The sequence below is a fragment of the Denticeps clupeoides genome, chromosome 11 (assembly GCF_900700375.1).
Source record: "Denticeps clupeoides chromosome 11, fDenClu1.1, whole genome shotgun sequence".
NCBI classification, from domain to species: domain Eukaryota; kingdom Metazoa; phylum Chordata; class Actinopteri; order Clupeiformes; family Denticipitidae; genus Denticeps; species Denticeps clupeoides.
Window position 1 is genome coordinate 14,381,503 of NC_041717.1, and position 127,171 is coordinate 14,508,673.

General features: G+C 42.7%; 7 protein-coding genes across 60 annotated transcripts; 3 read left to right on the forward strand and 4 right to left on the reverse strand.

Moving 5' to 3' along the window:
* Window positions 1-8,800: 8,800 nt before the first annotated feature.
* On the reverse strand, window positions 8,801-17,345 carry LOC114799667 (sushi domain-containing protein 2). The gene is given in 9 exon segments (XM_074933659.1): window positions 8,801-8,865; window positions 13,687-13,843; window positions 15,744-15,830; window positions 15,924-15,989; window positions 15,991-16,162; window positions 16,164-16,266; window positions 16,389-16,637; window positions 16,640-16,693; window positions 17,330-17,345. Coding segments are annotated over 9 exon segments (969 nt in total).
* A 1,090-nt stretch (window positions 17,346-18,435) lies between these two features.
* Window positions 18,436-20,939, forward strand: LOC114799332 (retinol dehydrogenase 14). Its single transcript, XM_028995883.1, has 4 exons — window positions 18,436-18,781; window positions 18,867-19,109; window positions 19,988-20,290; window positions 20,593-20,939. The coding sequence occupies exons 1-4, from the start codon at window positions 18,661-18,663 to the stop codon at window positions 20,850-20,852; spliced, it is 927 nt and encodes a 308-aa protein (XP_028851716.1). The 5' UTR covers window positions 18,436-18,660; the 3' UTR covers window positions 20,853-20,939.
* Window positions 20,940-21,257: 318 nt separating this feature from the next.
* camk2b1 (calcium/calmodulin-dependent protein kinase (CaM kinase) II beta 1) lies at window positions 21,258-74,932 on the reverse strand. Of its 50 annotated transcripts, none has more exons than XM_028995506.1 (27): window positions 74,765-74,932; window positions 74,576-74,670; window positions 69,502-69,596; window positions 59,763-59,822; window positions 58,373-58,427; window positions 57,570-57,635; window positions 54,046-54,118; window positions 47,823-47,925; window positions 47,612-47,695; window positions 47,192-47,286; window positions 46,834-46,956; window positions 46,325-46,408; window positions 45,928-45,970; window positions 45,146-45,166; window positions 45,074-45,106; window positions 42,577-42,611; window positions 40,056-40,088; window positions 36,470-36,538; window positions 34,168-34,212; window positions 32,007-32,055; window positions 31,104-31,199; window positions 30,817-30,963; window positions 30,451-30,606; window positions 29,207-29,285; window positions 27,744-27,838; window positions 26,905-27,139; window positions 21,258-24,709 (listed from the first exon to the last, which is right to left on the reverse strand). In XM_028995506.1, the coding sequence occupies exons 2-26, from the start codon at window positions 74,635-74,637 to the stop codon at window positions 26,907-26,909; spliced, it is 2,034 nt and encodes a 677-aa protein (XP_028851339.1). In that variant the 5' UTR covers window positions 74,638-74,670; window positions 74,765-74,932; the 3' UTR covers window positions 21,258-24,709; window positions 26,905-26,906. The 50 variants fall into 50 exon arrangements, with proteins under 50 accessions (XP_028851339.1, XP_028851338.1, XP_028851335.1 ...); XM_028995505.1 differs by having other exon boundaries at window positions 42,577-42,614; XM_028995502.1 differs by lacking the exon at window positions 54,046-54,118 and adding an exon at window positions 51,173-51,245 and having other exon boundaries at window positions 45,074-45,166.
* A 1,233-nt stretch (window positions 74,933-76,165) lies between these two features.
* On the reverse strand, window positions 76,166-105,164 carry LOC114799003 (protein transport protein Sec24C). Of its 3 annotated transcripts, none has more exons than XM_028995078.1 (21): window positions 105,075-105,164; window positions 86,646-86,904; window positions 86,516-86,580; window positions 86,365-86,433; window positions 85,663-85,774; window positions 85,438-85,565; window positions 84,799-84,934; window positions 84,609-84,715; window positions 83,138-83,250; window positions 82,862-83,053; window positions 81,568-81,661; window positions 81,384-81,488; window positions 80,301-80,378; window positions 79,624-79,720; window positions 78,674-78,822; window positions 78,439-78,577; window positions 78,219-78,340; window positions 77,887-78,066; window positions 77,551-77,742; window positions 76,491-76,580; window positions 76,166-76,405 (listed from the first exon to the last, which is right to left on the reverse strand). In XM_028995078.1, the coding sequence occupies exons 1-21, from the start codon at window positions 105,075-105,077 to the stop codon at window positions 76,265-76,267; spliced, it is 2,571 nt and encodes an 856-aa protein (XP_028850911.1). In that variant the 5' UTR covers window positions 105,078-105,164; the 3' UTR covers window positions 76,166-76,264. The 3 variants fall into 3 exon arrangements, with proteins under 3 accessions (XP_028850911.1, XP_028850909.1, XP_028850910.1); XM_028995076.1 differs by having other exon boundaries at window positions 80,301-80,468; XM_028995077.1 differs by lacking the exon at window positions 105,075-105,164 and adding an exon at window positions 87,002-87,408 and having other exon boundaries at window positions 80,301-80,468.
* hs3st1l2 (heparan sulfate (glucosamine) 3-O-sulfotransferase 1-like 2) lies at window positions 99,727-113,401 on the forward strand. 3 transcript variants are annotated; one of them, XR_003751167.1, is made up of 3 exons: window positions 99,727-100,254; window positions 106,405-106,512; window positions 107,128-107,770. XR_003751167.1 is itself a non-coding variant. In XM_028995081.1 (3 exons), exon 3 carries the CDS (start codon window positions 111,824-111,826, stop codon window positions 112,730-112,732), a length of 909 nt encoding a protein of 302 aa, XP_028850914.1. In that variant the 5' UTR covers window positions 99,727-100,254; window positions 106,405-106,512; window positions 111,761-111,823; the 3' UTR covers window positions 112,733-113,401. The 3 variants fall into 3 exon arrangements, 2 of the variants coding, with proteins under 2 accessions (XP_028850914.1, XP_028850913.1); XM_028995081.1 differs by lacking the exon at window positions 107,128-107,770 and adding an exon at window positions 111,761-113,401; XM_028995080.1 differs by lacking the exons at window positions 106,405-106,512; window positions 107,128-107,770 and adding an exon at window positions 111,761-113,401.
* A 1,188-nt stretch (window positions 113,402-114,589) lies between these two features.
* Window positions 114,590-116,710, reverse strand: h2az2a (H2A.Z variant histone 2a). Its single transcript, XM_028995082.1, has 5 exons — window positions 116,573-116,710; window positions 115,535-115,612; window positions 115,258-115,371; window positions 115,035-115,164; window positions 114,590-114,937 (listed from the first exon to the last, which is right to left on the reverse strand). The coding sequence occupies exons 1-5, from the start codon at window positions 116,573-116,575 to the stop codon at window positions 114,876-114,878; spliced, it is 387 nt and encodes a 128-aa protein (XP_028850915.1). The 5' UTR covers window positions 116,576-116,710; the 3' UTR covers window positions 114,590-114,875.
* Window positions 116,711-117,798: 1,088 nt separating this feature from the next.
* On the forward strand, window positions 117,799-120,675 carry LOC114799004 (transcriptional activator protein Pur-beta-like). The gene is given in 2 exon segments (XM_028995079.1): window positions 117,799-118,054; window positions 118,057-120,675. Coding segments are annotated over 2 exon segments (918 nt in total). The 5' UTR covers window positions 117,799-117,834; the 3' UTR covers window positions 118,755-120,675.
* Window positions 120,676-127,171: the final 6,496 nt, after the last annotated feature.

Below are 127,171 nucleotides of genomic sequence, written 5' to 3' on the forward strand. Positions count from 1 at the left end.
ACGGTGGCCCACACCCCGGCATAGATGAAACAGCAGGTGAGCCCAGCGCTGCACAAGATAAATCCCACACTATCAACCCAGAAGGCGAGGGAAAACACACCAGCGGAGCAGAAAGAGGCCGCTTTGAAGTTGAAAAGTTTCTTCTATGTTTTAGTCTGATTTTGGCAGATCATTGTTACTCAAGCGGACCATTACGCGTAATTGCAGCTGCTAGTTCAAAGCCATTATCTGTAATGACAGGAACAAAGCTGTCCCAGATTTAGGGGCTCTCTGGTGGATTTGGGCTCCTGCTTTGGTGCGTTGCCTCAGACACATGGGTCAAACCACACGGTGCTTTTCCCTACCACTACCGGCCTTGGTCACCCAGCGTTCCCCATGAGTATGTGAGTATGACATCTGACTACTAATATAACAGTAGAGATCACCATAAGACCATAAGGCAGTGAGTCTGGGTATTATTGAACCAGCCATAAATCTTTTATTCATGTATGTTTTTTTTTGAAGACATAAGAGAAGTCTTGGTTTCCCTAAGTTGTCCAGTCCAGGAAATAACAGAAGATCTCATATCTACTGGGGTTCCGTTGAGCTGGCACCTGAGTGGCAAACTGTTGCAAAAAAAAAAAAAACATCTCTTGGTTACAATCGGTGAGAAAAATATGTGGAACCATCATAATGCAGTTGTCTGTGATGTGCTCACAAGAGCAAGGAAGAAAACATGGCAGCACCGGGTTAACAGAGCCATCAGACATGAGGGCTTGCAGTGATGTGCGAGGAACCTTGGTTGCACAGTCAGTGATGAGAAACATTAAAAAAATATATGCAGGCGGCTGGGTGGACATGTGTGTGTCCTGAAGCAATGAGCCTCTCGGGGAGCCTCAGATGAAAGCTTCTCTTCCATTTGTAGATTTATTTATCTGTTCCGAGGACTAAAAGTGAGTTCATTTGTGACACTTCACATCAAGGCTTCTTTCTTAACTCATAGGTAGACCATTCAGGAGCTTCTCCGGCGATTGCTTGAGATACGTTTGAATCCAAAATATTAACCACAATACAAGTGATAATAAAAGATCGTTCAAAAAATACATATCTATCCACAGCTGAAACATTTCAAGTGTCGAGTTTAGATTTTTGTCATCATATAACCAACATGAGATGTTCAGAAGTCTCAGTTTTCTTTCTCAGTTTTGTCTGGAAAAAGCAATTGAGATCTCAAAAGGATCACATCACTTCTGAACGCCTTGTGTTTCGCAAAACATGCAGATCACTCCCACCCATGTCTGCTTACAGCAGCATGAGTCTCCGTACGCCTGCAACCAATTTGCCAGCTCTATCTCGCTGCTCGCGCTCCACTTTTGGATGTTTTTCTCCGGACCTCTGTGCCTTTTCCACATTGCGGCCTGATTGATTCGCCCTTTAATGGTTTCCACAGCCGGGCAAAACGTACATCCGCCTGGGCGGAACGGGTACGGCGAACTATTTTCTCCTATTATGCTCTTCTGCGGTGACATAAAGTGAGGTGTACGCCATTTCCTGTGGTCCCAGAGAGTAATGTTTAACTTCTTGTTTTTTTAAAGAGGAAAAAAAGGACCGAATCTTGACTGTGTGACGACTAGCGAGATGCAGATGGGAAATTTCTGGTGGAAGAACTGCTTGATCAGATGCAGGGGGTTGGAAGCTATCATTTCAGCCATGTTAGCTGCCGGGGATGATTAGGACACAGACTTCAAACATCAAACAGAGGCTGACAATGCACACCTGCACAACTGCAGAGTGGGGAATAAATCTCAGTCAAACAAACACAGAAAAAAGAAAAAGTTCACATCACTTAAAAGGGATAAAACGGGAAATTTCCCCATGGGACGAACAGGCCGGGGCAGAGCGCAGAGTATTTATTTGCCTTTGATTCTGATTCCACTAATTATGAGGATTCCCAGATAAGCAGCCATAAACATTAGAGGGGAGAAGGAGCACCCCCAGCGAGATGTGAACCTCGCGTTCCTCCACGAGTGATTAATCGGTAAATGGCCCGGACGATTTGCTCTGCCGAAATCCCGCGTAAGCATCAAGTGACAAATGAAAGTGTTGGAATTTGCGAGCCGTAAAACAGATTAAAAGCCGGCTAATCTTATCAGCAGAGACCTCCATGCAAGGGTGCCATGGTGGTGTATTGATATAGATTGATTTATTTTTTGGCTCACATTAGGTGATCTGTTTTGTACAAATTACACAGAAATTATCTTTTTTCTTCTTTCCTTGATTTCTCTATGCGATTTGTTTCTGCTGGGGCTGACAACTGATGCAACATTGCACTACTAGCATCTGCGGACCCCAAGTTCACCGGGGCCACACCACTTCGAAACCATGTTATTTCAATTAAGGCCGAACACCAGCCCCCCGCCCAACCAGTGGCCAGCCATCGCTGTGGGCCACCGTCTCTCATCCACTCTCCCTCTCCAGCACTCCCCATCTCACACTGTAAGAGATACAAAAACGTCACTTGAGTTCTGTGCTGGTTAATGGCACGACCTCCACCCTCCAAGACATTTAAAACGAGTAATTTGCTGGTTTTCCTTTGGAGAAACCATTTTCAGAGGTTACTGAGTAGGATTGTTTAGTCTTCCCAGTACGCAGTGGTTAGAACAGCACTCCAAATAATGGCAAATAGTAAACCTTTGACAGGCTAACACTGTCACGTCTCGGGGATGAAGGGGAGAAGAAGTGCTGAAGCGGGACATTGTTAAGGTTAGGATGTTCATTAAACACAAAATAAAGAGGCACAATGACCAAAAAAGGAAACACAAAAGGAGTCAAAAGTCAAATCCTGAAGTTAGGAAAAGAAACAAAATATAATGGTACGTCTGATCCACATTAATGTCGCAGCACCCACTGGGTGCTGTCGAATTGCTTTTAAGGATGAGCAATGGTGCCTAATTGGCTTCTGCTGAGATTACTCAGGACTCCTTCATTAGTTGCCTCGGCATCGGGCTGTGAGCACCCTGAGGCCACTGGGTGTCACAAATACTAGGCTTATTGGTGGCAACTGGGGGGGAGCAGAAGGCTCTGGTCTGATGCCATAAAAGAACACACATTATGAATCTGTGTTGCCACCCTGTCCACTGCCAAGAGCTCCAAAAATGGCCTTTTTAATTGACCATGGAGTAATGCTTGGGGAAGAGACGCAGCAGGATGCACTCTGGTAGTTGTTCTGGTTGTATATGGGGGGTCATAGACAATATTAGGCAGCCAGGTGTAAGCACATACTATATACTAAGAATGATATGCAGTAAAGATTGCATTTAAAAATACATTTATAGTGCACTTCATTGAAATTAGTTTAATAATATGTATAAAGTTTATATATCAGTGTAAACGGAGCCTAGAATATTCATTCTGTGATGATAATGCCAGCCATTTGTTTGTCTCCACAACAGAACCATGGTTTCAAGTTACACAGATCTAGTCTGAGTCCAACAATGATGGGTTAACATGAATAGAGATTTATGCAGCGCTCTGAATACAACGGTTCACTGAAACCCGACAAAGAAACCTGAGAACACAATGATTCAGCCCAACCAGACCAATCCAAGTCCTGAATAAAATCTTCCAACTTAAAAAAAAACACTTTCTGTTTCGATGGACTTCATTAAATTATTACAGTTTTATGCTGTAATTAGGACACTGCAATGCATTGGTGATTTATTTTTATTACTTCTTATCATCTTAAAAAAGTTAAAATGGGTTGATGTCTGATGAAAACTCTAACAATAGAACAAAAAATGTTGCAGCTCATTAAAGTTGTCCCACTGGGAGCATCTAATTCCAGCGTGCTAGGATTCTTGTTTCTTTTGTTCAAGATTTTTTTATACTAGTGTTCCTGGGAAAACTAGCTGGGATGAGCATACAGTGTCTTATAAAACCAGCCAGAAACAATTAAAACACAGTCATAAAATCTAAATTACAGTATTAATTTACAGGAGTTAAATTATGGTATGATCATCTTACACATCCTCTACATAAAAATGCCATTAAAAACAGCAATAAATTACAAATCTGTGCAACTTCTGCATGTAACCATAGGAACGTGTTGGATTTAAATTACAACATAATGCCAGTTCAGACTTGCACCTATCATGAGTTGAGGTCAACCGAGTGGAAAACACCCCTCCCCAACCCCACTCACTTTTGTTTAGAGATAAGACTGTCCTTCAATCTCTGCAATTCTTTCATGGAAGAGAAACAGAAAAGTAAGATAAAAAAACGTTTTTTAATGTTTTTTCTGCTGAAAAATTGACATAGTGTGCTGAATAAAAATGTATGCATTTTATTTCTGTTATATTTTCTGCATTAGTATTATATTATTATTTCATATTAAATCAGGTATAGTGTGTTTTACAGTATACACATTACTGTGATAAAGTCCTGGCAATTTGAGATGTTTAAGTCTAAAAACTATCAAAAAAAATGATGTTGTCTAGGTCTGGCTTCCAAACCTCTGTTGACACATTTATTTCTATCTTTATTATATCTGTATTAAGAGATCCAGATAAAATAATGACATATATTAAAAAAATGTTTATTATTCCTTTAGCAGAAACATTTATTACTCAGATAACACATTTCAGATTATTTCTTTCATATACTGTCTTCACAATCTAATTTTTACATTTTTTCCACAGTACTGATACTGTTGTTTCTTATATTTTATACACAATGTGAAGAGATACACATGTATTAAGTGCATGTTATGTGCATGTCACTGACTTGCCCAGAAACTATAGAGACGTGCAGTGTGGACTTTCCCCACCTTCATCCTGGACTCTCCCCGCCCCCCTGCCCCACGGTGGCCCTCATCCTGCCTGCTCCTGCAGCCTCACCTGCTGGGCGTCACCTGTCCCCTGTTTGATGTAACACGCTGTGGGGGCTCCTGGCGTGGTGAGGCGTGATGAGGCTGCTCTCATCCTGCCGTAATGACTCTCCTCCCCCCAGTTGCGCTCAGCGCGCTGGGCTCGTCTGCGGGCCTGTGCGGGCCTGCAGGGCAACCCAATCACTGGAAATCACCCTGCTGTCTGGGCCCTGAAGAGGGGCGAGTCTGCTTCCACAGCCCCGCCCTCGGACCAGGACACTAACACTACACCAGCCTCCATGTTAAAATAAACGCAAAATGTGTGGCTGTCTAACAACCTTCACAATTGTTAAATAAATTCATTTCAATAAGTATATGCAACATTTCTGAGGCGAGTCAGAATTATGACACACAATATGGCAGCAAACTATTTTATTTACTTGAATTCATTCAGCCTCACAGAAGTGTGAAGTTAATGTGACATTATTGAACAGATCCCCTCTGCTTAACCAATTACAACTGATTTGTACACAAATTGATGGCTTGGAGAATTACCAGATAACACATCCTGACGTCACACGTTAATTGCAGCTAATTAAGCACAGACACGGCCACGCCGGTGCACACTGTTGCGATTATCATTATGGATGGTTGTGCAATGACTCTCATTTTATTACATGCTTTGGTCAACATGAGCCAAGTCAGACTAACTAAAGTAATTTTTATTATTTAGTTATTGAGGAAGATTGCATCTCAGAGGGGTGAAAATTATTTGGGTGAAATAAAGATATCAAAAAAGGACAAAAATGCATTCTTAAACAGGTTATAATTATTAGTTCAAAGCATCTGTCACATGATTCCATCCATGTGACTGGGAGCAACATGGAAACGAGGTAACGTGACTCCTATGAATTGGCAAGATGGCCACTGCCAACCGTTCCTGTTCTTATCTTATACTCTCTCCTGAACTCCTTCCTCTCGCCCTGTCCCATACTAAATTGTTCTATAAATGCCCAGCCGGTTCTCGTTCACATATTAAGTCGGAGGGAACTTACCTGCCTCCTTGCGTCCCACCGCACCAGGGTTCCTGGTCTCCTCCTACACACTCACATTCTGGTTCCGTGGACCGTGACCGCATCCATTAATGTTTTATTTGTAATAGAAACATAATTGTAGCAATTTTTCTAAATTAAAAAAGTAACTGCGCAAAAGAAATTGTGTATTACGTAAGTATATAGTCATCCTTGTGAGTGTGTGTGTGTGTGTGTGTGTGTGTGTGTGTGTTTTATATATATATACACACACACACACACACACACATGAGCATGTGTGTGTGTGTGTAAATATGTGCCAGCATTGTCCCCACTCTGACACTTTAAACTGGCCACTTTAGAGCAACCTCATAGTCACTGCAGTCATTATAGCCTGTTAAACTCTTCTGTATCAAGTGCAGTTCAGTACATTAAATGTTTAAACATTTGCTGTTTAAAACAACCCTCATAGTGTATTTAGTCCTAAAAACAAGGTGCAGTGGAAATTCTAATGTGCTCAGTCTACTACCAAATAAGTTGGTAGCTGGTACAAACTTATTTTCAGCAATAGCAAGCATGACAAGTCTTGTCAAATGTGTGTATGTCCCTATTGTCCAAAATCTCTAAGGAATCATTCTAAAAAAGTGACTAATATTGTTTTCTTAACCCTTCATAGTCACGCCCTGCCTGACACCCTGGTTGCGTAAGAGGTATTAAACTCGTCTACCAACCTCTCAATGGATTTCTGTTCAGTGTGTGTGTGTTTTATATTCTAGTTTCTTCAAAATAGCTACCCTTTGCACCTGAAATGGTTTTCAAACAGTCTTGAAGGAGTTCCCAGAGGCTTGTTGGCCCCTTTGCCTTCACTCTGCGGTCCAGCTCACCCCAAACCATCTCGATTGGGTTCAGGTCCGGTGACTGTGGAGGCCAGGTATCCACTTTTTGTTAAGTACATAACTCCACATGTGTTCATTCATAGTTTTGATGCCTTCAGTGAGAATCTACCAATGTAAATGGTCATGAAATAAAGAAAACACATTGAATGAGAAGGTGTGTCCAAACTTTTGGCCTGTACTTGCACTGCTCTACTTTGTTTTGTTGACTTGACCTAAAATTGTGCTGACATCCCACCTGCATGTTGTGGCTGTTTCAGCCCTTCTGTGCTCTATATGGATGAGCTTAAGAGTTTAGCACAAAGTGACAGGTACGATGATACATTATGAAACCGCTGCAATTTATTTAAGACATTTTGTATTCAGACCAAATTTTGACAGAAATTTTTCAAAATATTTTCTTTTCCTTTTTCGTAACAGTTCATCTTCCTACCCGCCACCATATGTACAACGAGTAATTGTGCTCCCCGACGTTTCAGTTAATGTCACCACATGAGTGCAGTTCCTCATCCTGCCCCCCCGTGACCCGTCAGATCTCCTGCCTGAGGTGGAATGTGTGTGCCTGGTTGCCAGCCTGTCATGTGTTTTTGTTAGTCAAAAATGAGAGTGTCTGTGTGGTTTCTCGTTACAAGACCCCACGCCTCCTTACACGCCTCTAAACGAGCTTCATCTAATGAACTCTTCACACTCTCTACTTCACACCACAGGCTGCCTGGCGCTTGATCTGCAGGTTCATATTCACTTATCCCAGATCTGGGCGCTGTTAAAATGTCCAGTATATTGCATAATCAACACAGGCTTGACCAGTTTAAGATGGGAGGTTTCACTAACACGCGCGTTACTTGACCAAAAAATACCTGCTGCTTGCAAATTTTCATGTTGTGGTGATGTTGCAATTATGAACAGACAGACTGTGGACATTTGCAATTATAGATTTTATTTAAACATATTTTATATTGATCTTGTGTCGCTGTGTCCTTTTGTGTTGTGGCAGTCATTACATAAGCATCTGGGATCAATAAATTCTTCTGATTCTGACTCTTAAGAGGCCCGAAAATCAGTTTCTGCTCAGTTGTTCAGCACTATCAGAGACAAAAATGCAATTTTGACTGAGCCATGCACATGTTCCAGAAACAGATCAGCTAATTGATGCATCTACATTCATTTACAGCATTTATCAGATGCCCTTATCCAGAGCAACTTACAATCAGTAGTTACAGGGACAGTGTCCCTGGAGCAATTTAGGGTTAAGTGTCTTGCTCAGGGACACAATGGTAGTAAGTGGGATTCGAACCCGGGTTTTCTGGTTCATAGGCGAGTGTGTTACCCACTAGGCTACTACCACCTGTACCATATTCCCCACTTCACCATGGTGTTTGTACTGTAACTGACCCAAAGCTGATTTTAAAAGTTACAACTTTAACCCTTTAACCCCAATCAAGTACTGACTGTAGAAATTAATATTGGGCAGTTCTTTTATTTTCTAAAGTTGCGTACATTTTTGTATTGTGGATATTGATATTTGAAAGACACACTGGATTTTTGTGGTATCACCCATATTCATCGACATACGGAATCCTTTGTATGAAAATAGAATAAATATATCTTATGTGAAGGGTTACCTTTTTAGTTGTCACGTTCCTCAGTCTAGGGCTTTAAGAAAGAGAGGAGGAGGCTGCTGTTTCACACACAACCAAACCAAACATGCAAATAGTGCTTTTATATACAGTGAGCTAATATTAGCTCAGTCAACCAACATCAGAGTAGCCTAAAGGAGGGATGGTCCAGAGGGGATAACTCAAACATGCACAAACGTTAACAAAAAAGGGCACATTAACACACAAGTTACCAGGCTAACAAAAAGGGGTCCAAGACACATGCAACGGCGGAAAAAAATGAGATCGCCAACAGGGCTCCTTTCAGACATCTCCGTGGGCCCTGGGGACCTCCCAAAATATTAAGGTCCTAGCAGACAGTGAGAACCTGCCAAACACTCTCTAAAGTCACTTTATATACATTGTGGTGACCAATCCTCAGAAGGTAGGCGGAGTTGGCTTCTTAAACTCCTCCCACAAATTCAGGCTAAAAGAGCCAGGGACTACAAAAATACAGACAGCCACACAGAACACGTGAGAGCGTGCCTGCAGTGACATAACATTATTAAAAGACCTATTGCTTGGTCATCCAACTTTTGGGACAGGATTAGTGATCTGTGAGGATTTAGTTAAAAAACAAGACATACATGTTGTTGCTATTGTGTTAAATCAAAGTCCGCCTGTGATACTTTTAGGGAAGAATTTGAGAGACGGCTTGTTTTTGTCTCTCAAAGAAAATCCATCAGCATGCTCTGCTGCTACTTTCACTGACATGAATTAAAGGTAACATTTGAATAATTTGCAGCAAATGTAATGTTTTTGGCCACTGGCTTTTAAAAATTGGTTACACGGTGAGGGGGGGGGGGAGGGCAGCTTTAATAACTAATTTAAAATGCCTCTCATGACTGTCGGCCTTCTTACGTTTGTGTTTGGGCTGAGGAATTGTTCCTTTATACAATGTGCGTATGAAACCTGCCACGCCAAATATGAAGCAAAAAAAGAATTGATCAATTCTGTGCAGCCAAGTATGATTCATGTGTGGTGTGGCATTTATAGGAGCCTAAAACACCACAGGTCTTGAACATCTGAATATTTGTATTTCTACATAAAGACATTAGGAGCTTAAACAGCTTCATTTTTTCTAACACAAGTGCATAAAGAGATCCCAGTTAAACAAAATAGGCAAAATGGCACATTTGGCCATCTATTTATAGAAAGGAAAATGAATGTGAACCTCTATTTTCACTATTTATGCTGTGATATTTAGTACAGCCCTTACACATTCCTTCTAACTGTTGACCAGCCTGGCACATTGGCTGGAGGAATTTTTTGCCCATTCCTCCATACAGAAGAGCTTTAACTCCAGGATGGGTTGGAGCCCTGCTTAGGGTGTCCTGGAATGGGTTTGATCATTAAAAGTGAATGAGTGAGTCAGTGAGTGAGTCAGACCTCAATTCAGGTCTTCCCACTACAATTTTATTAGGTGATGGATTAATTCAATTAATGGTTCTTCTTTTACCGTTCTTTGGTAGGACGACTCGTGAGCTCAGGATTGCATGACCCACTTTCTTTTTTTTTTTAAGAGTGATGGCTTGACATTTTCCTGAATTAATTCAGAATCAATTTTACATGAATGTAAAAATGTCCTAGCATGTTTCAAAACGGTTCTACACAGTTCTCCATGAATCAGAAGTTCACCCTGTTTTTTATATATATATATATAAAATTAATTAAAATTTGCAGCCTGCAGGCAGATGACTTATTGATGACCGATCAGTTAGCATTACAGTTACCTCTAATTACCTGCCGCACTGTACGGGATAGTTAAACTTGTGGCCAGAGGCTTGAAAGGACACAAGCATGAAAGGAAAAACGTTAACGGGACATAGTGGGCAGGAGCTGCTTTGAAGGGTCCAGTGTTAAAATAGAGGCCTGTAACCCGAGCTTGCAAAGGCCGTCAGGCACGTACAGACAAAGTCGGTTCTCCTGCTCATCCTGCACCTCCTAAGATCAAAGCCTAGTAAATGTTTTTCTTCTTCAACTTTGGAGGAAATGGGAGAGAGGGGACATGACATTTTAATGTCGTATTAGGTTACAGATCTTCAGTGGCAGCACCGAGTCGTCTTTTGAAAAACAAAACTGAATTTTAGTACGAGTCACAACGTCCCAGCTGTTCATCTTCACTCTTTTTCTACATCGAAGCACAACTCGAGCAGAGCTGCAAACTGCAGAGTTTGTCACTTTGCTCTGTGCCGCCCTGTCACTCAGCCGGGGGGTCGCGCCGAGGGGCCACCCGAGGGCAGCAGGAGAGCTGAAGGTGTCTGCTGCCATTAAATCCGCTCTGCTGCCTCCTCTCCTCTCCTTACCTCCCGCTGGCCGGGCTACGTGGGCTCCCTCTCTGTGGAGATGGTAGCTGTTGTTTACACCACCAGCACCTCGTCTCCTGACCCTACCAATGCACCATGGGATGGGGGGAGTGGGATGCAGGCCCCTTTCTGAATGCATCCGCCCTCCTTTTAATGTGCAATTTTTCCATTAGTGCACTTTAAACTTCAAGGGAAGAGCGGGCCCTCAGATGCAGCCATTTGCATGCTCTGTTACACAGTTTACACTGCAGAGTGGAGGGAAGACGAGGGCTGCGTGGGACTTGGATGTGGGAGGGGTGTTAAAAAAATGAATTCTGCGTTGTTTTTCTTTTTAAAACTTCTTCAAAGTGCTATCTTTCCATCGTCTGTGGAGAGAAGTGAGGCTAGGGCTCTGACTGTTTACACGTTCTGCCCACAGCACGAGTCTCCATCGGAAGATGGACCTGTTGCTGCCATGATCCCCTCATTCCCACATGTCTGTATCAGATTCACCCTGTGCAGAGAAAGTGGGGGAGAAAGTGAAAGACACAGGAAAAAGAACGAGATGGGAGCAGAGTGACGCCAAAAGCCGCCATTACAGCTGGTAGCAGACATGCCTCCTTTTGAGATAAGAACACAGTATGGCTGTGAGCATACTAGTGCTGTTATGGTTGCTTTATTCTCAAGTAAATTAATAATGTGTATTTTACAAGTCATATTAAAAAAAGATTTGGAGCCACCAAAAAGTTCATTAAGGACAATGAGGGATTTGTAGATTTCTTTGTTTCTTATGAATGTGTGAAAATTGTGCTCACTACCATTATATATTATTATATATTCATCCATTTTTTCGTGTGTTGCATTCAGAGGTGTGAAAAAAACAGTCCCTTACTGTCCTTAGAAGCCACATTTTTTGGCAGCATTCTGGTGAAGTACTGCCCCCTATTTCATACAGTGTCATACAGTTCACCAGGTAGCCAGATCTTACACATCACACCTTTAAGTTTAGGCTTTCAGATGACTGGAGCTTTATTTCAGCTTTATCTGATCAGAGGTTTGGAACTGAGCTGTGTACTAAATGAAAAGTGAAAATGAAAGTGAAGTGATTGTCATTGTGATACACTGCATTGTGTATCACATTGTGACACATTGCTCAGTGGCACCTCAGTGGTACCTCAGCGGATCGGGATTCGAACGGGCAACCTTCTGATTACGGGGCCGCTTCCTTAATTACTAGGCCACCACTGCCCCCGTTATGATGCAGTTACTCAATAAAAGTTTTATAGGTATATGTATACCAACCGTTTTAATTTAGAATTAAAACCTACATGTGAATTAAAACCTACATGTCTTTTCTTCAATAAGTATTGGCCTTTGATAATTCGAATTCATTAACAATTAAATTATTGGTATAAGTTCATCCTCTGTTTGCTTCATCCTCTGTTTTGCTTGTGTTCTTTCTCCCAAGTGTTGTTACGTGTGTGTGCGTGTACAGGTATGCTCAGTGCTTGGTGTTTGTGTGTGTTTTATAGTGACATTTACAGAATAATAGGAGAGTTGATAGTGGGTGATTGTGTGTGTGTGTGTGTGTGTGTGTGTGTGTGTACGTCTAGTGAGCATAGTGTTTTCTCCAGGCAAGTTGCCTGAACAGCTGCTCGAGGTTTATTTAAAAAGAAATGAAGCACCATTAGTCATCGCCTTGGCGCACAGCAACCGGTTCTGCCGCCGCTAAAAGCTTTAACCTGCACTGCTTACAGAAACGGTTGTGTTAATAAGCACCTCCAGAATTGTATCAGTAATAAATCTGCTTAATGAGCCCTTTGAAGAACAAGAAGAGCGGCCAAAGAAAACTGCATGCTGTAAACATGAAAGTTAAACAGGCCAACCGGAGTGTCATCACTGCGTAATGCGTCCGTCAGCGGCCCTGACAGTGAGACGAACCGGTAATTCTGCCGCCGTTGAGGAGCGCGGGGGTCAGAGGGGAGTGGCGATGTGCAGCAGAGCTGCTAACTACTGTTTGCCTTCTCTATGAGAAACAGTCCATCACAACAGAGAATCACTTACACACACACACACTCACACACACACAAATGTGAACACTCACCACAGTACTACCCTTACGAATAATCAACAGCACCGCATTTATAAACTCCAGAATAAAACATACGGGTTAATCATGGTAATGTTGGACTATATTGCATTATATTAAACACTTCTTTGATCAGAAATGGTTTTCTCAGTAATTTCACCATCACAGGTTTGGAAGCTAATGGACTGCTAATGTGCTGCTTTACTATGCGATTTCTTCCTCTTCTATTTAAGCATTAAGCATGAAACACGAAAAGAGCTAGAATCAAACAACATGAAAAGCGTGATGAGTCTGGTGTATACGAGCAGTAAGACCAGTTATATAAAACACAAAGACTGCATGCGACGCACATTTCTGGCCAATGATTTTAATGGTGGATTTATAACCAGACATTGTTGATTCAGTTCCAGCAAATCCAATAATAGGAATAACTCGACGTGGAGGCTGGTTGGATGAGTGCAGTCAGACATGGTCAGCGTCACACCGACAGAAGTGCACAGCAGAGCTTCTCTGCCATCTACTGGCGGTAGTTTTAGCAAGAAACATCCCATGACTGGTCTGGTCTCAGTGCTTTAATAATTCCGATTGTGTCGATTTTTAATGGACTCAGCAATTAAATCAAGATCACAACGATCAATACAGAACACAAGAACTAACTTCACAGACCAGAAAATAAATAAATTATGGGACATTCACACTGTGTCCTTGTGATACAGATATACAGGTGGAGGTTTCTCCAGACCATCGTCCATCCTCCTAAGAGGTGAGGTTCTCAGAACTATGGAGCAAATGGCCCTCAGTGCAGGAGAAGGACAGAGTTGGCCTTTGCAGATATACCCTTCCTCTCTTCATGCCTCTCTGAGAGAAATAAAGGCTACAGAAGGACCTACAAGGCTCGAAGTCTTGAACCAGAGAATTATGACTCTTAAATGAGAGCAGGGCAGCATCGGTCATCTCCATTTCTGCAGGGTTGTACCTGCAGAAATCTGAGGAGTTATCAGAGCACAGCTTCAACGCCTCTTTCAGCATGCTGCCACCTTGGTTCTCCTAGGCCAGAAATGGTGGAGAAAACGTTGGGTGGTGCTTTGGTGAGGATGGAAACGATTCCAGAAGGATTTCTGTGTCGTAGGTGAACAGAGAGGTGTGCTCGTCCCTGTATGAAAACTTTAGCCTCAGCTAGACAGCAAAAACAATGGCAACATTTCTACCGTTTGAAGTAAACAAACTGTGCATCTGTGATAAGTTTTGATTATTATAATGCATGCTGAAAACAGGCGTGTTCTTTTTTGAAGTCAGTGGTTGTAAAGTGAAAGTGAAGTGATTGGCATTGTGAAACACTACAGCACAGCACACGGTGACACAACAAAATGTGTCCTCTGCTTTTAGCCCATCACCTGTGATAAAGTGGGCAGCCATGACAGAAAAATTTCATGAGATTCCTTGACTTTAGCTAATTTAGTAGGTAATTCAAATTTTTTGAATGGCCATTAACTCATCCTCATTAGCCAATCATTTTAGTGAATTCTCCAGACCACAGGATACACCTAGCTGTACTGTTGCGAAGTGAAACAGTGTCTCAACACTACTTCCGTTGGAGGAGAAGACCTCATTAATAGCCATGAGGTCATCCACTGGGTCATCATTCATTTTACCCAGAAGTCCTTGCGGATGATCTCTCACTCACACTCACATTCTGAGGTGTGGCGGAGAACATGAACACGCCTGGAACGAACATCGGAAAAGAATATTAGCATGTGCATTAGCATCAGTAAATCTCAACACAGCACTCACCTTCTAAATCCATCCAGCTCTGCTCACCTGCTGGTTCCTCAGAACTTCTAGTTTGTCTGGTTCTGAACTGAGTCGAACCTCTATCACACCAGACAGCCCTTCCCTCACTGAAACTGATGTTAGTCTAGTAGTAACATGTGCAGCCTAGTTTTAATCACATTAAAGCTCACAATCAGAAAAGAACTTGTGCGTTTTGTCTGGCATCTGCAAAAGTGCTCAGGTATTTTCTGACATGTTAAAGGTACGTGAGTGTTTATGTTAACATCCAATATCCACAGAGACATTCAACCAGCTGCAGCAACAATGACAGTCCTGCTGACAATTGGCCACATCCAGTGAATGCTGTCACTCATTTAATTTATTAGCACATTATGCTGGTAATGACAATAACAAGTAAGGCAACAAGTGAAAATAAAAAAAGTTATCTGACCACAGGGTGTTCAGTGGGAAACGTCCCAGCTGTCTCTAGAAGGGTCCAAAATGGACACACAATAGGTATGAAGCCCACCCACCCTTTCCCAGGACAAGCTGCCCTTACAAACACCCCCCTGGGGATTTCACCAACATAAGCGACCCACCATTCACTGGCTCCATCCTGCCCTGCACAGAGAGCCCTTTGTCTGGAGAGAACACCAGGTAGTATTCCCCTCTCCCAGGGAAGCTGTAGGAGCCGCCATCGAACGTGACAAAGTGACAGTCACCAAGCGCAGCAAAATTTGGGATAATCTTTGTATCTTCAGAGGTCCCTGCGTCATCAAAACTGTTATCAAACAATGTTAATAATGACACTTGAGCATTTTGTACAAATCCTGTGATAACTGATGCATTTTTATAGAACCTACTACTTAATTCATAAATATTATATTTTCTTTCCTAAAGGATCTATGTACAGAAAATTCTGGCTACATGACCTGGGTGATTTCGTTATATTGCTTAACACATGATTCATTTTGTAACATATATACATTTATATTCATATACTAGTTACGAAAAAAAGGAAATTACTTTTCATAATTTAATTTACATTTACAGCATTTATCAGACAGCCTTATCCAGAGCGACTTACAATCAGTTGTTACAGGGACAGTCCCCCCTTGAGCAACTCAGGGTTAAGTGTCTTGCTCAGGGACACAATGGTAGTAAGTGGGGTTTGAACCTGGGTCTTCTGGTTGGACCGGACGCAGTGAACACATTCAGGGTGATATGTGCATTTGCTGTCTTTCTCAATGTCACACCCATGTGCCTTATAAAAACGCACATACCAAAATAAATAATTCCATAACTCTACTCCAGATCATTCAGCAGTCCATTTCCTGACTTCTACAGCACCGCACACAGCTGCAGGGATGCTTCCATGTAACCTCCCAGTGTCGGCCCTGGCCTGTGCAGTTGTACATGGGGTAGTCTGGTATCTCAGACAGGAAGTTTGGAAGGCTTTTCTCCAGGGTGTCCCACTACAAAAAATGAAAAAATGCAGTTGAGGACGCGCACACATGTAAATATTTGAAGACCAGAGCGTACCTCTGCCCATCCGCTTTTGAGCTGTGGCTGACCCGAATGTAGGTGACGAGTGGCTGAAGGCTCAGGAGTAAAACCGAAGGTGCCACTGTTGGGAACTGCTTTCCCCAAGGAGTACTGATAGGTCCACTCTGCTGCCCAGGAATTACTGTATGTCTGCCCTGAAATAAGTCAACGTAGAAAAAAATACATTCAGTTGTACAATTTCCATTAGTCTGAATGTCATCGTTCAGATGACTCATTTCATATCTGCAATATTAGAGTAAATTAAAGTGAAAATCACTAGTTTCACCATAACCCCACAGTTCCACATTAACCGTGTCGGCTCTAATGAGGGAAGAGCTCCACGTCATCTGCAGAAGTCCTGCCACGCCTGGGGTTCCGTAGTACTGCCACTGTGTGGCGTTCACTAGTACTACCCTAAATATCGCGTCCAGTGAGAACTGAATGAAGTCAGCATCATCTGATATTGACAAAATATGCACTCTCCTGGTAAGTCCATCTGTTATAACTTCAAAAGGTATCCAGCCATCTCATACAGAAACAGCGAGATGCAGTGGCCACGACCGGCGGCGTCTACATAACCTTCTGTTCCACTTTCAGATTAAAACTTGTGATGGTGTCACATCAAATAGTAAAGGGATGTTTAGAAATGATAATAGAATAAAGAATAAAATAATACATTTGAATTAGACATGACATTTGAAATAAAGTGGGTACGAAAAGTTCTCAGACCCCCTTAAATTTTTCTCTCTTTGTTTGCTAATTTGCTAAAATCGTTTAATTTTTTCTTCATTAATGTACACACAGTAGTAGTAGTAGTAGTAGTACAGTAAGTATTCTGAACTATCAGGGAGAAGAACCTTGGTGAGAGAGGTAAATAAGAAAGTTGTAAAAAGTCAACCATCACTGCAGTCAAGGCTTTATGACAGAGTGGCCTGATGGAAGCCTCTCCTCAGCGCAAGACACATGAAAACCGACATGGAGTAGGAAACATGGAGTTTCCTATTTCTCACACAAGATGGTGAGAAAAAATATTCTCTGGTCTGATGAGACCAAGATAGAACTTTTTGGCAGTGAAGCATGGTGGTGGCAGCATCATGCTGTGGGGGTGTTTTGCAGCTGCAGGGACAGGACAACTAGTTGCAATCAAGGGAAAGTTGCAATACAGGACGAAAACCTTCTCCAGAGTGCTCAGGACCTCAGACTGGGCCGAAAGTTTACCTGCCAACAAGACCATGACCCTAAACACAGCTAAAATAATGAAGGCGTGGCTTCACAACAACTTTGTGACTGTTCTTGAACAGCCCAGCCAGAGCCCTGACTAAAGCACAATTGAGCATCTCTGGAGAGACCTAAATAATGGCTGTCCACCAACGTTTACTATCCAACCTGCCAGAAATGAAGAGGATCTGCAGGGAAGAATGGCATAGGATCCCCAAATACAGGTGTGAAAAAGTTGTTGCATCTTTCTCACAAAGATTCATGGCTGTATTAGATCAAAAGGCTGCTTCTACTAAATACTGAGCAAAGGGTCTGAATACTTATGTGATATTTCAGTTTTTCTGTGTTAATAAATCTGCAAAAATGTCAACAAAAATATCTTCTGCTCCTGTCAAATGGGACATTGACCCAGCATGGATCCAGTGTGTGGAGAGATGTCGAGGCAGAACTGACCACGATCTGCACAGCAGAAACGCTGGTCAATAAACAGAGCTTTGTTCACGCAAGGATTGCATAGTGCACAACAGTTGTGATCCGACTGAGGTGCGTGTGTTCAGGACATGAACAGTATTTAATGTTTTTTCCTTGTACTGCTGCTGAACCAGCTTCATTTTATATTGCGTAACCATAACTACATGTTATTTCCACAACAGTGATCTCCAGGGCATTGTTCTGTCCCAATTAAATTGAAAAAATTATTAAATTGCTATCCAAAATGTCCATAGGTGTGAGTGAGAGAGAATGATGTGGACTGATCCATCATAACTGAAGAAAATAACAGTGCTAAATAAACAGATGGGTGTGATACATTCTTTAATTAATTGCACATTGTATTCAGTGTTGGTTTGCTAAAAAAAGTACAGGAACCAACAGATACAGAAGCTGCATAATACTATCCTAAATTTATTAGTGTTTGGCGTATGAGGCGTATATTCTAAATAGTAAATAATGTAAAAAGTAAATAATGCAGATGACATGAACGACGATATACATTCGGATATTTGTAAGATGGTTAAAATAAGTTTGAAACGCATTTGGACCTATTTGAAGGAGTATAAAACAGGGGTGGTTAACTTTTATTTTGATACAGTTTGCACGCACTGTGACCCGGAAGAGAAAAGTGTAATTTCTGCATTTGTCCAAGAGCTGCGCAATTTTCTTCTTTATCTGGAATTCTGAACCTAGACCTGATTTCTGTCATTGTTGTCGTTGTATTTAGATGCAAAGTGTAGCTGTTTTTCGATTAGCAAGAAAAACTAGCACAGCATAACCTATCATGTTCTAATGGCTAACATTAGCTAGCATTTAAAAGTCCCAATTGGCATCTCGTTATGTACCTGTTATATACAGTCCTGGCCTCTTTGTTTTGCTTTTTGACTTTGAAATGGTTGAAGCGAAGGAGATTCTGTACGGACTCCAAGCGACTCGATGGCAAAACTGTGCTTATTACGGGTAGGTGGATTATTGCGTCGGATTCTGTGCAAGATCTGTAGTTAATACGTTGCATTCGGAATTATTCTTTATGTTGTCACCTCAGGGGGGAATTCGGGCATTGGGAAGGAGACCGCGGTGGCCCTGGCGATGCGTGGAGCCCGGGTCGTCATTGCTTGCCGAGATGAAGGAAGGGCAAAGAAGGCAGTCGGCGAGATTAAGACGAGGAGCCGTAACGTTGACGTTTTCTTCATGGAGCTGGACCTCGCTAACATGAGGTCCATCAGAGAGTTCTGCAAAGCTTTCCTGCAGAAAGAGAAGCGGCTGGACATTCTGATCAATAATGCAGGTGAGCCGAGCCGTTCACCAGGATCAAGATGTTGGACCATAGATGAAAAAAGCCACTTCCACCTCCACCCGTCTCCCAGCTCCACGAGAAACACCTCATCCGTCGAACTCGGAACATAATGAAGGACCCACACCACCCTTCGCATGCCCTGTTCTCCCTCCTCCACAGCATCAGGACTGTAACTGGCAGACACTGCTAGGGGCAGTGGTGGCCTAGTGGTTAAGGAAGCGGCCCCGTAATCAGAAGGTTGCTGGTTCGAATCCCGATCTGCCAAGGCACCACTGAGGTGCCACTGAGCAAAGCACCGTCCCCACACACTGCTCCCCGGGCGCCTGTCATGGCTGCCCACTGCTCACCAAGGGTGATGGGTTAAATGCAGAGGACGAATTTCACTGTGTGCACTGTGCTGTGCTGCTGTGTATCACGTGTGACAATCACTTCACTTTCACTCACTTTCACTTCACTTTCCCACAAGCAGTCAGAGCCCTCAATGCACTGCCATCACCAAATAAAACATTAAACTCAACAAAAATACACTTCCAGCTTTATGCACCTGATGCACTTTTTGCACATCTCAACTCGTTTTGCACATTCCTGCACATCTTTGTCTTGTGTGTCCTGTTATATCCAAATATCCAACTTATCCACTTACAAGCATCCTACATGATGTTGTCCAGTTATGTCCTGTTCGGCCTGTTCATCCTACAGAAAAGTTTTACTTTTCTCTTATAGAGACCTGTACAGTATTTAAGATTTAGTTTTAGTTAGTATAGTTGTGTGTGTGTTATATAATGATTACACTATGAGGGTGTATACTGTTGTACTGACAATAAATCAATCTTGAATCTTGCTTTATGAACGTTGTGTCTGTTGTCCAGGGATGCCCAGTGTGCTGGACTGGACTGATGACAACTTCAGCATGTGCTTCGGCGTAAACCACCTCGGCCACTTCCTACTCACCAACCTGCTGCTTGGCAGGTTGAAGGAATGCGCCCCAAGCAGGGTGGTGACCCTCACCTGCTCCAACTACAAGTATCAGAAACTGGACTTCCAGGACCTCAACTACAACCTCTTCCCCCTTTTCACCTACTGCCGCAGCAAGCTGGCCAACATCTACTTCACCCAGGAGCTGGCCAGAATGATGGAGGGGAAAGGGGTCACTGCCTACGCCGTCCATCCAGGTCAGGGTCAAACTCATAAAAAAAAAAAATAAATCAAAAAAGCAAGCAATTGCTTTATGACGTCTTTAAGAAGGTCATTAATTTATTTCACTGTTTACTCAGGTTTATTTGTGTTTCTTCTGGTTGGATCTGGTTAAACCTGTTTAAAGAGTGAACAACTTTTCGGTGTAGAGACGTACTAGTGCACCTGAAAAAATGTAAAACCTTCAGTATTTACCTATAAAAGTGCAAGAAGGAGCAAATATTTTTGGAATACATGAACACATTCAGCAAAAATGTTTGTTGTTAATCCCCCGCCCCAGGTTACGTGCACAGCGGCTGGACCTGCCACTTCTCCATCCTGTTTCGCATGGTGATGCAGGTGGTCATGTTCATGTTCTTCGTGCCGTGTGAGCTGGGCGCTCAATCGGTCATCCACTGTGCCGTATCAGATGAGGTCACGGGACACAGCGGCGGCTACTTCGCCGACTGCCAACCCGCCTCGCTTCGGCCGTTTGCCACAGACGCCGGGGTGGCAAGGAAACTGTGGGAGGCCAGTGAGAGGCTGGTCAGGCTGGCCTGACATCTATTGGAGCAATAGTACAATGTACGTTTGCTGTTTGTTCTGCTCAGTTTATTAATTTATTCATTAAATTATTCAGTGCTCATGTTTTTTTTTAAATTATTATTAAATATTGTGCTTTTTTTTTTTTTTGTTACTCACCTGTATCAAAATTGACATCAAGCTAGTGGAGACCATCTAAATATAGTCGTGTATCCATCCATATTCAAAACCCTGTAATCCATATTTGGGGTGACAACAAGTCAACCGAGCAGCAAGGTGGATACACACCAGGACAATTTCTCTCATTCTACATGGTACATTTGTGTAGTGGAGGAGATGTGGAAGTCTGCAGAGGCGATACAAGACCATCCCCCACACCAAATGCTTCAAACTGCACCCGACAAGAGGAGAGGGTGAAGGATGTGGATATTTAAATAGTCATTTTATTGATAACACTTTGATAACACATTGCCTTAAGTCTGGGATTACATAAAGCATGTTGGAGAACAGCAATAATCATAGGAATAGAGGGGATTAAAAACCTTTACTACAGAAACCTAAACTGGTGAAGACGCTGCTTCGGAGAAGGGAGGGTGGAACACGGGACCGAGAAGAGATGCTTGCTCAGTGCAGTCAATGCAGGTGCTCAACAGTGCAGTCCAGTTGGCACAATAACAACAGATAATGCAGGATTTCTTCAAATCTTGCCTAATAATTCAGTCATGCGGTAGCAAATACTGGATTCAGATAATGGCAGATAACAAACATTTATTCTTAAGAAGACTATCGGTTAATAAATATTTAGTACAGCATATGCTGTGATATATAATGTCATTGTGTAGATTCTGTGCTTTGGGATGGTCACTGTCCCATACAGTATCATATACATATATTCAGTTAATATATATATATATAGAGAGAGAGAGTGGGGCCTGCTTGTGGACTACAGACCACCTGCAGTGACAACAGTGAGCCTCATACAAAAGCATGCCATAAAATTGTCATTACCTCTTCATCACCATCGTCTTGTTTCATCACTAATATAGTCATCATGTACAGCATAATTGTCATAATCATCATAATCTTGAGACAAAAATATTTTTATGCACTTACAAAGCTCTGAAAATAGATAAAGAGAAAGGTTTCATAAACCAGCATTCAATATAAAATTAAAATGTAAAAGGAGAAAAGTAAAAAAAAAAAAAAAAACACTAAACCTAGTGTTCAGTTGGCTTGTCATGCAAAGAAATACTAGCTATGGGGCTAGTTAACTGTGTGTGTGTGTGTGTGTGTGTGTGTGTATAAACACACACACAAGCATCGTTTTTTCTCTCTTTAGCAATGTGAATTTTTTCTCTTTATAACGATTACTTGTCAAGGCTTAACACACAGAGAAGAACCTTAGAACGATTTTACATGCTGATTTTTTTTTTCTTTTCAGTTTTTTGGACGGGGGTAAGATCTGTGTGTCATGTCTTCAATCACACGTGGACGTTTACTCAAGATGTTTGACTTCTCATCCTTTTTCACAATAGAGCACAAAAAAATGCAAAAGGAGTCAAATGCAAAGCAATCCAGTGAAGAAACCAAAATTAAAAAAGACACCAGTGATCTGTCTGCCTCACGGTGTTGATGATAATGTGATGAGGAGGGGCTCACCCCAGTTAAAAACCGCCCCCCACCATGTTTTTGTCATTATTTCAGTCTTCGTACGGGGCTTTGACACTGAAACTCCCTGTTTAAAAAAATCCACTCGACTGAGATCAGTAGTACATTTTTCAGCCGCAAGTGTGCAGCTTTCATAGAGCACAACACACCACGGTCCAGAGTGTAGAACGTGAATAATAAAGCTGTACAATGAAAGAAGAAGAAAAAAAGAAAGAATGAAAATACACATTGAGATGAAAGAGTACAACAATAAGTTAATAAATAAATAAATATAACCTAAGTGATTGTCCGCTCAGATGGCCTCTGGGTCATCGCCCTCATCTAACACTCAAGGGGGTGGTGACATCACCACCAGACCAATCGCGACAAAACCTGCATGTGCCCAAATCACCCTGGTAACTCCCGCCGTCCTTGTTGGGGAGGTCAGAGTCCCAGTGCGAGGGCGTGGCTTTGATTGATATGACATTACGCTGCACAACAGGCTAATGACAGAGAAAACAGCCGTCCAGAGCGGTCGCTTCATCCCTTCATCCACAAGGTACACTTCAAATGGCTTTTAAAACACACAAGCACACACTTGCCTTCCTTCCTTCCTTCCTTCCCAGGCTGGTGAGAGGCCATCTTCACCCACACCCAAACCAAAACACACACCGAGGTACACACAAACAAGCAAAGCTGTTAATAGTAATTAGACTAGCGATTAAAATAACAAGATGTTCACTGAAAGAACTGAAATCTAATAAGAAACAGAACAGTATAGTCACACCTGCAAAGGAAACCAACGTTTACCAAACCCCTCCCCTCATTACATCACTTCCCCTCTGTACTCCCACCACGTACACGGACCTCACCTATCTGTCAAACCCGCTTACTGAGCCTCTCTCTCTCTCTCTCTCTCTCTCTCTCTCTCTCTCTCGCACGCTCACATAGTACATACAAAACCACCACCAAAAACAAACACACACTCAACAGCCCGGGTCTCCAGTGCTGTGTGGCGTAGCTCCGATGGACGGGGTAGAATAGTAGCACCTTCTCCTGTGGAGTAGTATGGCTTGTTCTTCATAAGGCTGCAAAGCTGGATCCCCCTTCCTACATGCATCTGTCACAGACTCGTATGGGCAGAAACTGAGGGCTTTTTGTTGTAAATACTGAATGAGAGCAGAAGCAACTTCATGCTATAGAAACAGTCCTCGAAATGCTGGACCTCATCAATTTATAGCTCCCCACTCACCATCGGGAGTTTACAAAAGCCCTCAGCGGGTGGGATATGCAGAGTTTAATTAGGTCAGGTCTGCAAAAAGTGGACAACGGAAGACCCCCATAGTGAAGCATACCAATCCTACCAAAGCAAACACGTCCCACATGCAAACACAAAATCATTCAGCACAGACACACACCACTCTGGGCTCGGCGCTGGAGAAATCGTGTAGACTTGCAATACAGGAAAAAAAACAAAACTGCTAATATCTTTTTCACGTTGACACAATATATAAACAAAATTTCATGCTATCTAAAAATGCTGAGAAACAAACCTGTGATTAGTATTTTATAGACCACTAGCATCCAGAATATGAACTGTACAAAGTACATATACACAGTTGCTGTTGAGTAATAAAAGTAACAATAACATTAATATCAACCATAATCATAACAAGATTGTAAAAACTTTACATGATGGACGCCTGTGGCGCCTGGATGCAGGCAGACATGTGGATCAATTCACATGTGTGTGACACGAGTGTAAAACAGCACACAGAGCGGACGTACTCGGGTCAACAACACTGGATCACTGGACCAACACGTGCCTCCACAAGCTGGCGGCCATTCCCAGTCAGTCCTGGCTTGAGGGGGATTGGTGAGAAAGTGAATGGGTGGGTGATGGTGTGGAGAGCCAGGTGGGTCTGGCTTTAGCAAAGTAAATTTTTCCTTTTTTCTTTAAACAAGGCCATTTTTTTTCAATGTGACTGCCAGGTGAAGCCTGACTGGGTGGGTTTAGGGGAAGGGGATGAGCAGAAGTGGGGAAAAGAGAAGTGCATGCTGGGTAAGGGTTGTCCCCAGTGTGGTAGGCTCAGGCACTACTGGCTCTCAACCACCCAACACTGGTCTTGCGCTCCTTCATCCCTTCTCTCTTTCTCTCTCTCTCTCTCTCTCTCTCTCTCTCCATCTTTCTCTCTGGACAGTCAGATGTGGCTACAGCAGGTCTGCCCCTACGAAAAAAAGAAGAAAACGTAATTTCAGTCATCTCTGTTTCAAATATTCAAATATGTAGTGTACCTGCAAAGTTTGGAGGACAGCATTTGAATGATTTTCTGAGCTATTGTGCTTTGAGACTGCAGGCATAAAACACACTGCACACTTTGCAACTCTGCTTTTTAAGTCTTTGTGCACAGGGACAGTTAAACTAATGTTACATCAAATATGTCCTCTGGATACTTATATAGTCTATAGACCAGTTCTCAATTCCAGTCGTGCTTATTGTAAAAATGTGAGCCATAACATATATAGGGAGTGCAGAATTATTAGGCAAGTTGTAATTTTGAGGAATAATTTTATTATTGAACAACAACCATGTTCTCAATGAACCCAAAAAACTCATTAATATCAAAGCTGAATGTTTTTGGAAGTAGTTTTTAGTTTGTTTTTATTTTTAGCTGTTTTAGGGGGTGATATCTGTGTGTGCAGGTGACTATTACTGTGCATAATTATTAGGCAACTTAACAAAAAAAAAATATATACCCATTTCAATTATTTATTTTTACCAGTGAAACCAATATAACATCTCCACATTCACAAATACATTTCTGACATTCAAAAACAAAACAAAAAACAAATCAGCGACCAATATAGCCCCCTTTCTTTGCAAGGATGGCAAAGCCTGCCATCCATGGATTCTGTCAGTGTTTAGATCTGTTCACCATCAACATTGCGTGCAGCAGCAACCACAGCCTCCCAGACACTGTTCAGAGAGGAGTACTGTTTTCCCTCCTTGTAAATCTCACATTTGATGATGGACCACAGGTTCTCAATGGGGTTCAGATCAGGTGAACAAGGAGGCCATGTCATTAGTTTTTCTTCTTTTATACCCTTTCTTGCCAGCCACGTTGTGGAGTACTTGGACGTGTGTGATGGAGCATTGTCCTGCATGAAAATCATGTTTTTCTTGAAGGATGCAGACTTCTTCCTGTACCACTGCTTGAAGAAGGTGTCTTCCAGAAACTGGCAGTAGGACTGGGAGTTGAGCTTGACTCCATCCTCAACCCAAAAGGGCCCAACAAGCTCATCTTTGATGGTCCCAGCCCAAACCAGTACTCCACCTCCACCTTGCTGGCGTCTGAGTCGGACTGGAGCTCTCTGCCCTTTACCAATCCAGCCACGGGCCCATCCATCTGGCCCATCAAGACTCACTCTCATTTCATCAGTCCATAAAACCTTAGAAAAATCAGTCTTGAGATATTTCTTGGCCCAGTCTTGATGTTTCAGCTTGTGTGTCTTGTTCAGTGGTAGTCGTCTTTCAGCCTTTCTTACCTTGGTCATGTCTCTGAGTATTGCACACCTTGTGCTTTTGGGCACTCCAGTGATGTTGCAGCTCTGAAATATGACCAAACTGGTGGCAAGTGGCATCTTGGCAGCTGCACGCTTGACTTTTCTCAGTTCATGGGCAGTTATTTTGCACCTTGGTTTTTCCACACGCTTCTTGCGACCCTGTTGACTATTTTGAATGAAATGCTTGATTGTTCGATGATCACGCTTCAGAAGCTTTGCAATTTTAAGAGTGCTGCATCCCTCTGCAAGATATCTTACTATTTTTTACTTTTCTGAGCCTGTCAAGTCCTTCTTTTGACCCATTTTGCCAAAGGAAAGGAAGTTGCCTAATAATTATGTACACCTGATATGTCATTAGACCACACCTCTTCTCATTACTGAGATGCACATCACCTAATATGCTTAATTGGTAGTAGGCTTTCGAGCCTATACAGCTTGGAGTAAGACAACATGCATGAAGAGGATGATGTGGACAAAATACTCATTTGCCTAATAATTCTGCACTCCCTGTATAGTTATATTCTGTGCAGAAATGGTTCTGAATACCTGTCTTTGGTTAAGGGCTAATACATCTATATTGACAAAGATGAAGAATGACAAAACCACACAGAGCAAACACAGCACACGGTGCACAGTGAAATGTGTCCTATGCATTTAACCCATCACCTTTAGTGAGCGGTGGGCAGAGGTGAAAGACGTCCAGGGAGCAGTGTGTGGGGACAGTACCTTGCTCAATGGGACCTTGGTGACACCTTGGTGGTTTAGGATTTGAGTCTGCTTCCTTACCCGCTAGGCCACCACTACCCCTGAGTGTGTGCGTCTGCTTTTTTATGTGTGCATGCGCGCGTTATTCTCGGACCTTCACTGCAGTGGTGCTGCTGGAGCCCCTGAACAGTGGAAATGGACGTTCTGCCACTTGGAGTCCCGGCGGTGCCACACACGTGTCTCCTCTGATTGGCTGCTGCGTGGCCGCCCTTGCCCATCTACGTACTGGGTGAGGCGGATGTAGGCGATGCAGGCGGCGTCCTCACCAATCAGGTGCACGTGAGGGTTCAGGATGGTGGTGTGGATGGGCTTGCTGTTCTTAGACAACACTGAAAAAAGAAAGGGAGAGGTGAGGACCTTCAAACAGATGCACACACACTCAACCACCAAGATTAGAATCATTGAAGCCTGCCCCTGTAATGGATACTACAATGTAACTATTGGGTAGCATTTAAAAGTTTGGCCACACCTACTCATTGTAATAAACAAAAAAGAAAGCAAACAAGGCAAAAAGTTGAACATTTGAATCTCTCCAAGCTTTTGCTGTGATGGCAGCATTTCACACACTTGACTTCTCTCCACCAGTTAGACAACGGGGATGGTTTCCAACAGTCCTGAAAATTTATGCTGAACACTTTCTTATCATTCACTCATGTTAATTAGCATCTCATGAAGTGGCTTTTGATGATGACAATAGTGAACAAAGCAGCCATAAAGGTAAAACATACTTCACTTCTCCTGCTATGCTCTCCTGCATTGGATTCTTCAAAATAGCTACATCTTAGTGTCTATAACCACCACAGAGTAGGTGCTTCCAGGTGTTTGACTGGCAGTCTATGTTCAGTGAATATATTCATAGAAATTATATCATTCTAACCTGCATTTGCAACAAGGCAATATAATTGTGAGTGATTGTTATTAAAGTGTGCTTACGATTCTCAAAGTAGAACCTGTGGAAGTCCATCCCCTCCACCAGGTTTCCCAGTGCCTCAGGCTCAAAGGATGTCAGCCCTGGGTCACAGATCTTCCTGTGAAAGGTTGAGGACAAATGTTTCTGATATGTACATGCACACACACACAAATTCTTCAGAATTCTACACACAACACCCCTTAATCTCAACATGAAAAAGTTTACTTGAGGTTTTGGCAAATTTATATACATAGGTATTCCAATATTGAGCTCAGGTGCCTCATGTTTCTCCTGATCATCCTTGAGATGTTTCTGCAACTTAATTGGAGTCCATCTATGGAAAAAAGTTGATTGGACATGATTTGGAAAGGCCCACACCAGTCTATATAAAGTCTCACAGCTGACAGTTCATCTCAGAGCACGAACCAAACATGAAGTCAAAGAAATAGTTTGTTGACCTCTGAGACAGGATTGTCTCATTTACAACATCCAGAGCGACTTACAATCAGTCTCGAGGCACAAATCTGGGGAAGGTTACAGAAAAAACTTTTGAATGTCCCAATGAGCACAGTGGCCTTAATCATCTGTAAGTGGAAGAAGTTCAAACCCTCCAGGACTGTGGGGACCAAGAACCCCATGGTCACTCTGTCAGAGCTCTAGTGGTCCTCTAATGTCAGAGAAGGACCTTCTAGAAAGACAACCATCTCTGCAGTAATCCACCAACTGTATGGTAGAGTGGCCAGACGAAAGCCCCTCCTTAGTAAAAGAGCCAAAAGCCAGTCAAAGAACACTCAGACCATAAGAAACAAAATTCTCTTCTCTGATGAGACATAGTTTGAACTCTTTGGTGTGAATGCCAGGCGTCATGTTTGGAGGTAACCAGGCACTATACCAGGCCAGTACCATCCCTACAGTGAAGCATGGTGGTGGTAGCATCATGCTGTGGGGATGTTTTTCAGCTGCAGGAACTGGTAGACTAGTCAGGATAGGGGGGACGATGACTACAGCTACTTACAGAGACATCCTGGATGTCCTTCTCCAGAGTGCTCTTGAACTTGGTTCATCGGAACTCTGTGATGGTTAATTTCTCAGCAGAGAAACAACCCTATGCACACAGCCAAGATATGGATATGGATATTGATATAGATATTCTGTAAATGTCCTTGAGTTGCCCAGCCAGGGCCTTGAATCCGATTGAACATATCTGGAGAGATCTTAAAATGACTGTGGAACAAGATTCCCATCCAACCTGATGGAGCTTGAGAGGTGCTGCAAAGAGGAAACTGGCCAAGGAAAGGTGTGTCAAGCTTGTGGCATCATATTCAAAAATGCAGTAATTGCTGCCAAACGTGCATCGACAAAGATTTATAAATAATGTCTACAAATGGACAAAACATATATATATTACCTGTACACACACATAAAGCAATATTTAAATAAACTTAAAGCCTTTTTTTATCTATCTCACACACAAAGAGTAACTTACGCATAGGCCTCGAAATCTCCATTGTTAATGGCTTCAATTAGCTGCTCAGTTATCTTGATAATCTCCTGTTTGCGTGCTGCTGAAGAGAGGAAGTGTGGTCAAGTGAATCTCTCAAATACAAATACATTCACACAAATCAGCACAACATGCTGAGCTCATGCTTCATCTGTGGATCGGATTCCATACACACACATTCACAAAAGGAGCTCTAGTTATAACCGCATTGGTAACAGGCCATTCAACACGATAGCAACAAAATAATATGTTATATTTTAGAATGTAGGGTACCCTCTGAAAAAAGTGATACATACTTACATCTACAGTACAGTACAAAAGCTTTAGGCATTTTTTCACATTTACAACACTAACTATGTAAATGTGTAAATAATAATTATGAAAAAGTGAAATTAAGTGACATAATTTTATTTGATTTCCTGTTCATTTGATGTTCTGTTTTGAAAAAATATTGTTTAAAAATGTTCATTGCTGCTCAGAGAATAATAGAACAACAGCATCTCTTTCTCTATATGAATAATGTCACTGTTTAATGAAAATAATGACATTCTGCAATAAACAGTTTAGGTAAATTGACAGGGTTTTGTTATGTTAACAAAAATGCTTGCAGATAAAAAGTGGTTTTGTTTTCACTGGTTTGTGTTTGTGCCTTTTGACTTTTGCACAGTAGTGTATATTTTTTATATTAATACCTTTGCAAAAGTGAAAAAAGAAAAGCAACAGAAATGAGTGAAAATGTACACTAATGCGTAAGGGTGTACCTCAGTATAACTCGAATTACAGACACCTCAAATGAACACTGTCCACAAACCTGCATACAAAGGCTGTCATCGCAATCCTTTTTACAGTATTTGGTGCACGTCCCACAATTCAAATAAAAATGTTAAAAAGCAGGCAGTGCAGCAAAACACTACCTGTCGGTCAACCATTGTATTCATGCCATGCACAAGTTGGACTCACTTTTAATCCCTGGGTTTGCTGTTCCCTAAGTTTTGCAGGCGCTCATAGAGTCACACAACAGGCAATCCATCTGACCATCCAGACTTTTTAGGCACTGCTTTATTTCAGCACCAGTCCTTTACACAATGTTGTTCTACAGTAAGCATCACTGAGCACTTCCCAAGTATGCCGCCGAATACAAACTCGAGCCGTTATGATGCACGTTGCACACTATGTGGATGCAGGAGGTCAGCATTAGCAGCCAGCTGGGGGGGACACGTTGTACTCACACTGGACAGGCAGTGAGGGGCTGACAGGAGGCATGGGTGGTGGAGGGGAGGGCTGGGTGACGGGGGGCGTGGCCCGCTGGGGCGCTGGCTCCGCATCTGTGTGAGCGGGCGCGGCCCCCCGCCGGATACTGCTCAACACATCCGTGAGGTGGGACACTTGGGGGAGGACAAAGCAGGGGCAGCATGTGCAGGGTTGAGTGAGAGATGAATGAAGGAAGGGAAAGACAATAAAAGTGAAGCAAACACAGAACAGAATAGGTGCCTCAAGATGGATGTTCTGACTCTTAATAAATCAGCCCATAGACAAGTAAGTGATGGTGATGCCCCTGCTTCAGTGTGAACAAAGTTCTGGTCCTCTGTACTTACTCTGCAGGGGATTGGCAGAGGGTTGGGGTGGTGGTGGGGAGGGTGTGGAGAGGACCGCTGGGGGGGGGGAGGCGGCGGCCCCTTCACCATCCGCCATGGGTCCTGAGCTCCGCCGCACAGAACCCAACAGGTCAGAGAACTTGGTGGCTGGCAGAGGAAGGACGGGAGGGGGAGTTGATATTGATAGGAGGAAGACGAGTTGAGGGTAGGGCGTTAGGTCGCGTGACCATAGAGGGGGGGCACTGTGGGTGCAGGGGTCACATGGCGCAGCCAGCATGCTGACTTACAGAAGACGGCTGGGGAGGGACCCTGGGCCGGGGCGCCGTCGGACTGGGAGCTGGTACTGCACTGGGTCTTTACTGAGGCACTATCTAAACTCTTCCCTGGGCAGCCATTACCGCCACAGGAGAGATGAGAGAGAAAGAGAGGGAGGAGCACCGGAATGGCATGGGGAGAGAAGAGACAACATGAATGAAGAAAACATGACCGTGATCACAATGGAAATGGCAGTTAGCGGCAGAGACTCGAGCTCCTGACAGCAGGTTGGGTTGGAGTACGATCTCGGGGGCAGCGCTTCCTGTCTCAGGCAGTAATGACGTCCGACTTCACACTCCAGTAACTCACTATCGCCACAGTGGTATTACTAGACAGGACAAGCCACTGCTAGCTAAACAGCATGCTAACTTCTCTGAACCACAATACATCTTTCACATAACATCAGAAGAGTTATTATATGCTGGTGATACATTTTGATATTCAGGATGATAGCATCAATGCCATGAATGTTAAAATTGAGCATAAATTCACGAGTAACATATTGTAGCATAAAAAAGAAATATATAAATATGCATCTAGACGGAGGCAGACAGCACAAACGGTAGAATTTGGATTGAGCCACCGTCATGAACTTCACCCGTAGACACAGACAAAATGGAAGAGTCACAAGATCTCTCACCAGGCTCCAGTCCTGCAATCCTGCACGAATCCAACCATCGCTGCTCTGTTTAACTACTGCCCATCACAGTGTCAGGACAAACAAACCCTATAACGTTTCCTTACTAAAAATACAGCAAGGTGCCCTTGTGTTGGTACAATAGAGCCAGCTGAGGGCTGACCGGAGTCTGGGTACCCCTTTAGATGGAAGGTGGAAACAGACAAACATGGATGGGAAAAAAAGACTAGAGCCTCACCTTTCACGTCTTCATCCTCCACGGTGGCGTTGCTGCTGTCGGACGACTCCTGCAGAGAATCAGTACCACCATTATATTATCTCATATACATGGTAGAACACACTAGCTGCTTAGTGCATCAAGGAACGTCTGAAGAAGTTAATAGCACAAAGGATAATGTAATATTAGTAACACATATGACTGGTGTGTTAAAACTATAATGCAAACCAATACAACAATAACAACACATGTTCACATTTGAGACAATAAAGCTGTTTAATTGATCCAACAAAGTTATCAAATCAAAGTAGAATCTTTCAGGAGCAAGGCAGACTTTCCTTCTGCTTCGAAAAGTTTCCATAATGACTGAGCTGGGATGGCAATAAGCGACCTACTGATGGAAGTTTTATAGGCAAATTCTTACCCAAACTCTTCATGACTACATCCTTGGTTCTATTACTGGTTGTACTCTCTATGTCCGAATACTCTGAGATTACTGTTCATGTTCACAGATGCAGTTAAATGCAGTGTAGATATTATTCCCGATATTTTCAATCAACTATAGCTAATATCCTTACCATCCTCACATAATATCCTGGCAGTGAATAAATGGTTTTAATAAATCATTTTCATATTAAAATCCTGTGTAAACTAGTAAGCTGGTTAAAATACTTACTATTTATGTCCTACTACATACTGATACTACTAAAGTACTTAATGATATCATAATGGTGGTAAATATTCTGAGGTGGGACTGAGAACTAGTAAAATACTCTACACTTTAACAAAACCTCATATACATACAACATATCTCATGACGGATGGTAAAGGGTCTATATTATGGTATTACAACAGTGTGTTCTGGAGAAAAACCTCCCTTAAATTTAAATTTCAAATGTGCAGAACTTTATCATTAACCACTGCATTTTTCTTTAAACAAAATACAGTGTATACATGCATTACACCGCATACCCTGTATACCAGGTACTTATCAAGTCTCTTTAATCACATTCTTAAGAATAAAGTGTAAGAGTAATAAAGTTCTTTGAACAGTTTTTGAATAAAATAAAATTAAATTTGTATTTTCCTCAAAATACTATGAAATCAATTAAACACAGGGCTGCTGAGCTTCCACTCATAGCAGTGGACGATGTCACATGCAAGGGGGAGGGGGTGGTCACTTGAGATACCAAGCAGCATGCTGTTGCTACAGCAGTACCCGTCACCAAGGACACAATTTCACATTCAAACTAGGCCAGCCCCTCCCCGTGCCTTAAAGTGGGACAGTGTGCATAAGGCTGTATGCCAGAGCCACAGCTCTGCTGTTTAACACTCAACAGCCTGTCTGCCGACACGCTGACAGAAGACACAGGAAATGGAAACCGACTCATTACTGTATATGACACGGTGGTGTGCAAGCGAAACATTTCCTACTGGCTCTTCCAACACCGAAGTGCAGTTTCAACCTCAACACACAAGGTGTCCCCGTTTCCCAAGAAAGCAGTGCTGGGGGGGGGGAGCCTTCAGCCATTCCTGGCCCGCTGCTGCCCTTTTGTCCCAATTCAGATGGCTGATTGTTGAATTCTGCATATTCCCCTTAAACACATCTGACTTGAGCATGAAAACCTTGTTGTATTCACAGAGTTGGTTATTTTCTGTAGAAAATGTGAGGCATTTAATTCAGCCGTAGTTAATATCTGTAGTTCAAAACTAAGTGATATCAGATGAGCTGCTGCCTCAGTGGGTTAATTAATGTGTCCATGTATGACATCAGACTACTTATTGTGTGTGTGTGTGTGTGTGTGTGTGTGTGTGTGTGTGTGTGTGTGTCTGCATGCAAGCGCTATCCCCTCTGGCAAATTATTGAACCCCCGCATTATTTTAGAACTGTAGACCCAAGTAAAGAATGCATGTTTGAAAGAGAATCTGATTTGTGTGTCTGTGTATGTGTGTATGATACAGCACATGCAGTAAAACTACTGCGCCTATCTACAGCAACAAACTCCCTGACAGGGACAGCCGTGCAGCCCTCCCACTTCAAAAACACACACACATACACAGTAATAAACTCTCACACTCTGTGTGTGTGTGTGTGTTTGTGTGTGTGTGATGTCACAGCCCATGTCACACTCAATGGGATGCTGTGAGGGAACAAAAATCAGACGGGATGAGGGACGGATACCTTAATCCCATCCACTGGATTATGGATAACTGTGGTCTGAGACTCCTACAGAGTGAAAGAGAGACAGAAAGAGGCGGAGATGAAAACTCATACAGAAGAAAGATGGAGAGTTGAGGGATGGTGTGAGAAGAAATGAGATCTCACAGCAGAAAGGAAATAAAATAAAATATTGTGCTTGTCCCTTGGTAATGGGAGAAGTGGGAGTGGATGAAGGCAACACTGCAGATCATTCTCTATCGCTCTCTCACTGACACACACACACACACACACAAAAACAGACACACAAATTAGCCTGAGGGGAGGTACAAGGCTGCAAAAAAAGGCCAGTGGGTTGTGTGCCAAACCTAGGAACAATCCTGCACTGCAGAATTCTTCTAGCGCCTCACACACAGGCAAAGTACTGACAAAACAATCGAAGTCCCTCAGCCAATCAGAGCCAGGCAGACCATACCTGCTCCTTCACGTCCAACGATCGATATGGTGCAGAGGAACACTGCTCATGCTCTATTTGTATGACGTCAGCAAATAATGTCACCGTCATGTGATGTCACCTGTGGTTTCTATACCCTATACAGGTGTGTATAAGGACATTTCCCTTGCTCCTGCAGAACAAAGAGGACACCCCTACATAACACAAACGTCGCTGCAAGATGGCACAGCAAGTGTGGTCATTTTGCAGGTGCAATTTGCTGGAAAAATGCACCAAAGACAACACTTGTTTTTATACTTTCATACCTATATTCTGTACATGATACATTTGTTACATAACTATTACCATAGGTAACATATAAAAACAAGTGTGTGAGTGTAAAACAGAAATGTCACAGGCCACACATCACAGCACATTCACCTCCTACTCGCATCGAGTCCGCTCTACAGGAAGTCACACTCTTGTCGCGACCAATCAGCAGCCAGCCAGCTGTCTTTGGTTCTGCAGTATGATGTTGTCATCGCTATGACAACCGTAACCCTGGGCAACAGGCGGTAGAAGAACCAGGCTGTGAGGAGAACCCAGGGAGGGCGAGGGGGTTAAACCACAGGGGAGCCTGATCTCCACCAGTACAGGTCCTGAAATAGCGCCTGCTGCCACTGCACCTCCACCTCCTGCTGCCACTAACCCTGGCGCTGCCCATCATCTACTGAGACCAGTCACCAGTCATCTCCATCAGGGGCCATGATGGAGCGCTCGTCTGACAAATGAGGGTCAGTTAGGCTCCATTAACGCACTTCAACAGACACAACCACATATTCACGTTACCCAAGCAGTGCTGAACCATCTCAGTTACACCACAAGTATCCTGATTGGCTGAGAGGAATCCTGGGAGTTCATTATTTTTATCAGGTCTTTTTAAATTTCATTGTACATTATTGCACAGTTAAAAGTCTGTATCACAGAGCCATCTTTTTATTAAGATTTAAACCATCTATATACACCATCAGTTTTTAATTTGTTAAAAAAAAGATTTTTATGCATTTCATTTAGTCCCACCCCATATGTGACAGCAGATCATTACTACTACCTTTTTTACTTTAATTGCTACATTATTTCTGTAAGAATCACTGCTATTATTCAGCACACATTTCGTGAAAGCCCTCAATTAAGTAATGACTCATCAATGCCCAATCATAACCTCTTACTAAACGAATAAATGAAAATGATCTGTAAATCTGGCCAGTGTAAGGTCTCCAGACTTTCATTTCACAGTAATGAGCAATAATAAGATACTTATAATTGTGTTATTTTGACATTGACATTTATGGCATTCAGTAGACGCCCTTATCCAGAGTGACTTACAATCAGTAGTTACAGGGACAGTCCCCCCTGGAGACACTCAGGGTTAAGAATCTTGCTCAGGGACACAATGGTAGTAAGTGGGGTTTGAACCTGTGACTTTGTGGTCTTCTGGTTCAAATTTGTGGTCCTCTGTATTCATTCAACATCAATGCTGTTTTCTTAATTCATGTAATGATATCAGATTTATATGCTTTTTAAATTGAAAAATAATTAAACACCAGCAAAAACAAGCAGTATGTTACATCCATTTACCAACAAATAAACTTGTAACAAATAAAGTCCCAAATGCCATCTATAGCACTAGAAAATTCTTCATGAACAGTGGCAATAAGAACATCTTTCAATGGTAGAATCAGTACACGTGTTTCAATGCACTGATAAACTGTTTTCTGGCCACTCGTTTAAAGATGTGGCTCTTGCCAAAGAATAACAGGGTCAGGCCAACACCAGTGGAGTAAGAGAAGAAGAAGAAGGAGAGGAGAGGAAGGGAGGTGAAGAGGTAAATACCAGAGCAGGAGAGGGGAGGTTTCCTTTGGGACTGGTGACTATGCTGTTTTTCGTGCTGTTTGACTGGGGCTGTGCAGGGAAACATGACAAAAAGGGTTAAAAAGTGGGTTAATCGGTGAGGGAGAGGGATAATATTACCATCAACACAGCAAAAACCAACAGCAAGCAGAGACACAGTGTGCAGTGAATTCTACTGTTATACTAGCACTGAGTTCCATAAATGTCTCTTTTGTGCCAATTATTCAAGTTAAATTCACCAGTTGGTTCCTGATGAGTGTTATCAGAACAGGACACAGAAAGGAGAGTGCACGTGACCCACGCTGCCTGCAACCTGAAAGGTCAGGCAGGCACTCAGCAGAGCAGATGATGGCCTTCACCAAAACCCAGACGGCAGGGCAGGACTAGTTGAGCAGAGGTGAATCAGAAGTAGATAGCGAAATGTTGCCGATTGCAGAAAGAGGACAGAAGAGATGAGTGGAGAACTCAGAATGAATTAGAAAGCGGAAGCAGACAAGCATGGACAGATGACACACACACACACACACACTCCTATGTTTCCTACGTCTAACACTTCTACCTCTACATTATTCAATTATTCAAAAGACTCTAGCAATGCACGAACATCAGGCTTTCTGATATTATCATATTGTGACCTACACACACACACACACACACAAACATACAACATCAGAGCTTCTAGTAATGACATCAAAGCTCTACTATATTTTCACAATGACATTGCACATACACACGCACAACAAATTACACAATTCTGACTCCAACAATATACAGGGAGTGCAGAATTATTAGGCAAGAATAAATTTTATTATTGAACAACAACCATGTTCTCAATGAACCCAAAACTCATTAATATCAAAGCTGAATGTTTTTGGAAGTAGTTTTTAGTTTGTTTTTATATTTTTAGCTATTTTAGGGGAATATCTGTGTGTGCAGGTGACTATTACTGTGCATAATTATTAGGCAACTTAACAAAAAACAAATATATACCCATTTCAATTATTTATCTTTACCAGTGAAACCAATTGTCACGGCCAATACACCTCCAGCCCACCAGAGAGTGCCAGACAAGCCGGGGAGACGGCAACCCTGAAACGGAAGTGAGAGCGGGCAGCACCAAGTATAAAAGCTAGATGACACTGAGGAGACACTGCCCGCTCTTTGACGAATTTACTTCCATAGACGCCAGCCTTATTTTCCCACGCCCGACTGATTGATATCCATGACCACGACCTTTGCCTGTCCCCGACCTAGAACTTTGCCTGCCCCTCTTGTGACGCCGATCTCTAATCGGATTCTCCAGTGTGACCACGACCTTCGCCCGCCATTGACCTTGAGTTTGCCTGCCCCCTTTTGCTAATACGATCTTCCCCGTTACCCCCCACGGAGCCAGAGTTCCCTCCCCGCCGCGCTGCGGCGCTTCCACGGCCACACTCCCGCTCCAGCTCACCTCCGGCTGCCTTATCACCGGCCAAGCGCCTCCGGTCCTCCTCTCCCAGTACGACGACTACTCCACCCGCTCCAAGCATGCCTGCGAATGCGTCCCCGAACTCGGCCAGTGACACCAATATAACATCTCCACATTCACAAATATACATTTCTGACATTCAAAAACAAAACAAAAACAAATCAGCGACCAATATAGCCACCTTTCTTTGCATGGATTCTGACAGTGTTTTGATCTGTTCACCATCAACATTGCGTGCAGCAGCAACCACAGCCTCCCAGACACTGTTCAGAGAGGTGTACTGTTTTCCCTCCTTGTAAATCTCACATTTGATGATGGACCACAGGTTCTCAATGGGGTTCAGATCAGGTGAACAAGGAGGCCATGTCTTTAGTTTTTCTTCTTTTATACCCTTTTTTGCCAGCCACGTTGTGGAGTACTTGGACGCGTGTGATGGAGCATTGTCCTGCATGAAAATCATGTTTTTCTTGAAGGATGCAGACTTCTTCCTGTACCACTGCTGGAAGAAGGTGTCTTCCAGAAACTGGCAGTAGGACTGGGAGTTGAGCTTGACTCCATCCTCAACCCAAAAAGGCCCCACAAGCTCATCTTTGATGATACCAGCCCAAACCAGTACTCCACCTCCACCTTGCTGGCGTCTGAGTTGGACTGGAGCTCTCTGCCCTTTAGCAATCCAGCCACAGGCCCATCCATCTGGCCCATCAAGACTCACTCATTTCATCAGTTCATAAAACCTTAGAAAAATCAGTGTTGAGATATTTCTTGGCCCAGTCTTGACGTTTCAGCTTGTGTGTCTTGTTCAGTGGTGGTCGTCTTTCAGCCTTTCTTACCTTGGCTATGTCTCTGAGTATTGCACACCTTGTGCTTTTGGGCACTCCAGTGATGTTGCAGCTCTGAAATATGGCCAAACTGGTGGCAAGTGACATCTTGGCAGCTGCACGCTTGACTTTTCTCAGTTCATGAGCAGTTATTTTGCACCTTGGTTTTTCCACACGCTTCTTGCGACCCTGTTGACTATTTTGAATGAAATGCTTGATTGTTCGGTGATCACGCTTCAGAAGCTTTGCAATTTGCAAGACTTTTCTGAGCCTGTCAAGTCCTTATTTTGACCCATTTTGCCAAAGGAAAGGAAGTTGCCTAATAATTATGCACACCTGATATAGGGTGTTGATGTCATTAGACCACACCCCTTCTCATTACAGAGATGCACATCACCTAATATGCTTAATTGGTAGTAGGCTTTCGAGCCTATACAGCTTGGAATAAGACAACATGCATGAAGATATACTCATTTGCCTAATAATTCTGCACTCTCTGTATACACACGCACACACACACAAACACACACATACATATATATTTTTTTTTACAGCATTTTGAGGTGTGAGGACAGATACTGGTTGGCTGACTTAGGCAAACTACCCTCTCATTAAGCAGTGAGAGCCTGAAGGCCATCCGGAGCCTAAGGGTGCCTAAGGTTATTGTTGTGAGGCATCAGGGAGAGATGAGCAGCAATATCAATGTGACTGAGAACTTTGTCTATTCAACTAATAATCAAGAAAGGACATGGACAGGGTCACTCAAACACCAGTGGGTTCTCAGATCCAAGAAGAACAATATGGCCTTTATAACAGTGCATTTCCCAATCATGGTGCACAATATCGTGAGCACAATAGACATGTTACAGCGAGGATGATTCTGGCGATATTTCTATAAACTGAGTAAAACCTAGTTGTACAGAGTAACTCCTACAGCTGCAATCACTTCATTACTTGTAAAAGGTAAGATCAAGAAAAGCTAGCTGTAACTAGATAATTTAACACAGGTAAAAATAAAAGCTTTAACACCTTGCTTAATCAAATGGTGTTATCTCTTGAACTGTTTATGGGCGCCAGTAATGACCACTATTCTTCCAGGAAGAAAGAAGACAAGAAGACCAAGCGTAAGGATCGGATTAAAAGAAAGCAAGTGGAAGCCATCTAAGGACTGGATGCAGGAGGAAAAGAAGGAAGGAAGCCGTATAGTTGGAGAGGAGCTGGTAAGAGAGAAAGCAGTAGCTGGAGGGGAAGAGTAGGTTGGGGCTGGAAACGCTGGGCTCACCATGTACTGAACAGTGGAGCTGGACTTCCGTTTCTTCTCCAGGCAATGGAGAAAATGAAGAGAGAGAGATGGGGAGAGGGAAGGACAGGTGAGGTAATCGCCATGTTGGAGTACAAACACACTCAACACAGGCTTTAGCAAATCCCGACCCCTCAAAAGGGGAAGAAAGCATCCAGACCCAGAGGGCAAGGCAAGGAGTCCACCAATGGCCTTCAGTGGAGGAGATTAAGGCACAGGATTTACTAAAGGTCTGAACATGTGTTAGGATGTGTTAAACTGTCAGCATCAGCTAAAAATCATGACTTCTACTAAGATCTGGTGCGGAAGCTTCAATGAGCGAGTTGGATAAGGCTGCATATACCACGTTCATGAACATCAGTATGTATAACCGCTGTGCGCATGTAATCTGCACGTTTTGCAAAAAGCTGGTACATCATCATACATTCAGGGAACATTTACTGATGTTCCTGCATCTGTTCACAAAGTAATCAGTCACAATTAATCTTTTTTTTTAATTGATTAATTAGACATAACACTACTCATATTCCACAGATCTATTTATTAAAAGATGATGAATTTCATTCTCATAACATTTGCTATCATAATGCATCCTAAAAACTATTTTTATCCACAGCTCAAAAAAAAAAAAATATTTTCAAAATTCAATGTCTGTTATTTAAAAGCTATTTAAGATATTATTACATCAAATAGGAAACCACTAATTGGAAGCCGTTCCAATTTGTGTGTTAATCAGACTTTTTTAGTTTCCGCCCCTCAGAGGAAACCAACATTAATGGAGGTTTGAGGTCAGAGAGCTATGAAGAGTTTCAATAAATACATGCCACTCTCTCGCTACTCAGCTTATAATAGTAGAACTTTTTCAGTGCGATCCAGGTTCTTAAAACATGTACTGCAGTCTTTGGACTAGATGTTCCCCGTGTTGTCAGACCTGGCTTAATGGTGTGAAGGCAGGACTCAGATAAGCCAGTGAGAAAAAGGCATTCTATGAATGGCATTAATAGAACATTCCCATGTCATGCCTTCCTATTAAAAGCCCCTACTGGACGAGCTCAACGGTCTGGGGCTGATTAGGTCATGGTGTAGTAACCAGTGTGAGGCTGGAGCCTTCAGCAGAGTGTCACACGGGGTGTCAGCTGCGGTGGACTTTCACTCTGACTCAGACTCAAGGCTATTCCTGGAACCAGATTCTCTCTCTCACACACACACATATACACACACACACATTTATACATGGGGGACTAAAGCAAAAATGCACACATATATTGCACACAAACACACTTTTATAGACACACAAGAGTACTGCATTAAGAGGCAAGAGAATTAAATATGAGAAGCACTCTGTAATCTATGAAGGTTTAAACAGTAAGTGAATCTGTATGTGGTGTGTGTGTGTATGAATGTGTGAGTGACAAAGTGCAATAAAAGGAGACAGGTGGCATGAAAGGGGAGGGGGAAAAGGAATTGGAAAAACACACACACACACACACACCATTAGAACCCACACACTCCCTATGCTGAGCGCCAGGAGATTTGTATAGTGAGGGGCACTGTGTAAAAAGAAAAAAAGTCAAATAAAACTGTCATGTATAATTTGACTGCATCTGTCAGGCGGCTGCACGCAATGCAGTCCCTGTCTCTCATGAATGTGGAGAGATGACAATAAAGAAGCAGTACAGATCCCAGGTCAGCACCTTAATCCCCTGCTATAAGCGATCTGCATATGCAAGCTCATATATACATTCATGCAAATCAGTATGCAACTCTGTGGTGCATTATGGAACGACGGTGTGCATGTAATTTGCACCAATTCCGCATGTAATGCCCTCAAACCCACTTAAAAACAGGTACTGATCTCAAGCCAGCAGCTTCCATGCTTGTGTAAGCCATATTCTGTTATATATCTTTTGTTCTCATTCTGTTCACGCTTACACAGACAGACAGAAATAAACGGCAAACTGCAGGGGTGGGGAAGGGGGGCACCCTCCTTCTGGCCGGATGGAGCTCGTTTGGGTAAGATGATCTGTTCTGTCCACCCTTCACCAGAGACAGGGTGCGACGTGAGGAAAGGTGGCTTGTGACTGGGCCACTGTTAAATCTTTTACGTGTTTTAGAGTGCAATGGAGTCTATTTTAGAACCATGTTGTGGAATGCAAAAAAAAAAAAGTAAATTAGGCCAGATTAAAAATTAAGTGAAGCTTCGGCAGTAAGTAAGGGACATAAATGAAGACCGGATTACATCCTCCTGATGGGTTTCAAATTTCCTAAAACAAAGAACTAATATCACTTCCTCCATAATACTTAAACATAAACACAAGGTAGCCAAAGCCATTTGAGCAACAGTGACAAAGTCTCCTAAATGTTCACACACACACAAACACACACACACGCATGTCGGCAGACAAAACAGCAGCAGAAGCACTGGCTGAGAGAGCAGTGATTGGGAAACAGAACAGGGAGAAGGAGGGAGTCCGAAGGAACAAAAGTCAGGAGTAGCCCATACCTTGACGTCGGCCTTCTTATTCAGCAAACTCTTGGCTGCTTTAAGAGAGAAAAGAGAAAGCGGAGTTTCAGTGGGACGCGCAGTCAGAGAGGGATGGGCGAGGCAGAACGGGATTACCTATAAAGCAACCTGTGGATGAAACAAGTGGTAAAAAAAAAGACACAATAAAACGAGCTGGCAAGAAGCTCTCTTTAGACCGGAGCTACTGATGCAGCACTGGACGGTGAACACTGAGAGAACAAGGCGGCTTTCCTCACACAGCAGACATAAATGCAATTACCCATAACACCCTGAGAAACCCAGCATTAAAAGCAGCACTAACTGCCTCACAATTAAACTACACAAGCTTGTCAATGCAGAAAATGGCCTAAAGTGACTCCTATTACAGCCTCAAGCATGTATAACACACATTTTTAAATACTAAACATTATACAAAAGCGACACCACCACCCTATGTAGCTACATAAAAAGCTCACTGAGTAAACTAAGGATTATTAATATTAAACTTAATATTAAACTTTATCATCCAGACAGCTGTTAATATTTCATATTTCAAGTTCTTTGAGTGCACCACATTCCTTAACATCCATTAAGAGGCATACTGAGGGCCGGGAATGCTCAAGGGTCTGCCATTAAAAAAAGTTTAATTTCTATGAAAATTATTTTTACTGTGCATAATAAAATATTTATTTTATTAAATATTCCCCATCAGAAAAATAGTGCATCATATATAAATACTGAAGCAAATTGAAGCTTTAACATAAAATGTTAAGTGTATTAAAAACATGTCAGTATGGTTAAATATTTTCCCCTTCCTTTGCGACCTCAGTGGAAAGAGACAACGCTAAGGTCATTGTGAATTTTCAAAAAGCTCATCCAGGGCCTCTGCTACAAATGTCACATAAGGAATAGTTAGGAACCACAGAGAAGTACTTGAGCACAAACTCAAACCCTTACCTTGCCAAAATTACAGAAGCACAAGGAAAGGAAAGGAAGACATTATGAGGTCAAAGGTCAAAGCTTTTTTTTTTTTCTTAATCCCTGCAAGGAATCATCATTAAAATTGAGCAAGGCTTGGGGGTTTGTGTGGCTGGTCTTCAGAGCAGCAGTAGAAAGAGAGGCAGTGAGATTGGGAGAGAAAGAACACTCTTTAAGATTATGAATATTTGATCAGCATGCTCGGAAAAGGCAGCTGGCTCATATATAAAGCAAAGCCTACTGCTCGGCAGCACAGTGAAAAGGGGGCACAGCCTTCTCCAGCCACTGCCACCCCCAGCCAGCCACCAACTTCAGATATGCATATCTCGTCTGACGATAATGGAGTTATCTGGCCCAATGCTTGCACCAGGCGGTGGCACTGAAAGAATCAAGGGAAAATTAAATGACTGATAAGATTGGATATATAAAACTATTTCTTTCACAAGGAAATGTGCCCTGGCAAGTCTGATATAGTCTGGGTCACATTGTCACGATTGGCTGCAGCTGGAGACGCACCTGGCACCAATCTGCATGACAGCAGGGAGGTTATAAGGAACTTCTGAGCAGCAATTCGGGGCTGCAACATTTTATGTGGACCGTACGACTTGTGTGTACAGCTGTTTTCAGTTCTGGCAATCACCACACCCCTGTGGGTTAGTTTATGTTTTTCCCATTTAGTTTCCCCTGTTTTTGGCCCTCGTGCCGTTTTATTTATGTTTAATAAACCATTGTTTCCCAGTATGTCCCGTCTCTGCGCTTCATTCCCCCGTCACCTCGCGGACGTGACACACATGACCCAAAACATGTCAACAGAGGGGCTCCTCATTGACTCCCCAACAAACCCCCTCGCCTTGCATCATTGGTAATGCATCATGCATCTGTCTCCAGCAGCTCCCCCTGTTAGAGCAGCATGCACTAGTCCACGGTGTCCCATGCAGCATTCAGAGCACAGGGCAGGCTGTTCCATCCTTAAAGTGAAAGGGGGGAACACTGAGTAAGTGCCTTACTCAAGAGAAGCAGACAGAGACAGGAGAGGGACAGAGGGAGGGAGAGAGGGAGGGAAAATGGAGGAAATGGAGGGGAAAAAAGGGTAAAATTGGATGATGTGTAGGGGAAAATGAAAGGAAAAGTACAGGAGTGATGACAAACAGATAAATGCAAGACTGACGCTGATGAGGAACAGGATAGAAGTGAGAGGAAAAAGTGAAGTGAAGTTACAGAGGGAGGGTGCAGTCGTGCATGCTCCATGTAGTCGCTGTGCTAATTAGGGTGAAAAATAAAAATGAGGGAGGCCAATTAGGATGAATTGAGCAATGATGGGAAAGTGCACAATCACATACAGCGATGCAGCTGATGTGGCCATTCGCGTTTCTTGTGGCTGAAATAAAATGATGGGGTACTTGTGGATGAGGGATGGGTCATGCTTTAGAGGCCCATGCTAAAAGCAGGGATGTGTCTAGAAGTAATGGGGTGAAGGGACAGAGAAGATCCGGCAATAAAGCAGTTGCCGGGGGGCTACCTTGTTCCACCAACCCTGCGGTTGTGCCTGCTGCCGCGGCAACGGCAGCAGCGGCAGCAGTGACAGCAGCTGGAGCTGTGGTCTGTCGGCCCACTGTTAGTGTCCACCAACAAAATGATCAACGAGCCAGAGAAAAAGGGGAGGAAGAGAGATACAAAAAAGAGAAGGGGTGGAGAAAGAACCAATCATTAGCGTGCGAAGAAGAGCAATAACGATATTATAAATAACTATAAATTACTATACTATAAACTAAATTACTATAACTATAAAACATGAACAGAAACATAACAACATTAATCTCTCCAGCCTTTTATTATTTAAATCTTTAAATCCCACATTTTTCTAAGCTATAGATTCCAATAGTAAAATAGAAAACCAATCATGATCAGATATTCAGATAAAACGCCCTTCTCATTGGTGTCAAGAAATGACCCAAACAGGCTGGAACTTTTAAGAGATGACCTTCGTTGCAGCAGATGACCTTTTATTTGTTCACTCATTCAGGCACAGTAGTGGAGGTTCCCACCAGTGGCCCCATGAACATATGGGACATAGTGTGCCTGCAAAAGCTCATTCATCATTTATCTTCACTCGGGCAGCATCATCTCCGCCTCCGCGCAGAAAGACAAACACACCGAGAAGCAGAGATAAAGAGCATGCGCTACATACAAATGAAAAAAGGTGCACATCAGATCCCCACATGAGCAAACAATCCAGGGTGGTGACATCTAATCGTTTTTAACAATTATTTATTATTTCAAAAATTAATAACTTTTTGGCCATCTAATACCTAAAAATTTTGATGTGTCAGACAGCAGATGTGAGACATTTCTGAAATGTGATATTTCTCTTACCAGAAAAGTTCCTGGACACCAGCATGGTAGTGAGAATGGCCCCCTGTGGGAGAGGAAGAGTGAGGTTCAGAATTAAAGAATATTTAGAAAATTATCAGTTGCCATTCAGTTTTAAGTTTAAAAAAATTAAAAACCAAAGTGACACATTTCCATTGCCAGAGCAGTGATTTCAGTTTTAACTAATACATCCATTATGCTGCAGTTCAAGTTGACCATATCATTTCATATACAGACAAGAATCAAGGATGGTTAAGACTGAAGTATTTGTGTAAATGCATACTTTGACAATTGAAAGCATATCATCTCCATTTGACCAAAAATGTTACTTCTGGTTCTCAGCCTTTGTGGTATTTGGTGAGTTTTGAACAATATGCAGCACGACCGGTGCTGGACCCACCTTTAGTTTCCTCCTGGCGTTAAACTTCTTCAGGCACTCCACCGTCTCCTGTCTGTGCATCATAGAGGCCACAGTGGACCGTTGCTGTGAGAAGGATGAATTTTCTTTATTTAAAGTGAAGTGATTGTCACATGTGATACACAGCAGCACAGCACACGGTGCACACAGTGAAATTTGCCCTCTGCATTTAACCCATCACCCTGAGTGAGCAGTGGGCAGCCATGACAGGCACCCGGGGAGCAGTGTGTGGGGACGGTGCTTTGCTCAGTGGCACCTCAGTGGCACCTTGGCGGATCGGGATTCGAACCGGCAACCTTCTGATTACAGGGCCGCTTCCTTAACCGCTAGCCCACCACTGCCCCAGCTTTAACAGCCTGATGTGCTAATGCTCTTCTGCATGTTTGTCATGATGTGTATGCATCGACTATATGGTATCATTTATATGAACTGAAACACAAAAAAAGCACAAGAGAACAGGAGGGACCTGCTCTGAGGGTGCAGATACTCACGCAGACCCATGGGTGCTTCAGGGCCTCCTGTGCAGTGATCCTCTTTGCCGGGTTGATGGTTAGCATCTGGTTGATTAGGTTCTTGGCCTCAGGGGTGACCGTGTCCCACTCAGGTGATGGAAACTAAACATACAGAAAAATCACAAACATCCCAAAATTAAGGAAAAACGGACTCAAAGTTTGAATTATTTTAATTCTATGCTCTGATTTTTCACAAAAAAAAAGAGATTTTAGTAGACAGAAGGACATTAACTTTCTTTACCTTTAAAATATAATTAAGTGATTTAGTTGCTTAACCTTAAACTAAAAGTGGCACAAAAGACAGACAGAGTGTAGAGTATAAGGCAGAGGCTCTCACGTCGTACGCCCCAGCTTTAATCTGCTGGTACAGTTTGTGCTGGTCCTCATCCCAGAAAGGAGGGTAGCCCACCAGCAGGATATAGAGAATCACACCTGAGACCCAACATACAAGTCAGAGCAATGAAATACCACATTCACCCTAAACAATTTTCTGAGGTAGAGTAGTAACTTCTCAGTAGGTCCATATGTATGTGTGTGTCTGTGTTTTGTATTGTATATATCCGTGATGTACAGATCTATTTCCACCAGTGAAAATAAAACCCCTATTTTAAAGTTGCAAGCAATTTTATTAACGTTACAAAATCCTGTCAGATATTGATCAAATATTTCTTTATCTAAACGATTTATTGGTGTCTTCCTGAACAATTCCATCACTGCCTGAAACTTTTGCACAGTATGCGTCCTCCCAGATGCTCACCACAAGCCCAGATGTCGACAGGTTTGCCATACGCCTCCTTCCTCAACACCTCAGGAGACAGGTAGCCTGGTGTCCCAGCAAATCCTGTCATCACACACACACACACACACACACATGCATTAGAGCTCCAAGCACTCTCTTCCTTCAGAGAGGGTTCTGTGTGACCGTGCATCCAGGTGAGTGTGTGGGTGTGTTTGCATTAGGAACGTACCAAACCAGGCCTGCTGGTCTCCCTGCACCTCAATAGCCAGCCCAAAATCGGCCAGCTTCACTGCAGCATTCTTACACTTGCTGGCCAGGAGCAGGTTCTCCGGCTGAGAGAACAAAGGAGCTTGGATCACTACAGGTTCATACACGTGTCAACACACACACACACGTCAACACACTAAAGTGATACAGACACTCCATGCGAGCAGACCCACACAAAAAAGCAGTTATGAAATCACACACAGACACTCTAATACACTTTAGGTACTATGTATATTATAAACTGTATATACTCAGAGTGTACACTGTATGAAGTGTATGTGTCTAACTGGCCTAGGCTGCACAGCCTCATTACTCCCTGTCAGTGATCGAAGGTAATGTCCTCCAAAGACCTGAGCATCTTGTCATCTGCATTCACACCAGACCTGGATTCAGAGGCCAAGTTACAGATCTGATTCCTCAACATTAAACACACACACACCCAGGATTTTTTTTTTCTGTTTGCCTTGCTGCAATGCGGGGGCTCTCTGTCACTGCAGCATCACTTCTTTCTTTCCCTCTCCCCTTCCTCTCATTCCATCTGACTCTCCCGCCCGACACAGGAGAGCCCTCGATGGGCTTCAGCACATGGAATCCGCGTGCATGTGTGTGTGTGTGTTTGAGCAAGCATTAGCATGTGCACGGGGGTATCTGACACTGGTAAATACAAATGTTTTGGTAAATAACAGGTTCTGCATTGATCCGTGTGTCTGACTGCAGCCTGCACACACTTTGTGAAGTTTGTATGAAAATAGATATCTCATGTGCATGCGTGTGTGTGTGTGTGTGTGTGTGGCTATCACACCCAGCTGTGAGAGCGAGAAGATAGGTTAGACAGCTCAGCATTGACGATCAGCCTGTGCTAATCCCATCCTACTGCACAGGGGTGGGTGGAATTCTAATGCATCGCGAGCCTCATCCCAAGATTATATTACATTACGCAGTACAGGGCAGCCCCATTATGCGATTATTAAATGATTGGCTGACTGGTATTGATCAGAGTTATTACTGTTCTGTCCACAACGCATTTTTTATCAGTCCCTCCAGGGACATGCAGTGCAAGAATTTCAACCAAATCCTGTAAACACTGGAGGTGTGCTGCTTTAGTTCTGCAATGGGCAAGGAGGAATTCATATTATTTAATAATAATGATGTTATTATTAATGTAGAATTAATGTTATTTTAAATGCATGATTAAGAATTAAATTAAAAAACAGAAAACACAATTAGTACGGCATGTTTTACATGTAGTAACCAAAAATTTTCTGTGCAACTCTTTACGTACATATGCAATGTGGTGTTATTACAACCACAAAAAAAAAAAAAAAACACAAAAAAAGATAGAATCATAGTATACTGCCATAAAGATTTTTGGCACCTAACCTCTTGCCTCTGCACACAGGCAGTGGCATGCAACACCTCATACATGCCCAAATTACACGTACGGCCACACTCCACACACACAGCCAGACACGGGCTGGTGTGTTCCGAAAGGGAGAGGCTGATTTCCCTGCAGTGAGGGAAGTGGGGACACAGAGAGAAGAAGGAACAGTGGTGGGCGGGAGATGGAACAGTTCCTGTTTTTTTTGGCCTCCTTTCAGAATGAGGGAGGAACGGAGGGAGCAGAAAGAGGAGAGAATGATCTAGGGAGGACTGGAGACATTCCTGGCGAGTCTCCACTCACATTCCCGCTGTGAAGGATCAGGATGAGCGCAGCCCCCTGGTCTAAAGGCCAGTCCAATTAAAGCAGACCCGTGCAGCCCCCAGCATGGCCGGAGTCGACCCTCTCAGCAGCACTCATTTACATTTACATTTACAGCATTTATCAGACGCCCTTATCCAGAGGGACTTACAATCAGTAGTTACAGGGACAGTCCCCCCCCTGGAGCAATTTAGGGTTAAGTGTCTTGCTCAGGGACACAATGGTAATAAGTGGGATTTGAACCTGGGTCTTCTGGTTCATAGTCGAGTGTCTAAACCCACTAGGCCACTACCACCCTTATTACCACTCACCCAGCTCACACGTCCACAATCGTTCACTTTCAGCACTACCCACGACCCCTCACAAATCCTGCTGCTTTTCGCTAGATTCAAGTAGTATATAGTTTGGAATTCAGCAACAGCATTTGCAACATAATGCCAAACACATGCAAAGAAATCACCACCATCAAAACAAGACCATGCAAAACAGTGCACAAAGCATGCAACAAAGGCTCGCTGCCACCAGCAGAAAGGGATTTGTCACAAGGACAGCACTTCTACTGACAGCCCATCACTCACTCACTCACTCACTCACTCACACACACACACACACCCAGAGAGACCCCACTAAAAAGAATTCCCCATAGCTACTGAGCCACACGAGAACTAGCAGCATATGTCACAGTGTAAAGTAATGTTACTACTGTTAAAATCCGGAACAGATCTGGGAACTCTCTGTTACTCTGAGCGAGCAAAAGCTAAACTGATCACCAAATGGAATAACGTTATGGATTTCAACATTTTGTGCAAGATTTGGAGCATTCCAAGCCATTGGTCTGGTTTTTTTACCAAGGTTCCAAACAGGAATTAGTTTGAACAATCCTCATTAGGATAGGCCAAGTGATGCAGATTCCTCCTGAAATCAATAACCGTGAGATCTAAACTACTACCTAGCATTCTGAAAAATCTAAATATTGATGTTCGCAAAGCAGGAGAGGGCTACAAGAAGACAGCAGGTAGCCATTTCCTCAGGTCATAATGTTATTAAGAAATAGCCAATGAAGGTCCACTTGAGATGTGGAGGTCTCCAAGAACTGCACGTTGGACTATGGAGTGGTAGAGCACTGTTTTACAATGTTGCATCACCAGAGCAAACATTCCTGGTAGAATCAGCAGAAGAACAGTTCTAAGAACATCCCGCTATCCAAGCTATAAAATTCTGCATTTCAAATTTGCATCTTTTGGTCACTTACCATATTGACAGTAACTTAGATTTAGCTATGTTGCTTAAACTTTTGCATGTCGCTGTATTCTGATCTACCAACACTTTGAGCAAGAACACAAAACAAACAAAAACACCACAAATAAATGAAACACTTAACACGGAGCACTTGGGGTGCTCTAGCACATTAGCTCTTGCAAATATGACCTGATGTATCAGAGATAAACAAGTGGAGCGGCAGTGCAGTCGGGTCTAAAGCCCTCAAACATTCTCTGAGAGAAGAGGTAAGTGAAGTTATTGCCATCATAGATCTGGTAAATTAACACAGACAAATATTAACACACACACATACAAGAAGTTCAAAGGGCAGCAAGCCAGAATATGTCACTCACCTTCAGGTCACGGTGCACCACGCCCATTTGATGGCAGTGAAGCACCGCCTCCAGGATCTGCTGGATGCAATGACTGCATGCAAACACCAGGGGGCGCATGTTAGTCTGAGCAGCGCTTTCAATCCCGTGCACAGGCCAAGGTTTGGAATTGGGGTCTGGAGGATGTTTTGGGGGAAGGAGGGGGTCAAGGGGTTGGAAGCGGGACTGGAAAAGGGGTCAATGGGAAGGGCTGTGGGTGCAACTCTCTCTGGGACGCAGGCGTCTGGGCCGCCCTTGAACTGGTGCAGCTCACAGCAGAGACTATGTGACCATCCACCACAATGTCATATCACCATACACATATCCCATAGTCTCATTTCTGTGATTACATTGATGTCACAAACCAATCAGATCACTGCTGTGAAGTCAGCCATGCTGATTGGTAGGCAGGCCTGTGTCCCAAGAGAGGGCTGCTGGGAACTATAACTCTCTCACTCAGGTCTCTTAATGTTCTAACAAAAGCAAAGCATCAGATTCATATTCCACTTAAGACAAAAAAAAACTAAAAGTGTTGTCAATAATTGAAATGGGGAAGGAGATACTATGAGGTTATCACAAATAATTTAAAATAAATATATCTAATTATTAGGAACCTTCAATATATGTTTGCATCTTTTCTGACAAATTTTGAAATTCAGACTAGAAGCATGAAACAAACATTTCACTCCGCACAGAGAGGTTTGAGATATATATATATATCAAATATATATCAAGTGCTGAATATTTACACTCACACACAGATATTTTTATATATATATATATATATATGTGTGTGTGTGTGTGTGTGTGTGTGTGTGTGTGTGTGTGTATATATATATATATATAAAAATCTGTGTGTGAGTGTAAATATTCAGCACTTGATAGATATATAAGGGTGATGTAAAGACACGGACAGATGTACGGTATAGAAAGACAGAGGTGATGTACATGTGTTGCTGGACACACCATGTACATTGTCACGTGTGCCGTCCCACGGTGACGAGGGACCACATGCACTTGTGGCAGGTGTGTGTCGCGTTCGCTGTGACACTGCACAGTGGCATGCAGGACAGCTACATTGGGCTGGGCTGGGTTGTCTGTGTGCACTCAAGCTCCCATGGGGCTGTGCAGCAGGGGAAGGGGGAGGGGCGCATTTGGGGAAAAGTGAGACGAGTAAAGGGGCAGGGCTCTTCAGCACTAAAGCGATAAAGACTCCAGACGTCAAACTCCAAAGCTCAAGTAGAAAGGAAGAAAAAGATAATGGTTCTCTTCATCACAGTGACATGCAAAAGTTGCTTGATATTTCTGTTAGTGTGAATATTAAGTAAACATAAGATGAAGCATGCCACTGTATGTAAAACACCATACAACAAGTGGTAAGTTTGTAAGTTCCCCGGTTATCTAATGTGGGCTTTTTCTGACCATGGTGGATATATATAAAGTAACGTTTGGACAGGGACAAAGTGTGAACTAATGACACAAAGAGAAAAAGAGAGAGAAAGCAAGTGTCCAGCAGAGAGGACTGATATACAGTTGCTCTGGCTGGCATGGCAGTAAAGTTCAGGGTTATAAATTTGAATCCTGTGTCTGGTTTCTAAAGGTCTCCTGATGAATAAATACTGAGCAGGTCAAATCCAGAGCTCATCTGACTCCCTCAATGAAAATGTGTGTGTGCGTGTGTGTGTGTGTTTTTTTACTGGGGCTAATTATGCAAGGTCCCATTAATCTAAGCACATATGACACATGCAGAAGCGTGTCAGTTGTCTTAAAACTATGTGTGTGTAACTAACATGTGTGTGTGTGTGCAGTCACCACCACTGCTCTGCCAGCTGTCAGGGATTTTTTTTCCCCACCCTGGTCAATATGTACCCTTGACAAAACCTTTTTAGGTAATAAATCCCAGGATTTATTTCAAATGTCATTTAGGATAGATGGATTTGGGCAGATGGCAGCCCACAGAGTCACCTGATTAGTCCACTTAGTGAAGGCATTGATGAAAACAGTTTGTAAAGAATTTATGGCACTTTGCATGAAGGATAGCAGCGTGTAGTTTGTCAGACTAGTCCAGGAGTCGGCCCTTTAATACTCAAAGAGTATAAAACAAATTTCACCAATAAAATACCTCTATTGTAATGGATGTTCAAGGCTTAGGAAAGTTTGTCATTTTGACGCTTCCCTTGCTTTCTTTTGTTCAAAGTGCAATTTAGGACACGAAAAGTCACACTGAAACCAATTCACCACAATAACTTTCATCTGTATACATGCAGGGTTGTGTTCTCGCGGTGAGGAAGAAGCACTAAAACAGTCTTTTTTGTGTGTGTATTGGAATATGCCCAGTCCTAAATTCAGTGAAGTTCTCTATTCAAAAATGTTTTTAATCTAGGACTAAGCTTAATTCATAGTATGTCAGTGATGCATCACTTCATGTCTTATCTGTATCTTGGTTGTGGAACTAACTATCCACCCATCCCCTTTTGTTAGTGTGTCGATTTTAACATATTTAGGAGCATGTAGACATGACTGACAGTTATTGTATCTGATTTATAGTTGTGGTATTACTGCATCCCACAGTGAAAAAGCACCTTCATTGTCTGAAGGAGAGAGGTCACTGGTCTGAGAGGCTGTGCATTAAAAGGGGTGGGGCATGGGGGTGTGGGTAGGGGACATGGGTGAGGGTTACAGTAAGTGCAGCAGAAGCTTGTGGTGCCACAGACAAAACAGGCCAACAGACGGTCAAGGGAGACAAAATCCAACAGACAGGCCAGTCTACAGACAGACAAGTCAGACAGACAGACATACAGGAACGCAAGCAGTGGCCAGTGGCAGGCAGGGGTGCAGCTGCACTACATACTGACCTTCAGGTCCCTGTGCACTATGTCATGTTGGTGAATGTGATTGACACTGTCTAGAATCTGATGGATACAGTGACTGTGGAGACAAAACAGAAAGGGGTGGGGGGTGGGGGGGGTGAAATGAGGTGAGGCAGAGAGAAGTGAAGATGGGGGGTGGTGGGTGAAACCAGAGCAAGTGGACAGAAAAAAAATAAAACCATACAAATACAGCATGATCAAATGGATGAAACGGACAGCAATGCATGAACCAGAGAGACAAGATTAGGGCATGTGTTGGTTTGTATTGGGGAAGAAGATGGAAAAAATTGAGGTGAAGAGTGAGGAGACAAAACCGAATAAACATGATGAGACACAAGACTACCAAGAGCAGCACAGCCAGGCATGCACACTCAGAGAGAGAACAAGAAACAAGAGCAGAGAGGTGGGGAGAGAGGAGATTGAGGAGGACTGAGATGAGTATTAAAAGTGAAGCATGTGAATTGTGAGTCTGTTTGTGTGTGTGTGCTGTAAGGTCAAAATGTGCAGGATATATGACAAACCGCAGAAGCAGCGAGGAGTGCCTGAGGGATTCTCACCCACACACTCTACTGTGTGTGTGTGTGTGTGTGTGTGAGACACTACTGAGTTTCTGAAAACATGTCCGCACACACACAGCTTACTATGTAAATTCACAACTGAGACACACATACACGCACATGAACACTGCAGAGATGTTGACGTTGCTCCGGCATCTGATCCATGCAGGGCTGGATTACGGATGCAGAAAAATCCTCATTAAAACTGACGAGATAGGATTAGACGAGCCAGGCCTCTGGGGCTTAATAACCGCAACGTTGACTCCACCAGATATTACCAGGAGAGTCCCCAGAAAAGTGAGGATCACAATATTGTGCAGTTGCCATTCCTTGTTCAATGATTGTTACAACATTTGTAGTTGTTAAGTTTTTATCGGAAAATACATGGAGCTGTATCTTCCCAGTGGTATACTGGACATAATGCGTGTTAAATGATGTCGCGTCAAGGTATAAATAGTTATATAATAGTTTTTAAAAGGTTGTTTTGTGGGAATCTTGGGTGAGCAGATTTAAACTTGCGAGCAAAAAGGAGAGGGGGTGGTTAGTGACACTGAACTGGGTGTGGGGGGTGTTGGGGACGGGTATTCGCGACTGGGGGGGGAGGGGGGGTTTAGAACGATCAACTAGCGTGACAAATGTTCAGGTAGCTGAAAACCCCAACAATTCGAATAATCTAGCTGGACGCAATTTACAGTTACATTGACAGCATTTATCAGACGCCCTTATCCAGAGCGACTTACAATCAGTAGTTACAGGGGACAGTCCCCCCCCAGGAGCAACTTAGGGTTAAGTGTCTTGCTCAGGGACACAATGGTAGTAAGTGGGATTAAGTCTTCTGGTTCATAGGCGAGTGTGTTACCCACTAGGCTACTACCACCCTACCACCCAATTTCCAGGTCTCAAAAAGAGGACATGTCCGGGGGAAAAGAGAACGTCTGGCCACCCTAATGTAAAGTAATACAATTACCGTTTTTTTTTTTTCAATCTGCTCCAAGTCATTGAAAAAAAAATTGAAACACTTGCCACAGGAAACACAAATGGGGGCCAGTTGGCTGAAATGATCATGCTCTGTTTACTTGACTGACAAAACATGCACTTCGGGTCTATCGTACCTACGCTTTCCGTTTGGATTCCATGCTTGTAAATTTTTTTTGCTGACTGAAAAAAGGGGGTTTAATGCCTAATATAAATTGTACAAAGGGACATCATAAACATGGTCTCTGTAATAGACATCTAAGGACCTTGCCCCCTACCAAGACAAGCATTCTGATTTGTGAACTAGCGAATGTGACATAAAACATGCTGTCTTATACAAAACTGCACAATAAAAAAATCCTCTAGAATCCAAATCCAGGAATGCCTCATTTCCATTTATTGATTTGGACTTTTTTTTTTATGCATAGCCATTCATTGTTGCATCTCAGTCAAAACCAGCCTCCTCACACTTTCTTTGTGGCTCTGTAGTGCAGCTTCTTTGACGGGAGCACAGATGATGATCTGTGACACAGTTAGTGGTGTGAGGGAGCGGGAAGAGCGAGCGAGTGCACGCACGAGAGAATTTGTCTCTGTGCGTATATGCGTTGATGGGGCTAATTAAAGGCCTACTTTCAGACGTCTCTGAAGAGACAGGGAGCAGGGCAGGGCTAGCCTGGATGTCGGCAGAGATCATACAAGACTGACACAATGCCCTATATGTTGTGTCTCTGCACACAAGGCCACCGAAGACGAAACGTTTGCGGGTTGGTAACTTGTGGGCAGACGGCTCGGGCTAAGGGAGGTCGCAGGGATGGAGGAGAGAAGAGGGCAGACGTCTGCAATGACAGCCTGCGAGGACACTGACATACGGGGACAGGCAGCAGGGGGGAGCAGGCAAGATGAGAGAGGACATACAGCAAGGAGAAGGGGGGCGAGCGAGCGAGAAAGAGCCTGGAGACTGGACAGACTGCTGAGAACAGCACAAACACCCCAGGCGGCTGCTGCCACGTTCAACACACTCTCTCTCTTTCTCTCTCTCACACACACACACACACACACACACACACACACACACATGCAAACATACTTGGTGCATACAATGTACGACCAATGTACAGTGCACACCCACAGACATACAAATGGTCACACACAAGGCTGGGTGTGTGTTCCACTATTTTTTCTTATATTTGAACTTCATGCAAGCTAATATGATTTAGTCCTTTTCTTCACACTATGGCTAAATTAACTCACTATATCTGTAGGCCATATATGTTGTCGATAAGTATCTCTTCTGAGTTTACACTGTGCTGTGAAAACATGGCCCTGTGTGTGTGTGGGTGTGTGTGTGTGTGTGTGTGTGTTTGTGTCTGAAATAGATGTTGTGATGGAATGTGTTGACTGCGAGAAAGGGATGATGAACCGTATGTAGACAAAGAATAAAGAAAAGATGTAGAAGGGGAGAGGAGAGTTAAGAAATACAGGATTACTGGGGGAAAAGTTTAGGAAAAGAGGGGGCGAAAGAGGACATGAGAGGCGGTGAGTGTAAAAGAACGACGGAGCCACAGAACGAGAAAACCACTGAGGGCACAGAGAGAAACATATGGGACTGCCGACTCAGCTCTGAGGGGAGTAAAGAAAAAAGAAAGAGTGAGAGCACTGCATACTACTGAGGTCCTACTCAGGGGTCACACGCCTCTCACCATCACAGGAAACCCGCTGAGGATTTTCCTGAAGGTTCCACTCCAAGGTGTTAACCATTAGCACTACTGACTAGTGTTCTCAAAATGCAAGCGAATGATGGCAGTGTATGGATGAAGTGCAGCTGACGATGATGCACAGGTGAGAATTCGGGGACAGAGGGGACACTTGGCTTGGTTTGGATGGGCGAGTTGAAGGGAGAGAGGTCACAGAGAAAAAGAGAAACAGGGACAGAGAGTGACAGAAGCCGTGGGGACAGGCTGGAGGGCGATGATGTACCTGGCATCAGCCTCGCTGTAGTACTCTCTGGCTACGATGTCTTCAAATAGCTCCCCACCGGTCACCCTGCAAACAATACAGTCACTTTAGAGCAAGATATATCTATCTATGGGTGTGTGTGTGTGTGTGTGTGTGTGTGTGTCTGTATGACAATATGAACGCATTCAAGAAAAATGTACTTTCATAAGAAAGAGGTTGACAAATGTGTGTAAAAGTGTAGGTTGCATGTGTGACAGTATGAATGTGTCAGTTTGAGTAAAATATTGAGTTATTATGAAAGGATAATAGAGAAATATGTATTCATGTGAGAGAGAGTGGCAACTGCATTTGTATAGAATTGCTTGCTAGAATTGAATATGTAACTGTGAGAGAGTGAGGGAGTTCAAACCATATGTACGATTGTTGAATGTGTACGCGTGCGTTTGAATACCTAATAATGAAATCTGTTCATGTGTAAGAGAATTAAATAAAGGGTGTGTGTGCACATGCATGCTTGCATCGATGTGCCTATTACAATACGAAGACACAGTGTGTGTTTATGTCTCTGTATGACTATAAGTGCATAATGAAATGAACGCATGATGCATAGTGTGTGTGTGTATGTAGGCACAATCATTCAGGGGGAAGCCCTATTATTGCACAGGACTCCCATCTCACAGAACAGCCATGGAAACAGAGCTGCAGATTGTAGGGAAGAGAGAAATGCGGTATAAAGAGTGTAACGAAAACTTAACACTTGGTTGGAGTAATAATGACCCATCACACAAGGACACACACACACACACACACACACACACACTTACAAATCAAAGAGGAGGTAGTGGAAGCCTTCTTCTGATATACTGTCATGGAGACGAACTGCAAACAAAAAGAGATCGAAGGAGACCAGGTTATGCAACTGAGGATCATCATGGTGTACTGATACCGTCTCAACTCCTCAAACCACAGATGAAAATATATACATTGAACTGGAAACACATACTGTAGATATTTTAACTAGATCATATAAATCTAGTATCCAATGTATTCTAAATTACAGGAGGAGTGGTCAACCAGAGTGACAGAAACGAGCAATATGAGTCTATTATGACGAGTGTAATATGATATATGTTAAGCAAGATTACATTTTAAAAGGGCCTGAAGAAAAAAAACACAGAACATGGTCAGTATTCAGTGACACTAATTTTTTGTAGCCAGAAAAAGAGTCTTTCAGTTCTTGCTTTGTGCATTTATTGGCCATTCAACCTTGTAAAAGGCTTCTGAGTCCTAAGCATGATCAATTTATTTCCAGACTTAACAGCTGGAGAGGGGTACTTTTTTCACCGAATTCAGCAGCCCTTTTCCTTCCGAACATACACTGCAGGCCAGAAGTTTGCCCCAGACCAAGTGCACTTTTTACTACAAGAAAACTTCAGAAACACATAGCACAATACACTACCCATGCAATCATAACATCATCCCATATCTTTATCATATTCACTGCATCCTTTCCAGCAATGTTTGGAAAGAACTCACATGATATGTTCTTTAATACTTTATGCGACTACAGAATCTAGGAAATATTGGGAAGCAGTCAGTTACGTATGTTTTAGGTGTGCGTTAACCTGAGGATGATCACAAAATTCTGGCCTGTAGCCAAAAAGATATATCTTGACTTCATCAGTCCACAGGACTTCCTTCCAAAATACAAATTTCAGATACTTGGTTTTGTGGCTAGAACTCATGAAGAGTTTTGTTCAGTTTACTCTACTAAGAAGGTCATATTAGTTCAAGTGTTGCTGCACAGTACAACAGTTCACAAAAACTCTTACAGCTTTGGAATCTGCATTTTCTCAACCATGTCTGGCTGAATAAGCTAATTAGCTTCTGGAACCTAGAAAAAAAATGTGCCAAAAAAATACAAAATGCTGAATGGGAACTGCTGAATGCACCAGTTTTAGGCCATTGTACTTCTGTGAATGCATATTTCTGCCAGTGTGACATGTTGCAAAATATTGATTATCATTGATTTAACAATACACTTCACAATAATTCCCTATAACCAAGGCATATAACCAGTCTCACTGTAACCCATAAAGCTGTAAAACAAAATCCATAGTGCTGGCACATTTACATGTGAGCTGCTGGGTTGGGTGAGATCTGAATGTCTTTATCATAAGCTCTAGTTTGGAGCAGGCGGCCACAGACACTCACCAATATTGGGGTGCTTGAGCAGACGGCAAATGCGCGCTTCCCGTTCCAGCTTCTGGTGATCTGCCGGGGGAGAGATGGAGACACAGACAGAAGAGCAAATGGGCATGAGTCAAACAGCAACATGTTCTGCTACTGGAAGAGGCTACAGAAGAAAAAAAAACACCCAAATATACTGAGCATCTGGTGTGGCCGTTGCCAAACTGATACACTGCTACTGACGGCACGCATAATAGCAAGGCTCAGAAATCTGAGTTTCTGCACTGCAACACAATGGGATTGTTTCTCACCCTCTACCCCATCCCAGCCAACATCTATGTAATAAATGTATTATTAAATGCATTAGAGACTATATGCTTTTTTTCTATTATTTATATCGGTCTTAGAAGTCCCCTAATACTGTATCCGAAATTTAGCCATGCCACAAAAATACTTTGATCCAGTCCTACAGTGATATTTCGCCAGGACGCGCCATTTCGGTGTCTGTAGCTTTAAATACTAATGAGGAGGAGAGAGGCGGGACGAGGAAGAGAGCGGCCTATAGATGTGATTGGGCATTCGTGGAACACCAGTCATGCAACTTTTTTTTACTCTTCACGTGTATCGTCATTTCTGGCCGCTGCAGGACCATAGACAGGCTAGGGGAACTCGGGATTAATATGAAATAATTTCACGAAGTAAAATTTTCAGAATAAACAAAAAAAAAAATTCCTCAGTATCCAAATTCCTTTTGTCTGTGAGAAGAGTTGGTCCTCAGTAAAATAGGAATATGTACATGCACATTCAGACGCACGCATCCATTGAAGTGGAGGTGACAGCCTTACACTGGAAAATGGACGTTGATGATGATGAAGAGGAGCAGCTAGTGATTAGCAGCAGGGAGGACGTGGGGAAGACTGAGGCAAGAGCTTTTAATTCTCACACACCAGCAGCGAGCTGTCAGCGGGCTCTGAAAGCCAAGACAACCCTGACTGAAATCATTGCCTGTCAGCCTCCACCACGCGCTCTTTCTGTCCATCTCATGCTATCTTGCAGCAATATGCCAGCAAAATGGGACACGAGCTGGATAAAGGTGAGAATGAGGTGGCACTTTAGACTATCACCCAGTGCAAGTAGAATAAAAAAAGGTTGACAGGTTCCTGAAAGACAGGTTCCCCGTGTGCAACTGTTGAAAATTCATTTCGCACTTTCTAATGGAAATGCTGTCATTATACCTCATACTAGCAAAATTTGACAAAATTAGAAATAATAATCTCATCACAAATAACCAAACCTGGTTTGTGAGTAGAGAAGGACATCAATTAATGAAATCATGCTTCAGTTAATATATATTTCATGCATTAGACCATGTCTAAATAATCTAAAGCAGCCTGGCAGATTTCTATGACTATTTTGACTATTTTGTTAACTGAATACATAAAGTTTCCTATTTGCAGTGTAAACTCAATCTTACGCCCTTTAGAAGTAAAATATTTATTGACCGCATTTTACATTATCTTCACGTATGTGCATGAGTACGGCAAAAGCAGAGTGCTGAACCTGCAAAATACCTGCTGCAATAAAGGTTTTTCAGGCAGGATTAATGCAGCCTTGCTGAGGGCAGCTTGGCTCCGGACTTTTTGACGCAGGCGGGATCGCGCAGCTCCGGACACCGGGCTTGCCGTCTGATGTTTGCCATTAGCCACGGAGGCCTGGTGTCTCCATCACCACCTCAGCACGCGCCTTTGTTCTCAGAGCGCAGGGTGTGTACACGCTGCAGCCGAGTCGTGCTGCCGAGGTTTTCCGTGATGCAGTGGTGTAAATAAGAGATGAAGGAGGACTGCGACCACTACAGCACTTAGGTCGACATCGGAGCTGCCATATAGCGAATGACTGTGTTAGGCAAGGGAATCACAGACAATACGATCAAATATTAATACATTCTGCAATAAAAGATATTGCAGTTCTCTATAATTCTCTTTGCAAGTGAAATTTGAAGTACAATTTGAACAGATTTTTGTCATAAATCCTCGCGATGTTTTCATTTAAGTGGTGAAACTCGCCTTCAACAAAACCCCGGTTTCTTACCCACATTTATTACACCAATACTGAAGTCTGATGTATTGAAAAGTAAGCATCCTGATATGGTGCTGTATTGGTTTTGTTGTTCTTCTGTCTTTGTGAGTACCATGTGTCCTCATAAAACATAAAAACACGGAGACTTTCAGTGAACGTGAAGACAATTGAAATAAATTTTTTTCATTTGAAAGGTTACTGAGGGTAAATAAAATTTTATTACGTACATTATATTATGTAACATAGATATTACCATTGCAAATGAATGTGTGCAGCGAGCAGTAAAGAAGCAGAGATTCATATTGCTTTTACTGATATAAGCTCGTATCGGCTCCCTCGTGCTCTTTTGTTGAATGTGGCGGCATTCACGGTCCCTCACATCAACATGGGCACCCATTCAGTTAGGAGATTTATTACAGCTGCAGCTGGCCCAGGGCGCCGACTTGCAGCAGAAACTGCACACATACCAACGCAGATTAGCCGCGGACGTGGAGATTTCAACCCATGTGTTATCGCTGCACAGTAGCTCCACAACCGGGCTGCGTTCTGTCTCATCTGGTTAATCGACTGCTTTTGGCAGAGAATAGCCTTACACATTATTACATACAAGAAATTATATTCACGCTTATGTGAAAATGAAGAATATGCACACACACCACGCCAGATTAGGTTGTTGCGGTAGACTGATATCTTACATACTAATGTGTTTTTATATATTAGAATATATCAGCTCCCAATTATGTAAATGAACAAAAAACATTTTCAGCCATAAATATGAACATAAATCATAGGAAAACAAATGGGCATTTTCAAATGACCTTTTTTCCACCATTTTCAAGTATATTTAATTGATTTAACTCTAATGGCACTTGAAAACACATGGTGTGGCTATAAAAAGCACAAAAACAGTGAGCCCCGCCATGTCTGTCTGCACCTTTTGATTACTTCCAAAGGTTTAAATAAAGCTAAACGTTTCAGAAACGTCACTTCTACAATCTTTTTCGTGTGCCTAGCAGCAGTAACAGCAACTGCGGTTTCAGGTAATTAGCTGTGGAATCAGCAGGTAAAGTTGCATTGCGCCAAAGATCCAGGTCAGGCTACGTGTTACATTTGATGCATTATTGAGCCTACTACATGCCAAAGACGAGAACAATTTAGTGCCCCTGCAAATTATATCCTACATTAAGCAAGTAGGGGTGTGCGTGAAATGGTAAATGTGCATTAAACTGGAAAAGTGACCTTTTAGTCATTAAAATAAAATCAGCCCACACACACACACAGATAAAATGATGTGTCAGCAAAGTGAGATGTGAGGCATTAAGAACCTCTTTGCAAATGGCAAATAAATCAACAACCACATATCTGAACAATCTAGAGACATCAGAAGGGGAGCCAACAACATTTTCAACATTTGGTTCAGTGAGGGACGTTTCAAGGCATAATCTCTTAACATTGGCACGATGGCACAAATAGGTTTCAACCCAGAGAATTACACAATGAAGAGTTCAAGAGGACAACTTTATACCGACGCGGCAGAACAAGAGAATCCAGGTCATTCCCTCTCTGCATTGCAGCTTCGTGTGCACAGGCCGGTTTCGGGGTGACTGTGATTCTGGGACCTGCAAAGAAGTCCTACGGCACACTGATACCTTTGTGCTTTAGGTAATTCATGGCTTTGCAAAAATGACACGAGATGTTTTGTTCAAATGAATCCATATCCAAATCCCCCACAATCATCCAGCAGTTGCAAACAAATTGGGATAATATCTGTCACGACGTCCCTCATTGGCTGGAAGATTCAGTTTGTCCGCTAAACCCACATTTCCATGTTTGGATCACGCAAAATCTCCACAATTTACAACCCAAGATTACATTACATTTCCTTAGAATACATTTACTACCAGTAGTAATAGATTCTAGATTTGATGCATTGGATGATGTTTTTTTTCTCTTTTTATTGTAGGTGCCACCTTGTGCGTAGCACTTGGTGAATCATGGCTTCGGCACACCACGATTATCCCTTACATAAAACACACACACTTGCCGATGATTACTCATAATGATATCAGAGCGAGTAGGTAGGGCAACAAGAAACGCCGTGCCTCCACCTGTCTCACACACAAGCACCTGAGTCTCCACTTCTCCAGCACTGAAGAAGACCTCATAGGTCCAAATGGATCCAACTGCCTTTACATATAAAGATAAATGCAAAGGTCATTCTGCTAACAAATCTCTGACTGCCACAACATTACAATGCGTCAGTAAACCAATTCTCTGTGTCTCAAGGCCACGCCCCTTCACGTGTGCTCCAATGACAAAGCACCGCTTGCCATCTGCATAAAGCAGAAGCATTTAAATTGAGATAATCATAACTGGGGCTGTTACACAATGCACTGCTCCAGGCAATAACCTTCAGCACCTGTACATCTGTTCTCAGCCTGTAGCCCCGCACTTCAGCATCTTCAACCAGCTTCCTGCAGAGATTCCTTCAGCTATACTCTTATGAATGTGTCTCTTGGGGAAAAGTCATTTCTAAAGCATTTAATTCATATTAGAGCAGAATCTAACTACACAAGGTCCATAGCCCAAAACTCAAGCCAGGTCATCCACAATACATGTAAGATGTGGTAGTGTGATAGTGTGATCTTTCCCTAAATCAGATTTCAATTAACTAAATGAATTATCTATAAAATCTTGGCATTCTTACCAGGTGGTTTGGAAACTTAATGATACAGCTAGATACAGTAGATGCAGAGGAGATGCACGGAGATGCAGAGAACATCCCAAATGCTGTTTTAACCCCACCCCCACCCCCCCCCCACCCCCCCCACACACACACCTGTAAGTGGGGCTGCAAACACCACAAAACATGAATGGCAAATGTAAAAGCATGAGGGGCGTCTTTTTTTTGGAACAACGGAGCATCGTAGAGAGGATTCAAGATACATTTATGAGGTTCTGCAGCTGATGCAGTACGACATGTAACCTGTCATTGTTGTATGTATGACACATTTGGAGTTATAGGTCAGGTTGGAGGTTGGGCTAATACGTCAGAGTTTTCATAAAAAAAAAGCCGGAACCCGTTTTAAAAAAATTACCGTTTTGGGTCACCCCATTTAAGAGAAAAAATTGTCATATGGATGGGGCATAAACCAGACATGTTCTAACATCCTCTTTACCTACATATTGTGATGCTCATACTACCACACCCAAAAAAATTGTTAAAGCTTTAAAAAGCTTTTGACAAAAGATTACTTTTGCATTCATTGCAAAATTCATTGAAGCAATTGTAATACAATTGTAATGATGACCCATAGAATCAAACCATGAAACAAGGTGACTTTTTGTGACCGATAATTGCGCCTAACTGTGTGTATACAGTACAGGCCAAACGTTTGGACACACATTCTCATTCAATGTTTTCTTTATTTTCATGACCATTTACGTTGGTAGATTCTCACTGAAGGCATCAAAACTATGAATGAACACATGTGGAGTTATGTACTTAACAAAAAAAGGTGAAATAACTAAAAACATGTTTTATATTCTAGTTTCTTCAAAATAGCCGCCCTTTGCTCTGATTACTGCTTTGCACACTCTTGGCATTCTCTCGATGAGCTTCAAGAGGTCGTCACCTGAAATGCTTTTCCAACAGTCTTGAAGGAGTTCCCAGAGGTGTTTAGCACTTGTTGGGCCCTTTGCCTTCACTCTGCGGTCCAGCTCACCCAAAACCATCTGGACAGGTCCGGTGACTGTGGAGGCCAGGTCTCCACTTTTTGTTAAGTACACAACTCCACATGTGTTCATTCATAGCTTTGATGCCTACTAGGGCTGCAACAACAAATCGATTGAATCGCTAAAAATCGATTACTAAAAGAGTTGGCAACAAATTTCCTAATCGATTCGTTATGTCGCGCGACGCGGAGACGTTTGATTATTAAAAAAAAACTTTATTTGAGCGCGGAGCGGAGTGAACACACTCGGTCTCTCTCGCGCACAGATGCTAGCAGAGTTTGGCGCCTCATAGACAGCGCGGAGCAAAAAAAAAAAAACGAGGTGAGGTAGAGGACAGATACATGGCGGAGGCAGAGAAATCTGCGCGAAAATATGCAAAAGCGACATGGCACGGCACGGGAGCAGCACGGCAATGATCCAGCGCCTGAAACGCGTGTTTGATGAGGAGGAAGAAGGGAGTTCAGCAGCAGGGGAAGTCACTACAGAATCCTACTTTTGTTCCGTTTTGAAGTGAGGAACGTAATGTCCCTGGTGCTGGTGTTTAACTCACCGCGGAGGAGAACTAGACGGGGACTTACAGCGCCACCTACAGGTGTGGAGGGGGGATGAAACAGCGTTCGGACTGTTCTCTGCGTCTCCACGTGGACGACTCGCCTATTGTGTCCCTGAGCAAGACACTTAACCCTAGGTTGCTCCAGGGGGACTGTCCCTGTAACTACTAATTGTAAGTCGCTCTGGATAAGGGCGTAAATGTAAATGTTTACCTGTCATCCAGCTTGACAGGCATGACAAGTTAGCGTTAGCTCGTTAATAACAGTAGTAAAGCAGGGGTGCTATAGTTACTTTGCATTAAAAGACTAAAAGACATGTTTTTATTCACTAGCCTTTTTTGGACCATTCATTTTTCAATCTGTTGTCATTTATAGATACACTGCAAAAAAAGCTGTCCAAATATCTAAAAAATCTGAAATCAAGATTACTAGACAAGAAAAATGGCATGAGAAAATTAAGTGATGCTTAAAACATAGTTTTAAGATGCTTAGATGTTTAGATTAGTTTTCTTACCCCATTGGCAGATAATTTTGCTTGTTTTAAACAATCACTCACTTATTTTTCAGATGTTTTATCAGAAAACATTTCTTATGCTATTTTCTTTCTTATTCTTATGTGTCTAGTAAATGTATCTTGATTTAAGATTTTTTAGAGATTTGAACTGAAATCAGAACAAAACTACTAAGTTAGAAAAGCATTTTTTGCAGTGTGTTTGTGTGTGTGTGTGTGTCAGTGTGAGAATACACTGCATCTGCAGTGTAGTGTAGAGAACAAGTTCTGACATTCAAACAAATCCTGTTAAATATTCTGATTTGTATTGTTCTTTATTTTTTTATAAATTATTTATCGTTCTGGCAGCTCAGGTGGCACTTTATTTAAAAAAAAAGTCTATTTTTAGTCTAATTTGGCAGATGTAAAGCATACATGTGTATGTTTTTGTGTTAGTCCATTTTAATTTTATTTTATTATTATTATAACAGCTCAAGGAGCAACATGTTTGTGCACTTTCTAAAGATTGGTTGGAAGGGTTGGAAATGAATGCTTTTTTTTTTTTTTTTTATCAGATTCTACGATTAATCAAAAATAATCGACATATTAATCGATTATTAAAATAATCATTAGTTGCAGCCCTAATGCCTGCCAATTTAAATGGTCATGAAAATAAAGAAAACATTGAACGAGAAGTTGTGTCCAAACTTTTGGCCTGTACTATACATTAGAAATACAGCTGAAAAAATATTTCCATGTACTGCCCAACATTTTTAAGAAATTTCCACAGGACACAGGAAATGTAATCTTTTGCTACTTATGCAGGACTACATTTCATGCACTACTGGCCTGAGCCTGGTTCCTGTGGAAGCTGGTGTGGTAACTAGTCTGCGAGTGTTTGTGAGTTTATGGCTGAGGCCATGACCGCCTCCTGTCCCCATGGGTCAGATGAGAGTCCCGTGCTTTAGGCATGTAAGCCTGCAAACACATGGCCTGCAGCTGCCAAGTGCCAGGGCTGCCTTCACCACATTGCCCGTGTGTTGTGAAGAGGGGGGGGTCGAGTCGAGACAGTCCATGTGAGTAGAGTTCTGCACCTTCAATGGTCTCGGTATCGATGCATCGCGATCCATCCCATAAATTTTCTACATTGTCACATGATGTTTTCAAATACAAGAGCTAAGGTCTCGTACACCTGTGTGGACGCTTTGATTTGCTACAGTGAGCAGAAAAACTGTCGCGTTCAGTCTGCGCTCACCTTGTAACAGTTGTATATACTGGTTGTTCTCCTCTAAATGCACACGACACTATGATGCAGATGGACTCTCCACCAATCAGTGGTGGGTTGCCGGTTCGAAACCTAATTAGCCAAGGTGCCACTGAGCAAAGCACCGTCCCCACAGAGGACACATTTCCCTGTGTGCACTGTGTGCTGTGCTGCTTCGTATCACAATGACAATCACTTCACTTTAAGCAGTCCAAGCTCCTTTATTATTCATGATTATTTCATTTTATATTGCATAAAAGCAGTAACATTTGGAAAGTGTAACGTCCCCCGTCTCATGTATGAACGGTTGCCGACACATACCCGGGTGTGGCGGAACTGAGGTAGGCATAATAATAGAGAGCGTGACAGAAACCCCAACCGCTGCATGAGATTCCCTTTTTCTCTGAATCCTTCAGATACTCTGGATACTCAGAGACTGTTAAGATCAGCTTTTCCTCCATTCCCGCTTCATGGTTTTGTTTCAAAGTGTCAGAAAGAACACTCGCCCGCTTTGATTCTATTGGTCACGCGAAAATACGTCATGGCAACTTTGAGCGCGGTGCGAGATCAAGGCCACTAAATGCCGCACAACACAGCATGAAACTCCTACACAGAGAGGTGCTGTACTCAGATCAGACAGCCACATTCACTACCGCACTACTTTTTCAAGATCATTTTCATGCGACTGCCAGAAAGTCACCAACAACGTCATTATGATATGTTCTACATTGCATCGAACACCCCTACATGTGAGTGTCCCATCTTTCTCGCTTCATATTGATGCTTTCTCGCAAATTCTCCCTCACAGGTTGTACAGCATAGTTTACATCAGACACTTTTATCCCCCACTGCCCCCAAGAGCACTGGTGGCCTAGAGAGTAAGGAAGCATGGAATAATCAGAAGGTTGTGGGTTCGAATCCCAAACTGCCAATGTGCCACTGTGATGCCACTGTCTGTGGGGTGACATTCAAGTGCCCCCTGACACCTGGCAAAAGCAACTGAAGAGCTCCTGTTACTACCAAGGGGTCTGGGGGGCTTTCTGCTTAAAGGACCATAACACATGAAAATATATATATATACAGTCCAGTCAAAGCCATGGTCACAGCTCATGTATTTCATTATTGTTTATTTTATAATTTTGCTTATTAGCAAAAGTATTTTTTTTAAATCACAGTCGTAATACAATGGTTCACAGTAAGTGGCGGTAGTAGCCTAGTGGGTAACACACTCTCCTTGGAACCAGAAGACCCATGTTCAAACCAAAAGTATTTTTTTAAAATCAGTGGTAGTGGTAGACACTTAACACTTAACCCTGAGTGTCTCCAGGGGGAGGACTGTCCCTGTAACTACTGATTGTAAGTCGCTCTGATAAGGTCATCTGATAAATGCTGTAAATGTAAACGTAAAAAATTATCAGCACTCAACTCAAGTACTTTGCGGGGTGACTAGTGGATGTGACGTTACCCAACACTGCCCACGTAATAATAGTGCCTGGAAAATATCTCACAATAGTTCAGTTCCACATTTTTGGAGACATAGAAAGGCTGAAGTACAGTTCACAGAGCCAGCATGTGTACAGACTGGGTTTCCACTCATTCAGCTCATTTTGTCCATAATGAGCATATCACACAGTGAGTTTCACCTACCTCGTGCGTTGAGTTTTTTGGTGTTGATAATTTTGGCAGCATATTCCTGGCCTGTACACAGCTTGACGCATCGACGCACCACAGAAAAAGCTCCCCTGGAAATAAAAGAGCAATGCAGCGTAAAGTCAATAATTAAGACACATAGCACCTTCATCTGAGTCATTCCTCTAGAAAAGACTCCAAAGCAGGTTATTCACAGCGAAAAACGCAACATCCTGTTATTCATCAGAGATTCTACACTATACTATTCTATCACAATGCTAATACCTCACTGGAATACAGACAGTATTGCAGCGCAACAGGACGATCATGTTTATCGCTCACAAGATGAATATGGTTTTGTTAAACATGCTTTAGGTTACTATATATGTATGCAAATCATATCAGCAAATGGTCAAAATGTACTGTTTCTTGGTACAACCCTCAAATGTTATGGCTAATAATGTGAACCAATTGGGTGTATTAATGCCTGCTTTTATTGGACAACATGACAGCTATGATATTTTAGTACTCTGCAGATCAAGCTATTTACCTCCAGCCCTGAGGGATAAATAAGAGCGTTCAATTTATCAAAAATGTCTTGCAGCAAGTTGTTAATAATATTTGATCTGAAGGGATACTTGAGCTGGTAAACATAGGTTTCCATCGCATGCATGAAGCCTGCTGCAGACCTTTCCAACTGGCCATGCAAGACTGAGAGGATGGCCAAGACATGGTACTTCTTCTGAACTGATTTTGGGTTTCAAGTGGGAGTGGAAAATATTACCAAAAAATTGTCGAAAGTTATTCACTTTAGTAAGGTGGCACAGACCGTGGCATCAATCGCGTGAAGACAAAAAAACATCCAAATGATACAAGAAGCTAAAGCAAAAGTTCCTGAATTAAAGTATTAATAGCAGGCTACACAAGACATTGTATTACTAAAGAGTAGACGTTGAAATAAAAAACAACAGAATTCCAGAATGTGGGGGTATGAAGTGATGTGGGTTTCAGCTCTGTGGGCTTTTCCCCTGATATGTCTGTTGTGACTGTTGTGCTGCAGATTTTTGTGCCTGTGTAATAAATTATTTTATATATCTTAACCATCACACTATTCGCTGGTTGAATAGACTCCCGGAAGCAGATTCTCTCAAAAACAGACATTGTTGGAGTAGTCCGCATGGAATGTTATAAAGCAAACGCACCCAGTTGAGTACCAGGGTATGAAATTCTTCTAATCTATGAATCACAGGCATTGTCTATGCAAGGCACATTAAGAAAACCTCAACAGGCATCTCTCAGAAAGAGCATCTCTCAGAACAATCTCTTCCCTCCGTCCCAAGCAATTCGAGCAATTGACAAAAGCTCAGAAAGAAATCCACGCTCCTGGAAATCCCCTGAGAGAGACTGGTAAGAAGGGCACCGCTAGGATTCAGTCCTGAGATCTGTGACCTGTGGTCAGCTGCTGTTTAAGCTCCTGCAACAATCGGCAGCCACTTCTCCACAAAACTAAACAAATTTCATCCACTAAACCAAAATGGGCTCTTGCCAAAAAAAAATGAGATAGTTGTTGAGTCAGGCTGACAGTTACTAAAATACCAGCATAATGTCTCTTGATCCTCACTGCAACATTTAAAGATGGTTTATGAACAAACCTCATTTGATTCGGGTTAACATGCTTTTCATATGAACACACACTGTGCCCTGTATCGGCTAGATGAACAGTTACAAAATAATTCATATTTAACATTTCACCACCACTACCACAGAGTTCATTACCATTAAGAACATGTCTCATTTTTGGCCTTTATCAGGCTCCCTTATCCAGAGCAACTGTCACAGTTCTACCGCTGGTGAAGATGCTGAGGACGTATTCGCACAAATTTACACAGAGAGAATAGAACTCGCATGATAACATCAGCGCACACAGCGCATAGTTATATACCAGCAGGAAAAGGGGAAGACCGTTCACGACAATCTCCGGTCCAGACGTGGTCCGAAAAGGTCCAACCATGACAGCAACACACAATCAGTAGTTACAGGGACAGTCACCCTGGAGACACTCAGGGTTAAATGTCTTGCTCAGGGACACACTGGTAGTAAGTGGGGTGTAAACCTGTGACTTTGTGGTCTTCTGGTTCTTATTCGTGAGTGTGTTACACATTAGGTTACTATCATCCCATGTCTTCATTCCCAGATCTCACACGACTTTTGGTGTCACTCTGGAGAGCAATAATAATGTAACTGTTTATTTTAGAAATTATAAGAAAAAATTAATTTCAGTATAATATCGGCTAATGTTAATTTTCCCCCCATATTAGCCCGAGCACATGCAGCGATTAAAGTCATCATTTCGGCCAGATGTTAATTTTCTGGTGATGAGTAAACAGAAACAAGGCAGAGAGAAAGCAAGTTTGCTGGGACAATGGGATTTTCATTTATTATGAGGATGCATGAAGCACTACATCCACTAACCAGTACTGAACATCAGCACCTGAACATTAAAAGGTCACAAGTGACTCGCTATTACTTTCAAAATCAGTCCTATTAGAACGTATTAAGTTGTAGTAGCGATGTTAGTGTTACTACACTAATAAGAATTCAATATCGTTCCATTCATTAGTCTTATCATATGTACAAGTGTACAGTGTAGAGAACAGAGGCAAAGGCATAAAATGAGTAGGTTTAAACTGTACATTACAAAGAAGTAGAGCGTTTAGGAGCTGTGTGTGTCATATCAACAGACTCCACCCTATTAAATGTTTGGTTATTAAAATCTCATTAAAGACCATCTTCTGGGTGTCAGAAATAATTACAAACCGACACAGCAGGGCTGGCTGCATAGTTCGGACTAGAGAAATCCTTTCTTGTTTGTAGTTTGTATTTTTCTACATCCTGAAGACACACTTGATGTTACGTTAGTTTTACTAAAATCTTGTGACCAATGTGACAAAGCTGTAAGGTGACTTCTGAATGTCTCGAACTTATTAACAGGTGATTTAAGAAAGAAAGAAACGATGCACTGTTGATATTTTAGTGTGTTTATGTGCCACTGCTATGGATGTGATGTGTTATATTGGGACAAGTACATGAGCTTGAGAAGAGACCTCTTGTCTGCCTGTTGCTGGACAGGATCAGAGCTAACAAAGTGCTATGCATTACTCCAGTGTTGCCACCGTGTTGTCTCAGAAAAGGCATTAAAGTTGATTTATGGCGGGCCCGCCGTGACCCCCACCGCTGACAGCCAGGGAGGGCAGGGGCGGGAACAGAGCCACACTCCACATTGCTGGGATAACTGGGGCTACTGGGAAATAAGATGGGCACAAGAGCACACACACCACATCTCACACACACAAATGCCAGTTGTCTCCTGAGAGCTCACTCATCAAGGACTATATTTTGCTATTAAGCAGCTAAGTATAAAACTGCGGTGGCAGAGCACTCACTAAATCAGTATCATTCAGCAATGTAGGCAACTCACTGCCAGCCCTGTGTACGTCGGGGCTGGACTATAAATCTAATTTCGCTCTTTTGTAAGTATGCAGTGCAATTTTTTGATCAGCCACAGGCCAGAGAGGATGTTAAAACGGGTGAGAAATACTCCATGTAGGACTGTAACACGGATTCCCTTTAACAACTGCAGAGAAGGATTCATACAACATACGTCTCAAGCTTCATCGTAAAATCTAATGATTTACAGACACTCATTCTGCTTGTAGGCCTACAAGCCACAAAAATGCCTTTTTTATCCATCTAATGATCTATATCAGCAATATAGGGCAGGGTTCTTCCATTCATAGCCATCAAGGTCTTGAATACCGCTGCAGGGATTCCTGTATCTGTGAGTTAGGTGTGAAGCAGCTAACTCTGTGGCCAGCCCGAGAGAAGTGACTGTTTAAAGGCCATTACATGGGGCAGTGGGTGGCCTAGCGGGTAAGGAAATGGACCTGTAATTGGAAGGTTGTCACAGGCCAAGGTACCGTCCCCACACACTGTTCCCCGGGTGCCTTTCATGGCCGCCCACTGCTCACCAAGGGTGATGGTTAAAAGCAGAGGACACATTTCGTTGTGTCACAGTGTGCTGTGCTGCAGTGTTTCCCAATGACAATCACTTCACTTTCACTTTCTGTGCAGGTAGTTATGGTGAAAATACGAAACGTGACGAATTGTAGTATTTGGCGAGGAGTGAATACTTATCAGAATACTTATGTATATGTTTTTAACTAAAACTGTAAGGCTGGGTGCAGTTTTTAGGGGGGAAGCAGGGGAGCCTTAAAATGTCATGTCCGCTACCTCAGTCAGCAGCCAGTGACAACCCGCAGAGCTGAGGGGAGGCGACAAAAGCAGGGTAGCCAGGGTGGTGGCTTTCACGCAAAAACGAGACGGGAACAGAAACATTTTGTTCAAAAATAGAACCGCTCCTTTAAGTTACTAAATCTAAACCTAAATAAGTACGGAAGTAAAGAATATCCTTCTTCTCACGGTACTACTGTGTTATTACACCGCTATATCTAAAATGATTTTCTTTGGTCACGAGTGAGCCATTAGCAGTGCCCAGTACACGTCACGTCACAAAATCGTTTTAATGAATTCTGATATATATATATATATAATATACTGTCAGCGAATTCTCGGTGAGCTTGAACCACCCCGACATGTTCCCGTCCTGTGCCGCTGGTGGTGGAAATCTCTCCACGCCTGGCAACACCAGACAAGCGGCTCTGTAATGTTGACCAAGCTAGCGGTACAGAAAGGGGCGTCGCTGAACCAGCGTTAGTAATGTGGCATTCCGGCCCCTCTTCTGTTCCAGCAACACATTAGCACCGCTTGTAAAACAACCACAGCGCGGCAAATCCTCGTTTCCGAACAACGTCTTGTTTGTGCAAGGCGACGTTGGCTCGCATAGACCCTCCCTGAAATTACCAACGAGGTTAGCCTCGCAATCCCAGCTAGCTAGCATGCGCCCAGCCTTAGCCGTTCTCCGCAACGTCAACAGGCAGCGCAACTATTTAACACTGACCACGAACGCAAACTGTGAGTAGCAGCCATCGCCTGAGGACAATGTTCTTCCACGTGAACAGAATACAAAGCTTACTTTCCGAGCTCCTCGTACAGCTGGTACTCGTCCGTAAATCGCGTACAGGTTGTCGTGGCCATGGCTCCTCGTCACCAGACTTCGTCAGCTCCGATCTATTAATTTACAATAAAAGAATATATATATATATGTATATGTAAATATATATATATATATATATATTGCCCTTCTTCGCGAACCCGCTCGCACCCGATATGTGCAACGCGAGCGTATCCGTTCCAAAGTGAGGCAGGAAATAAACGTGTGAAAAGTGTAAAGCGGACGGCGTTATTTCCCCCGTCGGCGGCGGGCTGGTGGACCACTGGCGTCTCTCCCCGCTCGCTGTCAGAAGTGGTGAATCGCTTTTTTCGGGTAGCTCCCCTTGGCGAGCCGACTCAATGAACGAGTCACTTTGCAACTGGCTCCTGCTTATGCATCTGAAACAAACCACATTCAACGCGAATTGCCAACTATTTGGGTGGTTTTCAATTATAGACTGTATACGTAAAGGGCCGCATTAGGGCAGCTGCTATGGACAAAATGATTTCGCTTAAAGAAATGCTGTCGTCTGCAAAGGCAATTGCAATTGGCTGCCGACACCAATAAGTAACATTTACTGAAACAGGAGTTTTGCAAGACTGCAGTAGCGGCGCTACATTTGGCAGTGAATTTTGCGCGATTCAAATGATCCGGATCACCAGAAAGAGCCGAAAGCCGCAGAGCCGCGAGAAGCACAACGACGCCGCCTATTGGCCGCCGCTGACGACTGCACGTGTGGGCCGCTGCAGTGAAATCATATAAGGTCTTAAACCTCAGAAACGAAACGAAGCCTGCACTGCAAGATTTATAAATTGGGCACAAATACAAGCTCAAGGAAATCTAACCTTGTGCTTATCACATCTCATTATTTTGCAGGTATGTACAGAAGAGAAAACAAGCATTTTTATATGATTTAGTACACCAAATTTAGTACACCAAATCCTGAAATCAAGACAAGTCATTGTTCTTATGCATTTCTTATTTCAAAACGCTGAACTGTTAAGTATATAAAAGTGTGGAAGGACGTTAATACTTCTCATTACCCATCCTGTCACCTTCCAAGATGCTCCCAGCTATTATATATTTTTAAGGCGACTGTGGACTCAATGAAGAAGATATATGCAGTATATATATACACATACGGCCAAATATCTACATACAACACGACTAAGCAAAGCATAAGCCTAAACACAAGAGCATTTAAAAAAGAATCCGTTTCAGACACCAAACATACATCAGCATAATGCTGGTGAATTTAGCCAAACCACTACCCAAGTGTGCAATGCTAGTACATTACTACTTTTAGCATGCATACTACAATTTTTGACATTTCGTGTAATTATTTATCTGACTCCCACATAGTGATCAAACATCTAATTCCTCTAATGTCTAAACAAGGCTTGTGGACCTTCATTGTCAAGTACCTTCCAATATCATAAGTGGTCTGGTAACACCTTGATAGTGGGATGCAAAATTATTGCACACAAAGCTCAAAAAAAAAAAAAAAAGCGTCTCAAACACACACAATCAGACATAAACATTTATGATGTGGTCAATAACAGATGCCCCATGTCAATCGCGTCATTAAATAAAATTTTATTGCTCAGTCATCACATGCTTCAGCATTTCCTTCAACAATGTACAAATTGCATTTGTTCTGGAGATACAATGTCAGAGAAAAAGGCGTAGAGAATTGACGTGTAGGTGGTAGAGGAAATCTGCGTATGACGCGCCACCATTTGGACTCTTGTCTTCAACTAGAAGACGTTGCACAGCCTCTTCACAGCCTTCTCCCTGCTTTACCACTCTCAACTTTAATGGAACAATACAAAATATCAATCAGTGTTATCATAAAAACAGTGCTTGATGTGAAATGAGTGACTGAAAATGTACTTGCCATGAGAGTAAAGAGGGATCTTGACTGAAACCTGTTAATAAGATTGCGGACACCAACAGATAACTGGTTGTCCAGCTCTGGCATCTTAATCTGCAGAACGCATAAAGAAATGTAAGTAAATCACACAGTGTAAAAATGACTTCATCAATAGGTCATGTCAACAGACATTTTCCTCACCTTAAAACATTAGTTTATGCCAATTCAAAAGAATTTTGCTCCTCATCTGGGTTCTTGGGTTCATATTAAGATGAAGCTGATTTGGACCACCTGTCTACTACCTGTCTAAAACCCATATGGGAATTTCTCCCCTTATATTGTCATGGTTACATGACGTCCTGTCTGCGCCAAACAGGGTGGTAGTAGCCTAGTGGGTAACACACTCGCCTATGAACCAGAAGACCCGGGTTCGAATCCCGCTTACTACCATTGTGTCCCTGAGCAAGACACATAACCCTAAGTTGCTCCAGGGAGACTACCTGTAACTACTGATTGTAAGTCGCTCTTGATAAGGGCATCTGATAAATGCTGTAAATGTAAATGTAAATGCAAACATTGTGGTTGGTGAATGGTGTTGATGACGTCATTTCCGCTAATGGCCCCTCAACTTCTATAGGCCGCTCCCCTCCTAATTATCATTTTAAGCTACACACACCGCAATGCCAGGCTAAAAGTGACTAATTCTGCACCAAGGCTGAATTTCAGAATAAGACTAGTGGACCAGAAAAATATTAGGGGACCACTAAGATCTAAATTAATTAAAAGCTAAATTTTAACTCTGATTTGGAGTGGACTTATACAAACTTTCAGATGTGTTAATTTAACACTTGCATTTTTACTGTGTACTATAAACTCAAGTCAAATGACAATGGGCAATTCAAATCTACAATAAACTTGAAATAACTAGTATGTCTATTTAAATTTTACTTGAATATTTAAGGCAGTAATTTTAAGTAAAACGTTTAGTTAAACCACGTGGAATTGTTTCGAGTGTACAGGCATTACTACAGATTCAAATGATAAAAAACAACATTCATTAAAAACACATTAATGCTGTAGTGACCTCTCCGGACTGCAGCAAGGAGAAGCTGGCAGAGCCAAAGAGCTCCATCACTGCCTGGCAGGGCACACTGTGCCCCACCCACAGCAACAGCGCTGGAGGAGAGTAGAGTAGAAACATTCCACCGGGCTCTAGGCTAGAGGCACTGCAGCGTATGGCCTCTCCTTCCACCCAGTCGGGCTGGGACAATGGCAGCTACAGCAAAGAGGGACAGAATTACTACAAAATTATTATTTCAGGATTCTTAAAAAAAATGTATTATTATTGCTAAAACATATACATTTGTGTATCAGACTTTTTCGCTGCACATGGATTGTCTGTGTCTGTAATTACACTCACCAATGGGATAACAAGAGGGTAGAAGTGTGCAACTGTGTTCCTCGTATCCATAGAAACCACCTGACTGCACATCTGCAAACGCTGATGGATGGAGCTGCGCAGTCCAGGCAGCAAGACTTCACTCTTGCGAAGACTGTTCACATAGACAGGCAGGGTCTTCAGGAACGAGGGCAGCACCAGCTGTGGAAATTAAGTACAACAGATTCTCAGTGCAACATTTAGTAGATGAAGTACACATTCATTCTATTACAAATAAAACACATATCAGATAATAATAAATTATAACGTCTATTATATTGTATTTTTATTATTCTACAATAAAAAAAATCTACCTGTCCTGGGGACACTGAGGTCGTGCAGCTGTGCTTTCGGTAACAGGCCAGCAACTGCGTCACCTCCGTCTGCAGTTCCTCTCGTAATGTCTGCAGAGGGCGCTCTACAACCGCACAGTACACTGCAACGAGATGGAGAGGTGTAACCAAATTATTCTGTTAAATAAAATCTATTACACATGATTAATTGTGAAACTACTCCAAGAACATCGCAGCTTACTCCTTTTACAGTAGAAAGTGAGGAGGGTCTCAGCCTGGCTTTTACGAAACATGTCCAGCAAGAGGCGAGAGCAGGGCAGACTCACAGTGTGGACCCTTGTCCTCCTCTCTCCTCCAGCACTGGTGTAGGACAAAGCCACCTACAATTGACATAAAAATTGTTGGGCAAATTTGGAAAACACTGCTGGGCCAAACCACTCACTCACTATTTGAAAACAGAATGAAGTTCCCCTCACCTGTATAACCATGCCTCTAGCCTCATCCAAAGGTTTTCTATGGGTCAACTCTATTGCCAGACATGTGTGCCTGTCCAGGGCTGCCATGGCCACACACCCGGGATCAGCAGCAGGGATGATGGAGCCATAGCAGCCTGAGACGCAAAGTTCTGGAAAGCATCAGAATAAAGGCCAAAAAGAACAATGAGATCAAATTACCCTGAACATACACTGTACCTATTATTAAATGTTCCTATTATTAATAATACATTCTCAATCAAATCTCAATCAAAAAGTAATTAACAATCCCATCACAAGGTCATCATTTTGTTCAGGTTGTCTGAGTTGAAAATTATGATAACTGTGATGAATATAAACAATGCAAGGACCAGACTACAAAACATTGTTGTCTTCACAATGGTCCAGATTAGGCCAGCATAGTGCATTAAATTGGTCAAAAAACTGCCATAAATTTCTGCCCTGACAAATAATCATTTATGTTATTACATGTTAGCAGAGAGAAATTGTTAATCATACTTATCAAATTGCACAACCATAGTTTAGCAATTATATCATCAGTTATAGCCAGTTATATCTTGGATCATGACAAAATCGGTCAGAAAAAAAATTTACATCAATTTGTACACAACAGTATCCAGGATAGGTTTTATAATAAAGAAACTGTACATAATGGGGCAGTGGTGGCCTAGCGGTTAAGGAAGCGGCCCCGTAATCAGAAGGTTGCCGGTTCGAATCCCGATCCGCCAAGGTACCACTGAGGTGCCATTGAGCAAAGCACCGTCCCCACACACTGCTCCCCGGGCGCCGGTCATGGCTGCCCACTGCTCACTCAGGGTGATGGGTTAAATGCAGAGGACAAATTTCACTGTGTGCACCGTGTGCTGTGCTGCTGTGTATCACATGTGACAATCACTTCACTTTATTTATTTATTTAATGTAAAGTGGTGCACCTTTGTTGACGAACACTCTGAGACGAACCCTGTAAGCCGTGTCAGCCTCCACAGTCCTCCTCAGATCCCAGCTCAGCCGTGCGCCCTCCACCTCTGACTGCAAACCCAAGAACAAGTGCGCTGAAAAAAAGTGAACGCTGGCTGAACTGACTAAATGGGATGAATCTGTCACCCCTGATATTTCAGAATTGCTGTAACGTGAATTAAAAAAACAAACCTGCTCTCAGTAACATTACAGTAAAGTATTGACTCATAAGCATAAATTTGACAGCTTAGTTTAAAAGAGCAAATCGTTTTCCACTACTGTAATGAGTAAAAACACATTAAATAAACATCGACTATAGTTTTCTGTTTTCAGTGCCTCAGATTTTACATTTATGGCATTTAATAGACGCCCTTATCCAGAGCAACTTACAATCAGTAGTTACAGGGACAGTCCCCTCTGGAGCAATTTAGGGTTAAGTGTCTTGCTCAGGGACACAATGGTAGTAAGTGGGATTTGAACCTGGGTCTTCTGGTTCATAGGTGGGTGTGTTAACCACTAGGCTACTAAACCAATCAATCCTACTTAACCTGATTTATTCACATTACGTCAAGGCTAAAATATTAAGACAGATTACTAAAACGTTTTTAATTAACCCAGCGTTCAGAAAGTGGATCAAAGCACAGCAGCTCACCTGCAAGCTGCTGTAGCTGAGGAGCCCCCCCCCTGTCAAAAATGGCACATGACCTGGCCAAGCCCCGCCCACAGCCTCCTGGCAGAAAAGGAACAGGTGCACGCTGCAGCCTTGACTGGCACAAGCTTTGGCCAATGAAACAGCTGAAACATTCGGCTGAAAGAGGGTCTAAAAAATAAAGATGCATTTAAAAAAGATGAATCGCTCTTTGAAATGTACAATATTTAAAAAAAAATTGTTCTTTCTTCCAGTTTGAACAGAATAACACTGATTATCTTAATACAATGATAAATTAGGCAGCAAGTGAACATTTTGTCCTTGGACTTGTGTTGGAAGCAGAAAAACTGCTAAATTTTTATTTGATCGGTTTTGGAAAGGCCCAACTTGTGATGGGTAGACGTCTGGGTTTAAAACTGCAGCTCTTACGCATGAACCCTGGAGCCATGGAGGAAGGCGGCCTAGTCTGATGAATCAATTTTCTTTTACGTCATGTGAAAAGAATGTATGCTCTGCTTGTTTGGAACAGACAAGGAACCAAAATGCACTATGAAAAGCCAGCAGAAGCAAAGAGATGGTTTTGGACAGTGTTCTGCTGGGAAACCTTGTCTCCCTGAATTCATGTGGACGTTTCTTTGATGCATGTCACCTACATAAGCAGTGACCAAGTGTAACCCTTCACAGAAACAGTATTCTCTGATGGCAGAGAATGTAGCACGGTAATGCGCCCTGACACACTGCAAAAGTGGTTCAACAATGATTTGAGGTGCTGACTTGGCCTCAAAATTCTCCAGATCTCAATCCAATCGAGCATCTCTGGGGTAGGCAGAAGAAAAAAAGTCCACCTCAAAACTTACAGTAGCTCACATCTTGGTGCCTGATCCCACAGCATACCTTCAGAGGTCTCCTGGACTGAAAAGCTCACAGCTTTTTGGTTACAAAGGGGAACCTACTCAATATTAGTTAGGTGGTCATAAAGTTATGACCCTAATATGACCAATAAAGTACCTTATATAATCAGTGACATGGGATAAATCCTAGAACACTTGTCATCCTTTATAATGGGTTGAAAGAGAGTATTGGTACCTTTGTTTTGCTAGAGCTGAAGAAGCCAGAATAGTTCTCCTTCTGCACGTCCTGTCTAAGGGGGGATGAATGGAACATCAGCAGCTTCCCTGGGCAGCCAGTAGCCTGCAGGCCATAAAATAGAGGTGCAAGGAGCTCTACCTGCAGTGTATGTCTTTACACATCCACAGACCGACAGGCTGACCTGAAAAATCTTGAGTCCCGTGGAGACAGGAAGCTCATGTGAAAGGGAGGTGTCCACAGTCTCTGCATCAAACACAGGAATCTGCTGCAGGATACTGGAAATAAATAGATATAGACACTGTGTATAAATCCAGTCAGCTGGCAAAAGAAAAGTTTCCCAACGCTAAACAAAATTACAATATTATTGTTACAGACAGACAAAAAAATGTAAGATTGAGTAAGATTGGCAAGACTGTTCTACATAGCAATGCACTCAAGGTGCTAATCTCACCAGTGCAAATATCGAATAGTTTAGAGCAAGTGAGCCACTTGAAAGTGAAAAGTGAACGCGAAGCGATTGTCATTGTGTAACACAGCACAGCACATGGTGACGCAACGTCTTGTCAAGACCGATTTTTTTGACATATGGCTTGCGTCGGTCTGACGTACAGATCACGGACCATTTTGAAAAGGAAAAAAAATGTCAATGGAAGAAAAAAAGTAAAATTTTTCTTTATTATTTACTATTATAGTACAATTTTCACTTAATGCGGGTCGTACTGCGGTGCGCACACTTGCCGGCGATATATCAAAAATTTGTACTCTGTTGTGTGAGGTGTGCTATTACTATTATAAGCGATCCAAGTAGGCATGGCCAAGCTATTCCAATCATGTCTGTTCTCCGTTGTTGTCCCTGGCTGGTGGAACAACCTGCCCTCCTCCACACGACTAGCCGAGACTATCACCACTTTTAAGAAGAAGGTGAAAACCCTCTTATTCCAAAAATATTACAGACAAATTTAACACATACACATGCATACACATTGAACAAACAAATACAAAATGTATAAATACATTATAATTTTTCTTAGTCTAGCACCCAACACTCTCCGAGCATGTTCTTCAATGACAAGTCTAAGCCTTATCAGGGCTCTTAGTTTGTATACTTGATATTCTATAGAAATCGAACGAGAATTGCTGGTGTCTTCCCATTGTAAGTCGCTTTGGATAAAAGCGTCTGCCAAATAAAATAAAGTAAATAAAGTAAAGCTATTCCACTCAACTGTGTGGTTTAAGTGCTTAACCGTTTTATGTTTTATGTAGTCTGGGAAGATTGAACATCTGCTAATTTTTTACAGAATATTCAATGGATTCACAAATGGAATGGTGACAAAAATACATTAATATATGTTAGTATATTGTCCAGCTCTATTTCAAACAGATGTTTTTCTTTTTAATTGTCTCCTTCTCTCCTCATTGGGAGAATAAAGCTGCCTATAAATTAAAAAATTAAAGCATGCAGATGGCATCTATACCTCTCAATGGTGTGTATGCAATCTTTAAGGGGAACTAAAAGCCCCTCTTGAACAGGAAGCTCAATCTGGTCCATTTCAGTGATGATCATCATGTGCGGGCGGGACAGCGCCGGGCTGAGGTTGTACAGGTGAATCCTGTGATCGTACGTCATCATTCCCACCCGCACACCCGGCTGGTCTGTCCCTTCCTCCCTCAAACAAACGAGACAAACTCTTCACCAGCAGGTTCACCACTGAAACCTCTGCAGTGGTACGAGCCAGCATGTGAGTAGCTACCTGTGCAGCAACTGCAGGAAAGAGGCAAGATGCTGACATATGTGCTTCAGCTGACCCGATCGCAGAGATGCAGCAGAGACATCGATGGCTAAAAGAATCCCAGCTGCCTCACCCTGGACACAAAACAAATACACACACACACACACACATGTGTGTGTATATATATATATATATATATATATACAGTACAGGCCAAAAGTTTGGACACACCTTCTCATTCAATGTGCTTTCTTTATTTTCATGACCATTTACGTTGGTAGATTCTCACTGAAGGCATCAAAACTATAAATGAACACATGTGGAGTTATGTACTTAACAAAAAGTGGAGACCTGGCCTCCACAGCCACCGGACCTGAACCCAATCGAGATGGTTTGGGGTGAGCTGGACCACAGAGTGAAGGCAAAGGGGCCAACAAGTGCTAAACACCTCTGGGAACTCCTTCAAGACTGTTGGAAAAGCATTTCAGGTGACGACCTCTTGAAGCTCATCGAGAGAATGCCAAGAGTGCAAAGCAGTAATCAGAGCAAAGGGTGGCTATTTTGAAGAAACTACAATATAAAACATGTTATTTCACCATTTTTCATAGTTTTTTCATAGTTTTGATGCCTTCAGTGAGAATCTACCACTGTAAATGGTCATGAAAATAAAGAAAACACCTTGAATGAGAAGGTGTGTCCAAACTTTTGGCCCATACTGTATATATATAAAAATATGTCCATAACATATAAAGAATATGTTTCAATAATACACTAAATCCTGTGTGTGTTCCTGACTACACCTGTGTTGCTATGTATACATCTACCCTGGTTGTCTTTTGTCTCTGTCGGGTCATTGTGCCTTTTACTCTGTCCTATATACTCTGTGTCCTGTCTCTGAATAAATCCCATGCCTGCGTAAGGCGTTTCCTGTCGACACGGATTCCTGACACCACAAGATTAATTTTACAACAGTCTTGGATGATCAGTATATTTACCTTGGTTTACAGTGAGCATTTCAGGAATTAGCATCAGAAAAGTTACAATTCAACTGCATGCACTTTGGAATACTACAATTGGTTATAAACTCAGCACTTCTTCAAAATAATTGAGCTTATAGCACTTATAGCAAACATACCTGAACTGAATTTAAAATTTCATCCAAATTGTTTCATTTATTTATTCTTTTTTTTTCTACCAGACTGCCAATTTCATTTTAATACCATAAAACAACACAAGACCATACTTGAATACAAAGGGGGCAGCGAAAAACAAATGTGATCATTCTTATGTTACTAAAATGTAGAAGACACTCTAATTTCTGCTATCTATTTAGGTTATTCTCAACTTGAAAGTGTGGAAGGTTGTGTCCTTAATGACTTATTCTGAAAGCTCTTCGTGGGAAATAAGAGCAACAGATGACAGATGACGTCTAATCTACAAAAATGTTTCCAGAAGACACAGTGAAATGTGTAAAAAAAAAAAAAATCCAAACCTTGCCGGATTCCAGTATTTCATAAGAGCCCAGACTGAGCTCGGCACGTCTGCTGGTGTCCAGTCGGCGGCCCTGGGCATCGGCAGGCTGAAAGAACTGCCATGAGACTGGCCACGGAAAAAAAGACAATAAAATCAGGAGTCATGAAACGAACTCTACTACAGACACTGGGGACAGTTCGGATCACTACCTTCAGTAAGTTTTCCACAGAATGGGCAGTAGAATCTCTGTCCGCAGCATTGCCAGTTCATGGCCGGGCACATGAAGGCTCCACATTCACTACAGCCCTTCACAGACTCCTCCTCACGACAGACTGGCACAGGGGGCTGTCCACCAAACCACAGAACCAGGACAGGAGAGGACATCAGTCAAAATTGCTTTTTTATTTATACTAATGTCCCAGTGCTTTGATGGCTCCCGGTCAAATGACACTGGTGTAGGAAAGACCGTAGATAGAACTTGTGTATTAATTAATATGTGTATTAACATGGCATAAAAGACATTATAAAATCAAAATACAGACGATATAGTTGTGTGAAAGGGATTCATAGGTGAATTTCCATTAGATAAACACTTGCACATCAGTACCAAATACTATTCTTAGCACCTAAAATGTCTTATTAAAAAAATGAATAATTCAAATTGTGTTTTCAAATTCGGACCCTCATCAGTTCACTGAAAATGTTCTATCTCTGTATCAAAATATGTTGTACCCGATAATGGAATGTACATACCTGCCGGGCTGCCCTATGTCTTATTGTGCATGTTAAATAAATTAAACAGTACGTGAGGTCATAACATTCTTATGAAGGCTGCAGTCTAAACTGACCTCTGTTGGGTGCAGCTGGGCTAGAGGGGTCACGATGGCAGCTAGTGGTAGATGGCCCTGCTGAGCCACCTGACCTTCGCACGGGAAACAGTAAGAGGTGCAGCGAATGAAACGAGGGCTGGCGTTTCCTGGAGGGTAGAATGAGGAACAATCCGTAACCAACTTCCGGTGACTTAAATCACTCAGTGGAATGTTGAAGACGAGCGCGTGGCAGGTGAGGGTCACCTCGGTCCTCCACAGCACAGTCTGTACTGGAAAGAGGGGGTAGAAGGGCAGGCGGTTCGGACACAAAGACCTTCCCTTCCCATTCAGTCTGGTCCTCCTTCATCACATGGACCTGCAGAGAGAAGGCAGGAGGCAGAGCCCTGAACACTGGAGCATCGAGCTGAGCAATATCACAAATTCTTCACTCCCCACAAGATCGTTCATATTTCACAGCGCCTCACATTCGGTTTGGATAGAAATGGCATTTAGATAATAATCCTTTAAAATGGCTCAAAAGATGACTTCATGGCATCAATTGTTCTTCTCTGTTGAAGCAATCTGCTATAATCTGAGTGGCATGTGGGTTCATCCTGTGGCTACTCTTCTCTCATAGTTGCATATGAATGCATTTGTGTGTTCATGTGATCATTTTTTCTCCCATTGTTGGAGTTGTTTGTCTCCTATCATTATTTTGTAATAAATCCTTTAAAAATATCTTTAAATATTGTTTATTTATTATTTACAGTAACAATTTCACATGACTAGCTGTTGAGGTATTTCGTCACAGAAGATGCATCTTAAGTTTCCAATAATTCTGTCTCAATATTAATCACAACAATACACTGGCGAAAATATTTGCCATGGTATATTTATATATTACTGAAATTAAATGGAATTTTTCTGAAATCACGCAGTTTATTAACAGGCATTGAAAACACTCACAGCACTGGGAAGAAGCTGCGGGTCCAGACCATATCGCGACTCTGAGACGGGGCTCGGCATCTTACTGGCCTGGGTTCAGACAGGTGAGTGGAGGACAGTGCGTGAGTTGAAGACGGTGACAGTGGCGCGTGCCATTTCATATTTTACTCACTGGGGGTGAGCCGCCCTCCACGGGCGACTGGACCTGTTTGGAGACACTTTCAGCAGACAGCACACCTAGGAGAGGAAGGAAGGCGTCAAAGCGCTGCCACCCTAGGCAGTACATTTCTAAAGTGGCGTACCGTTCCACGGCCGAGAGGACGGGTGCCGCTGCGGCGGTCCCTGGAAGCCCGCAGGACCTGGAGTGGGAAGGCTGTCAGGAGGTCCGGGTCCCGTGTTCGCAGGCCCAGACTGCTCGGTCTGATATGAGCACTGATATGTTGGTGGGACCCCAGTCTGACGGCTGCTGGGACACACCCACGACCATTCCTGCGTCTGTACCGGACTGACCGCGTGTCCCTCCATCTCCATCCACTCAGTGGCTGACTGCACTGAGGTGGGCTGCAACAATGCATGAATCTATGAGCGTCACTGTGACCGCACAATGCAAAAAAAAAAAAAACCGTGGGGCTTCGCAGTAATAGGACGACGTGGTTACCGGGTGCGGTGCTGAGAGTCGAGTCTCTCGAGTCTCTCCCTCCCTCCATCACAGGGCGGCGGCGCCCGTTAAAGCATCCCGTTTTTACCGCGAACGCGCGCGACCGCGGGACGAACCTCCATGCACGCGTGCAAAAAAAAAAAATATATATATATATATATATAAAAATATATAACCAATATAACACAAACGTGCGGTTATTGCAGCAGGGACCGGACACTGCTTTCGATCGCGTCCGCGTAAACCTGCCACATCCAGCGTCGTCTGGACGCACGGACGTCCGCTGTGCGCATGTCACGCCGAGCGTCACGCATGCGACGTCGAGGCGGGGTCGTCCTGGGTCATCTTCTGTATGATAGATGTAAATCAGACCTAATTCCTTACAGGGGAAATAATATCACCAGTCTCATTAATAACATTACTTTAATTGAATTTAAAATTTCAGCAGGAGTCGGCAATTTTTGATAACTCATAAATTCAACATATTAGCAACTAAGATAATTTTTTTAACGTATATATAATAATAAATAGATTATTATATAGGGTTTATTTAAATAGGATGTACATGTAAAAACACGCCCTCTTGTGGATTTTATCTATGTTGTAAGAGACATTGCACAGTGATAGTCCCCAGCTCTGACCTCTGACCTCATGACACACTACGGCCCATTACACCTACATCTCAGTATATCTCTCCTGTTCCAGGTAGACACCCTTTCAGGAAGCAGGAATTGTGATTGAGGAGTGGTTGTCACTGAGATACACGGCACAGCACACGGAAGGGGCGGGGTCATTCATAAAGAGCGGCAGGATGCAGAGGTGTGCCGATTAATATTTGATTTGCTCCTCTCTGTGCCCCCAGTCCACATGTTGTAAAATTGATGGAGTCCAGGGGCCCTCTCAGCTCAGCGCACTAACACTCGAGTGGCCTCTGCGCCTGGAAAACACCCCCACCCACTCACTTCTAGGCGGATGAGGGTCTCGCTGACGCTGGCAGTCTACGTCCCACGTTTAACCTCTGAGTGGAGTCGTTTTCTCCTTCAGCACTTTGCGCCGGGGCCGCCGAGGCTTTAACGAGCGCGGTGAGAGGTCTGCCTGTGCGAGTGAGGGCCATGCGATTTATTACTGTCATAAAGATTTTATGTACAGTATTACCCCACCCACTCATTCTGAGCGCTTCAGCATTAGCAGATTCCAGAAGAACGAATCGTGGTAACTCTCACCGGCACCCACTGGCCAATTTAGTAGAAACGCCTGCCATTTGCCTAACTACTCAGATTAAAGACATGACAATTGTTTTGCTGTAGTTTGTAACTCAGCACACACAAGGTAAGTTAAGCTGTTTCTAAAAAAGCAGGCACATTTTCTATGGAGCAGTAAATGACAGCCGACCATGGCTGACTGGCTCCTGAAGCTTTTCTCCTCACATGTATTTTAGCTAGTAGAACAGATGAAGGTGGTGAGAAGGACAACTTCTCACAGGAAAACAGGCATGAAAAAACTCAGTCCATGTTCACTACAGATCATTGCTCATATTTGTTCAAATGCAGTTTAATAATTCAGCGGCGGTTAATCTGAATCCCTTTTTATGGCAGCTCTGGGAGTCTTAACCAAAGGCCACAGAAATGGAAGCCCTCCAGCTGAGCTGAGGTTGCACCCAAAACACCAACACACATCCAGTACACATGCTTTAGATCTCCGAAAAAAACAAGAACCCTTTATCCTTGGTTTTATGAAGGAAATTGGACCCTATTTTCAATGCCGTTTTCAGTCCAAATGTGTTGGGTCACCTGAACATGATGAACAGGAATTGTTGCACTTATATAATTCAGTGTCATTACTCCGTTAATGTCAGTCTTTGGTTACTCGTAGTGTTAATATGACCTCAAGAGGAAGAGTTAATTGAGGTGTCACACAAAAGTCTAATATTAAATTGTGCAATAAATATTTGCTCTATGGAAAATATTTTGGGATTTGTACTGTGATGATTGCTCTGTCTTTAGATTAAAGCCATTCTGCACATCGACACAAATGTATGCCCTATCAAATAGGAGGCATTATTTGCACAGAATTCCACCTCCCCACCCTCCACATGACTTCTAATGAATGTCTCAATCTCTTCTCAATAGCCACAGCCTCACAATGTCAATTCACATACTTCCAGTCCAATGTGAGACCAAATAAAACATACAATTATTCAATTTGCAACTCCTATCCATTCATTCATTTGCAACATAGCATTTCCAGTCACTTTCCAGTCTCTGCAATCTCTAAATATGTCCAGATGTACAGGCATCTGTGCATTACTACTTATTCATATGTAGCGGGCAGTGTCTTCAATGTCTTTGGGCGATTTTTGCAGCATAAAGAAACTGTCATTTAAAAAAAGTAATGTTTTTCTACGCGATGACACATTATTATTACCTCTTATAATAGACCTGCCTTGTAAAGAAAGAAAAATGCTGGCACCCATTTGACAACTCATTTATTCTGCTGCAGACATGAAGCTGCAATTGTTGTGCTACAAATTGCACGACTGAATTTCAAATGAACCGCTGCACTTCACTGTGCTCTGTACCTACTCAGGTGACAGGGTTGCTCGCCAGAAAAGCACGGGAGACCACATGGGGTTTATCTGCAAAGTGCGCACCCGGATTATTCAGCATTTGTTGCGTGTGTGGGAAGGAGGCATTCATTGGGGAGGGTTCGGGTTTGTGATCTGAGAAAGGATAGGGAGAAATGACAGGTACACGGAAACAAAACAACAGAGGTCTTCACCACCAGGGATCCAGCCGCAGCCTGAAATGTGGCCTACCTGACAGCTCTCTGGACTGGAAAAGGAACGGGTTCATATAAAAAACTCGGAGAGAGCATTTGTTTTTCATGCCTGTAGGAAAGTGCAAAAGGACGCTTGGTCCAAGGAGAACTCTCAGATACAAAAGGGTGAAATATCCTTTCTCTTTACCATCACTCCCATGACAAAAACCAGGACCTTCCATGAACCCAGTCACCCCCCCATTCACCTGTAACACTGCTCATAAGCGGAGGAGAAGGTGTTGCATGTGTGTGTGTGTGTGTGTTTGTGTGTGTGTGAAGAACAACTCCCAGACTCCCCACAGAGCTCCATGCTTGACGACAGCACTGAGCGCACTCCCAGCAGGCCGCAGATAATGATGAGTTCTGTGGTGAACACCAGCACCATTATCATTAGACTCGCTATGGTTGGGGGGATGCGGTTGGGGGTGCTGAACGTTGGTGTCCACACAAATGAAAAGTGCCGCTGTGTCTGTCCATCCGCCTTATAGTCATTTCCTCTCCGTGCCCCTGTCCTGCAATCTGTTGTCAGTCTGCTGAAATGCCGTGGAGATAGTTTAGCTTAAAGATTCACAAATAAACATCACACCGTTCACAAGTATATCTCTTGATTCAGCAACGAATGTAACAAGATTCACAAATATATTTTATGACTTATAAATAAATTTAACACCATTCACAAATGCATTTCTCAACTCAAAAATAAATTTCACAAACATGTTTTCTTCAAAATGTAGCCAATCAAATGTCTCTAAAGTTTACAGCCAGTCACATCAACTGATGTTTGAGAGCATGATTTAATGGTGACAACATTGCGCTGGTTTTGCACGTTGTTGTGGTCTCTTGGAAGGAATTGCGAAGACACAAGTTTCATAAAATGAATCAAGACAAAAGTCATCAATATAACACAAATCCTCCAGTGTTGTGTTGTGGTAGTAACTGTGTTTCTGCTGAATTTAAATGAAAGTTTGCTCCCTCGCTCATGTCAAGTGGTGTCCGTCAGTCAACACAGTAGCCTAGGGTGGTAGTAGCCTAGTGGGTAACACACTCGCCTATGAACCAGAAGACCCGGGTTCAAATCCTACTTACTACCATCGTGTCCCTGAGCAAGACACTTAACCCTAAGTTGCTCCAGGGGGGACTGTCCCTGTAACTACTGATTGTAAGTCGGTCTGGATAAGGGCGTCTGATAAATGCTGTAAATGTAAATGGTGTCTGGACAAACCCTGGATACAAGAATACGATCTGAAATTCTCTGAAGTTCAAGTACAGCTGCCCATCATCAGGTGTTTTATATTTTATATAAAGTGTATTCGCGTCTGTACATGCAGGGTAACGCAGCATGTGGAGAAACTTTCATTTAAATTCAGCATGAACACAGTTACTACCACAACAAAACACTGGAGGATTTGCATTATATCTATGACTTTTGTGTCAAGTCATTTTATGAAATTTGTGTTTTTTGCAATTCCTTCCAAGAGACCACGAAAATGCATGAAAGTAGTGCAATGTTGTCAACATTAAATAATACTCTCGAACATTAGTTGATGTGATTGGCCGTAAACTTTGAGCCTCGCCCTCGGTGAACTGCCTTCTTGATCATGGTATGTCTCCCCTGCCAGGTACGTATTATATATAGATAGAAAACAATATTAGATAAAAGTGTTTTTCTTATATATTACATTTTATAATATTATATATTATATTTTGTTTCATATATCATATTTTGTTTTCTATATATACTGTGCAAAACCAGTGAAAACAAAAACACTGTTTATCTAATATTTTTTTCTATCTACAGATTTTGCTTATAGGAGTTCACTTATTTATCATTTGTCAGAAATTCAGTATTTAATAATCATTATTTTAATGATGCAATCTGTTGTTTCATTTTTAGTTTAACTACTGCCTTAAACATATGCACAGTACTGTAGAGGTCTAGAATGTAAACATATATTTATGATATAACTCTGTAGATATGACGTGTTGCACCTTATCCTACCATGCACCTTAACTTCTGCGCTTTTGTTTAGATGTAAAATATAACTATATTTAGTTGTAATGGTTCCATGTGCAATGACATAACATTTTCCCCTAATCACACAGTACCATATGTAAATATTGCACAATGTATTTATGTATTTCTTGCACTTCTCTGACTATTTTGACTGAGTCCGTATATATATTACAATACTGCAGGCATTTATGGGATTGATAAATATGGGATCAATAATGTAGCGGCCTTTCTGCCTCAGTGAAGAAGTTGTATTGTATGTGAAGTGAAAGAAAGTGAAAGTGAAGTGATTGTCATTGCAGCACAGCACACAGTGACACAACAAAACGTGTCCTCTGCTTTTAACCACTGTTGCACTGTTGCTCAGTGGCACCTCAGCGGAACCTTGTTGGATCGGGATTCGAACCGGCAACCTTCTGATTACGGGGCCGCTTCCTTAACCACTAGGCCACCACTGCCCCATGTATAGACATGCCTGCCTGCCGATAGAAGCAGAAAGAGGGTGGCACAAAAAACTGTGGCTTTTCTAAATTCCATTATGGATTAAATGTTGTTCTGCTGATATCAATGAATCAGCAGTCAAAACAGATTATAATGTTTGTTCTATAAATCATGTTATCACGGATATAAAGCAGCCTCTCTACCACAATGTGACATTTCATTATCTCAAATAAACACACACAAACACACACCTCCAGTACATCCCTTATTAAAAACAAAGGTTTTACACAATGCCTTGTCTTTAATGCGCTGCTGCATTATTGGACATAATTAGCTGTGGTTGACTGATCTCAGCAGGCTTCATGTGTAAATCTAGGCTGGTTTTTGGTCCTTTGGCAGCCTTCTGTTCCAAAAGGTCACACATCTTTTTTCAAGAAGAAGTTGCTCTGAGTCTTGTGTGTTTTGGAAGTTCTGTGTTCGGAGAGAAGGAGGATCTTACTGGAATCAGCGTGACTTAATAGTTACAGTGAAAAGAACATGCAGGTAAGATGAATTAATGTGGTGGCCTAGCGGTTAAGGAAGCGGCCCCGTATACAGAATGTTGCCGTTCGAATCCCCATCTGCCAAGGTGCCACTGAGGTGCCACTGAGCAAAGCACCGTCCCCACACACTGCTCCCCGGGCGCCTGTCATGGCTGCCCACTGCTCACTCAGGGTGATGGGTTAAATGCAGAGGACAAATTTCACTGCGTGCACCGCGTTCACTGTGTGCTGCTGTGTATCACAATGACAATCACTTCACTTTCACTTAAGAGACCTAAATCGCTGGTCACAAGAGGTCCAACGCCATTCCGGCTGTGCAGCTACAAAGGACTCATTAATATGAAAGTGTTCTGTTCTTCTTTTTAAGCACTGTACATTACCACTTAGTAAATTAGCCTAATTCTACTGTGTACATGAAGTACCATTATCATGAATCATTTAAGTCACATTGCATAGCAGTTTGATGCTCCAAAAACATATAATGGATTTATAAACGATATATAAAGGATAACAATAGGATAAGCTTCCTTTTTATGACGTTTAAATAAAACATTTACATATACATTTCTTTGGGGTATAATAGAATTAGTGTATTAACATAGATAGATAACTAGAGACGGAGTTACTTTATTTGTTCCGAAGGAAATTTAGGTGTCCAATGGCTATATAGACAACATACATACACATACAGACACAGTTACGTGGCATCTACACACATACATTCAAAAAAAAAATTTTTTTTAAAGTTTCCAACGTGTGGCCTTACATATATCAAACATTTGAAGACAAAATGGAGGAATTGTTTCACTCTCACTATATACACTCTCTCTTCTCAGCAATATCAGCAGGGACGTCCATCTTCTTTTCCATCGGGAGCTGAGGGGAATCTTCCCATCAGTACCTGTGTCTTTCCTATTTACCTGTTTTTCTCATGGCTTTTCTCTCTCTCTCTCTCTCTCTCTCTCTCTCTTACTCTACCTTTTCTCCTTCCTTTCATTTTGGTACATTTTTTACATACAATATTTTACATACAATACATGTAACAGCAAAAATAATTTACCGGTGTTAATAAATTAGAAACTGTTCATTCTTTTAACTTCTATTGTGCCATGCCTCTTTCTGCCAGGTAACATCAGATTGGAGTGGTTTTTAGTACAGTGCTTTTTGAGTGTAGAGAGAGAGTTTGTATACTATTCTCCACAGTTGTACACTACCTAGACTGGGGGAATTTGTCTGGCATGGAGGGTGGTGAAAGCAGAGACGAGCTAGTCTGAATCAGAGCAGTTGCTTGTCAGACCACACATGCTGTGTTCCTGTGCAGAGGAGAATGAAGCCTCATAACTCGGGGCTCCAGGAATGATGGATTCACCCATGTGTTTGATTACTCGTATGTCCAATGACAGTTTTGCAATTCAGTGTCTCTGTAACCAGGTGAGAAAAATATGCAATTAGAGCCCATGAACATTATTAAATCTTCCTCCAAAATATACTTAAAATAAAGTTTAAAATAAAGGATACCATAATTCATCATTCATCACATTCTGGTGCTTTCCAAGGGCAACTAGCTGTGTGGCTGTGTGAGAACCTTGGGGCAAGTCCTTTTTTTCATACATCAAAAACTGATCTATGAAAAATTACCAGCAGGGACAAGCAGGTAATTGATGTTTTGTGGGTCACGTTTGATTCAATGTAGGTCAAGGCCAGAAAAATTCTTCTAAAGGAGGCTAAAAATAAAATATTACTCAGACTGCAGTGGCTAGTTTTATACTTTGACACAATGGCCACAAGTTGGAACTTGAAAATGAAATGATTTAAATGCTGACAAAAAAAAAACATAGCACACAATCAGTAAAGAGAATCATATTTTGTTCATTGCAGCTGTCATAATTGAATAAGTAGGATATTAGCTTGAATGAACTCGCAGCTGCTGGAGCGAGATGCCAGACACAACGTGTCATTTGTAAATTGTAGTCTTTTGTCCACATCGCCTCCGAGTCTCTTTGAGAACCCATGACATTTCTTCCCCACGTCCTTCTCTAACTGTGTCGCTCCCTCTCCCTCCATTCCTGCAGGCCCCATGTTGTCCCTGCATGGCTTAATTGGAAATGACTGCACTGTTTCCACATGGGGGGGGGGCTTCATGTGCGTATCTTCAAGGGTGGTGTGTGTCAGATGCCCTGGCTTCCTTATCGCAGACAGACCCGCTCGGCACTCACTACCCCTCCTATGGGGAACATCAGACGGGGGGCCTGGGTTCTTTGAAGGTGGCGGAGGATGAGGCTGTTTATCCCTTTTTTTCTGAAGCCATTATTAGCATTTTTGCACAAAATTAATAAGCGAGATGCTGCTGGGAGAATTTGGAATGAACTGTTTCTTGGTGTAGGAACCCAAAACGGCCAAATCTTTGAATGGAAATTGTTCAAACAAAAATATACATCTATTCAGTTTAAAACTTGTGTGACATTTTAATCATTATTCTTTTCACATATGCAACATGATTTTCCTTGTTTCAGGACTCAGATCGGTGTTCCAATATTACAGGGTAAACTCAAACATGCAAATAAAACATGATAATACAGTCTACGAATATACATTTCTTTGATTTCAGTAATTAAGCCCGTGTGCAAGCCTCAAGCGCTTTTTTTTATCTTTTTATCTTATTCTTTCATGCCCACAGACACAAACACAAACACACTGTCCCCCTCACCCAGTAATCCCAGTTGAGGTGTACTAGTGTGCTTTGGGTGTGTTGTGTCTGGGGCCTCGTTGCTTGAGGGAGTTCCTTTATGACGTTCATGAGAGGTCTGGAGCATTAGAATGGGACCATGGGCGAGGGAAATGGCAGCCACCTCCAGCTTGAAAATACCCAACAAGACCTCCAACATATCTATTCAAAAGCAGTTCACCCTGAAACCATCTGCCACCCATACCAGTTTATCTGCATTCACTTGGCAAACTCATTTCCTCTTCCATCAAGGCTCCAGTGGGATTCGTGGCACTGATACAGTACACCGTTCAAAGTGTGGAGAGCAAAACAAGCCAAGCGTCAGAGAGAACCCAGCACCCATGGCTCACACCGTTTGAGGAGGCATTTTGGCCAAAGCAATTCTCCAACAGACCCGCCGTGCCCATGTCTGCACCTCCTGTGACAACGGATGGCCAAACTATGACTTTCTAGCCAAAATTATCTCTCTTTGGCCACCAGAGGGGAGGAAACGGGGCTGCCTTACACAGCAGGTAATTAGTCAAAGTGCAGAAACACACCTGTCCACGTCCCCCACTGTCCTGCATCTCCCCTTTCCTGTCTGCAGTTGCTCAACCCACCAGGCCTGGCTTCCTCAACTCTGCGATCCTCAGCAAAGCAACCAAAAGCTCTGTGTGGCCCTGCCTGCCTTGTTCCACTGATGGGTCAGATTCTACCTACAGCATCTGTTTCTGGGACACAAAGAAGTTTCATTTCATTCACTTCCTCTGTCGTGCATTTTTCTGTTATAGTCCAAAGAAAATGCATATGCGACCACTGACAGGAATAATCAATTCTTTTCAACTTTTCTGCAAAAGTATATTGACTTGAGCATTTAGGACATAATCATTAATATAATGACATACTGGCTCAAATTCTATATGTAAAAATGTGCAGAGTCAAGTTAATGTTGATATAAAGAGCTCATAGGTCAGTGTGTGAACTGTACTGCACATTGTACAGAGCTCCACAAACTGTTTAATCTAAATCATGGGGGCTTGGGGCAGCTTAAGATGAAACAGTGGGGAAAAAAACTGTTGGAATATTAGTAGAATGCTCCCCAGCAATATTCCAAAAAGAGGGTAGTATGAAATTGTGGCACTGATGGAATGGGGTGATTTATTCATTATAAATCCAGACTCAAACCAGGAACTCAAATCAGAGCCTTACAGGAACTGGAACCATTGTAAACTTGATCTACTGGTTCTAGTGGATGCCTGGGGACAACAGTAAAGGCTCCTCTGACAACACCTTATTTTACAAGCATTCACTACTGTGCTCCCCAGAAAACCCGCAGCAGGAACTACCAAGAACCATAACTGTAACCTTTATTAGCGGATTTTAAATAGTATTATATAAAGAATCTTTAACCTCATTCCACACTCAAAAACAGAAATTGTTCAAACATTTCTAGTTCTAGGTCTAGCGGATAGTGGACACGTTATGCTTAAAAACGGCGCCAATTTTAGTGTGTTACTAACTACCACAAACCATAATGGGAACCTGTGGGACTGCTTTGGAAGAAAAATGGGCTGTTCTGTAGGACTAAATGTTATGCTTCTTTCTTCAAATGTAAAGCACACTTAGGTGCGTGTTTTTTCATTTGTGTACCAAAGCCCAAAATGGTTTAAGTAAAGCAAAGGGTTCCACTGTATTTTTTATTATTTTGTGTAGAACAATTAAGTACAGTCAGTTCAAGCCGGGAGTACTGCCACCCTGGTTCCAGCGACGAATCCTTGGCTAAGGCAGGCCTCCGCACCGAAGATCGCTGGCCAAAGATCCGTTCGCTAACCTGACACAATAACAGACTCAGCATGGGGGGAAATCTCTTAGCGACAGATCACTTATTACTGGACAAATTCACAAGCACAAAAGCCTGCGAGGGACCCGCGGCTCCCCGGCCCAGCTGGCAGCGCCACCGTAATTAGTAGCCGGTTCAGGTCTTGGCTCGTTATCGACACTTGATGAATCTGTGATTAATGAACTTCCTTTGGCCGCCTCCAAAAACTCACCGAAGGGCCACCGAGAGCCCGCTCCAGGGCTGCTGTTATTTCTGGGTAGAGCGCAGTGAACAAGAAGCTTGAGAAAAATGAAAAGGACGAGTCTAATGACAGAATTTTGGTGTCTGTCATGGAGAGTTTCCGAATCTTTACACAGGCCCAAATATAAGGAATCAGCTTCTATTCTTTCCAGACAGACTTCCAGGCATCCCATGAAGATGGCACCGTATTAGATAATAGGGCATAAATCTGAAATGTTACCTTTGAGAGTGTTTGAAGCTGAAAAGACATTTTGTTCTCCCTTGATGAAAATAAATGAGATTTCTCACGCAAAGGGATCTGAGAAGTTTGTCAGACCTCTAAAATAAAAGGAGAGATCTCTGTAATGAGAAACGTGGGATTTTGTCTGCACATTTCCTCATCCATATTTTAAACACACCTTAGCACCTGATTAGCATTCCGAGGTTTGCGTCAGCACTGTCATCCCACCCGTGAACGCGATTCAAGAGTAAAAGCAGCAGACCGTACACGCCAAATTCCTAACTCCCGTGAAGGTCTTTGTCTGTCACGGCCTCTGGTGCCCCCGCCCCGCCCTTCCTCCGACGGGTGGCAGGATGTGCAACAGCGGGCATGAGTGTGCGCCCACAATCTTCCCTGTCCTGCATTATTAATTCGCCATGTTCACAGTTGACCTGCGGTTCGCACTCCTCGTCTGAGGAGCGGTGAATGAACGGGAGGAGAGGCTGGCGAGGGCTGGGGAGGACGGAAGAAAGGAAGGAGGGAGGGAAGACGACACGCTGTGACTGTAGTTTTGAAATTCCTTGGTACCGAGGCTCAGACAGATAAATACTGTATTCCCTGCAACTGCAAATTTATTATTTATTCATATGCCGCCCTCAGGGGAGTTCCTGCGCATTTAATGAAAATAAGATGCAGGTTGTTTTGTATTATTTTTATGTTGCATATTACACAACACAGATCTTATGTTCTTCACACAAAGGATTGGCTGAAATGAAATTTTAAAGATGACGCAGGCGACCTCGTTCTCTTTTAGTGCATCTCTATCCGCGCCGGCAGACCCGTGAGAGCCCGACACAAATACAACAGCGGGCCCTACGAAGGCCCCTGGCCGGTGAGCATTCAGCTCCAGAGCTCGTCAGAGTGGACCTCCCTCTGAGGCTCCCAGGGCCCCGTCCACCCACCGCGGCTCCCCAGCAATAAAGCCCGACAACGCTCCCATGAAGGAGAAATAAAGAAACACAATGAGTCACATTGAACGGGCCGAAATTAAAGGACGGGGGTCCGGGGGGGTAAACAGCTGAGACAATGAGTTTTTTTAGAAAGTCTGAGGAGGAAAGCCAGAGAAAGAGTTGGAGTACGGTCGCATGGGATGCTGGCAGGGGTGCCGAGCGCTGACTGGAGGTGTGATACGGGGAGGAGGACGGATGGGACGGTGGATGGTGTAGAGCACGAACGCGCGGCACCCCACCCCACCCTCCACCATCCCCCCGCTGTGCTGCGCGTCGGGGAGCTGGCTTCGCTCTTCACCAAAAAAGCTCTACCCCCACACAACATTCTGCTGAGATGAAGAGAATTCAAACTCCACCGCAGATGATGGCGGGGAGGAGATCGTAAGGGGGGTTGTCTTTTTAGATGCTCTATTTTCACACACACGCACACACACACACACACAGAGAATCTGTATTATGTCTCATCTGTGTGGAGCAGATTACGAGGCTCAACCCCCCTGACTGTAATTGAAGTGATACGTTGAAAGACCCTCCATAATCTCATGATTGTCTCCATATGGAGAGGATCTGGTGGAGCCCCGGGTTGTTTTTCAGAAAGGGTCTTTTTGGAGGAACATGACCAGAGACAAACACTCATTGTCTAATTAAGAAACGTTCAATCCACATGAGAAAATATCCATCCATCTATCTACCTATGTGTGTACTTAACTGTAAATTGCAAAAACATGTAGAAAATGCCCTCAAGTGCTTTAGTTCCATGAAGCCCAAAAGTTCTGAAGAAAGCCGATCATTCAGGAGATGCAGGCAGTAACAACGTGTACATAAAACAACACCCAGACCTGAGCCGCTCTCGTTTGGGTGGCTGCTTTCTATAAGTTGCTTATAGAATTCTAAATATATTCTAACCCCACAACAGGCTGCACATCAATGGGAACGCAAAGGCTGCAGAAAATCCCCCAAAATACAAATCGGAGGTACGGTGCAGAACGTCCAAATGCAAATACCTCGACACGAGGAGAGAACGGGGGATAAAAACAAAGAGGAGAAGAGAAAAAGGAGAAAGAAAAGCGAGTGAGGGGTTGACAGAGAGAGGAGGGGTGTGTGTGTGTGTGTGTGTGTGTGTGTTGGGGGGGTTCCCTGAGGGTTGGTGTATTTGTATGAGCTTTACTCTCTCACTCAGTCACTCACTTAGTGACACACACACACTCACACACACACCCTCCAGTAGACACCCGGCAACACAGACTGGCTCACTCCTTCCTTCTCCCTCCCTCTCTCACGCACTCGCCCTGACAAAACCACCGCTCCTTCCGGAGGAACCAGACCCACAGACAAGAGAACCGAGGAGTCGAGAGCCAAGGCAGGAGCGGCGGACGAAGCAGACCACCCGCGAAGAACAGCATCTGAAAGGGCTGCTCAGGAGCCGGAGATTCAGACCTGAGCACGCAGGTAAGCCCCCGGTACCTCCTCCATCCGTCTCGGTGTCTCCTGTTGTCTCTCCCAAGAGTCCAGCTGAACTCTTGAACTACCCACCCGCTTGTGTAGGGAGAACTCTGGGTGTCAGGCAGAGTGATTGAGTGATGGAGCTTGTGACTAAGTGCAGGGGGTGAAGATTGACCCAGGCACCACCTCCAGGCACCACCGCAGCAATGAAACCTCAAGTAATGAGACTAAGCTATTTTCATTGAGCAACTCTAATTTAGGAGAATAATGGTTCGGAGTAACACAATGATCTACTGCCGTTGAGGGCATTTCAATTCATTATGAATTGACATAAATTTATCATAACAAAGCCTATTAAAATGTAATAAACAAAGTTTATTCTGCAATCAGTGTTCTGTTTATCTAGGTCATATCTTCAGTTACTCTGGAACATCCCTCAAGTGCTTAGTGTTAATCAGGATGAGAGACAGGAAGACAGCGTCGTAAAATGAAGCGTCCGTGCGCTTAAGCCTGCCGTAATTTTTGTGGGGTTGTTTCACCAGCAGTCCTCAATGTGGGGTTCATGGCGTAGGACGATGCATTGGCACACACCAGATGAGGTAGATAATGCGTGAATTAGAGTTGATGTGAACTCATATGTTCCCTCACTTCATGCAGCAGTCGACAGGTCTGCCGCAGCACCTCGGTGCATTACGGGGGCTTAAGTACATTAGGGGCATTAACAGGTGGAGGGGGGGGTGGTTGTATGAATTATGCATGACATTATTTATGGGCAAAGTGCACGTCCTCAAAGTGCTACGAGTCGCATGGACTCAACCAGGTTCCCCGGCCGGCCGCCTCTCACCACTCATAAACGGCTTATTACGACCGCCAATCGACACAGTCGTCAAGACTAAAACAGCTTAAATGTAGAGGAAAGAATGAATTCTGACAATTTAGGATACTAACATGCATTAGTATAATGGAGAAGAACATTTTTTCATATTTAATGATTCACATAACTTAGGATTTGCACTTTAGACCACTTGCTCATTAAGAACAAAACATCTAAATAAAAATGCTTTATTAATTTATCAATTTACATAATCGTGTCAGCAGCAAAAGAAAACTAAAAGCCAGGACAGTGCAATCCGATCAAAAATGCGTGTCAGAAAATGTTCCATCTCAAAGCCCTACATGAAAAATAACAGATAACTCCAGGTAATTGCTAAAAGCATCAGCACTCATTAGTGACAAAAATGTTTGTTTACTCTCTGTAAACTCAACCAAGGGGGTTGCTAACCCACTGGCTGCACCCGCTTTATGGCGCATATAGGCACAAACGTGGGAATAAGGGACGCTTTATTTGACTATTTGGCCTCTGGTTTCTAAAGGGCACTTTTCCGAAGCACATTAACTACAGCAAATAATTGCATAGATGTCTGAAACAACAGGTCATGTTGTATATTTATATCATTTTGGCAGATTTGGCCTGTTTGACCTGTTTTTGAATATCTAGGTTCAGGGACTGTGACCTCCGGTGCATAATTGTTTTACTTATTTAATTACAAAATAAACAGAAAAGTGTTATGCAGCAAGTAAATACCACAATGATCACTAAATAAATAACTACATAAGTACATAGATAAACTAACAGTGAAATGTGGCTGAAAAAAAGTGTTTTTTTTTTTCTCACTTCCCTTACTATATACCCCAGGCTACATAACGTCCATATTCAAGTCAGGTAAAGAAATAAAGAAATGAAAAGCAGGATCATTCCATTGCTGCAGATATGCCCCCACTCCTTGTAAAACGTTTTGCTGGTCAGTGCATCATTTTTATGGGTTGTCTGGTGTCCCCATGTTGCCTTGTGTCATTGCACTCTGTGATAAATACATTACTTTAAAGTGAACGAATCCTTGTCACTTGGACCAAACACTTTTTAACTCCTTTTTGTACCAATGACATTGTAAACTTTCTTTTAATCATTCCCCTGTGGTTTGTACCTGGCACCAAATTCGTTTTAATCCTAAAGGTAATTCAAAGTCACAACTAAATTTCATGAACATTTTATATCTTCTGTGTCAACAGGTTCATTAACTTCTGGCCCCTAAACACAGGTAGCTGGAGGTCCAGCAGTTAGCCTTAGATTCTTTAAGACTGTCCTTACTGTGTCCTTACTATGTAGTTTTTTTTAAATTCTTATAAATTTGTACTCTGTACTGTACTCTGTGTGCATGTTCTTCATTGCGGTACCAATTGAGCATAAAGGAGCTCCACCATGTCACTTACCATGTATGAGGCATTCTTGCTTCTTTTTCCTCCCCCATCGTCACCATTAGCGGACCTTTGATGCCGGGGGGGCTCCACAAAAAAGGCCCTTGATCTGGGTCATGTCTGTCAGCATTTGTGACATTAATTGTCTATTAATCTCCAGGCGGAGGAGTTTGCGCAGGAACCAATTTACACAGTTATAAGTAAGGGCCCAGTCAATCACAGTCCCCCACTAATGTGTCCACCCGCTTCACCCACATTGCTAAAGGAGAGGCGCCTGTCACCATCGGCCACTCTGGCTCAGAGTTCATTACACAAACTGTGTGTGGATGTTGCTGTCAATTCAGACTGCTCGCCACACTCCAAACTGCCATTGCCTGGGAGAAGGGTTTCCTGTTCAGGATCCTATTGATCCTGTCCAGGGCCAGATTGTTGCTCCGGAAAACTTCCCAGAAAAACCGTGCTGCTGGGGAGTACCAGTTGTTTATTTATCTCACCCTGTGCGCGAAAGGACGAACGCTTGCGCCTGAAAAAAAAAAAATAGCTCCTGTTGTGCAGCTCTCGTTCCGGTCTCCTCATGGCTCATTAGGAAGCACATTTTCTCCGTCTTCTTTTTCTGCCTTGGGTGATTTTCCTCCCTGCTTTTCGGTCATCCAGCAGCATGAGGTCGACAATGGCTATTTTTCACACAACGCTTCAATTAGCAGACAACACCTGTTCAGCCATCAGAGTTAGACACCTCCGTTAAGCCCACAATGGGGGCGTCTGGAGACCGATGATCATTTGGTCTGGTTGAACTTTCCTGCATGTCTTTGTGTTATATGTGTCCAAAAAGACAATATGACCAGGTTGGAGTGCAAAGCCAGCTGGTGAACCAGTTGTGCAACTGAGTGAAAACTTCATTATCACAATTCAGTCAAAACTCCAGGTTCTCCATTGCATTATGGGATGCTTAGAAGATTCATTCATTCAAGCTCATGTGTTGGGTAGTGTGTGAAAGAGAACGTTGTGGTGAAAAACGTGTGGGGGGTCAGTCATTATTAATGATTTTTGGCGAGCTTCAATTAGGGCCTGGTGTCATAGTGCAATCAAGTTATCAGTGGGTTTAAAAGTTTTCAACAGAGGCACACCATTCTGCCAAGCATTGGTTGTTTTTTGCTTAGCTGGTAATGCTGCAAAGCTTACTAAAAGAATATCAAAGGTCCTGGGACATAACCTTAAGTCACATTAGGATCTCGTAAACTGAATCTTAAGTGTTTACAAACCAATGGCTAACTGTATAGCTGCCTTTATCTCAGTATCCAAGTGACGTTTTTGTGACATGTTAAAAAACACACACTGCACATGCACATGCACATGCAGTACAACAGATCAGGATCTGTCCCTCTCAGCAAGCCAAACTCAGTGACTCGGGGCATATGTCCCACCATCCTGCTCCATTAGTATGTCACATCATCCAAAACACGCGGTAACTGCTCAGATGCAGCATTTCTCTCATTCTGAGCATCGTCCGACTCGGAATACAAGCTGAGCACCATTGGGAAGCAACAAAGACTGGAACCAAACATCTGCAGTGACGAGGGCAGGCAGTGTGAAAGGGGAGCAGGGACCCAGCACCCACACCTGCTGCTCTGGGCACCGATCCCCACACTGTCGGACCCACCGTCTAGTCTGGAGGTTCAAGAATGGGCGTGAAACCAATTTTGTGGCCTTCTGTGGCTGATAATCTCTTGTTTAGCAGCAATATACCCTCCATGAGACATGACCCCAGAATTTTTGCATAATGTGCCCCTCACTTTCTGGGTTACATTGTTTGATCTGACATGAGTACAAAGCATTCAGAGCCTGCCAACTTGGCCATTGATATGGAATGCTAAATCTTTCACACCTCTCACTCCTTTCCAAGTATTTATTCCGTTTAGCTACTGCATTCATTAAACATAACTAAACATAAATAAAGAGGAGGCTTATTAAGATTTAAAGGGGGTTTAACTCAAGGGGTCAACACTGGAGACATTTTAATGCAATTTTAAATATATTATTAATATTTCACACAATAAATGCATGGACTAAAGGCATGAACTGGTCGTCTGCACAATATTAGCCCTCAAGAGGATAAAAATTCAGCAGACAAAGAGTTCAAATTCAGCCAGTTTGTAAGCATCAAGTCCACAACACAGCAGAAACGCCGTCTGTCTTATTTGTCCAACATTTGGCTGCAGCCGAGCGCCAACTGTGGCATCATCTGCACAGACATGGCTCTAGCAGGAAAGGAAATGTGCGCACCTTCCCCTTCCCAAACTCCCTCACCCCGGTGGGAGGACCCCACCTGAGGTCAACCTAATGAATGGTTGCCATAGCGAGAGCAGGTTCATAAAGCCGCCTGGTACGGTTAGCACCTCAAAGTCATTCACTTGTTCGTCTGCTCTCTCGGCTGCTTGACAAAATGGTCACTAGGTTCCATTCCTGGTCAGGATTTTCCAGACCTCTCCACCCTTTAATTGTAATCGATTAACAGCTGGTCTTCCGGAATCAGCAACTTTAAACCAGTGTTTGTCAGACGAGATCCTTACCATCTCTTCATAAATCAGTTTCCATTGTTCCTCCACATTACGTCCTCGCTAATCTGCCCTCCGCCATTAGCAGCACCTCATCAGTGCTAGCCGAGGTTCAGTGTCCGTCAGCCGAGGCTCACTGTCCGTCAGTGTTATTGACCAGGAAGGACTGACTGGGCATCTGCTGCTTTGCCCCCATTTGCAAAACACCCTGTAGGGCAGCTGATTACTGCTAACATGCCCATCGGCTCCCATCGCCCCCCCCCCCCCCGCCTACACAGACACATGTATTGACTTTCCCTTCGACGCCGACGTGCAACAAAATTGAGTGCGGATTGAGTTCCGTACCCCGGAGTTAGAAAGAGACTTGTAGCAGACACCTCGCAACGTACCCCCCGCCCTCTCTCCCAAATTATGAAGCGATTTGCCTGTCAAACCCTGTTGGCCCAGTACTCTTTGATGGGTGCAGGAGCGGGACGGCTCCCGTCAGCGCTGCTATTAGGAATGAAGAGCTGCTACAACCAATTTCACTGTGCTTTGCATAGAGCGACACCCACCCACACACACTCCAGACGTCTCAATTTCCGAGCTTGAGCAGCTGAGAGAAGATGGTATGTGAATGTGTAGAGGGTACTAGACTGGAAAACAAGACAAGTGCTGTGTCAAAAATCACTCTGTTCGGCTTGAGTATTACGTTATGGACTAATCTAATTAAGGGTTACATGTCTTTGTCTTTCTGTCTAATTCCCAGCAAATGCAACCGAGTTATGTTGGGGCAGTTGTGGCCTAGCGTGGCACTGTTTTCCCGGGCACATTTTATGGCCGCCCACTGCTCACATGGAGATGGGTTAAACACAGAGGTCAAATTTCGTTGTGCGCTGTGTGTCACAAGGACAAAAAATCTGTAACACCAATCAGCATGTACAGTGAGTAGTGAAAATGATCAGGATAGGCCATGGATTTATTGATTATTATACACAAATTATAATTTGAACAGGGGTGAAAACAGTCGGCTCTGAGACAGACTGGTCGGTCACCCTGCTGAATAAATGTGGTCCAAGACTGGACCGTTGAGGATGAAGAGGATCCAGAAGGGTGTTGCGGAAGGGAGGAGGGCTTATGGAGATTCATAAAGAGTCTAATTTGAAACCCAGCTGGACATCTCTGTGCAGAAAGCCGTACAGATTTAGCGAAGGTCACTTTCTGTGGAGAGGACTGAGAGGGGTCTTTTAAGGCCCTTATCTACAGAGAGCTTCACAGGCTTTTCCCTCTGCATTTCCCTCTAAAAAAAAAAAGAGATCAAATCTTCACACATCATCCCAACTCACATTCCATTTCCCTGGCGCAGGAGTCCTCAGAAAGGCTTTCTTTGGCCCCTCGTGGCAGCTGCTGAACTCTCGCCTCACCAGCCACATGAGCCTTTCATCATCCTCGTTCCAGACCCACTGATCAGAAGGTACAAGTCATACACTTATTTATAATATATAGTAACAGAAACTTTTAATTATGGCTTAATGTAAGATACTGTTCTCATGACAGACACTATTGCCAAGCTCTCATGAAAGAAAAAAAATATTTTAGCACATTAATTGAATATTTCTTACCCATCCAGAGATAACTTAAAACATGCATGGCATGAATTTCAAGTAGGTTTAACAATTTAACAACATTTGATTTAACAATTAATATGACAGAAGTCTACGTAATGAAAAATCTTCAATCTGAAGATAATAATGTCCATCTTTAAATTAATAATGTCCATTATTAAATACATAATGCGTTTAAAATTTTAATTTTGAAATTGAAAACAGTGTGTCCGTGTATTAAATGTCATTTTGAGTTAAAACATTTTTTCATTTAAACATTTCAGAATTTTTAGATAAAGTACATATTTGTACTTTATATAAAGTATATTTGTGAAGTAATAATATTTTTTAAGAGCCTATTATTAAGTAATCATATCCTTTTAAAATTAAAAAAGATTATTTTTACATCCTTTTGAGCACGGTCCAATGTTACCCATCATATTTAAAGAGTCAGTAATGTTGATCCTTTGTTGCTATGTGTGCAGTTGCATGTGGTGTGCATGTGTGTGCATGCGTCTGGTTTTATCACCAACCAACAGACCCGATTCACCGAAAAGTCAGAGAGATCAGCCTCACACACACGTACTTTCATGGGAGACCTCCTGCTGTAACGACAAGCAGCACCTTCTTCACACACTCCACCATGAAGCTGCCCTCTCTCTGAGATGAGTAATCCGCACAAATGGAATGAATTACTAATCAGACGGTGCGCACACACACACACACACACACACACACACTTACACACGCACATACAGCAGTGCAGACACGTGAATAACAAAGGGGATCATGTAAAACAAAGCCTCTCCAGCCTCCACCCTTTTCCTGGAGGCCCACTGCTCCACATTTTCTCATCCATGCCCATTGTGCTTCCTACCTGCCACTCGCATCGTTAGCTTGATAATGAACACCTGACCCTAATTAAGTAAGCACTTTAGGGCCATCACTGACATTCCCTGATGTATGACATGTTTATGCTATTGTTGGATCAAGGGCATATTCATGATAAATTATCACAAATATATTAAATATAGAATAGAAATTTCAAACAAAGGGTGGTAGTAGCCTAGTGGGTAACACACTCGCCTATGAACCAGAAGACCCGGGTTCGAATCCCACTTACTACCATTGTGTCCCTGAGCAAGACACTTAACCCTAAGTTGCTCCAGGGAGACTGTCCCTGTAACTACTGATTGTAAGTCGCTCTGGATAAGGGCGTCTGAAAAATGCTGTAAATGTAAATGTAAACAATAGCCTAACAATAACCTGAATATAATAGCTGAATGTAAGTTTCAAGAATTTAAAGATTGAACACATACTATTTAAAAATACATCGAAACCAGTGATTAGCCAATATTACCAGCAAGTAACACAAGCTCAGGGTTGCATGAAAAAGATTTAAATGAACAAAGAATTACAGGATGTCAATCTGAACGAGACACATAGAGATATTTTCACAGAAAAAAACTAAATTCTGAATTTCACCATTCTGAAAATAATGCAACACACCATGCACCACATGCCCCGCTCATGGCTGCCCACTGCTCACTCAGGGTGATGGGTTAAATGCAGAGGACAAATTTCACTGTGTGCTGTGCTGCTGTGTATCACGTGTGACAATCACTTTCACAGGATTCAGCACCATGGACAGTATCTGTTTATTATTCAGTAACTGCATTTTATAATAAGGTACCTACATAAAATACAAAGATTACATGCAATGCATGTGTAGACAAAAAGTGTTAATAGATTCATCCCTAGTCTCTTTTTTTCTTCTCAGTTCCTCACAGTTCTTCAGTTTGACATGGTTCAGACATGGTTCAGACTTTACTCTCTGGTTGTTTCTTGGTCTTCTTTATTGTTTTTTTTTTCATCCTTTGTTTGATGCTTGTCATGTTTATCCTTCATCTGTCTGTAAGTGAAATATGATTCTTTGGTTTTGGTTTAACTATCCTGCCAATGCATTTGACTTTGTTTCCAGAAATGTAATATGCAGACATGTAATTGCAAGACGTCTTCAAATTAGGCTCACGCTTCTTGATCTCACACAGAGAGAGATGTAGCAGCTGTCCCTGTCTTCCGTATGGAGTCTTTACACTTCGGTGGCAGCCTGACGGTTTTGTTAGAGTGCATGTTCTTTCCACTCGGGCAAACTGAAGTCGCAAGGATCATTCAATCAGCAGAGGCAATAAAGAGCAGGGTCTGTCTCGTATGAGCTTCATTAAGCAAAGCTAACTTGCTGAGCTGGCCTCCATCTGCATGTGATGACGGCCTTTTCCTGCACAATTAGGGACAAGAATGGAATCTGTTCCTCAGTTTTAAAACTTGTTCTCTTATAGTTTCAATATTAGAGGGACACCTTACCATGAAGGAACAAAAATTCAGAGAACCCCTTATGATTGGTAACAAACCATAATTAAGGGGGGAGGGAAATCTCACAGACCACGAATTTAAAGAACAGTGAGTGGAAATGTTGTTACACCAAATACACTGCTTTGCATTGCCATTCTTGTATCTGTCTGAAGAAATAAGAGTTGCAAAGGGTTAGCAAACACCTCACATTCAACACAATCACCCACTGATGGTATACAAGAGACTCGCATCAGCAAAAGGATTTACCTATGCCTCCATCTCCATTAGTCTGTTCTCTGCAAGGTTGCGCTGGTGTACTCTGAACATCTGTACAGCCTTAAAAAACTAAGAGTGGTTTGTCTTTTCTACCCTCGTTCAAAATTATAACTTGACATTAATGGCTATATGTTGTCATAATGGTCTTCTGCTTTCCTTTGGAATCCTTATTAAATGCAGTAGTAAATGAATTATGTACATTTATATTTACAGCATTTATCAGACGCCCTTATCCAGAGCGACTTACAATCAGTAGTGACAGGGACAGTCCCCCCCGGAGACCCTCAGAGTTAAGTGTCTTGCTCAGGGACACAATGGTAGTAAGTGGGGTTTAAACCTGGGTCTTCTGCTTCATAGGCGAGTGTGTTACCCAGTGCTTAAGTAGGGAGGTCCCTGTATGCAGAATCTTTATTTGAAAATGGAGCTACTCGTAGTCTGAGCTGCAGAAGCAGGCGTACACATGAAGAGCAGGTAGTAAACTCTCAGGGGCGTTAGGCAGCCACATCTGCCATAATGGGGGAATTGATGATGCTTGTAATGGTCATAATGGCACTGATGATGTTGCCGACGCCACGCACAGTCAGAGATGGCGTGGAAATCCCAGTGCGAGACGGGGGACGTCGAGGTTTGATATTGTTTCCCCAGTGGTGCAATTATGCCAGGAACACAGGAACAAGGGCACCTGTTGGACGTGGCCATTGTTCTGGCAAATTAATACAGACAAGCAAACAAACGAATGGCACTGGCTACATAGGGATGTGTTGGTACAATAACAAGAGCAGCAAGACATAGAGAGGTAATGAAGGAGCCATTTTCAGACCTGCATAATATTTGGAAGGTCATGGAGAACAAGGGCCATAGAACTATCCATTATGGCCCCTGGCACCAGTGATTGAAGTGCAGTTTGTACTATTTAAGGAAAAAGGCAAATACAAAGTGCATAAAAACAGTGAGCTTTTCTGGGGTTTTTTTCATTAGCGAAAAATAAGTAATAATTAAAATAAAGTGTAGTGATTGTCACATGTGATACATGGCAGCACAGCACACAGTGCACACAGTGAAATTTGTCCTCTGCATTTAACCCATCACCCTGAGTGAGCAGTGGGCAGCCATGACAGGCGCCCGGGGAGCAGTGTGTGGGGAAGGTGCTTTACTCAGTGGCACCTCAGTGGCACCTTGACAGATCGGTATTCGAACCGGCAACCTTCTGATTACAGGGGGAGCTTCCTTAACCGCTAGGCCACCACTGCTTCAGTGGCATGTTGCTAAAGCAACATCATTTTGAAGGGCTTGGAGATTTGGCTTATTTTTAATAACATTGCCCAGCATATTCATTCAAAGGCAACAGACAGAAAGACCAATGTTCTTTCTTCAAAGAATTTCCTTCAGGGCCACGTGCAAACACACAGGACTTTGCTGACCACAACAGGATCTTTTTTTAATCAAGGCCAGGTTGTTTAAAACAGTCCTGGGTCACACATAAATAAATCAATAGTGATATAAACTATTTAAACCCATTTTATCACTTGTTATGGGTCCACCCCACCCTCCAGGGGGCAGTGTACCAAGTGTGAGCCGAAGGTTTAAGATACTGTAGTATTTGAGGAGAAAGGAGATCCAAGGCCTCTGTAGGAGTTCTGGGAGCAAATATGCTTTGTTCATTAATATTTAATGGAAAGGCTTCCTCTGTTTTTCTCCCAAAGTTAATTAATTCACTCTGAAACACCCATCCCGCATGACCCTCAGGCCATTGTTGTTTACTAGTCTGGTTCAGTTGCTGTATAAATTACAGGAGCAGAATTTAATATTAAACAATTTTAGCTTTGACTATAAACTCAAGTTGGAGTTAAATAATGTGGGACTGATCAATCATAAATTGACTAAAAATAATAAAAATATTGCATAACACACTTGCCTGTAAACCAGAAGCCCAAAAACGTCACAGGTTTAAACCAGACTTACTACCATTGTGTCCCTGAGTTGCTCCAGGGGGACTGTCCTTGTAACTACTGATTGTAACTCCCTCTGGATAAGGGCGCCTGATAAATGGTATAAATGTAAATGATTTGAAGGGCAATTTTGCCAGTAAGTCCTTGAATGCATCTATATACCCAAAGAACATCATACACTTGCACGGTGTGAGTAATAGCTATAAAACCAGAACTATTGCCCCAAACAAATTCCGTTTAATAGTAACCATTGAGCCACAGTGTAGGCAACTTGGAGTGGCCATGACCTTTGATCATCAAAATCTAATACAATTAGTCCAAATTAATGCACATTGACCTTCAACTTGAACTTGAACCACACTCTAATCGAACCACACTCAATCTGTAGACATTCTATAGCAGTGTTATGGATATCACAGTGTCCTTTGACCTCCAAAGTCTATTGTGAATGTTGGACCAGCTCCACTATGTCTTTGAGAATAGGTGTTTTAAGTGAGAATATATGTAAAACATTTTCAAAAGAGTATTTTCCTTTTCTCAGGTAACATTTGTGAGGAGTGTCATTGGAGTGCATGTGACTGCGCACTTTAGTCTGAAGATCATCATGCTGTGGACTTTGTTCCTGGCCCTCCTGCTGCTGCTGCTTCTCCACACCCAGCTGCATGTCTGTCTGCAGGAGCTGCGCTCCTCCTCCACCTCCCCCACGTCCCAGGCACCTTCTGCCATGAACACCACAGCCCAGCGCCTACCTGGTGCCATAATCATCGGAGCACGCAAGGGCGGCACCCGGGCCCTTCTGGAGATGCTGAACCTCCACCCAGATGTGGAGGTGGCAAAAGCAGAGGTGCATTATTTTAACCTGGATGAGAACTACCACCGGGGTCAGACCTGGTACCGTGCACAGATGCCGTTCACGTCGCTTGGGCAGTTGACAGTGGAGAAGACCCCCGGGTACTTCACAGCCCCTTTGGTTCCACAGCGCATCTGGGAGATGAACCCTGAGGTACGGCTGCTGCTTATTGTCCGTGACCCGGCAGAGAGGCTAGTTTCGGACTACACCCAGGTGCTGCACAACCGGTTACAGCGCCACAAGTCCTACCAGCCTCTGGAGGAGCTACTATTGCTGCCCAATGGCCATATTGACCCCAGCTACAAAGCCCTGCAGCGCAGCCTCTACCACCTCCATCTCCAGCGGTGGCTGTCCTTCTTCCCCCGCCAGCAGATCCATGTGGTGGATGGAGAGGCTCTGATTCGGGACCCTTTCCCCGAGCTGCAGAAGGCTGAGCGCTTCCTGGATCTCCCATCACACATTGAGGCATCCAACTTCTACTTCAACTCCACCAAGGGCTTCTACTGCCTGCTTTCCGCCGGCCACGACAAATGCCTGGACGAGTCCAAGGGCCGACCACATGCCCCGCTCAGCCGACAGGCCTTCCACAAACTCTGCCACTTCCTCAGAGAGCCAAACCAGCGCTTCTTCAAGCTGGTGGGTCACACCTTCCCCTGGTGCTGACACGGAGACGCTGGGCCAGTGGACCAAGGAATGCAAGCAGAACCCATATCTGGGAACTGGGAGATACATCTAGCTCTGGCGTTCCTGACAGAGGCCGAAAGTGTGTTGTTTTCTGCTGAGGCTGTGGTGTCCACTACCATCATGGCTACTGACTACACAAGAATTATTACATGTAGGGGAGGCCATGGAAAGCCTTTATCTCATTAACTCAGTGCTGACGTCCAGTAGTCAACGAGTGACGGTTAGATGTAGTGCCTACTACTTAACACCACTTTAGAACAGTCATCTATATGCTGATACCATAGCACTTGGGCACTAAAGATATATTTTGGGCATTACATCCAACAACAATAATTATAATAAAAATTGGCCTTATATGGAATTAATATGACATGCATCCGTTTGCTTAGGGCTGTATTTTGTGTATTCAACAACTGCACTGAAGTTACTGGTAAAAATTATGGGCGTAAGTGTAAAAGGTATGTTTAGCTATTTATGTAGATTTACCATTCTTTTGTGATTTCTATGTGTTAGATTTTGAATACATATATTTTCCTATTTTTTTTATTCTCTTATGATGACATATTTTGATGTCTGATTTGCAATTTTAATGCACCACGAAAAGTTTTTTCTATTTTAATGTATAAATGTAGATCTATGGCAACTTAATGCAGACTAATCAGTCATTTGGTGTTTCTCATGTGTTACTATGAAAAATATTTATATTCGAGAGATTCAGTGGTGATTGAAAATGAAATAATTAAATGAGCTTGTAGCACTTGTGGTAATACATGCAAAAGATGTAAATGTACATGGTAAGAAAAATTAGTTCCTAAAACTCAGTCCTAAAAAAAGTCCTGAACATCAAAGTTTGTATAGTGATTTATGGCGGATGCCCTTCCTGGCGCATATGCCCCCATTTACATGTCATGTCACATGTCTCTGGGTTGCGAATCAAAGCTCTTAAAACACACAAATGATGTTACAGAAAATTGGGGAAGAAAAATAGACACCTTGACACAATAGATCTTAAAATTCTATACACATCCATAAGTACTACATACAATATATGAAATACTTTCAAAAGAAAAAAAGATGTGGTTTCTTTCATGTTTTTTTTTACACATGACGCCTGTTTGTTTATAGTTTCCACTTTGTCCATGACTACTATAAGGAATATGAATGCATTCATTTCTATTATATTGTCAATAACTGAATAGTGTCAGTTACACACTGCAACTGCCAAATACCTTAATGTAAACGAAGAAATGTTCTCATTCGAAAATGACACCACCATAACACATAGGACTTTGTTACGGAGGTGTGTAGCGCCCTCTAAAGGAACATGTCTTTAAATCATTCAAATGTATACAGAATTGGAAATTGGAAGTCTTAAGAAACTGTACATTATTCTGTATATTCATTTATATTCAGTAAATGGGAAAATTATATCATACAAAGACATCAAGGCAGTGGTGGCCAAGCGGGTAAGGAAGCCTGTCATGGCTGCCCACGAAGGTGGCAAGTTGAACGCAGAGGACACATTGTGTTGTGTGCACCATGTGCTGTGATGCAGTGTTTCACAATGACAATCACTTCACTTTCACATCTAGAATATAGTTTGTGTTTCCAATGTAATTGTAAATATTAGGACAGGGGCTCACATTCGTGGCCCAGGAGGCGATACTTACAGAACGCTTTCAGACCTGCCATGTACATAATTAGGTTGGTTCTTAATCTCAATGTTCATTTGTACGTGAACGTGAATGAAAACGTTCATTACCATATTACTTTAAACCATGATGTGTTTGAAAATAGACCATAGGTTGCACAGAAGAATAAAGGACAACAGTCGAGTTTTATATAAAATTGTTTTTTAACACTTCCAGTATAAAACATTTCTGAAGCCCCGGCCAAATCAAACAAATTATTCTGCCACGCTTTAACAGAGATTACCTGTCTGTAAATCTAAAATAACATACAATTTCAAGGGATTTGTCACAACAATTTGGGAAAGCAACAATAAACACAAAAATCTAACAATTGCTGTTAGCTATAACATTAATATTATTTTTTAAAAAATGAACATGAACTGGTCGTTTCAGTCCGAATAAGAGAGCTTAATAGTCCAGGTCAAGAACAACTATGCGGTTTTCTGCTGGCCCTTCTTTCCAATCAGCGATTTGTGGATGTGAGGGATCACACCTGGGGGGAAATAATAAATGGCGTGGGTTAGAACACACAATTTTTAAAAATGGATAAAACTGGGGAGAAAAAAATATATATATAAATTCTCACTTACCACCACCAGCAATAGTGGCCTTGATGAGGGAGTCCAACTCTTCATCCCCACGGATGGCCAGCTGTAAGTGGCGAGGGGTGATACGCTTCACCTTCAGATCCTTAGAGGCATTCCCCGCCAACTCTAGTACCTGAGAGAGTCAAGAAAGACAGCAAGCAATTTCAGATCCAAGTCGGAGTTTTACGAAGATTAGGTTTGTACGTTAACTTTTTATGTAGCTTACTTCAGCTGTGAGATATTCAAGGATGGCAGCACTGTACACCGCCGCTGTAGCCCCAACACGACCATGGCTTGTGGTACGGGTCTTCAAGTGCCTGTGGATACGACCCACAGGGAACTGCATGGGGGGGGGGAATGTTAAAAGTGCATCTAAATGCCAGATTCCTCATTTCTTAAAGACAACACTCACTCAGACCACATTCTTTTCAACATCATAAATCACCATCAAGATGCCACAATTATTATTATATAACAGATCTCAAGCCAGATGACCCAGGTACCTGCAGACCAGCTCTCTGTGAGCGCGATACTGCTTTAGCCTTGGCCTTGCCACTGTCCTTCCCAGCCTTTCCACCAGCCTGAAAGGAATTGTCAAAATCAGACAATCATTTCTCAGTTTCAAACTACGCACGATGCCCCCCAACTACAAATAATAATAATACATTATTCACGATGACGTCAGCCCTGTGGCTCGAGAAAAAAAAAAAAAAACAGAACTGCAGCAGATGCGTTTTTTTTTTTTTTTTTTTAAACATGTCCCGCCAATAGACATTTTAAAACTCTGCCATCATACACACAAACAACGAAAAGCAAGATACGAAACTTGGCGGTGCGAACAACATCAACACACTCAGACCAAAATATCTCTGCAGTTTCAGCTGAAATATAAACAATTAGATAAACACTTCATTTTTATTAAATTATTAAGCGCCCCACGGAGTAAACACGCACAAAAAAACACTGCACAGTGTTAGTTTGATATTTATGTCGATTTTTTGTAATCCACTTCCAAAAAATAATTAATACCCGTGTGCACAATATGTACATGTAAATTATTGCAAACAATAAAAAAATCAATAATCTCGTCCTGTTGGGTGGCGCATCTGGCGATTTAACTGCGAGAAGCCACATTATTACATTTCCCGAACAGCGAAGTTCACATGAACACCGAGCTGCTGCCTTCCTGGATGCGCCAGATGATCTCGATCTTCAAATGCGCTTTAACTAGCGTCTATGTCTTCATTTAAAAAAAAATTAGCCTTCGATATTTTTATTTACTAACAACAGCGGTCCGACCTCAATCTACCGACGAGGACCGTAAACTAGAACCGAGGAAGCGGGACGTGTGTTTTATTCAGCATTACGTCCAGTCGAAGACGTGCTAATGCTAACATTAGCAGCGGAGAATCCGCACAAAACCCGAGCTAAGTTAGTAAACTGTGAGTTTAAAAACGTGAACTACGGGTCCGTGGGTAACTCCGAGCCGTGCATCCGTAAACACCGGCGCAAACACTTCAAGAGAAACGACAAGCGCGTACCATCTCAACGTTTAATTATTTTGGACAGCAGATCCGGGTATTCGAAATCAATTTCGGGCTCAGAACGGAGAGGAACAATAAAGCTCCCCACTAACCGAGCGCTGGTCACGTCAGGCTCGCCGGAGGCCTCGGCCAATAGGCGCCGGCGTTACTAGTTTAAATATGACCACTGGCCAATGGCGTGGCCGTTTGCTGGCTGAGTCCCCATCCCCCCGCATGGACGCGCCATACGCGCACGGATCGAGTAAAAAAACGTCCAATAACATAACTGTTCTGACAGCGAGTGGAAAGAAGAAGAAAAAAAACACACACACACGTTATTTAAACCTACGTAGTATTAATAATGTTGTACTGTATTCGTTTACTACGAATGTGACCGATGCTTAAAGAGCTTAAACGCGGTGCGCACGCATCACTGTAATTGCGTGTTTGTTCAATTATAATAATAATGGGGGAGTTTAACTGGAGAGATTTTTGGGACAGGATCACACAACCTGTAAAAAAAATCTTATTAAATGGTTTTCAAAATTAGACTTTAATACTTGGTCTGTAAGTTTTTAAAAAATAATAAAGTTCCCGTAACGTTTCCGTCCGTGTTTCAATTCACAGAAACCCTTTGGTTAGGGGCTTTGTTTATATACATTGCATAAACGTTGTTTCTCTTTAGGTCACACATTGGAACAGAAAGAAAGAGTGGGCTGGTCTATTTATTCGTGAACCGACCTGTTCGCAACATTGGGCATCCACCTTAAAACGTGTTTTTTAGTCCCTCAGAGCAAAACCGGGCGTGTGAGTAGATTCTCCACCAAAGCCATGTGAGGGAGCTGATCCGGGTTTTATAAACTTCTCATAAATTGAAGGTCTCGCCTACGCGATGCTGTGAAGGATCAGAGAATGAATCATCGGGGGAGCGCGTTAGAATTTGCATTCTGCAATCAGAAATTACATTTGTCAAATCTTACCATTTATGTCAAAAGAGCAAGAGCGGTGTAAACTCACAATGAAATGTTAAAGTGGGAGCACGACTATTGTTGTAATAAAAATTGGAATACGTTAGCACACTACTGCTTGGTATGTGAATGATTTTATACCAACCCTAGTTTATAGAAACACTAAAACCTTCCTCGCCTAGTTGGGGAGAGTTGATCTCGGGCCGCGCGTTACTCTCGCGAGATCTGGCAGCCGCGCGTTAGCAGGGAAGGGGGCGTGTCCAGCCGAGGGGGCAGCGACGCAGGAGGACGGAGGAGCTGCCGCTGCTGGTGATGGTGAAGATGGCGGATGGTGACAGTGGGAGTGAGCGCGGTGGAAGCAGCGGCGGCGGGGGCGGAGGCGGCGGCTTCCAGCACTACCAGAGGGACCAGGAGACGCAGGAGCTGGCCTCCAAGCGCCTGGACATCCAGAACAAGCGCTTCTACCTGGACGTGAAGCAGAACTCGAAAGGACGTTTCATCAAGATCGCCGAGGTCGGGGCCGGTGGCTCCAAAGTCGGCTGACTCTTTCCATGTCCGTCGCGGCGGAGTTCCGTGACTACCTGGGGGACTTCATTGAACACTACGCCCAGCTGGGGCCCAGCAGTCCCGAGCAGATCGCGCAGTCGTCCGGCGGGGATGACAGCGGACCGCGGCGGGCCCTGAAGAGCGAGTTCCTGGTTCGGGAGAACAGAAAGTACTACCTCGACCTGAAGGAGAACCAGCGCGGGAGGTTCCTCCGGATCCGCCAGACGGTCAACCGCGGTCCCGGGTTCGGCGTCGGTGGAGCCGGGCTCCCCGGTGGCGGCGCGCAGTCCGGCCAGACGATCGCGCTCCCCGCCCAGGGTCTGATCGAGTTCCGCGACGCCCTGGCCAAGTTGATCGACGACTATGGCGGAGAGGACGACGAGCTGGTCGGCGGCGGCTGCGCCGGGGTGTACGGCGAGCTCCCCGAGGGCACCTCCATCATGGTGGACTCCAAGCGGTTCTTTTTCGACGTGGGCTCGAACAAGTACGGCGTGTTTCTGCGCGTCAGCGAGGTGAAGCCGAGCTACAGAAACTCCATCACCATCCCGTTCAAAGCCTGGAGCAAGTTCGGCGGGGCCTTCTGCCGCTACGCGGAGGAGATGAAGGAGATCCAGGAGCGGCAGCGCGACAAGATGTACGAGAGGAGAGGGGAGGAATCCGAGGGGGACGACGTTGATGACGACTGACGCTCCGAGGAGGCGAGAGAGCGGGGAAAAAATGACGGGATGACCAGAAAATCCATGTGAACGTGGGGTCACTTTGAGCCGGTGAAGGATCTGCAAAGCGCATTTTTAAAAATGAAAAGTCCTTGGGTTTCCGAGCTGTGTGCTGATTGGCCTTCATTAATTGCAGTGTCCTGATTGGCTGGTCACTTATTGCACGTGTCACCAGTGCCAATTAGTTGGTCCAGGATCCCACCCAGTCCGCAACTGAACTCGGGAGCCTTTTTGTTTTTTCAAAGTCGTCTGTAAAAACCTGATGGTGCTCAAAGTGGACCCCTGTTGAACCCCGACATGGGCTCTGTGGTCACCCTTTGGATTTGATTTCAATGTGCATGATGAAAACACAGTTGTTGGCCTCAGAAGTGCTGTCACACGTTCAAGGGTCTTGTCTAAACCGTTCGTATTGGTAGCTAGCTAGACCTTTAGTTAGCTACTACACCTAGCTCTATGATGAAACAAAAGAAACGAAAGAAATTGAATGTGTGAGTGTGTTTTTATAGTGCATATTTAGCAGAATGGAGAGAAATGAGTGTAAGGCAGCGTCTAGTCTGGCTTCACTACCAGTCCGCTGTCCCAGCATCCTACTGAGGGAAATAAAAAAAAAAAAAAAAAAAAGGTTGCGTGTGCGAGACATGATACAGAGCACAAGCATATTTCATCACTGGGCAGAACTCATTAAGACACAATTGGTCATAGAATAATGATCAGGTGATTGGTGCTGTCTATGTCCCATTACCCCCGAATCCATGGGGTGATGATTTGGTGCTTTTTGCTTTATTTCCTTCACACACTCCACTTTATACAGCAGAGTTTACGAATAAGGATGAATGTAACTAAATTCAGTACTTTGCAAAGAATGTTTTATGTTCTTTCTCTGCTGCAGATACACAGAGCACTGAGTAGAGGGATCGCGTGTGGCGGATATCAAATTAGGAAATGGGTTTCTTCCAGCCACCCCTTTTAAAAGGCTGACTGTCAAATTAATGGCTCGTTAGGATTCAGTTGCATATATGTATACAAAGATCCAGGTTCTGGACATATAATCTGTGGATTTTATGCTTTATTACTCAAGACTGAAGAAAATTATGATTTTAAGAAATACAAATGCTGTTAGAAATAATTATTTTAAAATAAATTTATTGAAAAAGAACATAGAGCTATATTTATATTCATACAGTATAATTCATAAATTATGCTTCCTGAACAAGCTTATTTAAATTAATTAAGCTTGGTTGCAACAATCCAGGGGAAAGTTTCTTACTGGTTTTACATTTTTCTTTTTTCAGGAGAATGAGTAAAAGAACAATATAATACAGTATATTTTATCTATGTATTTTAGATATATTTAAAACAGAAGTCCCATATTACTTCCACAATGTATCCCTTCATTTCTCCCCATTCTGAACCAGTTTTTTTTTTTTTTTTTTTTTTTTAATGCATGCCTGTTTGTTTGGTTTTTTGCGAGGGGGTTAGGGGCAGCTTCCTTGTGTTACTTGCATATTTCTGGTTGCTGTATGTTTAATATTTATCAATGGAAGTGTTCAAGTTTCATTTTGTAAAGACAGAACGAGGCAAAAGTTTACCTGACTTTCAAATTGTGACGTTTGTTGCACTTTTTAATTGTCCATTAAGCTTGATGTGAATTTTTCTTTCTTTAGCCGTTTGTTTAATTTAAACGTCCAAAAACAGCGAAGAATTTGTTGTAAAAAGAAAAACACCTGGGAGCAATAGTCTTTTTCTATGAATATGAATACCTGTTTGTTTGACTACATCTCTTTCTCCTGTACTGTGTCCCGTGAAATGGCAGCTGTTTCAGTAACGTGGCTCTGCTGTACAGTTTTAACAAGTTTGTTTCGAACGTAAATAAAATTCTTTGCTGAACACATTACTGTCATTATTCACATAAACTGGGCAGTGCCTGTGTACATGGCGGCGGTGCTCTGATGTGGCCAGGGCTCGATCGCTCTCTACACTTCGCAGTCCAATCCTGGGCACGTCAACGTCTGTACTCTGGTCAACTTCCAACTTCCTTCCCAAGACTTCTGGGATAGACTCCAGCCTCTCTGTGGCCCTGACCTGGATTAATTGGTTTAGATAATGGACGGATGGGTGGATTTTGTTTAGGAAAGTTTTGGGAAATTAACCCTAGGGTGTGTGTGCGTGTGTTTTTGTCTCAACCCATTTATATTGAATTATATAGGACTTACATTTGCTTTTTTGTGCTGCTCCAATCTAGGAGCGTTTATGAGAGATAAGTCGGCAGCTGTTTCTAAAGACCTGAAAGTAGGGCTGCACAATTATGATATCCTGATTATTTTATTAATATATGATATTAACTATTAGTAATCTAGATTATTCATTGTTTTTTTTGTAAAACACATTTTTATTGCACTTTCTATTTTAAACAAATAGTAAGTAAACAAGGCTTTCAGATTTTTGCCAATAAAAAACAGTCTGTCAACATTTTCTGGCTTAAATAAATACTTAATTTTTTAATATTTAATATGAAAGATGAACATGCATTTACCTGGTTATTTGGGAAAAATAACTATAGACAGGACAGGTCCATAAAGAGAGGCATGTTGTATAGATTTGTCAAAAACAAACAAACTATGCAGTAAATACCGTTGTCAAGGGAAGCTGAGCCTTTCTTGTGTGGTGGGGGTCGGAAGACAGATGCTCTGGTTTGGAACATAAGTAACGTTATTTGTCGAAGACAAAATTTTGTAACATACAAGATGATAAAATCTTACTTAGGAAATATTATGCATCGATTCTTCGTTCGCTCGCTATTATAGCCGAATGTGGTGAAAAAGTCCAGCATTTTTGCTGGTACCGTCAGACCCTGAATGAGCTTGGAACCCGGAATTGACACTGAGAGGCTGAATGTGACATCTAGTGTATATTTCTATGGTGTAATTATAGCTATTAGGGTTGACAACTTTTTCAACCCCAAATGAGGGACACTTTCTGGCAAATCTCACTCTGTCACAATTTGAGGTCTATGCTTTTGTTCGCCACCTGGTGTCTTGTTATTTAATAAAGTTTGATTAATTGTACAGCCCTACATAAAAGTGTTCAAAGTGGACACTAGTCAAATTCTGACATGTATTAGTGGTTAAAATAACTTGCCCAGAACCTGAGAATCTCTTTCCAGGCCTGCCAGGGGCCCAGTGATAGCTCACATGAACTGAACTAAAATAAATTAATACTGGGATCAGGGTGTGACCTGGCACATAAAAAATACAAAGAAAAGGTCAAGCTCAGTATTATACAGTTCCATGTAATGCACAGACAGTGAATCTTGTATGAGTCATGTGTTAGTTATTCTTACTCAGTATTCATCAGATGTTGAGACTAATTTTTGGTTAGTGAAAGTATTGTGCAACTTACTAAGTCATCATCATTAAATCCGCAACACAGGTTTACATAAAATACACTAACAACACTCCCCAGTCTACCCACTCCTTCCATCAGGCATTAGGCTGTGGAGGTGAGGACAACTCAAGGGCATGTAATACCACACATGGCTTCCCGCCAGCAAAAGAAGGGATTATACCACATGCACCCAGCCTCCCGCTGAGAGAGACCTGAAATATCTGTAATAAACTAGTACAGTTTCAAATGATAGACGTGTTATTTACCATATTGGCCTAAACATAGATGACCCCTTCCCCCTTATAACTAGATATAAAATATAACATGAAAAAAAGATCATATGCCAAATTAACACATGTAATATGGCTTAACAGTATTGTTCAATTAAGTTCTTTTAAATTAACAGAATATGTAAGAAACCAAAACCTTCACAGGGCAAGCATGGGACAAATAATGCAGGAAAACATTTGAGCTGCGGTATGCGTTAAGCTTTCCTATCAATATCAATCTTCCAAATGTTGCTACTAATACTGACTTAATGTCTCTAAACAGCCTTAACATTATGCCTGGATACGAAATATTCATTTATGGAAAACATGAATCCAAGTCCAACCTTGCTGTATGAATAAAATAATCTTAATAGATAAATGAACATAATTGGATATTTTGGTTCTGCTAATAAAATGGAGAAAAAAAAAATTCACAGTTCTCTCTCCACATACACAAAATGATCAGTATATATTTTTGCACACATTTGTGATTCCAAGCACTTTACCCTTTGGCAGTGTAGTATTCCTGAAGACACAAGCACATTGAACAGGACAAACAGGGAAAGAAAAGCAACAGAAAATCATGACAGAGAACTGGGTTGAGGGTGGGTCACTGAGGATCGCAGTGGTCCAGAGGAAATTAAAGGTCTCTCTTTGGCTTTTGAATAGTCTGACTGCTGCATGATCTGAGGGAAGTCTTCCTCTTCATTGCAGAGGCTTGATCTTATTGCACTCCCAAATGCCTGAGCTATATTTAGCCCGTGTTGCCGGGAATGTGCAGAGCAGTGCTAAGAGGGCCATGCTTGATTGTGAAGGGCCATGCATGAGAGAAGTGTGCCCTTACACACATGCATCAATTTCAATGACAAAACAATACCATGTACACATTTATTTGACTCAATTAAACTATTGAAACTATTTCTCATTCAAAATGTAGTTTTGTAGATCTAATGTTCTGGAGCTAAGCCCCATGCATATGTTGACAGTGCTATAAGAATAATACCATGTAGATGGTATTATTAAATCTAGGGGTTCCAAAGACTGATCAGAAGATTGGCTGACATTTGTCACATTCCTTTCTCACTGGCTTTATATATCCAAAGTTAACTGTGTCTTGAATGAAAGAAGGGCTGGGTAATCCCAAAGAAAATCCCTGAAAATATAAACTACAGGAAATTTACATTCATGGCATTTCACAGATGCCCTTCTCTAGATCAATTTAAAACCAGTAGTTACAGGGACAGTCCCCTGGAGCCACTCAAGGTTGACTGTCTTGCTCAGGGACACAATGGTAATAAGTCGGGCTTGAACCTGTGACTTGCCACAAGTGTACTAACATCCCTGTGGTAGATGTGCATGAGAAATGGTTTCAGTGGTGTCAAAAAAAAAAACTACGGCCCAGCTATCATGGTCGCATCTGATTATCAGGAATTGTAGAAGATAAGGAGGTTGTTTCCCACATGCGACTCATATATCTGTCTACTGTGGTGTGTGTGTGTGTGTGTGATAGAGAGAGAGAGAGAGAGAGAGTCTGCACTAATGCAGGAAAGATGGAAACGCAGCCGGAACTGAGAAAGAGGCAGAGCGCAGGGTGCTTTCTCCGGGCTTGGGTGCTACTCCTCCTCTCCACAGCAGATCAGCCGGTCTGGCTGTATGCACAATAGACCTGAGAAATGTTTTATGCCTTCTTGATGCATCCCTCCCCATTTAGCCGGCCTAGGGACTGGCACCAAGAAATACACTGTCAAGTGCATCCTGGCTGGGTTGGGTGATTTCTTTGCGTTTATTAATCTAGGAAGGAATTCCACCACAGACCACTGAAATTAAAGAAAATCATGTGATGATTTATGAAGAAAAGAAAAACATGGGACACAGAGCAAGAGCTGCTATGCAGGTACATTGAATTGAAACTTACATCCTTTGGAATTTTGACCTTGGTCGTTTTAAATAAATCTCCAAGAATCCCTCATGTGTGGTCCAGTAAGAACACTAGTCTGCCATTTCACAGTGCCCATATAACGTATAAAAATGTTAATTTATTGATTATAAATAAACTACATTATACATTTTCCATTAAGATGTGCATACAGTGCACAGTACATACATAACTCCATAACTATATAACAATATATTATTAAAATGTATGTAGATATACAACAAGTTAAAGGTTTGGATGCACCTACTCATTTGTGGGTCTTGCATTCTTTATATTATGAAACAAAACTGAAGACACAGGACTACAAAATTACACATGTAAGGTTATGTAATAAACAAAAAATAACAAGGCACAAATTTGAATATTTGAGGCTCTCCAACACATCAAGCTTTTCAGCGATGGCAGCATTTCACACTCTTGGTTTCTCTACACGAGTTAGACCACGGGGACAGTTTCCAACAGTCCTGAAGGTTTATCCTGAACATTTTCTTATTATCCGCTCAATTGGCTTTTGATTATGACATTAGTGAACAAAGCAAATTAATTAAACACACTTCCCTTTCTCCTGCTACAAAAATTCTAAATATGTTTCTTGCAATGTTTTTTTGAATTGGCTCCATCTTGGTCTCCATAACTGATACCGAGTAGGAGTGCCCAAACTTAATCTGGTAGTGTTTATTATATGCCTATATGCCACATGGGGCTCTGGTCAGTATGTGAGTATTATTTTATAAGTTAGATCATAAAAATAGGTTAGGACATGTGCTAAACAGAGTAATTGCTGAAGATTATCATACTGTTTATTTTTAAAAGCAATAAAATCAGGAGCATACATGGTGAATTGTACTGCATTATGCTGTGGTGATGTCACTGGTTAATGATGAGATGGATATTCAAAAGCCCTGAACTGGTCAAGTGGCAGTTAAGAGAACAAACAGCTTGCTCACGAGTTATCAGCCTGAACTGTGATTATGAACGGTTCTTTGTTATCGCGGCTAACTACCAGTTTACGAGTCCGGTTGATGGCCAGATATAGTTTTGGATTGGACACTGATTCCAGAACACCGTATGGTCCTTTACCCCACGTGAAAAGCTGCTCGCTGTTACTGTGGTCATTCTCCACCCCCATTGGCTGCACCTGTTGAAGCAAAAATACTCAAGGAATATTGCTGTGACCAAAAAAAAGACCAAAAGGAAAAATATATGAACATATGAAACATATGAGCATATATGGTAATAGCAGGGCTCCTCATCATCTGGCATCAACAGAATAACCACAGTAAAATCATGCCATTGTTGCGCACACGCCTATATGTTGGCCATTTGCTCCAACAACCGCAGTGAAAAACTGCAATGGTATTTTATTTCTTTCCTTGGGCAATAATGTGCCAGAGTCAACCTTGCTTTGAAACTGACACACCCATGGGTGCAAAGGTGGACACGATAACTATTTAAACAATGTGGGCACCGGATGGTAAAATAACAGCAATGCATTGCTTCCTGTTATACGTGTGGCCATCACTGTGGTTACTTATACAACTTAAAATGCTGATTTTATACTACCTTATTACAGATTAAATAAAGACATCCATATATATATGATGCATTGATGCATTGCATTAGGACAATCTCACAATACCCCTGATCCTGCAATGCTCTGTAATTATGTGATTTTCTGTGTAACTTAAGAAGAAAAAATCTTTAAAAGGCAGAACATTATCATAAATCACAGCATTTTTTAGAAACAAATTCTTAACAAACACACAAAGGAAGACATGTACCTCAACCGCTTCATTCTTTACTACGGGGACATGGTATTGTTCTCCTTTCAGAAACCCAAAGGCCACAAAGACCTGTCCACTCTCCTTCCCCTTCTCCACGTACTCAAACAATGTTACTGAAAGAACAAAAAGGAGCATTTCACTGTGAATTTGAACCAGGATTATGACTGACTTAATTCTGGGTCACTTGTTCCAAAGTACCTTTGAATTTATTGTGCTTTTTCCGAAAAGTCTTAAAAATGACTTGTTTGTCCATAAGATCAGCAGAGGTCCCACTCATTGTTTCGAGACATGCCTTCTTTGTTTCCTGCAGCTTCCAGCGTGCCATGTGCTCCAGCAGGGTTAGGTCTGAAGGAAAAGGCAAAAAGTATTACAGGATGTAAAGCACACACTTACAGGGAGACCAGTTAATAATTACAAACCCCGAATTACAATGCAGACACACTGCCCCCAAATGAGATTTGCCACAATGAGCACATCTTTATGTCCTCGGCACTGAGCTGGGAGGAGCATTTCATAGACATTTCAGACAATGAATCACAGATCACGTTAACAGAATCCCAATAAAAGAAACGTAACCTTTAAATGGGGTGAAGGCCACAGCAGTACGTGCAAATGTTGATGTTTTTTTTTTTTATGCTAAATTTTATCGCCTCTCATCCATGCTTGTTTACACTGGAGCACACTGATCTGATCTAAGACAAGAGGAGTGTTCAGAGACTGAGTTCCAGTAAGGGCAGGCTCGGTGCTGAGTGAGTGTTTCCAGCATTCATGCGGGCCATGGCGCAACTCCGTATCACATGGCTCTATATTATGACATTATTATTTTTTTTTAAATATGCATCCTGAGCAATGCCCTGTGTCTGACATCTTAATTAGAAAAATGTGGGTGGCTAGTTTGTATTCGATTGACAGAAATAAAAGCTGTGTGCCTTCTCCAAAATTAGTTACTGATTAATGTTGAGGCGTCGTTTTATGCATCGTATCTGCATATTATCTTTGTTTTGCATGAATAGA

Bases quoted from the DNA above. Each gene is read 5' to 3' on its own strand.
- LOC114799003 (XM_028995076.1), bottom strand. The intron at 78,578-78,673 runs GTGAGGGGAACT...TGTCAATTGTAG, and splicing joins CTAGAGGCATGGTTATACAG to GTGGCTTTGTCCTACACCAG. The intron at 77,743-77,886 runs GTGAGTGTAATT...TCTTTGCTGTAG, and splicing joins ACCCTCTTGTTATCCCATTG to CTGCCATTGTCCCAGCCCGA.
- h2az2a (XM_028995082.1), bottom strand. The intron at 115,372-115,534 runs GTACCTGGGTCA...CCCCCCATGCAG, and splicing joins CACAGAGAGCTGGTCTGCAG to TTCCCTGTGGGTCGTATCCA. The intron at 115,165-115,257 runs GTAAGCTACATA...TGACTCTCTCAG, and splicing joins TTGAATATCTCACAGCTGAA to GTACTAGAGTTGGCGGGGAA.
- camk2b1 (XM_028995498.1), bottom strand. From the start codon at position 74,637: ATGGCCACGACAACCTGTACGCGATTTACGGACGAGTACCAGCTGTAC. The intron at 30,964-31,103 runs GTAAGTCAGCAT...TTCCTCTGCCAG, and splicing joins TCCCTCCCCAGCCGTCTTCT to CCACCAAGTTCTCTGACCTG. The intron at 29,286-30,450 runs GTGAGTACAACG...TCCTCTCTTCAG, and splicing joins CCCCTCACTGCCTGTCCAGT to CAGCACGCAAACAGGAGATT.
- hs3st1l2 (XM_028995081.1), top strand. From the start codon at position 111,824: ATGCTGTGGACTTTGTTCCTGGCCCTCCTGCTGCTGCTGCTTCTCCAC.
- LOC114799332 (XM_028995883.1), top strand. From the start codon at position 18,661: ATGTACCTGTTATATACAGTCCTGGCCTCTTTGTTTTGCTTTTTGACT. The intron at 18,782-18,866 runs GTAGGTGGATTA...TTGTCACCTCAG, and splicing joins CAAAACTGTGCTTATTACGG to GGGGGAATTCGGGCATTGGG. The intron at 20,291-20,592 runs GTCAGGGTCAAA...CCCCCGCCCCAG, and splicing joins TGCCTACGCCGTCCATCCAG to GTTACGTGCACAGCGGCTGG.